This window comes from Ochotona curzoniae, unplaced genomic scaffold (genome assembly GCF_017591425.1).
Source record: "Ochotona curzoniae isolate NIBS_2020 unplaced genomic scaffold, NIBS_Ocur_1.0 scaffold_3554, whole genome shotgun sequence".
Taxonomy (NCBI): domain Eukaryota; kingdom Metazoa; phylum Chordata; class Mammalia; order Lagomorpha; family Ochotonidae; genus Ochotona; species Ochotona curzoniae.
Window position 1 is genome coordinate 528,267 of NW_024467111.1, and position 144,179 is coordinate 672,445.

The window sequence follows — 144,179 nt, forward strand, 5'->3', positions numbered from 1 at the left end:
TCCTCTCACAGCAGCAGCGGCAGCGGGAGGTGGACGCCTCTTCATAAGCGGGCAATCATCTTGCAGAGTGAACCCCACCCATACAGTGAAGCTCGGGGGCTGCCCCATTCAACTTTGGAACTTGAGACACTGTGGCTGCTGCTGCTACAGTTGCCAGCTGACCCTGGAGACAGCCTGTAGATGCACCTGCCTGCCCGGACCTAAAGAACCAATGGATGGATGACCTGGCATAGCTGCACCCACCCCTCCCCCTTTTGCTGCTTCTATGGCAGGCCTTATGTATCATCCAGGTACCTCCCAAGACCTGATCCTGCACCATGGTTCCCTCCCAGTGGTTCAGGGAGGCTGCCATGTCACCTAACAGTTCAAGTCCCTTGCTTTTCCTGTGGACAAGTCCCTTGCTTTTCTCTGCAGGTCGTGCCCTGGTCCCCTCTCCTGGCTGCCCAATGCTCCCTCCCTCTGGCCCATCTTCCCGACACATCTGCCCAGTCACTCTCCCAAGAGAAATATTGTGCTAGTTAGCCCTGGAACCCAGGCCCAGCTGTTCCTCTGCCCACTCCGAGCTGCTTGCGGGACAGGCGCCGGAGGGAGCTTCCCTAGGGGCCCTGAGTATGCACCTGCCTGAGATCCTCTTGGTCCTGCCTCACCTGTGCCCTTGCTGCACACACAAGCATTCAGGCTCCCCTGGTGGCAGTCTGCCCACTTACGTACCACCTGCCTGTGCCACCCCACCCCACCCCCACACCATGTGCCTGTGCGCACAAGGATGTCCTGGAAGAGAAAACCCCTCCCCATAGCCAAATGTTCTCTGAAAAGATTTAAAATATTTAACAAGAGATAATAATAAATCCGATGCCAGTCTCTGAGTTGAGTGGACTCCAAGCACTGGAACTCTTAACATGCAGGTGAAGTCCACTGAGGAAGCACCTCTATGGGGCAGGCAACCCTCCAGTATCCCAGGTTTGAAGCGGGGAAGTGGGCAAGGTCTCCAGCAGAGGGCAGCAGCGCGTCGCTGGGAGCAGCTGGGGTGCTGGCCAAAGCTTTCCAGGACCCAGTGCTGCCACTTGCTGAAGCACAAGCTGCAAGGGTGGCCTGCAATACCCAGGCAGGTCAGCTCAGGCACCTGACTCTCCCCCGCAGACAACGCAGCCAGGTTGGAAGACAACCCTGGCCCGAAAGGAGGAGCCTCTCCCTGGGCAAGGATGGATGGCCATAGAGGCGCCACCGGTGCTGGTTGGCACCCGCCTAGCCACCGGCACTCCTACCACCTGTGGCCAGAAATGGCTCCCGTCCTTTCTCTGCATGCCTTTCTTCTAGGGAGAGGCCTGACCAAGTGGCAAATGAGGAGAAACTAAAACGGGATGTGGCAAATACCTGCACTGAGCCAAGCCAAGGGAGTACAACAGGGTGTACACATGAACCTGTCCTGGTCACAGAGCCCAGGATGATGCACCACCCTGAGCTATATAGCTCTCTTGAGACCAGAGGTCCCACTGGAGGAATGACTGAGGAGCAAGCACAGGAAGAGCACCATGAGGCTAACAAAAGGCTTGGGACCAGGAGAAGGACAGAATCGGAAGGCGTGGTCAAGGATGGACCAGAGGGGGCCTGGAGGCCCAAGGGTAGGAGTCTACTTTAAGGCTATAGGGGGGATATGCTGGGACAATGATGCCTTAAAGGAAAGAGTCTTTTGAGGGTGGGTGGCATAGCAAGGTAATCCACGTCCTGTAATGCCAACATCCTAATGGGCACCATTCATATCCCAGCCACTCCATTTATGATCGACTTTCCTACTTGTGGCCTGGGAAGGCAGTCGAGGATGACCCAAAGCCGTGGGACCCTGCACCCCTGGGAGACCCGAAGAAGCACCGGGCTCCTGATTTTAGATCAGCTCATTTCTGACTCTGTGATAGGAGAAATCTCTTTCCCCATTCTTTCTTTAATTCTGACTTTTAAGTGAATTAAATATTTTTTTAAAAAGAACCCTTTGAAAGAGAAAAATTATCTATTTGAAAGGCAGAGTTAGAGAGAAGGAGGCAAAGTTATTCCATTTGCTAGTTCATTCTTCCAAATGGCTGCAACAGCTACAACTAATCCAAGCTGAAGCCAGAAGCCAGAAAATGCCATCTAGGACCCCCACATAGGGTGGGGGCTGAGGCCTAAGCTTTTCTGAACTCCAATATGGGATTCTGGTGTTGAAAGCAGCTCAACAGTGGCTCCAGAAGAAGGGATCTTGAAGGAACTCAGCCAGGAGAGGTTGGGCCACCCCTGGACAGCTCCAAAGACAGGTGAGGTCAGCTGTGGAGGTCACATGGAAAGGGGAGTTCATTCCCAGGAGAGTCTTTGGTGCTTGCAGGCATCCAGTCTGTATATTTGGAAAGCATACAACCACAGTGGATGCCAGAACCTGCTACCTGGCTTTATCAGGCCTGGGAGGTATGAGGTCCAGATGGAGGAGTCCAGGGTGGGAAGGTGGCTCCTGAGGTCCTAGGAAGGCAGAGAGGTTTCTACCGTAGGAGGAAAGATACCTCCTGCAGACTTGCTGGGCTCTGGCCTGTGGAGGAGGAGCCCCAGGGAGCAGTGGCCCACAGAACACTGGCTCTGCCCCCTTCTTCACAGGCCACACTCCCAGGCCATTGCTCTGCTGCTCCAGGTTGTTCTGAAAGTCCAGTGCACCTCCCCCACAGAGAATGCCTAGACCCGTCCATGACCAGATCGCCACCTGGGGTTCAGGAAGAAGCAGCAGCATCACTGAGAGAGGTCAGCATAGACTACTGGACAGAGAGCCTAGACTGGAGGCTGCCCAGGGCTGAAGGTGGAGTGGGGGACCCCAGACAGCACTGTGGCTGTCCTCCTTAGCATCTCATCTGTTAGCTGCTGGGCAAATTCTTGATGGTGTCACAGTACTCTATGTGAGGAAGTTAAGAGCAACACAGCCAAGAGGAAGCCCAGCCTACCATGTCAATCTGCACTGGCATCTATCTGAACTCCCCTACCTGCCAGTGACCCACCTACCACAGTTGCCCACCTACCATGCATTGAATATTTTGGGCCTCTCCTCCAGATTGTTGGTTGGAACCCTAATTCCAAGATGATGAACTTGGGAGTAGGGCCTTGGGGGTAATCAGGCCATGGCGGGGTGGAGGGAGTCCTTATGAATGGGATCATACTCTCCCTACCATTCTGACTCAGCCAGAAGTTAAATCAGCCAGCAGCCCTCACCAGACACTGCTGGTTCTTTGGTCTTAGGTTTTAGCCTCCTGAGTTGTAAGAAATCTAAGTGTGTTGCTCAGTTTTCCATCCTGTGTTATGATGGTCCCAGCTAAGACACTGTCCTGCCAACCAGCCATCTAGCTGTTCATTTTCCCACCCACCAAGGGGTCACAGAGAGACTTCCCAAGGCTCTTGGGAAGTGTGGAGGGTACGGGCAAGACACCTGCTTTGGAAGGACAAGAATCAAGTGAAGCTGGTGGGGAAAGGCATCCCTGTGAGACTAAGGCTAGCAACAGGTCAACAAGTGTCTGCAGTCCTGCTCCTGGCTACAGCAAAGAACAAGAACTGTGCATCTGGGACCAAGCACCAAGCCCAACACACCCACACCTTCCACCTGGAACCACATCTCAGATAGGGTCCATGTTAGAGAAGACTGAGCTGGGGACTCAGGGAAACCCTCAGAAGTTGGGACACAGGAGGAGATGGCATCTCTGCTAGCAAGTGGGCATAGCTCTGGGCCCTTGTCTCCCAGCTGCTCTGGGCACTATGAGAGCTGGCTGTCACAGAGCTCAGTAGTTGGAACCTCGCCTAGCTGCCCTTGAAATCCTGCAATCAACCTGCTCATATTCCTGAGAGATAAGAATAAGAGAGGGGCCACTGTGGCACTCTGGAGGGCTCAGATGCTTTGAGGTGGCAGTGTGGGCAGGGCCCTCATCTGAAGACTTGGTTAGGAGAGCTGTCACCACTTCCCAAGGTCTACCCACCAACACACATCCCATGAATGGAGGCAGCGCTTGTCACTGAAGACCCCCAGTCCAATGGGGGTACTAAGTGTGGACAACATGTGGCCAGGGCACTGTGCAGATTCTCCTGCAATAATCCAGGTGTCCCAACCAGGTCCCTTATGCCATTTAGCTGTGTTTCATGAAAGTTGTACTATTCCTACTCATTGTCCCCAACACATTCCATCCAGGGAGATTTTGCTGGCCTTACTTTTAGGCACACAAGTGACTTGGCAGGGCTCTACTTTGACCTAGGATGACACAAGTAAACCAGACCTAATCATGCAATGCTTTTCCTGGCCACCACTGCCATGGCCAGCACTGTGGGAGATCCTGGGAGTGGCAGCAGGTCTCATTCTCCTGATCCTGAGCTGGTGTTTGAGGCTTGGCACTGCTAGCTGCCAGCTTGTCACTCCAGGAAAGAGCAATCTGAAAATAGGAACTGAAAGATGTCAGAGAATAGCAAGTTACCAGTGGCACCCTTTGAACCTGAATCAAGCTTTACCTGAAGACAGAGCTAATCTTAGAATTCTACCTTCACAAACTCCTCAAACCCAAGCCCATGTGAATAGCAGCATCTTGGTTCTACCATCATGCCCAAGGCCATGCACATTTGCAGACACTCTCCAGCACAGTATCTGCAGGGCAGAGGGCCCTGGCCAAGGTGAAGGCATGCGGAAGTGTCAGAGCAGGTCAATATTGATCCAAGGACAGGTGCGCAGAGAAGAGGAAACACAAGATGTGGCCCACAATGCCCAGGGCCCCAGGACCCAGAGGGCTAAGCTATGAGGAAGGAGGAAGAGACTGAGGAGCAAGGTTGGCAGAGATCCATGGGTGACATCAATCCCTGGTGCCCAGTGAGGGATCCAAGGAATTGGGAGAGCCCCCTGCCCTGCTACCCCTGGTTGGCCATGCCAGAGCCCATCCTGCTCCTCTTCATCCACCCTTGACAACAGGAGCAAGCCTGGAGGTCCTGCTGGGTGGCCTCAACTCAGCTCCCAGCAAAGCCCTGAGCGTGCCTACATAACCTCGTAAAAAGGGAGAACCTTTTCAGCTGGTGCCATAGTTCTGACCCAGAACAAATGGGATAGCTGACCTGGCCAGGTTGCCTGGGGAGAAGTCCCAAAAGCAGGGAACTAACTAATCCCCCTTTGGGCTGTCCATCCATCTCCACCTTCTGGTGGACAAGGAACTAGGAGGAGCAGGCTAGGCCTGGCAATGTTCTGTTTTTGTTCACATATTGGCTTAAAAGTACAGACAGCAACAGGAGCAGTTTCCACAGGAACACATGCATTCTGAAGCACAAAAACAACTCCACACAGAGCTAATTAGCCTGGGAAATGCAGGAGGTGAGAGCTGAAGATCCTCTCTCTCCCCTGCCACCACCACAACAGCAGCTTCCACAGCAAGCAGTCACCAAGATACCTGGCTTGAAAGCAGTGTATACTGGGCACATCTGCCGAGAGCTGCTGCTCTCCTCACCGGAGACAGAGCTGGGTTCCGCCATCCCCGCCAGTTCACTTGACAATTTACTTAGCTGGCTGTTAGAGGCAGTATCAGAGAGAGAGCTCCTAGGTGTCAGCTCGAGCCTGGGTGACAGATATCCCTGCCTGATATGCTGCTGGTCAGCCAGCCACTGGGTGGTGCATGTGCAGGCCACAAGCTGCCATGGAGGCCAGGAGAGGCAGCTTGCACATCCTGCTGGAGAACCTGTTGGCCAGGTGCTAGCCCCAAGACTACCCTGGGCCTCTCACAGTCCCACCTTGGGTCCTTGGCCCAGACCTTAGGGCCACCAGACTCTTTGTTTACCCCTGGCACTACCCGCATTCCTGGGGCAGCGGTTGAGGTACAAATGTTTGTTTGGCTCCAAGCACATCCTGCAGGCACTGCCCAGTTAGGCTGACCCTATCATCTGCTAAGGGTGCTAAGTGCTCCCTTGGGACACTGCCAGCAGGAGGCAGGCCTGCAGGGCTGCTGCCCAGCCCTGAACCCTGTCTTCTTCCTGGGGCATTCTGACTTCCACACTAGAGACCCTCAACTGACCTGGGTGGCAAGGAGACAGCGCAAGTCCAGGAGGGTGTATGGTCAGCCTGCAAAAGCACTGTGGTGCTGGCTCCTGACACTTAGTTCTTTCCCACAGGCAGTCTGGCCAGTGAGGGACACCATTATCAGAGGAGAAAGAGATTCTTGTGTGTTCTTCTATACACAATCACAATGGGATCTGGGGGAAAAAAAGCAGGGAGATTTCACACACATGCACATACATGCATACACAGAAGAGGAGGAACAGGCAGAGCCTGGAGGAGACAAGGACCAGGTTGGCCACAGTGCTTCCAGGGGGAGCACAGCTCTACCCTCACCCTGTGACACCAGGCTCCAGAACCATGAGCAAATGAATACATTAAGTGACCAACAATTCCCAGGAGCAACCTCTGGAGACTCTACAACAGCATCCACTGGCTGCCGCTACAGCCCACTGGTGTCACTGACTCATGAGAAGCAGCCCTCAGAGCCAGTGTTGGGCAAAGAAGCAGCCCAGCCTCAATTGGGGCAAGTTCACCTGGACCCCTAGTGGTGGTGGAATGGATGACGTTGGCCCACCTTTACTGGGAAGCTGTTCTCTGGGGATTAGAGCCTTGGGGCCCCCTAGAGGAGGACTGTTCCCACTTTGAGCTCCTGGGTAGCAGGCACTACCCTCCCCAACCCTCTAAGCTAGTGAAACTGGAAGGGTGCGGGGAGGTGACCTCACAGGATGGAGAGAGCTAGGATGGGTGAGGGAGGCCACAGCAGCAACAGCAGCAACCGTGAGCTGTTGGGAGTGTGTGAGTGCTAACCTCCGCCTGGCCTCTGCAAGCTGCATGCTGTGTCCTCAAGTCTTCAGTGGGAGGGTCTCCCAGGTCAGCTCCTGGGACACACTCAGTGAGATCCCTGGGGCCAAAAACAGTATCCTGTTGAGGTGCAGGAAAAGGGGGAAATGCACCATGGGCAGGAACAAGAGGAAGTGTAAGTCCTTTTGGCTTAGTGTTTTGAGACTGAAGTTGACTTTGAGTAACTGAAACTGTATCTGGACAATAAGATGCTGGACTCTATGTTTGGTATATGCTTGCAATGAAGGAATCTCAACTGAACTTGAAATGTGGTTATGCAACAAGGTGGAGGAATCCACCATGGGGGGAGGGTTATGGAAGGGGTGGGTGGAATCCCAGTACCCATAAAACTGTAACACATAATACAATGTTATTAACAATAAAAAAAAGCCAGTGATAAAGAGAAGGCTTGCTGGCCCTGGATTTTCAGAAGAGTGGTTGGCCAGATTAGCATCCAGGTGGCTAAGGTCCCCTTCTGAGAACAAGGCTTGGGACCCACAGGGGATGGCCCCAGGACCTGCTGCTTCCACAGCAATGCACAGGGCCTGGCCCCTGCCTCATGAATAATATTCCTCCCATAATGTGCCTTGGAAGGTATTGGACCTTCCAAGCTGGAAGCACATTTCCAATTGCAGTCACTTCCACGATGACCAACACACACATGACTGTACTCCAGGGTTCTGACACTGACAGTCCCAGAACAGCAGCCAAGGCAAGATGCCACCATAGTGGAAACAGTGGGAATGTGTGCATACTCACCCAAGCTGCCCCAGCTGTGCCTGGCCACAGCAGCTCAGGGGCTGCAGGGCCACTGGCCAGTACAGCAGAATCTCCCACCAAGTGCCCGGCTCAAGACAAATATACACTCTGCCCTTCAGCTCCACAGTGCTCTGCAGGTGACAAGTGGCTGAGGACACACCAGGACCTCCCCTGGCTTCATGGCTGACTTCAAAGACAGGAAGAAGGGCCAGGCCCACCCTCCACCTTAGCACCTGCCTGAAGTCCATCCAGAAAAGGGGTCTGGGGAGGAGCTACACGGAGTGCCCTCCCTGGTGGTTTTGCCAGTCTGGCTTCCTTAGGACATCTCTGAGCTAACATTTCCACCATCTGGGTGGAAATGGGATGGGGGCCCCTCGCTCTAGTCCTAGCCCAGGACCTGGGCACTGCACCCGCCCCTCCTCCACCCAGCCTCTTCTCACCTGGACCTGCACTGCTGGGGTGCAAGGCTGGGGTGATGAGGTCAGCTCACAGAGAAAAGCCGCAGTACAGGAGGGCCATAGGGACAAAGGACAGCCTCCGTGTCTGTCCCTGGGACATCCTGCCAAGAGGAAGTCCTCATGATCCTGGCAGGTTAGGGGCACAGGTTTCCCAGGGCCCACCGGTCACGTCAGCATGCTGGCTAGGCTGGGCCTGAACAAACAGTGTGCCTCTTGGGCTGGTGGGTGAGGCTCCCGCCTCGATATATGAGGTCCTCGGGGCTGGACTCTGGGAAGCTCATCTTCAGTCCCGACATCCATCATGAAGCTCGCTGCAGCTTGCCTGGCATTCAGCTTAGTCCTGCTCAGTCACTCTGGTGAGAGCCTCTGGGTTTCGGTCCTCTCCCCGGGGATCCGGGATATTGGGCAGGTTGTGGGTTCCCCCATGGGTTTATGCGGCATCCCTGCTTGCAACTGTGTGACCCAGTCCCATCCCCGCTGTGCTTCTGTCCGCAGCTGTGGCTTTCTTCATGAACAGTGTGGCTAAGCCTGTGGCCCAACCTGTATCTGCTCTGGATTCTGCCGTGGAAGCTGGTGCTGGGGCCGTGGAAGCTGCCGCTGGGGCAGTAGAGGCTGGTGCTGGGGCCGTGGAAGCTGGGGTTGGGGCCCTGGCCAGCCCATTCTTCAGCCGCTTCAGTATCCTGAAATTCATACTGGCAAGCCTGGGCATCCCTGTGCAGCACCTCATCGAGGGCTCCCGCAAGTGTGTGACTGAACTGGGCCCAGAAGCTGTGGGCGCCGTGAAGTCACTACTGGTAATTGGGTTCTTGGGCCCCTCCTAGGTGGGACATCTTGCCTCCTGTCCTCACTATGCCAAACCAGGGGCAAAGTTTGTGTTGTCTAATGGTCGGAGGCTGTGAAGGGTATGGGGGCTATGGAGGGATTCCCTCTTAGGGAGGCAGCCAGTGGGCTGTAGTGCTTTGCCCCAGTGCCTGCTCCACAGATGCTCCCGGAAACGCACCTTGGAAAAGACAGCTGCACCTTGTTCCCCACCCGAATTCCTTGTTGCCCTGCTCTCTCTGATGTCTGAGAAAGGTACTCTCCAATCTGGCTTTTCCTCCCCAGGGGGCCCTGACTTTCTATGGATGAACTGAAGCTGGAGTAGTTCCCAGAGAACAAGGTGCCGCCAACCCTGAGATGGAATCCCTGTTGCCCAGTCCGCAGCAGCCACACCTCCCCTATTTCCCTTAATAAAAATGGCCACAGCACTCTTGAATTCTGTTTCTTGCCTGGATGTGGGAGCTGAGGGCACATTGGGGGAGAAGGGACTAACACTCAGCAGTGGCATACCAGCAGCAAGGAAGGGGTAAAGGGACAGCAAATGCCGGTAACACTGGATTTCGGACTCAATTGAGAAGCCTTTTTCCTTCTTATACTGTACTTGCTTTTGAGGTACAGAAACTAGCACCCCCTTGGATTAATTGACATTGCCCCTGTTTCCACGCCCTACCCTCCTCTTGCACCATTCAAGTTAATTGAATGCGTGAAACTGCCTTCCCGCTCCATTCAAGTTAATTGACAGTGCAGAAATGGCTCCAGAGGCTGCATGCACCTGGCCCCTCCTGCCTCTTATTGTGCTAGGTTAGGTTAATTAACTACAGGAAAACTTTGGGCTCTGGCAGCCCTCTTTCTCCCTCCTGCATTTAGTTAATCAAATGTACGGAATCTTTGTCCTGTATGGCTCTCGATCTGATTGAGGAGAGCTTAAAAAACTCTGACTTCTGCCAAGTTTGGGCAATAAAGACTCTTCCTAACATTCTACACTGTGTCCAGTGTGATCTCACACTCCACAACAAAAAGATTGGGTTATTGAAAACTGGTGCTAACACACCAAATCAGCAGATCCAACTCTTGTTGCTAACATGAAGGTACTTCATGAAATGTAAACCTAAGTCAGGGGCCGGTGTTTGGCCATCGCATGGATCCTTCACCCGGTGGCAGAGTGCCTGGGACTGAGTCCTGGCTCTGCTCCTGATACCAGCTCCCTGCTACTGAACAGCAGTGATGACTTTAGTAGTTGGGTACCTGCCACCCACATGGGAGACCTGGAACTCCCTGCTCCCAGCTCCGACCCACACAGGAGACCTGGATGGAACTCCCTGCTTCCAGCTCAGCACCCCCACACGGGAGACCTGGATGGAACTCCCTGCTCCCGGCTCAGCCCAGCCCCAGTCCCAGCTGCTGCAGCCATTTGGGGAGTAACTCAGTAGAAGGGTGCTCTCACTCTAATAATTTATTTGGCTCAGGTTCATGAACAGGTTTTTGTAGCATGCATTCCCCAAGGACATTTTGAAACCCCCTTCTATCTGAAAGTGTGTTTCCTCTCTCTCATAGTCATGTTCTTCCCTGAGATGGGCAGCCTGAGGCCTCCAGGAAGGCGGCTGCTGATTGTTCCTCCTGGAAGTTATGGGTTTTCAAAACTCTAGTGACAGTGACTCCTTCATCTGGCCAGAAAGACGTTCACCCCCAAGCACAACATCCCTATGAGGAACCTAGTTCCAGCCCATGTCGCTGTTGAAGCCCAGTGGACACTTCCTGCTCTCCAGGAGAAGCTGCCCATCCTCACCCTTCACATGTGGTGTGCAGTCTCAATCCCTCTCCAACAATCTTAAATTACACACGGGGCTGGTTTGTTTCTTTCCTGTTTGAACACAGATATTCAAGGAGTTAAATGAGGTGGGTCTATTTGGATGAGTTTGCAGTCAGTCTTGAGCAGAGAGGAGCCACCTGGATTCACATTCAGTTTCAATCTCATTATCTAAGTACTGCCCTCAAGCTGATCAAGAATTATGTCTTTGGGCATGGCTCAAGTTTGCACCTCTGATGAGGGTGGTTGCAAGGATGAACAACCTGACGTGACCCTCAGCCATGACCCCCTAATGGGGTACAGTCAGGCTCTGTGTGGGTAGCACTTAGCTGGGCAGCGTTCAGGTGAAGTGGTGTGAAAGGCAGAAATGATCAATACAAGGGGTCAGAGCAGGGGAATGCCAAGTTCAGCCATCTCCTCTACCACAGGGTACACATTACCATGATCCTTGGGAGGTGCTTGGCAGTGCCCTCAGAGAAATCCACCTGGCTTCAGATTACACCCCTGACCCTGACACTGGCTGGTGAGGTGGGGATTGCTGGTAAGACTGTCCCTCTTTGCTTCAAGGAGGGATAGGTTAGAAGGACCGCGGCAGCAGCTAGGCAGCTGTGAGGCTGAGTTGGGCCTTCACAGCTGTGATCTCACTCGCTCCCTCTGCAGGCCGTGCAGTCCTTCATCTGTCCACCAGGCACCTACAGCTGCAGTCCCATCAGCTCCACCAAACACCCCACGCTAGGCAAAGCTCAGTCACAGACTTCACTGTGTGCAGCTAAACAAGGTGCTCATGTCAGCAACAGCAAGAGAAGGAATGTTTGGAAATGGTTACCTGGGGCAGGTATTAGTCTAGTGCAGACTCTGACTAAATCTTGGGTTTGAGTCCCAACTCCCAACTCCAGCTTCCAACAGATAGTTAGCTCCTTGCTTTGCGCATGGCAGAGCTACTTGAAGTCCTGGCTCCCGGTTTGGGCCTGACCCAGTCAGATCATTGCAGGCATTTGGCAATCAACTGGTCCATAGGAAATGAGTGACATATCTCTCAAATAATTTTAAGTGATTATATGTGGGGAGGATATGAAACCAGAGTGGGAAGCTGGATTTTTCATTTGATTTGATTTTTAATGTTATTTACGTAGCTGAGAAGGATATATGCCTAATAGGGTTACTGATAGGTGGGGCAGGTCCAAGCATGAAGGCAGGTGGGTGAGACAAATATTTACAGCTCTTTTTTCTTTTTCTCCTGTATCCACAATGGCACGGGGAGGGGCACAGGGAAGATAAGAGATGGGATTGCCTCTTGCTGCAAACTACCTCAGCAGCCAGGGTTGAGGAATGGCCATTTGATGTTATCTTAGAGACCCTGATGTGGGGAAGAATGTTCCAAGGCTATTACTTGAGTGATTTTGATAATTCTGAGACACTGTTGGTTTTGCTACTTCAAGGGTGAGAAAATATTTCCAAGGTCCATTGGTTGACAAAGTCCTCCTTAGCGCATCCACACACCCACACATTTCCTGCCAACATTTGACCAGGACAGTTGTCCAACCCCTCTGCTTTCCATCCTTTGACGAGGCACTCAGTGTCCTCTGCTAGCCTAAATGAGCCAGTTGTCATGTCTCCTGTGTGCAGCTGGACATGCTGTCTTCTGCACAGCCATCAATCAGCAACTGAGGAAGCCCAGTCCCAACACATGCACTCCAAGGTTGGACCATACACTCTGCAGTTGTCCCTGTGTCTGGAGTTTGAGTCCAATCATCTAGCTGGGAAGTCTCCCAAGAGACCTCCCCCTGGGATGACCCCAGACCTGACTCTGTATCAGTCAGTGAAGGATTTGATTTAGTCCAACATCCACATCCTTCACCTGCACTGATGAATGCAGTTGCCCAGTCAGTTTCACGCCTAGTCCCATCTCCTATGCAAATTCACGGCTGCTCCAGACTAACTCAATCCAGCCTACCACAAACCCAGCCCTTACACACACCAGTGGGATCCGCAGCCCATTTGGGGTGACACCAATAGCCTCAGCCAGGCCTGTCTCCAGCCCAGGTTCCTACTCGTGCCAGCATGTACAAGAAACAAATCCAGCCCCTCACATCTCATCTGGCATGGGTGCTACAGCTCAGCTCAGCTCAGCCCAACTCACACCCCGATCCAGCCCACATGTATGAAAACAGGTGCTGCCACCTTGTCCAGCCTGGCTTACTCTCAGTTCTGGCTCTCATGCTCACTAGCTGGAGTCACAGCCTAGCGGAGGAGTGCCAAGTTTCCATACCAGGTCCACTTCTAGCCCTGGATCTTGCACTTGCCAGGGGGTACTGCAGTCTAGCCTGACATGTCTTGCACCCAGTCCTAGAACTTGCCAATGAATGCTGTGGCAAAGCCTGGCTGGCTCATACCTATTCTGGCTTTTGCATATGCCAGCGAATGCAGTGACCTAGACTAGCCTAGACCTTCCCCAAATCCAGCTCACATAAGGCCCCTCAATTGTTGCAGCCCTGCCTAGCCCAATCTGCCCCCAGTCTTAGCTCTTACACTTACCAGTGGGAGCAGTGGCTCAACAGGAGAGCTCCTGAAATTCCCCTACCAGGCCACTCCTAGCCTGGGGTCTTGCATATGCTGGTAGGTGCTGTGGCCTAACCTGGCATGACCCACTTTGCCTTGGTATTAGCCAGCAGGTACTACAGCCTGGATCTGCCCAGTGGCATGACCCACTTTGCCTTGGTATTAGCTAGTAGGTGCTACAGCCTGGATCTGCCCAGCCTGCCCCCAGTCTCAACTCAGGCTGGCAGGTGCTGCCGCTTAGCCCAAACTGGCCAGACCTGAGTCCCAACCTTCGTGTGAACTGGTAGATGTTGCGACCCAACTTAGCCTGGCCAGCACCTTGTCCTGGCTCTGGCACCTGCCAGGGGGAGCAGCATCTTAACAGGAGTTCTCCAAGTGTCCCTATCAGACCAGTTCCCAGTCATGGATCTCACACTGATGGGTGCTGGGCCAAGCTGGAATGGCCTGCCTCTAGTCCAAGCATTCACCAGTGGGTACTGTGGCCCTGCGCAATTGGCCCACACCCATTCCAGCTCTCACCGTGGGTGCTACAGCCTAGCCCTATCTGGCCCATCCCCGGCCACACCCACTCTGGCTCTAATGAGTGCTAGCAGGTGTTGGGCCCTAGCCAACTGACATGCCACGGGATGCTGCAGCCATGTTCAGCCCAGTCCACCCCAGCCCTTGCGTTCACCAGCAGGGACTGCAGCCTAGCAGGGCAGTCCCCTACCAAACCTGCTCCCAGCACCAGATCTTGTACCTGCCCATGGTTGTTCTGACCTCTGACGCAGCTGGCCATGGCCCACCCACAATAGCTACAACCTAGAAGGGGAGGTCCCCCAAACTCCCCTACCAGATCTATTCCCAGACCCAGATCTCATGGGCATCAGCAGCTGCTAGCCTCTGCCTGGCATGGTTCATCCCCAGTCTTGGCCCATGTGTTGGTGGGTGCCTCAGGCTGTCCCACTCCCAGACCCCAATTCTCAGTGTGCCCATGGTACTTCAGCCTGGGTCAGCCCAGCCTGCTTCCAACCTCAGTTCCCGTTTCAATGAGCTTTGTGGTCATGCCTGGCTTGGTCCACCAGCACCCCTAGCTCTCATGCAAACCAGGGGGTACTTCAGCCCCAGAAGTGATCCCACAAATCTGAGCCCAGAATCTATCCCCAGACCCGGTTCTCTTGTATGCCAATATCATGAACCACCCCTGCAATGGCTCACCACTGCCCCAACACTCACTGGTGAGCACTGTGGCCTGCTAGGCAGACCCTCCAGTCCTGGCTTTGGCATGTGCTGGCAGGTGACAGGTGATGCCACCTCGCCCAGCCTAGGTCTCCTACACAGGCAGGTGCATTAGTTTGACCCAGACATATCATCTGGTTCCCCCTGTCCCCTAAACCACACAATCTCAGCTCCTTTATTTACCTGCGAGTGCAGTGGCCTGGTCTGTGGAAGCCCCCACAGTAATTCCACACCTGTAAAGTACTCCTTCAGTAGTCTCCAAATCCCCCTTCCTTGGGTAATCCACAGCACCCATACCAGGTGTAGACCTCAGGCCTGATCTACTGGTGGCATACCATCCCGCCATGCTGACAATGGCCTATATTTCTTTAAATGCCAATTTGCAACCATGTGAATACCACTTTTTAGAAAAAAATCAAGGGTTTTTATTGTTTTAAAAGAAGCCACTAGAACCCATTCCAAGTGGAAATTTTACTGCATACCCTGGGTAGCAGGTGATCCCATGGACCAGAACTGCAGAGCCTTCATTCTGCTGCACTGAGGCCATTCTGCGTTAATGTGGTAGCTCATGTGAGTTACTGGGTCAGGCCACAAGCCGACGATCTCTGGCAAAGTTGGGTGATGCTAATGTAAGACTATTAAGGTTAAGAGAAAACTGTATTTGTGGAAAATAGATTAGAATTGAAGTCTAATTGCACACACTTGATGCAAATGATCTTTGGGAAAAAAACTCATTCATCAAACTGAAATATAAAACTGGCCTACGTGTAGCAACAGGCATCTTTGCTTTTAAATTGTGGTTTTTGGATTCCATTTCCAGAGAATCAGAGATCTTGGCAGTAATTCCCAGAAATCCACAGCAGAAAGGATGAATGGTGAATATAGAACACCATTCAACTCCAGGGCGGGAGTACCCAAGACTCTAATGTCCAACCTGAGCCAAAAACAAGGAAACTTCGGCCATAGGAAGCTGCTGGCTAAACTAAAGATGAGCTCCAATTCTGTGAGGCATCCTTTATGGACTTCCTGCTTGAACATGGCAAACTAGAGGTGACCAAGTTCACATTTCCTTACCCTGGAAAAGCAGCGTGACATTGGGTACCCATTCGACAATTTACTCAGGCCACAGAGGGTTGGTTCTCTTTGGTCCTGGGGTGGCAGTACCTGCATTTGTCCTGAAGTCTGCCATGTGCCTGCTAGGATTCACTGTACCACTGCACCCTTTGTTATGAAGTATATATTTCTACTTAGTTCTGTAAGAATGATTTTAAGTTCAGTGATTTGTACACATTTTTTAAATTAAGGAATTTACAAATTATTTTCCCATTTATTTGAAAGGCAGAGATTATCCATCTGCTGACTCACTCCCGAATTCCAGGGCCATGGCTGGGCTAACCTAAGCCACGTCCAGGTCGGCAGTGACCTTAGCCCTTGGGCCTTTCCAGCTGCCCTCCTAGAAGGGTGAGAAGCAGTCACCGGGAATCCTATCAGTTCTAATGTAGATGTGGATGTCACGATGATAACCTGAGCTGCTTTCCTCAGAAACATTCATGAGGCTTTAGGTATCAATTAGCAACTTCATCTTTCTCATGTTTAGTAACCCATTCTCTGAATATTCAGAGACACAATCTACTACGTGATTTTTGGTTAGTGGTCATTGTCACGATGAAACTCATTCCCTAGCATTATCTCATGTGTCCATGTAATGGTTTCCACATTACACAGTACAGCAGGTTAGAGGAAGGTAATCCTACAGAGGATTAAGCTTCAACCAGCAGTGCTGCACAGTGCCTGCAACACTAGCCACGCTTCTAGTTCCACACATTTCATAAAGGCTCAAGACAGCTCTAAATTATCCTAGAAATAGATATTCTGTAGACCCAGTAGATCCAGCTGTTCCCTTTGCACTTTATCGTTTAAAAAATATCCATTCATTTGAAAGGCACAACAAGAGGAGGGAAAAACAGACCTTCCATTTTCACTCTCCAAATGACCTCAAAGCCAGTTCTGGGTCAACTGAGGCCAGAAGCTAAGATTGCCAAAGAACTTGTGGCAATTTGTCTTTGCTTTCTCAGGTGCATTAGCAGATCAACCAGCAATCAGATGTGACATGTTGGGGTAGCAGCTTACCTTACTGTACAATCATGTCAGTATCTTCAGATAATCCTCCTGCACTAGCCTACAGTGGTCAATAAGCAACTTGAAGCCAGAGTCTATGTCTGCACATCTCTAACCAGCTGAAGACAGCATTCGAGCATTCTGATGTCTCAGCTCTCAGTACCATCAATATGGTGAGCTAGAAAACTGACTGACAATTATGAGTCGCCAAAATGAAGGCCCTGGCTAAGCTTCCCACACTTGCTGGTGTGGGGTTCTGTACTTGTGACAGCCTGGTCTCACTTTGTGAATGAGACTGCAAGCTCCTGGAGCTCACACCAAAACAGTTTCTCAGGACATACATATTTTCAGGTACTTGTTCCTCTAAAGAACATTAACTTGAATTTATAAAGTAAGATGCATCATTCACTATTTTTTTAAACCCTTATTTCTCAACAATTACACATAGGATAGGAACAAGACACCTGTTATAAACAGGCAAGAGATTATAAATCACAATGGACTTTAAAAATTGAGCATCTTCCAGGTCCCTTGCAGTGACTTTGGAAAAGCAGCAGCAGATGGCCTACCACCCACAAGGAAGACCTCAAAAAGCTCCTGTTTCCTGGCTTTGGCCTGGTACAGTCCTGGTCACTGTGGCCATCTGGGGAATCGCCTACCAGATGGAAGATCTCTTTCAAGTGGTTAAAAAACAAAAAACCAACCAAACTCAGTGTATGCTCAGTTACACAAATCTGTTACAGTAGTTTCTTCAAAGCAAATGAATTTAAGTGTTCCTTAATTGTAAGCCAACGTTTGAAGACATGAGAAGCCACACATTTTAAAAGTAAATGCAGGGGCCCGGCATGATAGCCTTGTGGCTAAATCTTCACCTTGCACACACCAAGATCCCATATAGGTGCTGGGTCATGACCCAGCTGCTCCACATCCCATAGCCCCGTTTGTGGCCTGGGAAAGCAGTGGAGGATGGTCCAAAGCTTTAGAACCCTGCACCCACATGGGAGACCCAGAAGAGGTTCTTGACTCCTGGCTTCTGATTGGCTTAGCTCCAGCCATTGTGGCCACTTGGGAAGTGAGCCAGTGGACAGTAAGATCTAAAAAAGTAAATGCAACAAGATACACAGAAAACATGTATGATACTTAACAAATTCTATAACCCCAACAGTGTTTGCTACTGTACTGAAAGGCATTTATTTGAAAAATGTCAATCTCTTTCCAAAAGATGGGAAAGATACGCAAGCCCATTTCTTATATTATGAGGTATTATGGTAACAACAAAAGTTCTTAATGCAAAACGACCATCTGTCATTTAAATATAAAATTGAACTTTGGCAGATATATGAGTGTTATACAGAATAACACAGCCAAGAGAGAGATACATAAGTTTACACAGTTTCTCCACACCATGCCCTGTCCCCTTCCATAGGGCAAGTTATAACCCTGTTCCAGATGACTCAGAATTTTAGATATATAGCCTGCGGTTTAACATTATTTTTCTCAAACTTCAGTACTACAGCTATACAAATTACACTTTTAAGATATTTGAAACAGATACTGAATTTATTGGTTGGCTATGAATAGTAAAATACATCAGTAATGAAAGAGACCCTGTATATAAATATAATACCAGTTCATTACAATTTGACCAAGAAGGTTCCAAACCAAAAAGAACAGTGAAAGCCCTTATTACCACCAATCCAAATGGCAGATGGTCAGTTTTCCATGCCCTTTGCAAAGAGCTGCCCAGGCAAGGTGACATTCTTTGAGCTTAGTGCAACTGGCATGCTGGGTTCCCATGAATGGTAAACGCAGTCCAGTGCATTACACAGCAGGATGTAATGTAAGGAAGGACTGGAAACTCTATTTCAGATACTACTTCAACACAGCAGATACTAAAATGTAAATGAAGAGGGCAGTGAACATTTTAAAATACTGTTTATGAATAGGAGAGAAACACCTGCTGGATGGTGTCTGAATTATCTGCAACACTTGCTATGGATTTATTCATTTAAAAAATTGCTCTTTTTTGTTTGCCCAAGTTGGCTTCTGTCCTTATGCAACACAACCTAAAACCTTAAAACTTATTACAGAAAATAATTTCCTAAGTTTAAATAGTTGAAAACTGGAACTCTATATAAAATTTGAATGTTACTACTTAAAAACTGAATCTCAGAAGAGCTTTGAACTTTCAACATTTAGAAGTGCATTCCATTAAAATAGATGATGTCTTTAGCTTTCAAAGTGCTAACCCAAAAGAAACTTTTCTGGTTGTCACAAAATCAAGTAAGAATGAAAACGGAAACACACTGCTGGGAAATGGCTATCTTCTTGGACTATTAAAGTTGTAACCACCAATTAATTAATACAACTTTAAGCTACCATAAATTAATTTTGTTTAACATTATTTAAATTCTCAAAGCATAAATAATTACCAACACAGCAATTGGTTCTTGAAGAGATTACAAGGAGTTATTTGTCTCCAAATTTCTGATCTTTAAAAAACCCTAGATTTTCTGTAAAACATTCCTAAAACGGATTTATCCAGCAAGAACACTGAGATTACATTATGGCAACACATTAAATGTTTGTTACAGAATTTTTTAAAACAATCTACACTGTAAAAACACACCCGTTTTTATTGCATTTAAGGGAAAGTGGAATATTGAAAATTATTCTAGAACACAGAAAATATTAAACACAAAACACAGAAAGTATCAGTCTCTTTTGGAGTGACAACCTATCCCCCAGAAATCTAAATTCCTCTCTTTTTTCAAGGTTACAGTTGTAATCTGCACTCTTGGTTCAATTTATCACTATCCCAGTAAGGTGGAGAAGTTGTTCAAATTGATCCGCACAAGCAGTATGCTTCAAAGAGGCAACAGCAAGGATTTTCAGGATACAATAGGCCATTATAATCTTAGTTTGCTGTCTCCAGACTCAAAGATTGTGGACAGATGAGCATCTAACCAGTGCGCTCTGGTTCAGCATTGACGATGAACACACAAGGCAGAGTTCTGCACTCCTTGGTAAAGCTCTCTGGACTTCGGGCACCTGATGCAGATCACAGCGAAGTGCTTCCTGGGACTCATTGCCCAACCAGCTCCAGCTCACCCTCCCTGGACATTGTCATGATGCACATTACCAACGCCGTGTTTAGGAAAAGAATGAGTAAACATATCTTTTATTCACACTTCACAAAAAAAAACAAAAAAACCCAAAACACCCAAACCCCCACAAAAAGCTATGTACTAGTTCTATGTCGATGATACCAAAGTTTCCAACGTACTGATTATAAACTGGATGTGTCTGACATTAGCATAACTTAAAAAGCAAAAAAATTTCAAACAATCACAACAAAGTCTTAAAAAAAAAAAAGAAAAAAAAATTTTCAGGAAAAATCAGGTCCAAGACAAAGATTCAAGATCAAAACCTTCTGAAGAAGTTTTTCAAAGGAAAAAAAAATATTCATTTAAACTTGTAATTTTACTTTCTCTTTAAAAACAGAATAAGCACATCTGAGTGCTGAACATTTTTCATAAAATTTTAAGTCATCCTTCAAAATGACTCATTCTCTGTATAAAAACTGCTAACATTCAACATTTCTTAATGCTTACACGGTATCTTTTGCTCCCCTGCCTGCAGTTGAAACAAAAGCAGTTACACCAAGCTCCCTCTAAATTCATTTGATTTCTGAGAGACCAACAAAACAAAGAACAGAATGTATACAAGTTAACTTTGCAAAGTGAAAGCTGGCTATAATTTCTAACCTAAAGCACTATGGGTGAAACTGAGGGTGAAACAAAACTTTGACCTTTGTTCAGAGTAAAATGACTTGGTCAGTTTAAAACTGATCTGAAGAATTGTCTTAGGGACCTGTTTCAAAAATGCATCTAATTTATACTGCTTCATAAATGGAAAATTACTTTTCTTAAAAAAAAAAGATTAAAAAAAACACAGAAACATGGATAACAAAAAGAATTCACATGATAGTAGTATTCTGGGTGACAAACAGCACGGTGAATGACACGAAGAAGCAGGGTTGGGTCTGCTGAGCAGACAGGCCCAGGGACCATCCTATGAACATGTTCCAAAACGTGTTCAGTGCTTCACAATGGAAAGCAGCAACAGCTCATACAAAAGCATTTTCATAAAATCCTCACAAATGTTAAACAGTATTTAAAAATATAAAAGAGGATGCACAGATTTTCTCTGCATGCACAGGCAGTGCTTGGTGAGAACAAATTTAGGCAGGCACAGTAGAGCTAGGACAGGAAGTGTCAGTGAGGAGTGAAGAGCTGTACCTGAGCAGCTGTAATTGCTTCACCTAAAAGGTTAAAGATTTGAAGATATCAGAATGTACATATATCGACCTTTACATTCAGTCCAACAATCCATACAGATCATTCACCATTCAGCTTATCTGTCCTACTAGAATGTATCATAAACACTCAGTAATTCATGAATAAGTTGCATCTGGTTCAAGATTTGGATTTAAAGAACAATGTTCTCAACTTAAAAATAAAGTAGTACAAAAGGGCTAACAAAACCCCTACAGTGCAAATCATTAGCAGAGAAAGTCTGTTGCAACTTCTTTTACAAGCTGGCCTCATAACACATGAAAACAGGTTAAGAAAATCAGCCTTAGGTCACAATACAATCATTTTCAAATCTGAATTTTAGTACAAAAATTTCATAAATCAGGTCTTCATGGATCATATACAATCATAAAGGCTAAATTCAGCTCTATATTTTATAAACAAGTCTGAAAAAGGAGGGAGTAGAGTTTGGAAGAATGGTCTCTGGATGTTACTACTGGCCTCAAAAAAGTAGTGCTACAGATTTCTGTGCAAAGAGAATATGCTGTTCAAACATTTTCCTATTTCAAGGCATGAAAATATACTGGATACAAGAAACAGGAAAATTACTTGTAACAAATTAAAGATAGGTGCAAACACACCAATCCCTGTCTGGCGGTATATAAAGCATATTGGGCTCAGAATTTGTCTGTTGCTAGCACCAAACTTTCATACTAAATCCTTACCAAGTAATTAGATTGAATTTTCAAATCATGTTTAAGAGAAAAACCAAAACATTATGTAGCAGCCACACCTCACTCTTCAGCCGTCCAATTTTCACATGTTTACAAGTATTACTGAGGTTGCCCTCTGAAGGTCCCCGACTACCTCCTGCCAGGAAGGTGAACGCCATTCACCGGGGGCAGGAAAGGCAGCAAGAGCTCCAGTTGTGCAAAAAGTGAGAAGTGGTCAGAGGGGATCAGAGGGTGTGGGCAGCCACTGATGTTGTTCTCAGCTAACCAATGATGGTCCAGAGGTCCCAGGATGCCTAGCGTGTTCAACTGAGGTTTTGAATAAAAGATGTAGTCAATTATACCCTGAAAAACAAGGAAAAAGACAACACTGAAATACTGAATGTGTTCAAGGGACACCTTTACAGTTATACTGAGGGAAATAAACATACTACAAAAATCAAATGTTAAATGATACAAAATAAAACATCTTCCCTCACACCTGAATCTTAAGGAAAAAAAAAAAGTTGTATATTTGAAAGGCTGAGTTACAAAAGTAGGGACAGAAGTGAAGAGAGAAAGATTATCTTCTGTTGGCTGGTTCATTCCCCAAATGGCTGCAACCACCAATGTAGGGCCAGGCCGAAACCAAGAGCATGAAACTCCATCCAGGTCTCCCATTTGGTGTCACAGTGTCTAAGCACTTGAGTCATCTGCTGCTTTTCCAAGGACACTGGCAGAGAGATGCACTGGAAGTGGACAGTTGGGACTCCAACCTGCACGTACATGGGATGCCAATGTTATAGGCCTTTGAACCTTGGGGAGTCCCTAAGACTCCTCACCCTAAGGCCTCTTCTCCTTCCTATTTTAATCTGTGCCACCTTGGCTAATTCCATCTCAACCTTCAAATGTCAGATTCAACCACTTCGCAAAGACCTTCCTGAATCCTGAAATCAATTCTTCTTGCCTTATTGCCAACATACAAGGACACTTGAGGAGAGGCAGAGGCCATATAATCTCTACACTTTTAAGATGCACGAGCTCCTAAGACCCTACTCAGGAATACTTACACCTAACAAATGCTCTAAATGACCACTCTTCTAGCAGGCAAGAAATAGAAAACCAAGCAGAAATACAAAAAAACAGATAAAAAGTACTGCTGAACATAAGACAACAACTCTCCCAGCCAAGCTTTGACAGCAAGTATCTGGGCAAGTAGAGACTCTAAAGTGGACCTTGGAGCAATGAATCCAACAGCATCTCAGAACAATCAAAAACACTTAAGCAGTATCCTTGAAACATGGCTCCACACTGGGGGACCCTGGGATGATACTGGGTGGCCTTCCCCCATTCCTGGGTACTGATATGGTTAGGCTGCTAGAAGTAGCTTTCTCCTTCTGTCTCTACTTTCCCCAGATACCAGAAGAAACAAAGAGACTGAAAGCAGTTGTCTCATCTACTTTCTCCTATTCCTCAACCCTCCACACACTAACTGATGGTCCACATGGCATGTATCCCTCTCAACTATGTAACCATCATCAAAAATAAAATGAATTTACATATTTTAAAAACCCTCCAAACAGCTAATGAAAACCATATGATGTTACTTAAAGGAGTATAGTTTGTTATATTTTAATATTAATATATTTTAGTACAACAGAATGAACTCCTTACTCCAAGTGACACTAAATTAGATACTGTTGTGTCCAACTGCTAGTAAAGAATTCTAGAAACACTGATAAAACAATACTGTTGTCATTTGTTCGTTGTCTCCAAGGGTCTGCATTAACAGGAAGCTAAAATACAAGCTGGGACTAGAACTCAGGCACTCCTGATGGGAACATAAAGCAATCCAACTAAAATGCATACTCTCACAGCCACATTTTAAAGACAAGTGCTAGTAAAGCAGAGGCCTTAGCAGATTCACAGTCTCTGGACATACCTTGAAATCAAATGTGTAATTTGTGTAAGGCATCAGGCCACTTTCATAGGCACTCTTTAACTTGAAACCATGAGTGATTCGTCCATTAGTTGTTCCATTCTTCCCATTACAGCTGAAGTTTGTAAGACTTTCATTGTATCTTAGTTCCTTAAAGTCTTTATGATTTGTTTCTACTCCACCAGTGCTCAAATACTCTACAACACCTAAAATAAAGGCAAATGTACTTTTCCATCAAATACAACAATGTAATCTGAAAGGATCATGTAACAGTAAACACTTTTTAAAAATAGGTTTATTTATCGTTATTGGAAAGTCAGATTTGGATCCACTGGTTCATTCCAAAGTGCTGCAATGGAGCTGAGCCAATCCAAAATCAAGAGTTTCTACCAGGTCTCCCACACTGTGCAGGGTCCCAAGGTTTTAGGCCATCTTTTTCTGCTTTCCCAGGCCACAAGCAGGGAGCTGGAAGGGGAACAGCCGGGACACAAACTGGTGCCCATGTGGGATCCCAGGGCATGCAAGGTGAGGACTTAAGCCACTAGGCTACTGCACCAGGCCTATTTTGTTTGTTTCTTTGTTTTTTAAAAGCAAGATTTACTTATTTATTTGAAATGCAGAGTTACAGAGAGGGAGAAACAGAAGTCTTGTGTCTGCTGGTTCATTCCCTAAATGACTGCACAGGCAGGGGCTGGGCAAGAGAAGGAGTCAGAAGCTTCATTTAGGTCTCCCACACAGGTGCAGGGGTCCACATACTTGAATCATCTCTGTTGCTTCGCAGTTATATTAACAGGGAGCTGGATCAGAAGTGGAGCAGCAAGACTTGAACCAGAAACCATGTGGCATACAGATGCTGCAGATAACAGCTTCATGCACTACACCACAGCACCAGCCCCTGTGTTTTGCTTTTTTCATTTAAAACTGTACCATATGAGCAGATACATCTTCCTTAATGTTTTTAACAGCTAAGTAACACAACTGCTATATTAGTTTCTTTGATTCACTCCATAAGTGACCACTATTGGCTAGAGCTGAAGCGATCTGAAGCCAGGAGCCAGAAACCTCCTCCAGGTCCTCCATGAGAGTACAGTATCCCAAGGCTTTGGGCTGTCCTCGAATGCGTTCCCAGGCCACAAGTAGGAAGCGGATGGGAAGTGGGGCTACTAAGACTAGAACTGGTGCCCTGTTGGGACCCCAGCGCATTCAGGGCAAGGATTCTAGCCACTAGGCTACCACGCCAGGCCTAGATTCAGGTTATTTCTGTTTTTAAAAAATTAAAAGTATCACACAACTGTCATCCTAGTATGTAAGTTTCTTCTTACACTAACTTCTTGGCTTGGCTTGACTCTCAGGACTAGAACTAGAGAAGGCTGTCCGTCAGGTGGAGACAAGCCCCACTGGTCGAGCCCAGACTGCTGCTCACAAGCCCTCTGTAAGGCAGCAGGCACAGCTTGAGCACTTGGCTCCCTTTCACCCTCGGAGGAAATACTGACTGAATTCCTGCTTGCGGGCTTTCACCTGTCTAGCCCTTGCTGCTACAGACATTTTGGGGGCAAGACAGCTAATGAGACCACTGTCTGTTTCCCTGCCTTTTAAATTAAAGTTTTCAAAAGAAAAAATAGGACCGGTGTTGTGTGCAACACTGTCATCCCACCAGTTTGTGTCCTGGATGCTCTACTTCAAATCCAGCCTTTGGCTATGTACCTAGGAAAAGCAGCAAAGATGGCCCGGCTGCTTGGGCTCCTGCTGCCTACCTGGAAGATACAGGACAAGCTCTTGGCACTGGCCTGGTCCAGCATTGGCTGCCACGGCTATTTGGTGACTAAACCAACGGAGAGATGATCTCTATCTGACTTTCAAATAAACAAAGCTTACATAAACAAAGAATGCCATTAGTTGGTTTCAGAATGACTTCACTTTCCCTTGACACTGTTTTTCCAACTTCCCAAGCACAAGACAGGCTCTTTAAGCAAGGTCATTTAATTTTGACTTTTAAATTTTTATTGTATTTGACCAGGAGAGGGAGAGACAGAAAGAGATCTTCTATCACCAGTTTACTTCCTTAAATTCTCATAAAACTCAAAAGCTGGAGTTGGACTAGCCAAAGCCAGGAGTCATCTAGCTTCCCTATGAGGTAGCATGACCTAAATGTTTGAATCAGGTTAGATGGGAAGCAGATGAAACAGGCACTCCAACACTGGATGTGGGCATCTTAAGCCTGATTGAACCAGCAGGCCAAATGTCTGCCCCTCTGCAAATATATTTTAATTTTCATTATTAGCAAAAATGGGACATCTTTCCCATATTTGCTAATAAAATACTGTAGTTTCAAATGGGCCTTAGATGTGTATCACAAGCCATTTTGTCCCTCAGGGACTTTGTAGCTATACCTTAGTAGAGACATAGCTAGGGAGGATTACTCCCTAGCTTCAGTGGCAATATTGCTCCACCTTCCAATATGACAAGACAGATGGAATAAGTTCAGATTTTAGATACTCGTAATTTTCCTGAAAGTAAATTTTAAGTTCCTTTCATCATAATGGCTTTTATCTACTATGATGCCAATCAAATGCTACCAAATATATCTATTCCAAACATCAATGTATGTATTTAGACATACATGCAAGTACAAGCAAAAACGTTCTTGCATGAATGAACCTAAGTAAGGACTTCATTCCAAAAAGTAACATCTTAACATTACAAGGACTGTGACCTATTCTCTGAACCATCTATGGGAAAGTGCTCAAGATCAGGATTTCAATTTTACTGTGCGATTATATATATTATAAAAGATTCTTGCTCTTTTTTGTGGGTTGTCAAAATCATTTGATTGATGATTTGTGTAAATAATCTAGAATCCCTTAAGGAATATTCTAATCAAGTTACCAATCTTTAACTTTGCTGAAATCACAAAATAGTCTTAAACTTTTCAGAGTCTGGATTACATATGATTTAAGAAAATACAACTCTGTGTCCCTTATAGAATTACTTCAAGTTTCACCCACAAGCTTATCAATGGTGGTTAACATTGTTTCTTCTTAAGTCTCTGTAAGGCCATGCATTTTCAAGATGGTCTCTATATTTCAAACATTTTAAAGCCTGTTCATAGTTGCCACTAAAAACTGAATGTCCATTTTTACTAAACTTGAAATGATCAGAAACAACACATTATAAAAACATTTTAGCTCAAAAATCATTTCATATAAAGTAATCTTTTCTTACCAGAGTCTGGCAAAGAATTAAGGTCTGCACATAGCACAAGTGGAATAGTTCCAAATTCTCCCAATACACTCGCTCTGAGGCTTCGAGAGGCTTTATCAATAATGTTCTTCACTTCGGAGAGGAACATCATGGTTTGCACCAGCTTCACATCCGAGTACTCGGGATCCCAGTGCATATGCGCATTCGCCACCAGAATGAGTTGTTTCTCTGTTCCAAGATGTGCCTTTCCAGCTACATCAGATAAACAGAAAACACAGAACCCCTGTTAGCCCGAGAAAGTGATACCTCAGTCTCAGAATACAAAATGATCCCCAACACCCTGCCACAAACCTGAGAAAAACATCAACATCTAGCTTGGCTTGACACTTTCAGAATAGGCACCCATTCTCTTTGGAACAATTCTTCTTTTTAAACAGTTCCATATGCTTAAAACTTTTGGTCTTACTTCAGATGTTCTAAATCACATCTGAAAAAAGTAAAACTTAAACCCTCCTACGTGTATTTAAAACAACCACTAAGTTCTTTCACCTTTCCTATCCTCTGATGCAACTGTTCCTCAGGTGACTTCAGTTTCAGTTCCCACATGAGGTCACTCTAATTGTGTTGTGGGCTAAGGAGTTGATTAGCGCTGGTTGAAATGGACAGAAACAGGAACTGGGCTTCTGGCTAAAAACACCTAGACTAATTGGATTCATCTCTAGCCAATTTTCTGGCTAAATTGGGACTTGGGGTGGGGGTGGGGAAGGTATATAAAGCAGAGGTGAAGGCGCAATAGAGAGAGACTTCACAGACTTCTACCATCACTGGTCTCCTGTGGGTGCTTCATCCCCAAACCTTCTCCCTGTCCACCTTACTAGCTCTGCTGGCTGGCACATAATTGTACTTTCTAAGTAGGTGGTCCATTCATCCAAAACTCTTAAGACTTATTTAAAATAATGGTAAGCCAGTCAGGAGTTAGCTTACACAATCTTCTTGCTGCCAAGGAGTCATGGAAGTATATGAAATTCTATTCCTAAGCAGCTATTTAAATTAGTATTTACTTCAATATTTCTTTTATGTGAAAAAAATTCTTGAAAGCAAATTTAATACTTTTCTGGACAATGTGAGCTCAATGTTGGATATGGGGCTAAAGAGGTACAATAAAAAAAAATTCTCACTGAGTTTCTTCAGGTGTTAAATAAGACCATTAATATATAATGAAATTTCTGTGTTCTAGTCAATTTGAAGATGTCTCATCAGAGCTACTAAGTTTTGGAGATCAGTCTGACAGAAAGCGAAAGGATCACTCACATGACATTTCAATCAATTCCTTTCGAAGTTCTAGTAGTACTGCAACGCCAATATTATCTTTTGTCATGACTCTGTTCAGCATAGCTTCAGACCCTTCTGAATTTGCCATTGCTAGCTGATTAAATTCAACAGTGTGTTTCTGAACCAAAGTAAATCTAAAATGAAAACAAAAACACACACACAAACATAGACTGGGATTACCAAGACATTAACTTTGTGGGAAATGAAGTTTCTCAAACTTCTGTAACAGATGTGATGGCACTAAATCAAGATATGAAAAATCTTGCACACTGGTATAAGTAGCCCACATCCATTTAAAGCTGTTCTCAGTTTGTGAATGACACAACTAACACTTTGAAATACCCTTATAACCTAAAATAATGTATTTATCTTCTTTTTAGGTTTCAGTGCTACATTACTGCATTTTGTAATTTTTCAACAATTTTTCCCCTCTAGTATCCCTTAGGGAATGTTAACTCCATCAGGTTTCAATGAACAATTGGAGTTAAATCCTAGTGAACACCTGAAGAAACAGCAGCACTTTAAACATGTCTCCAACAACAGTTATTTTTTACAAGAGAAAGCAAAAAAATTCAGGGCAGGTCTGGCAGCAAAGCAAACTTGCCACTTGGAAAGCACGTATCCTATGCAAAGCTACTCCACTCCCATTCAGCTCCCTAACAATGCACCTGAGACCCAGCGGATGATGGTCCAAGTATTTCAGTCTCTGCCGCCCAGATGGAGTCTGACTCCTGGCTTTAGCCCAGCCCCAGCTCAGGCAGCCTTTCTCAAACTGAACCAACTGAAGGAAGATACCTCTCTGTCTACTTTCCAAATACATATGTAAATCAACCTTTAAAAAATAACAAAACAGAACAAAAACAAACAAAAGTTTCAGTTGCAGAGTGGGGTAGTGACCAGAAGAGAATCTTCCATAACTCTGATTCATTTCTCAAATGGCTGCCAAGGCTGAGCCAGGTCTCCCACATGAGTGGCAGGGGCCAAAAACACTTGGGCCATCTTCTGCTGCTTTTCCCAGGCCATTAGCAAGGAGTTGGATGGAAACACAGAAACCGGGACACTACCTGGCACCTACAGGAGATATCACCACCACAGATGTCAGCTGTACCTACTATGTTATAATGCCAGCCCTAATAATAAATTTTTATTAAAAAGGTAAAATACATTCTCCTAAATCAATGTCAATTTTCTAAAATAATAAATAATGGCTTTCTCTTGTCAAATAACAACCATATGGATGGCCCCAATCCTGTAAATATTAAGATTTTTTTCCTTTAAAAAAAAAAAACAGGATGAAGGGGCCAACATTGTGCATCAAACTGCTGTTGGCAATGCTGGTATCCCATATCAAAGTGACAGCTGGAGTACCAGGTGTTACATTTCTGGTCCAGCTCCCTGCTAATGTGCCTGGGAACTGGAATTGAAGTCCTGGCTCAGCCTGGTCCAGGACCAGCTGTTGCACTCAGTTGAAGAGTGAACTAGAGCACAGAAGATCTGTCTCCCTGCACCACTCACCTCTCTTTCTGCCTTTCAAATAAGTCAGGGTAAGATAAGTCTGGCTTATGAAATCACTTGATTTGGCCCCACCCAGGTAGCCACAGGCAGGACTTGAAATTCAATAAATTCACAGCATGTAAATTTTAATGTAGTAATTTAAATGGTTCATGAATGATGTTACAAATATCCAAATAGTCCTTGGCAAAAAGGCAGGTCCCTCACCCCAGAAATAAAGCCCTGAAGAAATTTTTTAAGGTGACTTACTTTTCTGTCTTGAAGAATATTGCACAGCCATCAACATGTTTTCTTTCTTGTTCTGACATTGTCCTAGCTCGAGACTTAGGACTAAAGAACCCATTATAACCACGTTCTTTCAGTTCTACCAGAAAAAAACTGTAATACTGTTCCGTTTCAACCTCCTAAAAAATGGTAAATGGCAAAGTTATGGCATTAAGACGAAATTAGTTCTAGCTAATAGTGTGAGAGCTTGAAATAACTGTGCATTGACTTGCAGATTTAAGAATATAACAGCTTTTAACATTAATTTATCTGGAACCAGGCAACAGGAATATCTACTTGTTCTCTTACAGGTCCAGTTGCCAGGGTCAAGTCCTTACTGTTGAGGAGTCATGAGTGCAAAGCTACATACAAAACTGATGGGGAATAAGAATCAAAGGTAGAAGAAACTTCACAGATATAATTTCAGATCAATGAGGAGACAGATTTGATAGGGATTTCACATATTCTTATGAGAGGGACTGAAGCACCACGGTAGCACATACTAGGTCCAATCCTTTGACCTGTATGCCCTGTTCTGGTGACAAGGCAAATTTGTACCTTGGCAATCTTACAATTTCACTAACTTTGCCAACTGATTAGAAAATTAGTGTGTAGGGACACAGGAGTGAGGCAGTGAGTATTTAGCCACTACAGCAAATGCTTAACACCTCAGCTCAACCCTTTGCTCTATCTGACAGCACAGTGCTACAAAGAGACAGGCAGAGGTTTCCAGATTCATTAAAAGCAGAACATAGCCAATATTTTAAGAACCACTGAATGTAGCACTTCAGACGTATCAGTGTACTACATATTAATCTTACTGTCCCTTGCTTTATCAATGCTAAGGAATTTATGTAATTTAAACACGTCTGTATAACTTACTTGAAGGCTTATGATATCAGCATTGCAGCTCAAGATTTCTTGAATAATGGCCTTCTTCCTGTAGTCCCAATTTAGTGCCCATGATGGACAATAGCCGTATAACTGCCGGGTCGCATATTTATCACAAAGAACATTATAGCACATGACAGAAAACAAGGCTGTAGGAAAAATAACTTTACTTATTCACACACGTGACAGAAAAAAATGCAATTTCAGCAATAGTTTTCACTCAAATGTAAAGTTAGCCTTTATTGTTCAATCTATGTTCACTGAACAATTACTATATCCTAGAAAAGGGGGGATAACAAGAGGGCAAAGAGTGACCAAATCAGAATAGAGAAGTACAGCTAAAAGACTGAGCTCCTGGATCCTGTAACTGCTAAGACCCCAGCGCCTCAGTGCCATTCCCTCTCCACCATGCTACTAATGTGGAAACCTGACACATCATTCAATTTCCTTATGTCTATTTTCTTCTACAAAATAACTATGTATTGTTAATCTATGGAAAATGAAATATTACCATAAATCATCAACGCTTCTCCACAGCACACTCTTGGGTGTTGAGGAACTGGGCTGTGCACTAGAGAATGCTGGGCAGCATCCCTTTCCTCCAGCCACACTACAAACCATGACAGTCCTCCAGTTGCCACAACCAACACTCTCACCTCATACTGCCACAAGTTACTTGGACAAAATTACCTCTGAGAAGTTCTGTATTATAAAACACTTCCTTATAACTATAGTATACTTAGGGGCCAGATGAATTAGAATAAAGTCTTCTCTACTCCCTCTCCAACTAAATCAGTCTCAAGCATTCTACTTAAATGTTGCCCTCATTCTAAAGTATGCCCAGAATATTAGTGCTCACAGAAGCCAAGTAAAAATGTGAATTAAAAAATAAAGCTACCAACCAGTTGGTCTTGTTCTGTCTGGTTCTTGTAACATAATCCAAGATCTTGGAGGTGGCTGTTCTGTTGAAACTAGTTGAACAGAAAACATATTAATTAAGCAATATCCTTACTTGTCTGCCTAATAAAAAGGCTTAAACAAATGACCACTTACTTCTTTTTGCAGTACCTGACAAATTATCAAGCAAATAGTTCAGCAGCCTTCTTGTTCCATCAGGTTCCTGATATAGGTTCAAGATAGCCTGGGTGAGTGGATTTCCTGAAAATATTTTTAAATAGCCAAAGTGAAATCAAAATCAAGACAAGAAACTGAAATATTTCAATACTTAAAAACAAACAATGGTCAGATCCAATATTTCAGATAACAAGTAAAATGCCAAACTACATAAAATATTTTCTAGTTTTTAATGTGATGAATAAAATGATTCCTGCAATGAACAGAGGTACCTAGAAACAACTAATAGAGTGTTCTTATCTAGGAAGTGTACTGTTAGTGGTGATCCTGGGCCTCATCAATCATTTCAACAGCAAAGCTATTTATAATGATCAGAGGTAAGTGAAGCGGCTAGCATGGAGTAACAAGTAACCCTATGTACTCCCCCCTTCTGATCCAGCTCCCTGACTGCTAAGGAGAAGCAGCTGAAGATGACCAGGTGTTTGGGCCTCTGTTCTACTTGGAAGACTAGAAGGTGGCTTCTAGCTCTTAGCTCTGGCCTGGCCTAATCCATGCTGTTGCCACCATCTAGGAGTGAACCAGCAGATGGAGGATTCATTCTCTCTCCTTGTCTCTTCCCTTATCTGATTCTTTCAAATAAATAAACAAATCTGTAAAAAGTACATACATACAGAACAGATTTTTTTAAGTCCAGGGTCTGGTGCTATGGCATAGGATGTTAGGCTTCTGCCTGGGTGCTGGCATTTTATGAGCCCCTGTTTGAGTCCCAGTTTCTCCACTTGTGAACAATGTCCCTGTTTCTGTGCCTGCAGAAAGCAGCAGAAGATGGTCCAGATCCTTGGGACTCTGTATCATTGTGGGAGACCTGGAGGAGGCTTCAGGCTGGTTCAGCTCTGGCTGCAGCCAACTGGGGAGTAAACCAATGGATGGAAGATCTCTGTCTCTCCTCTCTTGGTAAATCTGCCTTTCAAATAAAAATGAACAAATAAAAAAAAAGTCTCTCACTCCTCTCACAAAAAAAATTTAAAAAATAAAAAAAAGAGGTCAGTGTACAGTGTAGGGGCTTCATAGCAAAACAAAGGACACGGATAAGATTTAATGAAAATACAACAGAAATGACCCAAACTGAAAGATATCAAAGAAATAAACAGTCCCAAGGGGATTTGTAGGATCAAACAAAAGATATAACAACTTATGTCATCCAAGTCTTGGAGGCAATGGGCAAAGAGAACAGGAAATGTATTCAAAGAAATAATCAGAGCTGGCGCTGTGGTGTCACAACTAAGGCAGTTGCCTATGACAGCAGCAGTCCACACTGGGGCTGGTTCCATGAGGCTCCCTGCTAATGGTCTGGCAGGGACAACAGAAAATTATCCAAATGCATGGGTCCTGCCACCCATGTGGGAAACCTGACAAAGCTCCTGATTCCTGCAGCCATCGAGGGAGTGAGATAGAGACAGAAAACCCCTTTCTCTGTGATGTTCCCTCTTGCTTTAATGCCTATTTTCAAATAAATAAACCTTAAAAGAACTAAACCAAAACCAGGAAGAACATATATATACAGATTCAAGAAGCTAAGCAAATTCCCAAACAGGACACGCTCAAAGGAATCCACATCAAGACACATTACATTCTGAATGTCTATCAACACAAACCATAGTGGCCTTTAAAAAAAAAAAAAAAAAAGAGGAAAGGGCACAATTCTGGGTAGCCAAAAAGAGGAAAGGCATAATATTTTTCAAGTGTTACCAATAAATGAAGAAGTAAAGACATTTTCAGGACAGACAACTGAGACTATGCCAGCAGACCTGCTTAAGGGAACCACTAACGGATGTCCTCTATATGGCGAAGAAATGACAAAACAAACAAAACAACCTTAAAACATTATTAAGGAAGAAAAAAAATCAGTATGAAAATTTAAAAATATGGCTACAAGTGGCAGTTCCTTCCCAAGTTTCCAGAATCATGTCTGGCAGTTAAAATATTGTATAACACTGATACAATTCTAAATGTACCTTAAAAATATTTTTGAAGATTTATATTACAAATAGAGATAAATAAAAGATTATAGTGAGTTAAAATTTCCATATTCTATCTGAACAGGCTAACTGAGAACACAGTAGGCTCCAGTAACTTTTAAATAGACAATAAAGTGCTTGGATCAACCAATAAATATGCTACACAAATAAATAACACTCAAAAATATTACAGATACATTTCAACAGGTATCTTAGAAATGTTTTCTGGCAACCCGAAGAAAAAAGAGAAAAAAACCCCACAGAGAAATAAAAATTAGAATCAAGAAAGATAAATAAAAATGGCAAAATATGCCATAATATGTCAATAATTGCAATGTATCTAAATATACCTATTAAAAGACAAACTGGGAAAATAGATAAAAAAATACCACCCAACTGGGCCCGGCATGGTAGCCTAGAAAGTCCTTGCCTGGCATGCACCCAAATCCCATATGGGCACCAGCTCGTATCCCAGCTGCTCCACTTCCCATTCAGCTCCCTGCTCGTGGCTGGGAAAGCAGTTGAAGATGGTCCAAAGCCTTGGGACCCTGTATCCATATGGGAGACCTGGAAGAGAATCAGGTTCCTGGCTTCAGACTGGCTCAATTCCAGCCATTGTGGCCACTTGGGGAGTGAATCAAAGGATGAAAAATCTTTCTTCTCTGTTTCTCCTTCTCTCTGTAAATCTGACTTTCCAATAAAAATAAATAAATCTCTTTTCAGAAAAATCACCCAACCATGAAAGCAGTTTTAAAAGTTCATGGAAGGCCCAGGCCCAGCAGCCTAGTGGCTAAATCCTTGCATGCATAGGGGTCTCATATGGGCACTGGTTCTAATCCCTGTGGTCCCATTTTCCATCCAGCTTCCTGCTTGTGACCTGGGAAAGCAGTCCAGGACAGCCCAAAGTCTTGGGACCCTGCACCTGCATGGGAGGCCAGGAGGAGGTTCCTGGTTCCTGACTTCGGATCAGTTCAATTCCAGCTGTTGCATCCACTTGGGGAGTAAATCAACAAACAGAAGATCTTCCTCTGTCTCTCCTCCTCCTCTCTGTATATCTGACTTTCCAATAAAAAATAAAATAAATCTTAAAACAACATTTATGAAAAAAAGATTGGAACTAAACAAATTTTGTTTAGGTACAAAAAATACTACAAAATCATGTATTCTTTTAAAACATACATTTTCCAAAAACTTTAAATAAATAGTCCTTGTACAAAGGAATTCAACATATTCAAGTAAAATAGCATATAAAGATAAAAATGAAAAATATAAACTTCACTTCTCAATGTAAGCTCCATCAAGGTTAACACATTTTTGCTTAGTACCAGCCATTCTTCCCTAACGAACTGAGGGCCCTAGGAATTTAACTGTATTGATGGAGTCTTTTCTTCTAAGAAAAACTGATGACCCTTTAAGGATATTTTTTTTAAAGATTTATTTTTATTATTTTTTTATCGGAAAGGCGGATATACAGAGAAGAGAGACAGAGAGGAAGATCTTCCATCCGATGATTCACTCCCCAAGTGAGCACAATGGCCAGTGCTATGCCGATCCAAGGCCAGGAGACTCTTCTGGGTCTCCCACGCGGATGCAGGGTCCCAAAGCCATGGGCCATCCTCGACTGCTTTCCCGGGCCACAGGCAGGGAGCTGGAAGGGAAGCGGGGCTGCCGGGGATAGAACCAGCGCCCATATGGGATCTTGGGGCGTGCAAGGTGAGGACCTTAACTACTCCTCCACCGCGCCGGGCCCAAGAATATTTTTTAAATTTTTATTGGAAAGTCAGATTTACACAGAGAAGGAGAGACAGAGAGGAAGATCTTCCATCCACTGATTCACTTCCCAAGTGTTACAACAGCCAGAGCTGCGCTGATCCAAAGCCAGGAGCCCGGAGCCTCTTCTGGGTCTCCCATACGGCTGCAGGATCCCAAGGCTTTGGGCCATCCTTGATTGCTTTTTCAGGCTACAAGTAGCAAGCTGAATGGGAATCGAGGTTGTCAGGATACAAACCAGCACCCACATGGGATCCTGGCACATGCCAGGGTGAGGATTTTAGCCATTAAACTACCACACTGGGCCCTACTGCATAAATATCTTAAGGCAAAAATCAACAAATGCAAAATTATAGTTGGAGACTTAATAACCTCCTCACAATGGATAATACTAGACTCCCCCTGAACCCCCAAAAAACCTTGATGATAATTAACTTTTAAAAAATATTTATTTTTATTTGAAATATAGAATCAGAGAAGAGACAAAGATCTCCCATCTGCTGGCTTACTCCACAAATAGCTAAGCTGATCCAGAGACAGGAGCCAAAAGCTTCCTTTGGGTCTCCCATGAAAGTGTGGGGCCCTTTGGGACCCTGCACCCATGTGGGAGACCCGGAAGAAGTTCCTGGGTCCTGGCTTTGGACCAGCATAGCATCGGCCATTGCGCTCACTTGGGGAGTAAATCATCGGACGGAAGATCTTCCTCTCTGTCTCTCCTCCTCTCTGTATATCTAACTTTCCAATAAATAAATCAATCTTAAAAAAAAAAAAAGAAAGAAAGAAAGTGCAGGGGCCCAAGCATTCATCCCCTAATGCTTTTCGAGGTCATAAGCAGGAAGCCGATCAGAAGTAGAGCAGCTGAGACACAAACTGGTGTCCATATGGCATGCTAACACTGCAGCTGGAGGATTAACTTGCTACACCACCGCACTGGCCTCAATGACAACCAATTTAATAGACATTATATTAATATATAGGATCTAAGACATTTATATAAAAATACTCAGTAATACTAAAATGAACACCCTTTTCCGGCAGCTAAGAAACACCAGGGCCGATCACATCCTGGACCACATAAAAGAAATGAAATCCTACAGAGTAATATACTTTCTGGCCACACTAGAATCACTTTAAGAAATTCTACCCCACTTGTAGTCAAAGTCCTCAGATGTGTTGTACCTAGGCAAGTGCTACAGTGCTGCAAGAAAAGCAACAAATAGCTGGTGGGCATCTTGGGTCTGGTTAATGCCAAGTTTGTGTATACGCCATTGTGACAGCTAGTCACCTATTCTATTTTTTTTTTTAATATGTGCAGGGAAGACAGCTGCATGTCAACAGTCTGGGGACCAATGTACTTGTATGCATGGGCCCTGGGTAGGCGGGCAGGGTCCAAGAAAGCCTGGAACGCCATTGTAAGACCAGGCTTGGGGGCTCTGAATTGCTCAGGGAAGCGGGTCTGAAGATGTGTGGGAGGAAAGACTATTGAGGGAGAAGGTGACAGGTGAGGAGTGACTTCTGGGGAATCTCGACCAACTAGACTACTGCACTTGCAGGTAAACAAGGGGACTGCGTGGTTTAGAGGAGAGAAACCAGAGGACCCTTTTAGAGCCAAACCAATACATGTGCCCACATGGGAGACACGACTTGGGATTATTGATATCAACCACCACCTGCCAGCACACACAAAAGCCATGACTAGAGGAGCCTGCCTGGCTGGGCTCGACCACAGTACATGCCAGTGAGTGTTGTTGCAGGAGTTGGAACATGTTAGGCTGGGCTGTGACACTAACCACCTTATGAGAGAACTGGGTCTGGGAGCAGATTCTGTGGGGGATTGTGTGCTCACCCCTGTAAGTGCATGGTTGATTGAGCTTTGCTGCTGCATTGGCTCCCAAGTCCTGTCAGAACAAACTGTATAATCACCAGGAAAGTACAATAACCAAGGCTGGGAGAAGGTTCAGGAGGGTAATGTGGGTACCTCTCTGATGGGCTCAGCTCTCACTTGTGAGAAGAAAACCAGGGTTGAAGGCAGGAATGGCCAGATAGGTTGTGGCACTTACCAGCATGAGTGTGGGCTGGATAGTGGGGTTGTTGCGTTGAGCTAGGCTCCAACACCCACTGTTATATGTGAGAACCAAATGGGATGCAGGACAGAGTGGACCAGTCTGCTATAGGCACTGGGACTGGGTGTAGGATCTGGTGAGGGTTAATGGGGGGGATTCCGACTAGGCTACAGTTCCCACTGGCATACTGAGTATGTGGTGGGCAAGGTTGCATTGGGCTGCAGCATCCACTCCTTTATGAGATAGGGTTGGTGACAGAACTGACCAGGCGATTCTAACCACCAGTGTATGTATAAGTTGACATGAGTGACAGACTGTGCTAGACCCCACCATGGTTGGCACACACAGGAGTCAGGTTGGGGTCACCTTGGAGATGTTTCTTGAGGGGCTCTCCATGTGGATCACTGGATTCAGAACTCCAACCACAATGAAAATCACAAGATCTGTGGTCTGACTGTGGAGTGCATGTGTCAGAACTGGGTCTCCAAGGTTGTTGAAGCCTGTATAGCACACAGCATGTCCAGATGCACATGGGACATGACAACCAGTTCATTGAGGCCTGCAGAGGACATCTAGTTCCACAGAGGGCAAAAAAATTGGACAGCAACTCTCCCAGCCAAGCTTTCACAGCAAGTATCTGGGCAAGTAGAGACTCTAAAGTGGACTATATGAGCAAATGGACCTTGAAGCAACGAACCCAACAGCATCTCAGAACAATCAAAAACACTTAAGCAGTATCCTTGAAACATGGCTCCACACTGGAGGACCCTGGGATGATACTGGGTGGCCTTCCCCCATTCCTGGGTACTGATATGGTTAGGCTGCTAGAAGTAGCTTTCTCCTTCTGTCTCTACTTTCCCCAGATACCAGAAGAAACAAAGAGACTGAAAGCAGTTGTCTCATCTACTTTCTCCTATTCCTCAACCCTCCACACACTAACTGATGGTCCACATGGCATGTATCCCTCTCAACTATGTAGCCATCATCAAAAATAAAATGAATTTTTCAAATAAAATAAAATGTGCAATAAAAACAACAACAAAGAAATTCTGAAGTATGAGTCAAAAGGGAAATAAAATTAAAAATGCAATGAGCTAATTAAAGTGAAAATATAGCATCAAAATTTTTGGCTTGATGCAGAGGTAGTGAGAATAAAATAAAACTTAATAAGCGTCTACATTAGGAAAACAGCCTCAATTTGATAACAATAATCTACAGGGTTGGCATTTAGCCACATACCCAGCTCCAGCTTCCTGCCAATACAGACACTGAGAAACATCAGCAGATGGTTCAAGTGTTTGGATTTCCGCCACTCATGTGGGAGATTCTGGATTGAGTTCCTGGCTCATGGGCTTGCCCTGGTCCAGTCCAGGATACCAAGGAATGAATTAAAAGATAAGAGCTGTCTTTGTGTATCTCTCTCCTATTCAAATTTTAAAAAACAATCTAGAGAAAAAGACCAAAACAAATTCAAAGCAAAAAACAAATAGTAAAAAGCCAAAATAAATCCCCAAACAGAAAAATAACAAGAGAGATGTTTAAAAAAAGTTTCTTTAAGCTGGAGACCAAACTGACCCAGCAACCACCATCACTAGTGTGCATGTAAGCTGACTGGGGCAACAGACTGTGCCCATCACTGAATTGGCAAGCAGACACAAGAATCAGGCTTGGACTGCCTCAGATAAGGTTTCTTTGGAGATCCCCCAACTGAACCAGTGGACTCAGAACTTCAACCATGGAGAAAATTGCAGGGTCCATGGTCTGACTGTGTAATGTTTGTGTCAGAGCTGGGCCTCTCCAGTGGCTTAGATGAAACAGTGGACAGCCCAGCCAATTGCACATGGAGGATACCATGGTACATTAGAACCTTGGAGGACTCTGGTACCAGAACAGAGGACAGAGGACAGAACAAATCTGTCAACTACCCCAGCTAAGGGTTGGCAGTGAAAATCTATGCAAATGGAGTTTCTAAGATGGACTACGTCAGCCAGTGGATTCTGGAGAGATTTCATCATGCCTGGAGTGGCGAGATCGGCAGTAATTCAGAACTGTTGAATTATAAAACACTTGAGCAGAGCACTCAGAGCAGGCCCTACGTCAGGGACCCTGGGATGTTTGGGAGGCCGGATGTGGCTTTTTCCCTTATTTCTCCCCTTCCTTCAGATACAAGAAGGAAAAAAAGAGAATGTGATAAAAATGGTCTTACTCACCTTCCTCTAGCCCTTGACCCTTTGTGCCCTAATCAACTATGTAAACATTATCAACAAAATAAAAACAGAGAAAAAAATAAATTCTGCAAAATTGATGAGACTTTAGTAAGACCAAAGAAAAAAGGGGACAAAAACTAACAACATCTTGCTTGAAACAAGGCATCACTATTACTCTCAAGAGACACTGAAAGGAAAAAGGAATACTATGAAAAACTTTATGAACATACACTTTCATACAGGTATTTACTTAAAATTTTTAAAACTGTACTTGAAAGGCACAAAGAAAGGAGAAAAGATCTCTGTCTACCGATTCACATCCAAAATAGTCAGGGATGGGCCAGGCTGAAACAAAACGCAGAAGTTTATTTCAATCTAGTACCTGGGTTACAAGGACCCAGATATCTGATCTTCCACCTTCTGCCTCCAATTGGAAACAGACAACCTAAGTAGTATGCACCCTTCCCAAAGTACAGCATCTTAACTGCTACACTAAATGTTCACTACTATTTTTGTTTGTTTGTTTTAATTTGAGAAGTAGATTGGTTCACTCCCCAAATAGCTACACCATGGCTGGGGCTGAGCAGGCGTTAAGAGCCAGGAGCCAAAAAACTATACAGGTCTCCCATTGGGGTAGCAGGAATCCACTAATTTGAGCCATCACTGCTGCCTGCCAGACAGAATCTGTATTGGCAGAGAGTCAGCAGCCAGAGTCAGAAACTAAACCAAGACTCTCTGAAATGGGATATGGGCGACTTAAGTACTGGGCTAAATGCCAGCTCCCTCTACATATATAAATATAGTAATGCAGATGAAAGGCAACACTTCCTTAAAAAGCAGTAACTGTCACAACTCACCCAATAGGAAATAAATGATTTAAACAGCTTTATATCTTTCAAGAAAATGAATGTGTAATTTTAAAACAATGAAAAGAGAAATTTCCAGGACTAGTTATCTTCACTGGAAAACTATCAAACACTTAAAGAAGTAGCATCAACACTACAGAATCTTTAGCAGAAATATAAGCTAAGGAGAACAAAGCTAATACTAACTTGATATCAGAGACAGTATGAACAGAAACAACCATCCAAACCAAACCAAAATCACAAATACTCAAAATTAATATCCATTGTGAATACAGAAGCAAAAGTCCCTACAGAAAATTCTAATAAACAGAATGAACAAGCAAGTAGTATTTGTTCTAGGATGCAAGGCTGGTTCAATAATCAAGTGACCAATGTAAACCACTATGTTATTCTATGCAAAAAGTACATGATCATATCAACAGAAACAAAGCAAGCATCTGACAAATTTTAAAAGCACTCATTAGTTAAAAAAAAAAGTCCTTAAAAAATAAAAAATAGGAATAGTGGCAAACTTCCTCAGTCACAGCATTTACAAATTATCTTCTACTAGCATTATACTTATTTATGAAATATGGAATACTTTTTAAAGATTTATTTATTTACTTGAAAGGTAAAGACTGAGACACATTAGGTGGTTGAATTCCCAGATGGCTATAATGGCTGAAGCTTGGCCAGTCCAAAAGCACAAGTCAAGAGCTTGTCTGAGGTCTCCTACGTGAATGTAATGGTCCCGAGAACTTAGGTCATCTTCTACTGCTTTCCCAGGTGCATTAGCAAGAAAACAGATTGGAAGAGGAGCAGGTGGGACTCAAACCAGGCCCACATGGAATGCCTGCACCGCTTACCTGCTACATCACAGCGCTGGCCCTAGGAATGCTTTCTAAGTAGGAATTACTTTCACAACTCTTCACCATGGTGCTAAAAGTCTATTCAGTGCAATAAGGCAAAAGAAAATCTATTTCTACTGAAAATGACATGATTTTCTGCAAAGAAAATTCTGAGCTATCTATTTTAACAAACTAAAACCAGTCTCCTAGTATTCATACAAGCTGAGTTCAAAAGAAGGCAAGATACAAAATAAACATACAAGAAACTATTATAGTTCAATATTCTTGGAATGACTGCAATGAAAACAAAACTAAAAACACAATATTATTTTACAATCACTCAAAACAAAAAAAGATTTAACTGAATTCCTACCAGCCACAGGAGAGATCTGGACTGAGTTTGTGGCTTTCAGTTCTGACCTAGTTCAGCCTCAACTGTTGCAGGCATTTGTGTGGTATACCAGTGGATGGGAGATTTGTCTCTCTTTCACCCTGCCTTTCCAAAGAAATACAAAACACCACCCAATAAGTTTTAGGTGTAAGTCTAACAAAACACGTGCAGTATTTGTACATCTCAAACTACACAGTACAGGCAGGAAAAGTCAAAGGTGATCTAACAGAGAAATATAGCATATTCATTGACTAGATGTCCCAATGTAAGAAAGATAATCATTTCCTCCATTTGCTATATACAAACTAACACAATTTCAATGAAAAATCTCAGCTACCAACAATGTTATTCTAAAACTTATATGGAAAAGCAAGGAAACTAGGCTAGTTAAATAATTACAAAAAGGAAGATAAGTAAAAGGATCAATTTGTGTTTTACTAGAAGAATAAAGACATATAGGCCAGTGTAACAGAACAGAAAATCCAGAAATAAAACCAAAAAATGTTCAACTCATCTTTGACAAAGGTACCAAGGCATTCAATACAGGGAAGACAGACTATTTCAACTATTTGTGCTGAAGCAACTGAACATTCACAGGCAAAAGCACAAAACAAATCCTAAATTAATAGTCACATCTTTTAACTCAATTTTAAGTCAAAATGAATCATAAACTTAAATGTATAGGGCCAGTGATGCCAGCGTCCTATGAGTGCAGGTTTGTATCCCAGCTGCTCCACTTCTCACCCAGTTCCATTCTGATGGCTTGGGAAGGCAGCAGGAGATGGCCTCCATGCTTGAGATTCCTCTCTCTCTTTCTGTAATTCAGTTTGTCAAACAAAATAAATCTTAATAAACAAACAAACAAACAAACATGGGACTGCTGTGTGGCTAATGGTGCCACCATCCCTAAGTGCTGGTTCAAGTCATGGCTGCTCCACCTCCAATCTAGCTCCTTGCTAACGGCCTAGGAAAGCAGCAGAGCATGGCCCAAGCGCATGGGACCCTGTACCCAATCAGGACACTTGTGTCAGAGCAACCCAGCTCTGGCTGTTGCAGCCAACTGGAAAGTGTGCCTGTGGATGAAGATCTCACTGCCTTGCAAATGAAAAACTAAACTTACAACATTAAAATCTTTGAGATCTAGAGTTATTCACAAAGTTTATAGACTTGACATCAAAAGCAGGATCTGTAAAATGGAAGAACTTGATATTACACTTCATTAACATTAAAAATTTTTTAGATCTTAAGGTTCACAGGTTGAAAAAACAAATTACTTGCCAGGAAAAAATACATGCAAGCCACATATACGACAAAGAACTGGTGTCCAGAGTATAAAAAATTCCCAAACTTAACAGTACAAAAAGTACTCAATCCAATCAGAGCATAGGTAAAGATACCAGGAGACATTTCAGGGAAGAAATATAAGACAAATAAGCACATGCACAGATGTTTATTATCTTGCAGTAAAAACATACACACACACATTGGTATCAATGATTGAAATAAGAATGGCTACAACACCAAATGACAGTAAGAAAGCACAAAAACTGCTTCACCTGGGCACTGTTTGTGGGACTATAAAATATTGCTGCCACTCTAGAAAGTAGTTTGGTAGTTTTTTGAAAAATTAAACAGGGCCAAGCGCAGCAGATTAGTGGCTAAAGTCCTTGCCTGGCACACAGCAGAATACCATATGGGCACCAGTAGGTATCCCAGCGACCCTGCTTTCCATCCAGCTCCCTACTTGTGGCCTGGGAAAATAGTTGAGCACAGTCCAAAGTCTCGGACGCTGTCTGTACCCATGTGGGAGATCCACAAGAGGCTCCAGGCTCCTGGCTTTGGATCGTTGTGACTGCAGCTGCTGCGGCTGCTTGGGGAGTGAATCAGTGGACGGAAGATCTTCCTCTCTGTCTTTCCTCTTCTCTGTATATCCAACTTTCCAAAAAATAAAAATAAATCTTTAATAAAAATTAAACACACAACTCCCAAATGACCCAGCAGTTGTATTCCTGGGCATCTGTCCTAGAGAAATGAAGATGTTCACACAATAATCTGTACATACACTGTTCACTGCCGATTTACTAATAAACATCCAACAGCAGTAGCAACTCAGATGTCCTTCAACAAGCAAGAGGTTAAAGAATCCTTGAGCCATGCATGCTATGAAATACTACTCATCTGTAAACTACAAACAATAACTTAGATGGATATTCAGAAAACTAACCTGAGAGAAGAGAAAACCAATTTCAAAATTTTACATAAATGATTCCATTCATGTAACACTTTGCAAATAGAAAGTTATGCAAGTAGAGAACAAATTAGAGGTTGTTAGAAGTCAAGGAATTGGGTCCGGCGCGGTGGCACAGTGGTTAAGGTCCTCGCCTTGCACGCCCCAAGATCCCATATGGGTGCCGGTTCTATCCCTGCAGCCCCGCTTCCCTTCCAGCTCCCTGCCTGTGGCCCGGGAAAGCAGTTGAGGACGGCCCAAAGCTTTGGGACTCTGCACCCGCATGGGAGACCTGGAAGAGGCTCCTGGCTCCGGATCGGCATAGCACTGGCCGTTGTGCTCACTTGGGGAGTGAATCATCAGACGGAAGATCTTCCTCTCTGTCTCTCCTCTCTGTATATCCACCTTTCCAATAAAAAAATAATAAAAATAAATCTTTAAAAAAAAAAGTCAAGGAATCAAGACGGAGCAGGAAGAACGTGAGCTATAAAAGGGTGACACGAGAGGTCCTTCGTGAACTGGAATATTCTGTTATCTTCTCTGGAACTAACAACGATCGTGTGCATTAATGGGGTAGGAGTTGATGTTTTGATAATTAACATATCTGTCACCTCACAAAACCCATTCTTTCTTTGTGGTAAGAACTTAACATCTTCTCTTTTAGGTATTTTGAAACAAATAATATATTAGTGACCAGTGTCTTAACTGAAATTTGCAACCTTTGATCAACATCTCCCCTTTTTGCCTTTCATCACCCCCACTTCTAGCTTCTGCTAACCATCATTCTACTCTATACTTGAGTTTGACTTTTAGATTCCACATATAAGGTGGATCACGCAGTGTCTGTGTCTACACCCAGTTTACTTCATGAAATGTCCTATATCTAGACTGCCTGCATTCTAACACTGCATTGTAGTTTTGAAAGATGCTACCACTGGGGGAAACTGGGTAACGTGCATAAGGACTATTTTGCATTATTTGTTACAACTGCATGTCAATCAACAAATATTTCAAAATGCAAAGTTCAGGAGCAGGCCTGGTACAAACCTCTGCATCCAGCATCAGCATATCACACAGGTGCCAGTTCTAGTGCTGGCTGCTCCACTTTTAATCAAGCTCCTGGTCACAGCCTGGATAAGCAGTTGGAGGCTGGCCCAAGCCTTTGGGCCCCTGTACACATGTGGGGGATGCAGAAGCTCCTGACCTTCAGCGTCAGACCAGCCCAACACTGGTCATTGCGGCTATATTTGGAGTGATCTAGCAGATGGATGACCTCTCTGTGTGTCTCTCCTCTCTCTTTGTAACTCTTTCAAATAAAATAAATGAATCTTAAAAAAAAAAATACAATGTTTGGGCAGGCATTGTGGCATAGCAGGGTAACTGCTGCTTGAGAACCACACTGGAATACTTTCCTAAGCCCCAACATCTCTGCTTTAGCTCTCAGCCACAGAACTGGGAAGCTAAGGAGAGTGTCTTAAATACTTCGTCCCTGCCATCCACCTGGAAGATCTGGATGTAGTTCCTGGCTCCTAACTTTGGTCTGGCCCAGCCTTTACTGCTTATATAGCCATTTGGGGAGGAATCAGGTGATGAAATCTCTCTCTCTGCCTTTCAAATGAATCTATTATTGTTATTACTATTGTTATTATTATTATTATTGGAAAAAAAGATCTTCCATCTGCTGGTTCACTTCCCAAGCAACCGCAACTGAGCCGATCCGAAGCCAGGAACCAGGAAATTATTATTATTATTATTATTATCATTATTATTATTGGAAAGAAAGATCTTCCATCTGCTGGTTCATTTCCCAAGCAACCACAACTGAGCCAATCCCAAGCCAGGAACCAGCAGCCTCTTCCAGGTCTCCCATGCAGGTGTAGGCTTCCAAGGCTTTGGCCCGTCCTTGACTGTTTTCCCAGGTCACAAGCAGGAAGCTGGATGAGAAGTGGAGCAGCCAGGATAAAAACTGAATCCCATATAGGAGTCCAGCTGTTGCAAGACAAGGAAAGATTCTGCTACTAGGTTACAGTACCAGGCCCCAAATGAATAAATCTTTAAAAAATAAATAAGTGATTTAAGCTAAAAAAAAAAAGTGGGGGTGGGAGCTGTGGTACATCAAGTTATAGTGTTGTGTGGAATGCCTAGATCCTATATCAGAGTGTCAGGTGAGGTCCCAGCTGCTGTCTCGGGTCGTTTCTTGCTCCGCACAGTCTGGATAGGCAGGAGATGATGTCCCACGTGCTTGGGATCCTACCATCCAAATGGGAGACCAAAATGGAGTTCCTGGCCCAATCCTGGACGTTAAAGCCCTTTGGGAAGGGAATTAGCAAACTGACATTTGTCTATGTGTCCTTCTCTGTGCCTCTCACTATTTTGAATAAATGAATAAGTAAAAAAAAAAAAAAAAAAGAGCAACTACATGGTCTTTCCTTTAACCGTAACACTGTTCTGAAAAACACTGGACAAAGTTAAAAAAAAAATCTGGGCCATTGCAGTTAGCTAATCTACTGTCTGTGGCAGCAGGTCTAGACCCAGCTGCTCCGATTCTCTCATCTAGCTCCCTGCTTAAGACCAGGAAAGGCAGCAGACGATGGCCCAAGTCCTTGGGTCCCTGTACTGATGAGGGAGACCCACAAGAAGCGCCTAGATTCCTGCTCCAGATGGGCTCAACGCCGACCACTGTGGCTATTCAGGGAGTAAAGTAGCAAAGTATGGAAGATCCCTCTCTTTCCTGTTCTCTGTAACTCTACCCTTCCAAAAACCAAAAACTAAATAGCAGTCCTAGGTATGAATGCATGATGTGTACACAATGATGAATCAGTTGATGCATTTTCTCTCTTCCTGACAACAGATGCCACAAAAGGCACAGAAGGAAAAACAAAAATGATCCCAAGGATTCTGTAATATTCTATTTCATTTCTTTTGCATCAAAAAATTGACACAAGAAGGCAAAATATTATGTTTTGCTACATTAAGCACTTGTCTGTTCTTCAAATTTACGGACAGAATAGGAATGACGAAAGCTAGGCTGGGACACACTGCAGAAAAAAGACAACGCCTGCCCGCATGTCACTGTCTCATTCTAAGAAACCTCAGGTAAAAAACACATGTGTCCTGGAAGTTAAACAGTTACTAAGAACATCAGGGTCTGACCCTTGCCCTGCATCCTCACTCTGGCTGCTGGTGCAGGCTTGGAGGCAGCAGCGAACCATGTAGGCCACATGGCAGACCTAGCCCGAGGACTTCAATCCCAGCTTTGGCTTAGGCCAGGAGCATCCTCCTGGCATTTGGGGAATGAAAACGCAGATGGGAGATTCTCTCTGTGTCTCTCAGAAAATTTTATACAGGAAGGATAAAAAGTGAGGGAGGAAATGGAAAGAAAACAAAGGAAGCCAGAAAGGAACAAACAAGGCCGAGACAGTCTGGCTCTCAAGAGGAAAAAGCAAACAAACAAATGAAGCACCTTTACAAAAAAAAAAAAAAAAAAAAAACCCTTATACAAAGTTGATGTTTGAGGCCAGCATTTGGGGGCAATAGGTAAAGCCCACTGCCTACAACAACAGAATACCATATGGGCACAGAGATGTGTCCTAGCTGCTCCACTTCCAATTCAGTTCCCTGAAAACTCACCTAAGACAGCCCAAGTCCTTAGGTCCTAATACCCACATGGGTGATCCAAATACAGGATTTTTTGCTTGTTTTTCAAAGATTTACTTAAAAAAAAAAAGAAAAGATTTATCTGTTTTCATTGCAAAGTCAGATATATAGAGCAGAGCAGAGACAGAGAAGAAGATCTTCTATCTGATGATTCACTCCCCAAGTGGTCACAATGACTGGAGCTGAGCCGATCTGAAGCCAGGAGCTTCTTCCGGGTCTCTCACACAAGTGCAGGGTCCCAAGGCTTTGGGCTGTCCTCGAATGCTTTCCCAGGCCACAAGCAGGGAGCTGGATGAGAAGCAGGGCTGCTGGGATTAGAATCGGCACCCATATGGGATCCTGGCACATTCAAGGTGAGAATTCTAGGTGGTACAACATTGGGCCCAAGATTTTTTTTAATTTTATCTTATTATTTTCTTTTAATTTTTTCTTTTATTTTGGTAATCTTTATATAGTTGATTAGGGCACAAAGGGTCAAGGGCTACAGGAAAGTGGGTAAGACCATTGTTTCAACATAAACACTATTTTTTTCTGTATCAGGGTAAAGGAAGAGATAAAGGAAAAAACTCCACCCAGCCTCCCACCCATCCCAGGTCCAAGATGTGGGGCATGCCCTGAGAGTCCTGCTCAAGCAGTTTTGATAGTTCAACAGTTCTAAATTGCTGCCAGTCTCACCATTCCAAGCACAATGAAATCTATTCAGAATCCACTGGCTGACATAGTCTCTTCATGGTTGGGGTTCTGAGATCAGCAGTTCAGTTGGAGGGATCCCCAGAGAAACCTCATCTGAGGTGATCCCAAACCTGATTCTTCTGTGTGCTTGCCAGCACCAGGTCTGGCACAGTCTGTCACCCCAATCAGCTTATGCACATGCTGGTGGTTGCAACTGCTGGGTAGGTTCTGTCTCCAGCCTCGTGTTTTACAAAACCCAATGGGTGTTTCAGTCCAGCCCTTTTCTGCCCACTTCATACTCGGCCCTCACACAAACCAGTGGGAGCTGCAGCCCAGCTGGGGCGACTCTCCATAACTCCCACCAGGCCTGCTCCCTACCCTGATTCCCGTACTTGTTAGTCTGTCCCACAACCCATTTAGCTCTCGTACGTGTCAATGGGCATTAAAGCTAAGTTCAACCCAACTTGCCCTATTATCCAGTCCACACACATACTGGCGGTGCTGTTCTGTCCAGCACCAATCCTGGTTTTCATATTCTCCATTGGGAGTAGTAATCCAAGAGGGAGGTGCCCTACTAGACCATTCCCAGTCCCGGATTATGCATTTTCCAGGTGTTCTGTGGTTTAACTTAACAGAATTAGCCTCCAGTGCCAGCCTCTGCCAGCTGATGCTGCAACAAAGCCCAACCAACCCTCACCCACACTAATTTATGCTTACACCAGTAGGAACAATCAGCCCACCCTGGCTTTTCCCTGATCTAGCTCACATGAAACCCAGGTGTTGTAGCCAGGTGGAGAGCAGGCAGAACCTCATGCCCAACAGGCACACTGGCCATCCAAATCCTAGGATTCGCTCACAGTGTGGCAACGGTGTAGCAACGGTGCCCATGGGCTGAGTCTCGGGCATCGGGTCCAACCTGGCCCAGGTATTTTCCACAAGTTGATCGCCACCACTGAGGAGGGCTGCTGTCACCTCAGCCGCCAAGGTCAAACTCCTACTTTGTAGTTTCCTGCTGCCAGAGATGGTGGTTGCAGTGTGGGGCTAGAGACCTTAATACCGTCCCAGGATTTCCTCATGGTATACTCACCATTGGAGGAGAATCTCTCTCCGGCCTCCTGGAGCTGGGACTCTCTCACCATGTGGCGACAGTGCCCATGGGTTGAGTTCTGGGCATTGGGTCCCACCTGGCCCGGGTACTCTCTGCAAGCAGGTTGCCACCACTACAGAGGGTTTCAGTCTACTGAGCTGCCAAGGTCAAACTGATTTACTTATTTTTATTAGAAGAGGACAGAGAAGGACAGAAAGATCTTCTGTTCACTGATTCACTCTCCCATGTGGACACGACAGCTCTGAGCCGATTAGAAGCCAGGATCCAGGAGCTTCCTCTGGGTCCCAAGGCTTTGGGACATCCTTGACTGCTTTCCCACACCACAGGCAGGGAACTGGATGAGAAGTGGGACTGCCGGGACAAGAATCAGCACCCATATGGGATCCTGGCACATACAAGGCAAGGATTTAGCCACTGAACCATCAAGCCAGGCCCTAGTTTTAAGCTGTAGCTTTGGCATGGCCCAGCCCTGGCCATTGTAGCAATCTGGGAGTACATCAGTACAGGAAAGACATTCTCTCTGTAACACTTCAAATAAATAAATCTTTAAAAAGAAACATCTGATACTTGTTAAATACGATTTTACGTTTATATTTTTAAATTTTGTTTTATTCTTGATATAAGGTATTAAACCCTAAGACTAAAGCTTTATTTTGTTTTTAAAAGTTTATTTATCTGAAGGCAGAGTTACAGGGTGAGAAGGAGAGACAGAAGTGGAGGAGAGGGATGTAAGTGGGCTCATACAAAAAGGCTTCAGTCCTGGCGATTCCATTTTTCACCCTGTTTCCTGCTAATAATCCATCTGGGAAAAACAGAAGCTGGTCCACGTGCATGGGTGCCTACCACTCATGTACAAGATCTAGACCTTGGTCTGTCCAAAGCCCAGCCATTAGTCATCTGGGGAAGGAACTAGCAGATGGAAGGTATCTCTTCTGCCTCTCAGACTCCCACACTATCACTCCCTCGCTCCCCTCCTTACTTCTTCCCTCTCCTGTAACTCTTTCAAATTAATTAATTAAACATATACATTTTTTATCTATTTAAGTGAAATTTGGTGAAGAGCGAATACAAGGAAAAAAATCCCATAACTAAAGGAGTTTCCAGATTCATTAGTTTGAGTCTGGCACCTTAGACAGCTCAGCCACCCTGACACATCCAGATTCATTAGTTTGAAGACATACATATAAACTGTATGTCGTTATTGGAGTGGCAATATCAGCAGTAATACCTAACTATTGAACTATCAAAACCACTTGAGCAGGACCCTAGGATGGCTGGGAGGGTGGATGTGGCTTATCCCCTTATCTCTCTCCTCCCCTCAGATACAGGAAGAAAAAAAGAGAATGTGAAAACAATGGTCTCACCCACTTTCCTCCATCCCTTGACCCTTTGACCCTAATCAAATACATAAAAATAATCAAAAATAAAACTTATACAATTAAAAAAAGAAAAAAGAAATTGTACAAAGCACAAACATGAAGCCATACCTTTCAGGCCTAAAGTCTGCAATTGAAACAGCTTTCCCAGCTCAAAAGGTAGAACTCGTAACTGGTTGTAATTTAAATGGAGCTCCCTGTTGATGTAAAAATTCCAGGATGTCACAAGATATATTAATCTTTAACTAAAATCAATATATGTTTCTAGATATGAGCACCTATGAATGATAAAATCTCCTTATCTAATATCTAGTCAGTCCTTCTTCTACATGTGTTTTTTTTTTTTTAAATCAAACTTCCATAGACCAATACATCTGTAAACTACAGGAAAAAATGTATTTCTTAAAAACGAAACAAAGCAAAGAGAAAACCAGCACACAAGCCCCAGTGTTGCTGTCTGCCCCATATGCTGACCTGAACTGCACCCACCCCAAGGCCTTACTCAAGAGCACTGGCTAGTACACCTGGTGCCTCCCACTCACAGCAAGGAAACAGAGTGTGATCTGTGCAAGAGAACGAACCACTCCAAAGAAATCACAACAGCTGCACAATTAACTCCATGCTAACTATGTCTCCAAAGTTACTGAAGAAAAACCAGCTACTTTAACTGCTAATGGTTATTGCTTCCTATTTAATTCTAAATGTATGACACAGTAAAGTGAGTTCTTCAAGTAAATCCATCTTAGCAGATTAAAAACAGTCACAATACATACTAAATCTGTAAGCCTAAAAAATGCCAAGAGTCTAGAAGCAACAGAAAAAACAATTTTTGTAAGCAAAACAACTTTCTTCTTACTGTGTGGCTAGTGCTAGAATGTGGCAGAAAAACCAAAGACAAGGCAGGTAAAAGGATATGGAACAACATATGATATGGAACATTAGGGCTAACACAATAGCCGACATTTGGCTTTATATTTAATTTGGATAGATCTTATCTGCCTTATAAAATAAATCATTCATTAGAATACATTATGTACCACATGGAGTGTACAGTTTTTTGGTTTTTTTTTTTCATTATCTAAAACACTCTAATTTCAGGCTAGGAAGCTTACTCAAGATCAGGAAACTTACAAACAGCAATCAGGATTTAACTGATATTCTGTGCAACTCCAAATTCTACATAGACTAAAGTCCTCCAAATTTAAGAAGTAAGCCTAACTGCAAAATGCTGACTAGCAAACTGAGAAGTAAAGACACACTATAGAAGCCTCTCTACTCCCCCATTAAAGGATTTCCAACAGAACAGTGAACTGTATCTCAACTGACACACTGGAAGGACTCCAATGGAACAGTGAACTGTACCTTGACAGTATGATATTAGATTTTCTATTTTTCCTATACATACAATGCCTTGAATCACTAGCAGAAACTTAAACTTGTAACAGTTACTAAAAGTGTACACGACCTGTGATAATATTGGGGAAAAAGCAGAAGGAGGAAAGGAGGGAAAAGGAGGAATCCCTGTATCTACAAAACATGTCCTGGTAAGAATAATAACTACTAACAAGTAAATAACAGAAAGAACTACTCCTAGGATCCTTCAAACTCAAACTTTAATATTATGGTTTTACCAACTAGCAAGGTTGTCATTTAATCTGCCCAAAAACCTTTCCGTGACGTATGTATTGATGTAATATACTTCTCTTCCAATGTTTTCAATGGCTACTCCAGTTTCCTAACCAACTATACTGTCTTTTGTTCAGGGAGTATAGAGATTGTAGCATAGGAATCTGCATACCTGAGTGACACCATGTTTCCGAGTTCTGCCGGTAAACTACGGATTTTATTGGAGGACAGGTCCAGATACACCAGGTTGTGAAGCTTGGCAATGTCTGAAGGAATGCGGGACAGGGAATTGTCACTTAGATGCAAAGCTGTTAAGTGAGTTAGTGACCACAAAGATGAACTTAAACTTCTTACATTTCCTGTAAGAGAAGAAAAAAAGGGGAGGAAGGGAAGAATTAAAGATTGTAACATGGTGTTTATATTTTGGTCACCTTATTAATGTAAGACTGACTTTTTGATGAGCAACTTAATGATGGAATTTGTCTAAAAATGTAGAAGGGGAAATCTTATTCTAGAACAATTCACTGCTAGGATTAAATTATATGAGAGCTCTTCATAGAAAATACATATGAAGAAATTACGTATAAAGAAAAATGCATTATGAAAATCTGTGCAATTTTAAAAGCTTTTGCACCCATTTTTTCATTTCACTTTCTGAAGACTCCTCATGTATCAATACTTAATATACTAATTTTGTTTGCACAACCAGAAATAATTTATCCTTGAAAATGACCTCCAATATGACGGGTGCATAAATACTTAGTAGTAATATATATATCCAATATTATGAACACGATACAACTGATTTACACAAACAAATCAAACTCTAGGATTTCTGAGACTGAAACAAGAATTTTGCTGAAACAGAAAACAAAAGATTTCCCTGAAAGAAAACAGAAAACAAAACACAGAAAACACAAAACACAAAACAAAATTATCTCAGTTTAGTTGAATTCCAAGAACAGTGTACCAGATAACAATATCAAGAACTATCTTACTAAAAATCTGTAATGTATAAGTAAAAATTCTTGTCCCAAAACTTTTCAGATAGTGAACTAAAACTGCACAATAAAGCAACAGTAGAAAAAGAATTCAGTGACTAAGAACAGAAGGATACAATCTTTCCGATATGGCTGCAGCATTTGGACCCTGCCATGGATACAGGCAGGAAGCTCTTGTTTTTGTCCTGTATCAGCCTTGGCTGCTGCAGCCTCTCTCTCTCCCTCTCTCTGTGACTATTTCACATTAATACAATTTTTTTAAAGATTTATTTTTATTATTTTTATTGGAAAGGCGGATATACAGAGAGGAGAGACAGAGAGGAAGATCTCCCGTCCGATGATTCACTCCCCAAGTGAGCGCAATGGCCAGTGCTATGCCGATCCGAAGCCAGGAGACTCTTCCGGGTCTCCCACGCGGGTGCAGGGTCCCAAAGCCATGGGCCATCCTCGACTGCTTTCCTGGGCCACAAGCAGGGAGCTGGAAGGGAAGCGGGGCTGCCGGGGATAGAACCAGCGCCCATATGGGATCCCGGGGTGTGCAAGGCAAGGACCTTAACCACTTGCGCCACCGCGCTGGGCCCCACACTAATACATTTTTAAAAAAATTAACAGCAAATAACAAAACAATAATATTGTTTCTAAGTAACTGCATTTGTTACGGGGTGCAGCCAGTGACAGCCAGCACCCATTGACAGTGGGCAAATGGAATGTGTCTGTGCCCCTACCCTCTGTCCTGAAGGTGGGGCCTAACTGCAATGAATGTTAACTCCATCCTTACCAAGCCCTCAGCCACTCTCCTACCACCTAGGTGTTCATTCCTGCCCACCTGGGACTCTCACCTATCATCTGAGAGGGGACGGTATTTTATTGTTGTGCAACTAATTCCTTCACAAGCATCATTAAAGAAGCCCATTCTCTTTCTGGTCAGGTGCTTCCATTGCTCTGACACCTTGACTCTTGGCTGACCCAGGACAGGTAAATCCCCTGAGCATGGTCCCTGTGTACTGCTTAAATGGGACAATGGATATAGCAATGTTCTTTCTAATTTGTGTACTACCAGGAGTTTCAAGACAGGTGAGGCCTAGCACTGATGGAATGTGGGCAGAAAAGCCAAGGAAAGGTGAATGTCTGCAGCTTTTTAAGTGTGTCTAGGTTATTAGTTGCATGTCTCTCAGGGTAACTTTATTGTTGGGGAACCTGGGACATAGGTCTTCAGCTTAACGGATGGACTTAACAGGTAATGCCATTTGTTCCTCTTGGGTTTATGTTTGGTAGGATTATGATGGGTTGGATTGCCATACATACTTGTGATTTGCTATTTCTAATGTGCTCTATTATCACCACGCTTAGTTAATAAAGACTCCTTAATAAGCCATAGACATGTCTGAAGTGATCTTGCTCACACCTCAAAACACACTGAAAACTAGTTACTGCAATACAAAAATATATATTATCCAGCAAGGTGAAACTGACAATAATTGGAACTCATTTAAAATTTTCAGAAATGTAAACCAGAATAAAAATCCACAATAAAAAAATAAATAAATTCCAGTTTAAGAGAATAATGGTATGAATAGATATATATTAAAATGATTTTACTGCATTCCAGTCAAGAGGATGCATGACAAACCACAGTAAACATAGATAGAAACAACAGCACACTCTTACTGAACTTCTAATATAGAAAAACAGCACAGGATTAGCAAAATTACATGCCACAGATGAGCAAATTCAAAGGCATCAAAAGAAACTACACAAAAAGAGAAAAGGCACTAGGGGCCAGCTTTGTGGAGTGAGGGCTACGCTAACACCTGCAGCACAGACATCCCAAAGGGACGCCAGTAGTCGTCCTAGCTGATCGATTTCCAATCTAGCTCCTTGCCAAAGCATCCAAGAAAACAGAGGACAATGGCTCAAACCTTCGAGTTCCTGCGCCCATGTGACCTGCAAGAAGCTCCTGGCTTCAGTCAGGCCCAGCAATGGCCACTGTGGTTTTTTGGGGAGTGAGATAAGCCATCCACTCGAAACTTGGTGAGTCATGATCCCAGGCAGGGGATGAGCTGGCGGAGCCTCAGCCGACCCAGAGGAGACAGAGAGTTAGAAGCATTGTTTTTCACGAGTATCCCCACCTAGATCCCCCACAGCGATGGACCTCAGAAGGGCTGGAGACCCCAGGGGTGGGCGAACCAGGCAGAGGTGGCAGCTGAGAGGACCCCCCCCAGACTCACTCCCCGAGAGAGCTGCATGGAGGGCGTACAAACCTAGTCAGTGTCCGCCCCTGCAGAATCTACAGCGAACAAAACCTTGAGGGTGCTAAAGATCCTCCTGAGCAGAGGGGGCACGCTGAGATCGCACGGAAACTGCTTGGCGGCAGTGGCTCCAGTGGCTCTGGCAGAAGGAATCCCCAGCAGAGAAAACAGAGGGGGTGCCAGAGATCTTAGCAGGCCTTGGTACTGACATGAGAGCCCTTGGTGGCCTGACGCTGGTTCATAAAGTCAGAACCCTTGGTGGCGGCAAAGGCGAAGGTAAGCACAGGGTTCGCACGGAGAAAGCCCCAAACCGGCTCCCTCCCAAGGGTACTCCAGCCTGAGACCTGCTGAGGGTCTTCCAAATCCGCCCAAGCAGAGACAAGGACCCCCAAGGCTATAGAGTTTAGCTCCTGTTACCCGCCCCAAAGAGCGCACCTGAGACAACACCATAGCCAACAGACCACAGGGGAACCCAGCTGTGGAGGGGATTATACATCCAGGGGTAAACAAAGCTACCCACCCAGTCAGCCCTCGCCTGTCGTCCCCAGTAGAGCACGGAGAATTATGCTTCTGTCTGCACACTAAGCAGCAGTACCTGGACCACACCTACTCTAGGCTCCAGAAAAACAGTAGGAAAATGACCCCACATATAATAGGAAACAAGAAATTATCTAAACAAGGGAGGAGATAAACCAAATAGAAATCAAAAAAACTATTCACAAAATCAACAAATCAAAAAGCTGGGTATTTAAAAAATATATGCAAAATACACATTCCACTGACCCGACTCACAAAGAAAAAACAAGAGAAAGCAAGAATTAGCAGCATCAAGGATTAAAAAGCCAACATAACAACAAACACTGCAACCATTAAGAAAATAATTAGAAGTTACTACAAACAACTGTATTCCAACAAATCAGAAGACCACCAGGAAATGGAAAGGTTCTTAGACTCCCATCACTTACCAAAACTAAGCCCACAGACAACAGAAGACCTGAACAAACCCATAACCGAGGCAGAGATTGATTCAGTGATTAAAGATCTTCCAACAAAGAAAAGCCCAGGCCCAGATGGCTTCACTGCAGAATTCTACAAAACATTCCAAAGAGAGCTAACCCCAATCCTCCATAAACTCTTCAACACAATAGAAAAGGAAGCAACCCTTCCAATCTCATTCTATGAAGCCAACATCACCTTAATCCCAAAACCGGAGAGATAATTAACAGAGAAGGGAAACTACAGACAGATCTCCCTGATGAACATTGATGCTAAGATTCTCAACAAAATCCTAGCCAACAGAATTCAAAAAATCATCAGATAGATTATTCATCCAGACCAAGTAGGACTCATCCCTGGAATGCAGGGATGGTTCAACATTTGTAAATCCATAAATGTAATACACCACATGCAAAAACTGAAGAACAAAAATCACATAATAGACTCAATAGACACAGAAAAAACTTGACAACATCCAACAACACTTCATGCTAAAAACTCTAAACAAGGTAGGCATAGAAGGAACAATCTTACAACATAATCAAAGCAATATATGAAAAACCCAACACCAGCAACATACTGAATGGAGGAAAACTGGAACCCTTTCCACTGAGATCTGGAACAAGACAAAGATGTCCGCTATCACCACTGCTATTCAAAATAGTACTACAGGTACTTGCAGAGGCCATAAGACAAGACAAAGAAATTGAAGGAATTGAAATGGGAAATAAAGAAGTCAAGCTTTCATTATTCACAGATTACATGATCCTTTACATAGAAGAACCAAGAGACTCAATAGAGACTGCTAGAACTTACATAAGAATTTAGTAGAGTGGAATGGTACAAAATAAATGAACAAAAATCAACAACCATATTGTATGCAAACAGCCCCAAGATGGAAAAAGATCTAACCACCAAGATACCATTCAAAACAACAGAGAAAAGTATGAAGTATCTGGGAGTAAATCTAACCAAGAGTGTAGAAGACCTCTTTGAAGAAAACTACAAAAACTTAAAACAGAAATTGAAGAAGACCTCAAAAGATGGAGAAACATACCATGTTCCTGGATAGGCAAAATCTATATCATTAAAATGTCCATACTACCAAAAGCAATATATAAATTCAACGCAATCCTGGGCCCAGCGCGGTGGCACAAGTGGGAAGGTCCTCACCTTGCACACCCCGGGATCCCATATGGGCGCCAGTTCTATCCCTGCAGCCCCGTTTCCCTTCCAGCTCCCTGCTTGTGGCCTGGGAAAGCAGTCGAGGATGGCCCACAGCTTTGGGACCCTGCACCCGCGTGGGAGACCCGGAAGAGGCTCCTGGCTTCGGATCGGCATAGCACTGGCCATTGCGCTCACTTGGGGAATGAATCATCAGACGGGAGATCTTTCTCTCTGTCTCTCCTCTCTGTATATCCGCCTTTCCAATAAAAATAATCAAAATAAATCTTTAAAAAAAAAATTCAACGCAATCCCAATCAAAGTACCCAAAACATTCTTCATTGAACGGTTCATCTGGAAACAAAAAACCACAAATGGCTAGAACCATCCTGAAGAATAGGAAGTTAACAGGGGGAATCACAGTGTCAGACCTCTGGACATACTATATGGCGGTGGTTATCAAAACAGCTTGGTACTGGCACAAAGATAGAGAAGGATCAATGGAGTAGAAAAGAAACAACAGAAGGGATCCCACACAGATACAGCCAAATAATCTTTGACAAAAAGACAAACGACAATCCAAGTAAATGGGATGGTCTCTTCAATAAATGCTGTTGGGACAACTGGTTGATATCCTGCAGAAACAAGATGATAGACCCACATCTTTCACCATACACTAAGATCAAATCTAAATGGATAAAAGATCTAAGCCTATACCCATAACCTTCAAACTTTTGGAAGAAAAATGTTGGAAACATCCTGCAAGATTGAGGTGTAGGCCCTGACTTCCTAAAAAAACCATACCAACAGCAATAGCAATCAAGTCCAAAATAAACAAATGGGACTTCATCAAACTAAGAAGCCTTTGTACAGCAAAGAAACAATCAAAAAGTAAAAAAGCAACCCACAGAATGGGAGATCTTTGCACACTATATAGGTGATGGGGACTAATCTCCAGAATCTATAAAGAACTCCAGAGCAACCAAAACACCAAAACAAACAAACCACTCAAGAAATGGGCACGGGAAATGGGCAGACACTTCACAAATGAACAAATTCAAATGGCAAACAAACATATGGAAAAATGCTAAAGCTCTCTGGCAATAAGAGAAATCCAAATTGAGACATCAATGGGGTACCACCTAACGCCAGTAAGAATGGCCCACTTCCCAAAAACCATGAACAAAGTTGCAGGCGAGGATGTGGGGAAAAGGTAACCCTACTCCACTGTTGGTAGGGCTGCAGGTTGATACAGCCTCTATGGAAATCAGTATGGAGAACACTCAAACAACTGAAAATCTGCATACCATATAATCCAGCAATAGCTCTTTTAGGAATATACCCAAAACACCTGTTACACCAGAAACCAACATGCACCCCTATGTTCATAGCAACACAATCAATAATTGCAAAAACTTGGAAGCAACCGAAATAACCATCAACAGAAGATGGGATAACATCTACTTCATGAAATACTACTACTCAGCTATTCAAAAAAATGAAATGCAGTTCATTGTGGCCAAATGGACTCAACTGGAAACCATTATGCTAAGGGAAATGAGCCAATCCCAAACAGTTAGATACCACAAGTTTGCCTTAATTTAAGATAAAAAGATGTCAATCCGAAAAATAGTACCTGTAAATTGTAATATTATTTCAACCTCAAACAACCTGTACCACATGCAATAATATATTGTGATGTAACCAATAAATCAACAATCAATGTGAGTCATACTGCTTATGATCTACATGAAAGAACTGTAAAAACTAATATGCTTTTAACAACCTATGTTATTCTGTGATGGGGTGGGAGAGCAGAGAAATCCTCAACCTTCTTGGAATGTGTGAGGAAGATGTTAATTATAACCTATCAAGAATATAACAGGCACTTATAAACAGCAGACTGAAATCTGCATTATACATTAGCAAAAACTATAGAAAAACAGTGGGAATCAAGAGTGATCCTGCCTGACAGCCTCTTAACAGGAGGTCATAAGCACAGAGCAGGGGCTGACCCCAGAGTCGAGCCAGACAGGGAGAGGCTTATATCCCAACCCTGGAGACTTCCGAATCCTTTCCTAGGACTATCAGTATGGGCACCAAGGGCTACATCCCAACTGCCAAGGAGACCAAGGGAATTGGAGTATCCTCATAGGCCAAGAACTCTGAGAGCTTCCTGTGAGAGATCTCCTGTGAGTTTAATTGGCATTCCTTTATATGTCAATTGATTTTTTGTTTCACGTGCACATTTAAGGATCTTTTCCTTTTGTTCTATTGAACAAAGCTTGATAATCACGTGTTGTGGTGAAGATCGCTTTTGATCAAGCCTGTTGGGAGTTCTGAGCCCCTTCTGGATGTTGTTTCTCAATTCTTTCTCCAGATTAGGGAAATTTTCCTTGATTATTTCCTTAAATACATTTGCAAACTCAGCTTCTCTTTCTGCACTTTCTGGAACTCCCGTAACTCTTATATTTGGCCTCTTCATTGTGTCTTTCAATTCTTGAATACTTTTTTTGGCCTGATCTAGCTCTGCCTCCAGCTTTTTGTTTGCTTCACCCTGGTGACAGGAAATATCTGCCAATTCTGAGGTTCTTTCTTCTGCTTGCTTCATTTTAACTTGGAGACTCTCCACTGTACTTGTAATTTGCTCTACTGTATTCTTAATTTCTGATATATCAGCCTTGATTTGCTTTATTGCTTCCTTAAATTCTTTGAATTCTTGCATGAGCTTCTCATTTTTCATCAGAATCTTTAAAATGAGTCTTATGGATTCTGTGTCCCCCATTTTCTCGATGTCTTCCTCAGTTAACTCTGAGGTTGGCACAGGGTTTTGCTCCTTTGCAGGGGAGTTTTCAGTAATATTCATTGTGCCTTTGTTTCTTCTTTGGCTTTTGATTATTGTATTTCTGGTTAGCAGAGTCTTCTCCTTGGGACAGGTTTCTAAGCTGTGTCACCGCCCACAGGTCTACAATGCGATTTTACTTATTGCAGTTGGTACACAACTCTTTGCAGCCAATTGAGCCACAATCTCCAGCAATTTCCAGGTCTGGGTTCTTATTTTCAGATTTCCACCGTGGTCATCACAGCTCTTGGCTCACCACACTCCACCTGCTGTGATACTGTGCTGAGGCTGAACCATTGTCTCTACAACCTTTCTCCCACTTCTATTTGCAGCAGGTCCCAGGATTAGAGACACCAGGTATCCTATATAATTAGGTTGTTGGTGATGTTGATCTTATTGGAACCTGTGGGCCATTAGGTCTGGGTGCAACACAGACCTATTTTAACCCGTACGATGCCACAGTTGGTATTATTTTCCTGCAGGACCAGTGCAACCCACGGGACTCAGTGAGTTCTAGTGAGCTTAGCACATATGCAATTCACTGTTGTCCCCTGCAGTCCTAAAGCTATTGCCACAGTGCACAAAATGGCACCTGACGTACACCACTACAGTTCTTGATCTGCTGGCCATCAGATCTGAGAGCTACCCAGACCTGCCTGGGTGGAACCTGTAGAATGCCATGTCGATGCAGTTTACCGAGTCAGAAATGACCTTACTCCCAGTTCAGCATACGCTCAGTCCTTTCCCTTGCCCTTTCCTCCTTATGCAAAATGGCACCCAATTCAGCTCTAGGAGGCTGACTGGGCTGTGAAATCCACCCTATTCTTGCACTGCCCATCTGAGATCTACTGCTCTGTCTCTGCTCCTGGTCAAATCAAACAGACCAGCAGGAAGGACAGTTCTTTGTCTGGGTTCACCTCCCAAGCTGCCAGTGAAAGTCCCTTCCCACCTGGTTGCTGGTGGAGTTCCAGCTGCTGGTGGAATTCTGATTGCCATTAGCTGAATACCACTGGAGTATTAGTCACTGCAACATCCAAGCACTGTGCCCGCTGGTTTCCTGTGTCTGTCAATCTCCAGGTAGGCCTCTGCTGTTGTTCTGTCCTTTCCTATTTCCTTGAATATGTCCTCTCTGATTCATCCTGATTGTTTTTCCGTCCGTCTTATGTTATTCTGCTATCTTGATTCTCCTCTAGTTGGCATTTCTTTATATGCAGGAATATATATACACATTTCTGCAAAGACAAAGCTAGAAAGTCAAAAAGAAATGTGTCTCTCAAAGCTTGTGGGTAGAATTTGAGGGGACAATAGAACTGTTGTATTTACCTTAGCAGTAGTAAAACTGTGTCAAAATTCATACACTAAAAGTGTAGAACTTAAGCAAGCAACTTATAACCTTAGTAAGTACATTATAAGATAATAAATATTTTCAACATTTTATCAATAAATTTAACAAACTAAATAAACTAGGCAATTTCAGAGAAAGATACAAGCTAATAAAACACACTCAAGGGGGGGAGGGTTTTTTAGAGGGGTTGAGGAAATCGCAGAGCCTATGAAACTGTGTCATAAAATGAAATTAAAAAAAAAAAAACACTCAAGAACAGATAATTTAACCCAGCTGAAGGCAACTGACTAGCTTGCCTTGAATCTAGGCCTAGAAGAAAAGTCAATAGCTGGTGGGGACTCTGAGCCTGGTTAATGCCAAATTTGTGTTAACTATACTAGTATGCCAGCATAGTTACCAATTCTATCTATAGCTGTTTCTTTTAAAAGAAAAAAAAATAATAATAAGATGTGGGGAAGGCAGAGACATGCCACCTCAACCCCCCAGGCAGAGGGGCTGCAGATCACCTAGGTCAGGGAAGGGGGATCTGGTGAGCATGGGAATGCGAGCAGCTGAGGGCACGTTTGACAGGGAAAGACTTTGGGGGCTTCCATGGTCCAGGCCACTGCACTCACAGATAGGCAAGGGAGATAAGACCAGTTAGTTTAGAAGGGAGAAACCAGAAGGCATATTTGGCTCAGGTCAAGGTACCACTCACATGTGATGACGCTAGGCCACAGCACCCATTAGAACATGAGAGAACTGGATCTGGGAGCAGATTCTGTTGGGAAATTGTGGGTTCACCTCTGTGGACTGCAGCACTGCCGAGTGGGCGGGGGCAGGGGGTGGGGGTGATGAAGATGGGTGAAGTCAGGCTAGATCACAGAACTTACCTGACACTTATGGACTTATGGGAGCTGGGGCTGGGAGGAGGCTGCCCTCACCTAGGCTGCAGCAACCACAGGCACATGCAAAGGCCAAGACGGAGGGCAGACTATGTCAAGCAGGGTTACAGCCCCTACAAGCACTTGTGAGATCTGGGGTTGGGGGCTGGCCTGATAGGGGAACTCCCCTACTAGGCCCCAGTTCCTGCTGGGGAGCACAAAGCCAGGAATAGGGGCAAGTTAGGCCAGGCAAAACTTCAGAAGTCATCAGCATCATCAGCATTTGTATGGGCCAGGTCTAGGGGCAGGCCAGGGTGGGCCAGGCTGTAGCAACTGCTGGCATACACAAGAGCCAGGACAGAGCGTGGGCTATGCTATGCTGGGCTAAGATCACTTGGCAGATAGCCATAATCGTCAAGGCTTGGCCAGGCTGAGGCCAGGAGTTTGTTGCAGGCCTCCCATGTAGTAGCAGGGATCACGTTCCGAAGCTTTGCCCAGGCCACTAGCAGGAAACTGCATGAGAAGTAAAGTGACTAGGAAGTACAGCCTAAGGGATACCAGTATTGCAGGCAGAGGCTCTGCCCACTTTGTCAACACCTGCCCTAAGCACTTGACATTTCAAATAAATTATTGATGTTTTATTTGTTTTTCACTGAAGGTGGCAGTGACATCAGAAGGAAACAAAGCCTCTGAATGGGAAAATACAAGTGTTACAAATTTGTGAGAGTTCATTTTAAAAATCTGAAGTTTGCTTTTAAGTTTTCTCAGACAAGCAGATCATAATTCTAACTGCCAGAACATAATTCTAACTCCCTTCCTGCAGGGAGGAAGGGCAGAAGGCAATTAAAAAGAGAGATGGAGGGGTTGAGGCACAGGGGTTTAAGCTGCTGCTTGCAATGCTGGCATCCCTTCTCAGAGCATGGGCATAGGCTGGGGTCCCAGCTGCTCCTTGCTAACATGCTCTCTGTCATGTGGGAGACCAGGATGCAATTCTTGACTCCTACCTTTAGGTTGGCCTAGTCCGAGTCATTTGGGGAGTAAGCTAGCAAATTAAGGATCTCTTTGCCTCTGTCACTCTACTTTTCAAATAAATAAATCTTTTAGAGAGGGAGGGGTTAGAAAGTTTATGAAGGGAGGAAAATACAGCATAAGAATCATGTATAAGGGCTGGCATTGTTACAGTGCGGCTTAAGCTACCACCTGCAGTGCCAGCACCACATACATGTACACTTTCAATCCTGCTCCCTGGTAATGTGCCTGAGAAGGCAGCAGAGAACAGATCAACTGATGGGGTCCTTACATTCATGTGGGAGACCAGGATGAAGCTTCTGCTCCCAGCCTTGGCCTGGCTCAGTCCCGACAGGACTATTTGGGAAATGAGAACCAGCAGATAGAAAAATTGTTTCCCCTTTCTCTCCTTCCCTCTCTGTAACTCTGCTTTTCAGATAAATAATATAAATATTAAAAAAAAAAAAAAGACTTCCTTCTGCACAGGACAAAAGGAAAGGAAGGAGTCAATAGCTACCATCTACTAAAAAAATTCTGTAATTGCTAAATACAAAACAACAGAAAACAGGAAAAATTTTTAAGAGGAACTCAAGTCTGAATATTTGTTAGGTTTGAATTAATCAAAATCTGAAACTTCTATATGGATAAAGCAGACACAAATACATATGGAAGCTGGAAATCAAATCATATCAATTCAGTCTATTTCACTGCCAACCACACTGATGTGAGGACAAATTCACAAAAAAAAAAATCAAAACCATTCCTGTTCTTGTAATTTTTTTATATGAGTGCTACAAATAAAGACAAAAGAAAACCCAAGTAAAATAATCACCAATGGGAAAAAGAATAGATGCCAACAGGCAAGTCTCTTTAATACTGTGGCACAGTACTCAACTGTTGTATTTCGATCCAGCTCCCTGTCTATGTGCTGGGAAAGCAGCAAAAGATGGGCCTAGTCCTTGGGGCCCTGCACCCACGTGAGAGACTCAGAAGCAGCACCTGGCTCCTGGCTTCAGCCTGCTCAATCCCAATTGCTGTGACCATTTGAGATGTGAGCCTACAGACTTCTCAATCTCTAGTCTTTTCTCTCTTTCTATAACTCTGCCTTTCAAACAAATAAAACAAAAATAATAGTAAAAAATGGACAGCCATATGAAAGAGTCCATTTTTAACCATGAAAGAAATACAATCTTAAGAAATAATCTTTTCTGGGCCCGGCGCGGTGGCGCAAGTGGTTAAGGTCCTCGCCTTGAACACCCGGGATCCCATAGGGGGCACCAGTTCTAATCCCGGCGGCCCCGCTTCCCATCCAGCTCTCTGCTTGTGGCCCAGGAAAGCAGTCGAGGACGGCCCAAAGCTTTGGGACCCTGCACCCACGTGGGAGACCCGGAAGAGGCTCCTGGCTTCGGATCGGCATAGCCATCAGCCATTGCGCTCACTTGGGGAGTGAATCATCGGACGGAAGATCTTCCTCTCTGTCTCTCTTTTCTGTATATCCACCTTTCCAATAAAAATTAAAAAAAAAAAAAGAAAAAATCTTTTCTGGGCCTGGCATGATGTCTCAGTGGCTAAATCCTCACCTTGCAACTGCCAGGATCCCATACAGGCACCAGTTTGTGTCCTGTCTGCTCCACTTCCCATCCTGCTACCTGCTTGTGGCCTGGGTAAGCAGTGGAAGGCGGCCCAAAATCTTAGGACTCCGCACCATGTGTGAGACCTGGAAACAGCTCCTGGGTTCAGATTGGCTCACTTCTGGCAGTTGTAGCCACTCGGAGAGTGAACCAGCAGATGGAAGATCTTTCTTTCTGTATCTCCTTCTTTCTGTGAATCTGCCTTTCCAATGAAAATATATTTTAAAAAAGAAATAATATTCTCTATCTATATTGGCAGCAAAAAGATATCACTAACTCAATGTTGGCAAAACTGAGGAAACAGATGCATTCATTATATGAAAAAAACCTAAAGTTGAAGCCAAATGGTAATATCCACTAAATTTTTACATGAGCCCCTATGCTCCATAACAACTCCATAATTAGTACTACGAAAATTCTTGTTCAAGTATGCCAACATATTTGTAGTTGATAGTTGGGAAAAAATTATAAGTAATATAAATTATAAGTAATATAATGTTCCTTGGTGGAACATGAGTTCTGGTTCACTCATGATTTTCTGCAGTCATTCTCTTCTGGAATAAAGTAATTACATATGTACTGTTGGCAGCTGCAGTTGAAGAGCTGCTCCTGGTCTAGTGACCCACAGCCAGGACAGCAATGGAGAAACTGCATCAGGCAGAGGTGTTTCTAGTCCTTTCTGAGCACGGGCCCCAGGGTCCTAACTTCTTAATGCATATTTAAGTAGGTAGTTTTCTATATATTTTCATTTCTCATCCCAAAGTATAAATCTTTAAGTTGAGGGTAAAATTATAGGCAATTTAATTGTGTAGATGATAAATTCTATGTAACATAACATTACAGATTTAGAAATGTTTTTTGGCCTCCAAGAGGCCATTTTTTGCATAAATACTTGGTGAAATCTGGGGCCAATGTGGTAGCATCAAGTTAATCCCCTGCCTGCAGTGTCAGCATCCCATATGGAAGCCTGCTTGTGTTCTGGATGCTCCACTTTCTATACAGCTTCCAGCTTATGATGGCCCTGCACCCACATGGGAGAACTGGAGGAGGCTCCTGACTCCTGGCTTTGACCTGGCCAGCAAACTGATTAGTGGATGGATCTTGCTCCATTTTTCTTCCTCTTTTTCTATAATTCTTTCAAATAACTAAATCAATATGAAGAAAAAAAATCCAATAAGCAAAAAGGCAAATTTCACCAAAGCGGAAATCACCAGTTACACCGAAAGAGAAATGAATTAAAACCAATCTAGAGGTGAAAATGACATAAGGATATTAAAAACTATAGCCAGGCCAGTGAGTAGCTTAGTGGTAATCATACTTTGGAAAGGGGCCAAGAAAGAAAAGTTGGAAAACTCGTATTCACAAAGGAATAAAGGACACTGGAAATACTAAATAAATAAAAATATAAATATATCTTAGCTAATGAAAACACATGATAATTCAAATATCACTAACTGGAACTCTCAAATATCAATGGCTCTAAGCAATGAGTAGCAAGAGCATTCAGATTTTAGTGATCCCTGAAGAAAGGGCACATCACCTGCTGTGGTTGGAATAAAGTTACCTGTACCCAAGACTTCAAATGTTGAAACTAAATCCATCCCCTTTATGAGGATTTAAAGTGGAAACTTAATCCAGCTAAGGAATTTAGAGGTGAGGTCTCTGGGGGGTGTATAAGGCTAAGTAAGGTCCTGGGGTTGGGGTGGACACAGAGCCTGAGGATTAAATACTGGTGGCTTTGAAAATGGACAGAGAGAAGTTCGTGGATACAGATATGTGCTCCATGTGCTTACTATGTTAAACTCAAGAAAATCAAGGACAGTCAGGTAGAAGAAGAGAAAAAAAATTTCTTCTACACTACTCCAGAAGGCAAAAATCAAGACAATCTGGAAAGAAAAGCTTAGAGGAGCATATCATGAACATAAACTTACTTAGCACTGCTTCCAAAGAAACAACCATGCCCCCTTCACAACTTCTGAAATATGTAATACAAGGCTGGACGCCCACTGGCAGGGATATCTAGGGAAACATATCCTTAGTTGATCATGGGGCTCATTTATGTCAAGCCTGTCTAAAACATCAGAAGGAATCTTGAAGATCTGCTTCAGGCTCAAGGTTTTGTATTCCAGGGACTAGAGCTGTGGCACAACAGGTTAACTCACTACCTGTGTTGCCAGCATCCCATAAAAGCACTCCTTCACAGGACAACCATTATGGCATAGAGCCACTGCTTTGCAAACCCAGCACCCCAAATGGACACTGATCCCACCTCCTGCTAATACTCATGGGAAAGCAGTGGAAGATGGCCCAAGATGAAGAAGGAATTCCAGGCTCCTGGTTCCAGCCTGGCCCAGCTGCAGCCACTGATAATAAACCAGTAGATGTTCCCTCTTTCTTCAATTCTTTCAAATAAATAAAACTTAAAAGCAAATTTAGTGGGGAAAAAAACCCACAAAAATAAATAAAACAAAGATTTTGTATTTCTAAACAAGGCTGTATTCAGACTCTGAACAGTGAATTAAGAAAAAGAACAAAGAACCTATCCCAAAACTCAATATACAAATACCCATTTCCTACTCCACTGGAAATCAATTCGTTCATAACAAGGAAGAACAATTCTTTTTTGAGAATTTACTATCAGATAATTCAAGATTGGAACAAGCCCCTGAGCATTAGGTATTTTACCTATGGTGCTTTCACTTCATTTTATTAGAGGAAACACAGAGGATAAGCAATGAGTAAGTTTGAAACTTTAACTCATGTTCTTTTCCACTGAGCCTTCCTGATTTTAAAATGAATCACCATTTATAAAACACATCATTACTGTTTTGTGTGTTGAATACTCTGGCTTCTCTTCAGATTGTATAAATCTTTCGCCTTTTACTGTTTTGTGCGTTGGCATTAGAACATTTAATTTCCTACCTTATTTTAACCTACATATAATAAATTCATGTGTTGATGCCTTACCACTTATTTCAAGCTCTGCCCAATGTGATTTCTTTCCATTTGCTGCTTCCTCAGAGGACATAATTGTGTACATCCTCCGAGGATCAGGGGGCTCGTATTTTTCTTTGGGCATGCCTGTTAAGAAAAAAAAACAGTTAGTAATCTAAAGAATAAAACAAATAAAACTAATAATACTTTTTAAAATTTTATACACACTTTATGACCTTTAAATACCATTTGCCACTCAGTAATGAGTAAGGGACTCCTTAAATAAATGGGTGACAAGGAAAAGGCAACACAAAAAAGCTGGACACTGAAAAGGGGATGCCATTAAGGGATATCAAGGACACAGGATGCCGTCAAGGACACAGCAACCAGCTTGAAAATGCTTCCACCAGCCAGAAGACAACCTCAACATCACAATAATCACAAATCAGTCATAACCTGCATGAAAACATAATTTTAACTTAAGAATATACATCAGAGTGCCAGTTTTGAGTCCCTGCGAATATACGGAATTTGCAATTCAGTTTCCCGTTAACACACCAAGGGCTTGGGTCCTTGCCACTCACATGGGAAATCAGAATGGAGTTCCTGGCTCCCAGCCTTGCCTATGGTAGCCATCTGAGGAATGAACCAATAGATGGGAAGATGTCTCTGCTTTTCCACCCTTCACTCCTTGCTCCCTACTTCCCCTCTACCAAATAAACAAGTCTTTACAAAGAAATAAAACCATTAAAGAAAAAAAATCAATAGAATTACAAACGGATAGCTTATGTTCTAAGACATGACCTCAATGATCAAGCTGATGAGGACAGCCGCACTGTGTGCCTCCTCGTGAGTTACCACAGCAAGCACACACCACTTCCTTCTAACGTCCCCTCTCCCTCACCAAAACAATTAAAGCTGAACCTGAATCAAATCAAGCTTCTCTAGATCAGCAACAGTTTATAACAAAGGAGCAAATTAAAAGTAAAGCCAGTTTGCACTATATGAATATACATATAGTGTACATACAAAACTATACCTAGTTACAGTAACAAAATATGCATCATCACAGTCACAAATTATATTAAAAAACAAAACAAAACACAGAGCCAGCATCGTGGCACAACAGGTTGAGCTGCCAGTCACAGTGCTGACATCCCAGCCACCACAGTTCTAGCTGGACACTTCTGGTTCAGCTTCCTCCTGAAATGCCTGGGAAGGCAGTGAATGAAGATGGCCCAAGTGGTTGTCCCACCCCCAACCCAAGCTCTTGTCCCTTTACACTCTAATCAAATATGTAAAAATATCAAAAATAAAATTTATGCAATAAAAAAATCAGAAATCTGAACACAAGGTGTCACAATTTGTCTTTTAAGAGTATTGGAAGTTTAGTCCTCCATGGAGTGGTACTAATGAAGCAGGACTTGAAGAGCTGGGGTCAGTGGGGGATACTGGTCTTGGAAGGCACTAACAAAGTTCTTGTGGGATCTTAGTCCCAGCAGTGTTGACTGAGTGCTACTAGAGTGAACCTGATCCTGAATCTGTCTTGTGATTTCACCATGATGCTATTCCCCCAAGCTGTAACCTAGCCAAGGGACCTTCACCAGAAGCCACATCAATGGTGCCGCCAGATCTTAGTTACATGACCAAACCTTAAACATTGTGTTACAGCAACAGAACACTGATCAATTATTGAACTAAACACAAAAAGACTTAGTTTACTGGTTAACAGGCAAGCTAGGATACTTGCACTCTTTAGTAGAGTACCTGGGTTTAATACCCAGCTCCAGCTCCTGACTCCACATTCCTGATAATGCAGTCCTTGAGACTAGGAACAAGGTTCAAACAACTGAGTCCTACCACTCACAAGGGAGAGTTGGAGCGTTCCCAGTTCTGGCCTGAGTCCACGCCCAGCCTCCGCAGTTGTAAAGCCAGCCCATAGGAGTACGTTCTCTCTCAGGTCGTTAAGTCATCCCATGAGTTTGTTCTCTTTTTGAAACCATGCTATCTTTCTACTAAGGGAAAGTAGAACTAGTTTACAAATACAGAAATGGATTTTGATCATTTAGACAAGCATATGAGGAATTAAAAGTAATCCTAACAAGTTATTTGAAATAGGAATACAGAAATAGTTGGGGTCAGAACTATGCCATAGCAGGTAAAAACACTTATTACAGAACCAGCATCTTATATGGGGTGCCTGTTTCAGTCTCAGCTGCTCCACTTCCAACCCAGCTCCCTGTGAATATGCCCGAGAAAGCAGGAGAACATGCTCCAGGTCTTTGAGCCCTTGTTCATGTGGGAAATGCAGAGAAAGCTCCTGATTTCAGATATGAGATATGATATGATATGATATGATATGATATATTATATATACAAATATATTCCAGGTGACTCAATTCACTAATACTCCACATGCAAGTGCCAAGACCATATGGGCCCCAGTTCATGTCTCAGCTGCTTCACTCCTGATCAAGCTCCCTACTTATGGCCTGGGGAGACAGTGGAGGATGGCCCAAGTCCTTGGGACCCTTGTACTCATGTGGGAGACCCAGAGGATGCTTCTGGTTTCCAATCAGCTAAGCTCTGGCCATTGAGGCCACTTGGGGAGTGAACCAGTGGGTGGAAGATCTTTCTGTCTCCTTCTCTTGGTAAATTTGCCTTTCTAATGAAAATAAATAAACCCTCAAAAAATCATATATGTGATGAGATTAATCACCTGCATAGCAGCACATCTAAAAATGTTTTTGAAATGTTTCACCTATTAACATAAAACTGTTATGTTAACTCTTACAGTGTACAAATACAATAACCAATTTTCAGACCTAACAAAATAGATGATATATGTTGGTTTCCTTTCTCGTTCAAATTTTTACTTCCTCTGAAACACTGAGAGATTGAGATCAATCTTCCATATGCTGCTTTACTCCCCAAATGGCCACAAGAGCCAGATCTTGGTCAGACCAAACCCAGGAGTCAGAAACTTTACCCAGTTCCCTTACGAAGATGGCGGGGACTTGGTTTCTAAGCCACCCTCTGCTGCTAACCCAGGTGACTTAGCAAGGAACTGGATGTGAAGCAATGTTTAGCCATGTGCTATGCCTCAACCCTGACTGAACCATGCTTTTAATCAGGCAGTATCTACTACACTGTACTCATCACCCCTGTCTTAGTCACTTAGCTATCTCTGGGAGCACATGGACTGCTGACGTATCACAATACTTACACACAAGCCTATGTTACTTAATAAATGCCCCAATGTCCAAAAATAGTGATGTTAAAAGTTCAGATATGCTGAAGTCATAAATAAAGTGCTCCTTTTAAGTAAAAAGCTTCTCAACTTAGCAAGAAACAGAAACACATGCTGCTGTTACTGTTGATTTGCTGTTGACCTCTCACAATGCCTAATTTGTAAATTAAACTTTATCACAGTAATGTTTAATAGGTAAAAGGAGAACTAGGGACTATGCAGCTTCAAGTATGCACTGGGGATCTTGGGAAATACCCTTCAGATGGAAAGCAACTCTGGCTTCTCAGATAAGCCACTTAACACAGCTTTTTTGGTTTTGTTTTGTTTTTAATTTTTGAGAAATTTAACATAGTTGATTAGGATGCAAAGGGTCAAGGGCTGGAGGAAAATGGGTGAGACCATTGTTCTCACATTCTCTTTTTCCATTCCTGTATATGGGGGAAGGGGAAGAGATAAGGGAAAAAGCCACACTCAGCTTCCCAACCATCCCAGGATCCCCAGTGTGGTGCATGCTCCAAGGGCACTGCTCAGGTAGTTTTGATAGCTCAACAGTTCTGTATTGCTGCCACTCCAATCACGATGAAATCTCTCCAGAATCCACTGGCTGCTATAGTCCATCTAGGAGTGTCCATTTGCACAGGTATTCACTGTCAACTCTCGACTGGGGCAGTTGATCGATTTGTTTTGTCCTCCATTCTCTGTTATGGTACCAGTAGCAGGTGTCCTCTGCAGGCTCCAGGATACTGCCAAATCTAAATCTGGATATGCTGTCCATTGCTCGATCTAAGCCACTGAGCAGGCCCAGCTCTGACACATGCATTCCCACAGTCAGCCCATGGAACCTGCAATTTCCTCCATGGTTGGAGTTCTGAGTCCAGTGGTTCAGTTGGGGAGATTTCCAAAGAAACCTCATCTGAGGTGATCCCAGACCTGATTCTTGTTTGTACATGCCAATATTGGGTCTGGTACAGTCCATTGCCCAAATCAGTCTATTCACACAGTTAGCTGCAATTGCTGAGTGGGTTCTGTCTCTAGCCCTGTCTTCTACGTAAACTAATGGATGTTGCAGTCCATCCTGATCCTGCCCACCACACACTTGGCCCTCACACAAACCAGTGGAAGCTGCAGCCTAGCTGGGGTGACCTGCAATAACCTCACCAGACCTGCCCCCTGCCCTGGTTTCCACGCTTGCCAGCAAGTACAGCAGACTGGTCCAGTCTGTTCAACATCCCATTCAACTCTCATACATGTCAATGGGCACTGAAACCTGGTTCAACCCAACCGGGCCCCACTATCTGTCAAGTAAAGAAACAGGATGGACTGTAGGTCCTCCAGGGCCCCACTAGGTCCACCCCCTTAACTAGCTCACACATTTTCAATGAATGGAGCTACCCTGCCCAGCCTACCCAACACACAGGCCTAGACCACATGCCCATCAGCAGGAGCTATGACCCACTAGGGGAGTTTCCCAAGTTCCCCCACTTGGGCCACTCTCAGTCCCACATCTCATGCATGCCACAGGTAACACAGCAAGGCCTGCCCCACCTGTCCCAGCCTTTCTAAGAGCTGGTGGATGCTGTGGCCCAGCCCATCCCACACCCTGTTTAGGGCCGCCTGAGCCTGCCCTGCATATTCCTAGCCCCAATACCAGTGAGCATCAGTAAGTTCCATGATCATGCCTAGCTCAACTTATCACCATCCCAACTCTTAAGCCAACCAGCAGGACTAGTAATTCCATAGGGTTGAGTCCACATATCCCCCACAGAATCTACCTCCTAGACCTGGTTCTCTTACACACTGGTTGGTGTCATGGCCTAGCCTAACGTGACCCAACCTCTGATCCAACACTCACAGTCAGGTAATGCGATCTAGCCCTGCAGGACAGGTCCCCAGCCCTAGCTTACGTGTGGGTTGGCGTGTGGTGGTCAGCCATGCTCCATGCTAACAAGCCCAACTCAGATCTCCCATGTGTGTTGGTGCATCAGTCTGACCCCTAAAGGTATTCTGGTCTCTCCCCTCCAAAGTATCAGTCCCCTCGCTTATCTGGAAGTTCCTCAGGAGACATTCCTCACCTGCAATATATTCCCAGGACAGTCCTCCCTACCCCCTATCCCCTTGCTGCTTTCCCTAATCAATCCACAATCCTTGTGTCCAGGAGTGCATGGGTTCTCCAGCCCAGCCTTCAGAAGCCCAGTGAGTGGTGTGCTGATCTGCTGCTCTGCCACTCACTGAGGTCCCAAGCTCCTGGCACATGTGGTAGCCTGGCACCTTATCCATTCACACATCCAATATCCAGGCCCATTGAAGTCTCCAGGCTTAGTCCACAGCACACCAGAGTAGCAATGTTGACTGGGGTCTCCCCTTTCCCTTCTTCACCTCCCCCAGGACCAATCACATAAGGAAATCCCCAGGTGCACTCCAACTGCCTAGAGGTGAGTCCCCAGGTCCCCACATGCCCTCCGGCACTATGACCCTAGCCTTTCCCCTACCCAAGCCTGCATCTTCAGGGCCCCCTGAGCACCCACCACCTCTCCCCCAGCGCTAGCATGCACTGACATGGGAGCACGGTGGCAGCTCACTGCCTCTCTTCCCTCAGCTTTTCCTCAGGACACATCTCCACTACAGTATTACTGCTAATTCCCGCACCAAAGTCTATCTGTCAAAACAACTTACATGGACTTTTTCTTTCGTGTCTTTAAAAGCTTTCCCTCTACCCCCACACTCTCCAGTGAACTTATACCCCACAACAGAATGTGTATTCTTGATTGTGATCTATACTGTTCCCAACTCCGAAGTCAACTTGAAGAGAACAGGAACTTAGTTTTAAATTTTTTTTTTCAGATTTGCTTTTTATTTATTTGAAAGGTAAGAGCAGGAGAAGCAGACAGAAAATCTTCTATCCACTGGTTCACTCCCCTAAATGGGCATAATAGCCAGGGCTGGGCCATGCTGAAGCCAGGAGCTTCTTTCGAATTTCCCACATGGGTTCAGGGACCCAACTATTGGGCATCCTCCGCAGGGTTCCCAGGCACTTTAGCAGGGAGCTGGATCAAATGGAGCAGCTGGCACTTCAACTAGCAACCATATAAGATGCTGGCTTTACAGAGACTTATGCTATGCCACAACCTGAGTTGTTACTTAATGCATTCTAGAACTGAAGTTACTTCCAGAATAACAGTATTCCAAATCCTCAGTTTTGACCTCTGATCCAGTAGTGCCATCCTTGTCTGCAAGGAATATGTTCCAAGCTCCCAGTGGATGTCTGAAAACAGTAATAAGCCCTACAATTTAATGTCTGTTCCATCGTAATTAAGCACTTATGATCCATGGTTATAACTTTGCAGTTTGAGGTATAATAGGAAAATTAGCACTAATTTCTTGTTCTTTGTAATTCCACAGATAATTTTCACCATAGTCCTAACTACTATCAGCAACCCATTTTTCTTTCCTTATGTAGGACTTTTACCTTTTGATTTAATACTTTAAAGCTTTTCTTTGGCATATCCAAATTGCTAGCATACTTCTGTGATTTGGGACCATTATTAAGTAAATTAATGGTCACTTAAACATAGCACTGCGCTACTGTGACAGTGAATCTGATAGGCAGAAGGCTGTAAAGTGACAAATGGACAGGGAGCATCAGTGGATTCCTGGCAGTGGGCAGCCCAAGGTTTTTCTACACTACCTAAAATGGTGTGCAAATTAAAGTTCATTAATTCCTTATTTCTTAATTTTTTTCCTTAATATTTCTAGACCACAATTGACTGTGGACAACTGAAAACTCTGGAAAGCAAAACTAGAGATCAGGGGAACTACTGTACCAGCTAAAAGGGTCCCATCTCACTAGGCAAAATTGTGACAATTTGAGCAAGCACAATCACAAATATAATGGCCTAAAAAAATAAAAAGAAAAAACCACACACACTTAAAAACAAAAATCTCTGGGTATCTCAAAGAAAGTTAAGTCAAAGGAAAACATACTCCTATGTGCCATAGAAAGAGCTGCAGTGATGGGAGGGGTGAACTGGCCACAGAGGTCAGCACCGTGCTAATCAGGCAATGAAGCCAGGGAAGAGCATGTGCACACGCACAGCTGCAAGCTCAAGCCACCATGTGTGGCAGTTCAGGAGCCAGCAAAACTGGTAACTGCAGAGAAACATCACTAGTCACGGCTTCAGCAGGAACTATGTCCAGAGTAATCAAACAGCATCAAGGAAGGAAAGCCCTGCTTTACAACAGAATGACTCCTAATATACAAGTATGAAAAACATTTCAAAATAGCAACATGAAAACGCACAAACTGCAAGCATTTTCTAAATTCTACTGAATATTAATTGGGTTAAAACTATTAGATGAATCACTGGCACTGACACAATGCTAAGATAATACCACACAGACCATAACTGATCATAAGGTACAAAATGTTGCATAGAGGACTATCATGGCATCCCCTCTTCATCAATCTTAGCACCACTAATGAGGGGAGAACCACATATTACATCTTTGATGTGATGGAATAGAAATTCACTTCAAAAATGCTCTCTTGATTAAAACTTAAGGGAAATGACAGATGACATCAAAGGAACAATCAGACAAAATGAGACTGTAGTAGCAATAAAGAAATGAGAAGAAAATTTAATGCCCACTTCATATTTATAATACTCATAATTATATGATGTTATTTCAGCCATACAAAAAAGTGTGGCTTTGTTAAAGGCTCTCTGAAATTTAATTGGTCAGATTTTCTTCAAGAAAACTGAGGCTGAGGGGCCAAGTGTGATAGCCTAGCAGCTAAAGTTCTTTGCCTTGAACGCACCAGGATCCCATATGGGCATCAGTTCTAATCCCCGCAGCCCCATTTGCCATCCAGCTTCCTGCTTGTGGCCTGGGAAAGCAGTTGAGGATGATGCAAAGCCTTGGGACCCTGCACCCCCGTGGGAGGCCCAGAAGAAGCTCTGGGCTCCTAGCTTTGGATTGGCGTAGTTCCAGCCATTGCAGCTGCTTGGGAAGTGAACCATCAGATGGAAAATCTCTCTGGCTTTCCTCCTCTCTGTACATCTGCTCTTCCAATAAAGATAAATAAATCAGGGAAGGAAGGAAACAAGGAAGCAAGGAATGGAGGAAGAAAAGAAGCCTGAGGCTGAGTTACAACTAATCTTAACTGACAAGACAAAGAAAATGATGAGCCTGCCATCTTTTCTTTATAAGCCTTCGTTTTTTTGTTTTACTTCATTCCCAATCATGAACAAGGAGGAAAACAGCAAGACAGGTAGAGGAAAAGAAGGGGAAAAAGCTAGAAGAAATAAACTTGTGCTAAAAGAACCCTTAATTTAAATGTCATGCACTTCTTGGATCTACCACCAATTACAGCTTATCTGAAAAGGTGGAGACATCAACCTCATGCCAATTTACTTCTTCCACTCTTTTTTTTCACTACTTCACATTTTTTTTTTTTACTAACTTCCACTGATATCTACTTTCTCAGAATCTCTTAACTTGTCCTTTCCATTTTCATTCTTCATTTCTCAGCTTGAGCTATAAACCAACCTCCACACCACCCACATCAGAGTGCCAGCCTGAGCCCTGGCGATGCCACTTTGGATTCAGCTCCCTGCTAATGGGCCTGGGAAGCAACTGGCTGCTTCTACCCCACACACAGGAGGAGTATATGGAGCTCCTAACTTCAGCCCGGCTCAGGACAGGCTGTTGTTGCCATGTACGGAATGAACCAGCAAATCCAAGATCTCTCTTTCCCTCTCTGTCCTTCATCTCTCAAATAATTAAGTCTTCAAAAAGAAAAGAATCTAGGATAGCCCTAACTGCCTATCTCCCAAGATTCAAATTTCACAGTCTCACAATTTACACTGGGTCATCTTTAATCATTAATCATTTCCTATTTAAAGTCCTACATGAATAAGAACAAAACTACTACTAAGACATGGTCTTCAAATAAATATTAATCCCTTTGCCAAAGACAAGTCTTCACTTGGACTCTCACTTCCCCTTCACAGAAATCAAGACCGCACACTGCAGCCTCCATAAGCCCTCCACAGCTAAAGTTCAGCACTCCTTCCTTATACACTGTAAAACTATGACAGCATCCATCCCCCCAGTTGGTACTTGCTCATAGCATTACAGTATTCTTTCCTCCATGACCCAGAATTAAATCATTATAAAAATGCATTAAGCAATTCGGTAATAGTAAAACCACTTAGGAAAGTTTTCCACACAGAATCATTCATTCAACAAACATTTTCTGAGAACCCTTTAAGTCACCAAGCACTCTCAGCTGCTAGGAATAAGGAACCGTCAGAAATATACAATCTTAGGAGTTTCATCTACTGGAAAAGCAATTAAAACTCACATCAACATGCAGGTACAACACGACCCTTAACCTTCAGTACCACCAATTTAATTTAGGACACTGCTTTCTATTTCTTCAACTATTATGATGGCCTTTTGTAATTGGTACTTCTGCTTTTAAAATGAAAACAAGTATGTGTGGGAATGTACATGTCAAATAGCTTGATTGAACCCTTGCAGGGCGCATACATCTACAAACATTATGCTGCATCCAATAAATATATACATTTTGATTCATCAACTTAAAAAAATTTACAACCAAACTATCCACCATTCTCAAATATTTCCCAAACTATGCTCTAATTACATGGCAAAGTTTAGTAAAAAAAAAAAAAAAAAGCCATCTTTGTAAGCAGACTTGTAACTACCAAACTGGGAAGTTTCACTGCAGTGACTCCTCACCCTGTACTAGCTTAAAGGGCAGTCAAATGGCCTTCCCTACCCTTGTCTCTCAACTAACGAATTAAAAAATATTTCCACAGCTTGGAAGACAAATCCAAACTCTGTAGTTCAGAACTGAATACATCCTTTTTTCATCCTACTACTTGTACATACCCTTTGATACAATTACCTAACAACCTGCCAGCCTTCATCTATATCCACACCTCCTTACCGCAAAGCCTTTAGTTGATCTAGTGATTCTATAACTACATCAAGCTTTAAAAAAAAATTCATTTTTATTGGAAAGGCAGATATACAGAGAAGGAGAGACAGAGAGGAAGATCTTCCATCCGATGGGTCACTCCCCAAGCGGCCACAACAGCTGGAGCTGAGCCAATCTGAAGCCAGGAGCCAGGAGCTTCTTCTGGGTCTCCCACGCGGGTGCAGGGTCCCAAAGCTTTGGGCCATTCTCAACTGCTTTCCTAGGCCACAAGCAGGAAGCTGGGTAGGAAGCAGGGCTGCGGGGATAAGAACTGGCGCCTATATGGGACCCTGGGTGCATTCAAGGTGAGGAATTTAAGCCACTAGGCTATTGTGCTGGGCCCATAACTATATCAAGCTTAAACCTCCTTACTGCAACCTCCCAAGGGGCTAAACAAGAGCTCACACCTCTATTCCTATAACATCAGAATATGGAATGTCTTCCACAAGGATCAAACAAAATAATTGTTTCAGATGTCCTTCAAAGACATTGTAAAATTCACAGCTTTCAGGATTACACTAACATACAACACAGGAGCACAGTCTATTGGTTAAGACACCCACACCTCACGTCAGAGTACCTGGTTTGATATTCAACTTCTTGCCAACATGGACCCTGGGAGACAATCATGACATGTGTGTTTCAAATAGATATTTTTATTATTTCTTATTGCCAAATTTCAAAAACATAATTCAGGTTTCTAAGACCCCAATTATTATTGCCAAATTTATTACATCACATTATTTTCATGCCTTACTGTGGAAAGACTCAATGAAAGTTGATAAAAATCAAAATAGATTAAAACAGAAATGAGCTCAAAGCCACATGACCTAAAATTCCTAAATTATTATTTATATTATATATAAACACATACTTCTATGCTATATATGCTAAGTTCCTCATGCTCTCAATGTTATTGCACTGTATTTTTTACGGAACGACAGGAAAAAGGCTGTACACACTTAGTACAGATGTATCTATTAAAAATATTTCCAATTTGCAGCTGGTCAAGTCCATGTGCCAAACCAAAGAAAACCCAGGCTTGTTCACAAAGTGTGCTTACTATATGCCCCTCTGTGCCTCTTGCACCTCTCCAAATTCCCATTTATGTCCACAAATCTTCCATGCGTTAGCCTGGGCAATGTGGCTCTACATGAAATGACCCCAAACCAGTCAAATGCCAGCTCAAAAGAGGCATTACAACCTTCTTCCCTTGTAACAGTGGGAGTACAATAACCTGCTCTGACATACACTCAAGTTTGGAAATATGTCTGCATGGTATTCATGAATCTCATCTTAATTTTTTTAGCACAGTTTATCTACTTTAATATGGGCTCCTTGCACCTACATGACTTCAATGAAAAGCTGTGTTAGTTAAAAGGCAAATATTATTGCCAAAAGGAGCATGAAAACTAGTGCTCATCTCATCATGAATAAGAAAAAACTAGTGTCTAGGTTTCTATCTTTGAAGACAAGATCTCGAGAAACCAGAGTAAAATCACCCCCAAGATCCCAGAAAGCTGAGAACACCAATTTTAAAATGGTCTAGGATGAGGAGACAAATTTACTTAGTGACACCCTGGGGGGGCGGGGGTGAGTAAGCAAGCATCCAACAAAAGGGGGCAAGGGCCAAACTCTGCTAAGCACACTCTGTACTAGGCCTGTGAGAGCTGACATTCTATGCATTCACTCATGTCCATCAAGACTATCAAGCACAAATTCATCTTAAACCCCAGTTCTCCTAAGTACATACTATTTTTCTTATAGAGAAAAGAAAGGCTTGAGGCTGAGCAACCTGCCAGAGATCAGATACTGAGGTAACGTAACTGTTACTTTAACCCAGTCTGGTTCAAGACTCTGTTTTTAACTACTATACACCAATTTGCCTGTGCTATCTCAATTGAATCCTCCTAGCAACCCACAAGATGAGGCTTTTATATATGAGAAAAATTAAGACTGCATTTTAATTTGCCCAAGATTACATACTCTTAGGAAGGAACAGCTGGGGCTTGAATTTAGAACAGTTTAGCTCCAAAGCCCTAGTCCCTCTATCCCTGCTGCCTCCCAGGACTCCAGCTATCTGGACAAGACCAAGATTCCAAAGAGTTCATTGTCCAAATACTACGCTGCTGGACTAACGGGTCCTGATTGACATCACAGGTGTCATTTGTCACAGTATCCACACTTGTGTTTTCTACTCCAAACCTCCCACAGAACACCAAAACACAGCTTGCACTATGATCTCCGAATCCCTTTATACTTAAAAAATGGCCAGTATCTCAGACAGCTCTCCTTTACCTGAGCTATGGCTGTCAACAACCAAGCAAACCAGAACAAACTTAATTCACCTAGTAATGCAGAATAGAGTCGAAACAATAATTCATGTGGGTAAACCAAGATCAATTCTAAATTGTTCCCTCACCATTAACCAAGCAGCAACCATCTAGTTTCTGTCTGCCAAAATTTTTCCATCTTCTTACCTTTTGCCAGGTTTTCTAACATCAATTTACTCACCTACTACAATGAACAACTTTCAAGCTATCACTATCTTGCAGGAACTGTGTCCTTGAGGCAGATGATAATAATCTATTTTAACTAATTCACACAATCATTTTGGAGGCTTTAATATATTTGCAATCACTTACTTTCCCCTAAAATTAAACATATACATGGGGCCCGGCGCGGTGGCACAATGGTTAAGTCCTCGCCTTGCACGCCCGGGATCCCATATGGGCGCCGGTTCTAATCCCGGCAGCCCCGCTTCCCTTCCAGCTCCCTGCCTGTGGCCCGGGAAAGCAGTAGAGGACGGCCCAAAGCTTTGGGAACCTACACCCGCATGGGAGACCTGGAAGAGGCTCCTGGCTTCGGATCGGCATAGTATCGGCCCGTTGCGCTCACTTGGGGAGTGAATCATCGGACGGAAGATCTTCCTCTCTGTCTCTCCTCTCTGTATATCCGCCTTTCCAATAAAAAATAATAAAAATAAATCTTTAAAAAAAAAAACATATACATGTATATATACTCATGAAAACTGATCTTATAATGGGCAATTGGTTAAGCTACCACTTGTAGGGAATAATGCCATGGCCTAGCAAAATAAGTCTCGGCCTACAGTGCCAGCATCCCATATGGGCATTGGTTCAAATCCTGGCTTCTCCACTTCCATTCCAGCTCCTTGTTTATGGCCGGGGAAAGCAGTGAAGGCTGGCCTAAGTCCTTGGATCCCTGCATCCACAGAACAGACCCAGAAGTAGCTCCAGGCTCCTGGCCCTGACTCAGTTGAGCTTAAAACACTGTGTCCACTTAGCCACTGGATGGAAGATTTCTTCCATCTCCTCACAGAACTCTATCATTCAAAAAAAAAAAAAAATCGTAGTAACAACAACAAAAAACTGCTAGCTGTATCATAAATATCTGTGTACCTAGCTTCTAAGTCCTGCCTCTACTTCTGGTAGTTTCCTGCTAATGCATACCACGGGAGTCACCCAGTGATGGGTTAGTTAGCTGGATCCCTGCCATCAACCAGGAAGATCCAGATGGAGTCTCTAGCTCCTGGCTTTGGCCTGGCTCAGTCCTGGCTATTATGGGTACCTATGGAATACACCAGCAAATGAAAGATTTCTTTCTCCATTAGTTTGCTTTTACATAAACATTTTAAAAATAACAAAAGAGGGCCCAGCATGGTAGCCTAGTAGCTAAAGTCCTCACCTTGTGCACACTGGAATTCCTTACAGGCGCCGGTTCTAATCCCGGCGGTCTGCTTCCCATTCAGTTCCCTACTTGTGGCCTAGGAAAGCAGTTGAGGATGGCCCAAGTACTTGGGATCCTACACCTGTGTGGGAGATCCGTAGGGGCTCTGGGCTCCTGGATTCAGACTGACATCTCCAGCCGTTGCGGCTGCTTGGAGAGTGAATCAACACATGAAACATCTTTTTGAAATAAATAAATAATGCAAAAGAATCTCATCCTAAAGCCAAGGGTAGAGAACTCTAAAGCACATGTGTTCATGCAGCTCTGCTACACACTGCCTCTTCCTTGCAGAAGAACAAGCTACTGGCTTCCCAAAAATATTGACCATGCTGTGAAATTTTTTGATCAACATGATGTATTCTTAAAGGAGAGATGGGCACAGTCGTGCACTGTGACACAGCTGGTTACCTGCTTAGAACACTCATGCCCATATCCAAGTGCCTGGGCCAAGGCCCTCTTTGGCTTCTAATCCAGCCTCCTCCTAATTGCTTGAGCAGCAGCAGCCAATGGCCCAAGTTCTGGGGTTCCTGCCATCCACTGTGGAGAAAGGGACAGAGATCCTGGCTCCTGGGTCTGGCCTGAGAGCTGTGGATATCTGGGGAGATGGAAGATGAATCTCTCTGTTTCTCCTTCTCTGTCACTCTGCCTTTCAAATAAGTAAATCTTTTTTTTTTTCAAAGATTTATTTTATTTTTATTGGAAAGTCAGATATCCAGAAAGGAGGAGAGACAGAGAGGAAGATCTTCCATCCGATGATTCACTCCCCAAGTGAGCGCAACGGCTGGAGCTGAGCTGATCCAAAGCCAGGATCCAGGAACTTCTTCCTGGTCTTCCACACGGGTGCAGAGTCCCAAGGCTTTGGACCATCCTCGACTGCTTTCCCAGGCCACAAGCAGGAAGCTGGGTGGGAAGTGGAGCAGCTGGGATTAGAACCGGCACCCATATGGGATCCTGGCACATTCAAGGCGAGGACTTTAGCAGCTAGACCACATTGCCGGGCCCTAAATAAGTAAATCTTAAGAAAAAAAAAAAACATGTTAATGAGATTTACTATGTTAACATGTTCAGCTACTAGGTGAGACAGTCTGTCCATGTGACCTAGGGAAATGGGAGACAGAGAAATAACTAGTAAGCATGTGGCCTGGGACAGCAATTGAGGATGGCCTAAATCCTTGGGACCCTGCACCCACGTGCGAGTCCCAGAAGAGCTCCTGGCTCCTGGCTTCAGATTGGCTCAGCTCCAGCCGTTGCACTCACTTGGGGAGTGAACGGAAGATCTTCCTCTCTCTCTCCTCCTCCTCTTTGTATATCCGCCTTTCCAATAAAAATAAATAAATCTTAAAAAAAAAAAAAGTGTACCAGAAAGCTTTGAAGCATTAATAACTTTACTCAAAAATGCCACATTTAAAATTCCAAAAAATTTTAGGGCAGTTGTAAATGTAGCAAGAAAGGAACCACTGGACAGTCACTGGCTTTCCAAGTCACCTACTACAAACATGTGGAGATGTAACAAAACAGGAATTAGGCAATTTAAAAGCCAGTCTATGGATAAATACAGCTAAGAGCATCACTATTTAATTTAATTCTGGACTACAGAGTACAGCACAAATACGAACTTAGCACAGAGAACTCTGATTTCAGCTCTGTGTTAACACACACCTTGGGAGATGGCAGATGATAGCAAGTACCCAAACAGCAGACCTGGACTGAGCCCGGCTCTCGGCTTCAGCAACACGTACAGAGTGCACCAGAAGGCTGGGGATCTTACTCTGCCTTTCAAAAAAATCACACTTATTTCCGAAGTGTCAGACTCAACGAAACAAAGCAGATGACTATCTTCTCTCTACCCTACCTTCTGTTTACTTTTATCCTTTTTTATTTTACATATTTCCTACAGCAGTCTAGCACCTCCCACCCCCACCTTAGTCTCCCACTTGCTCAGAGCTCAGTGTCCTTCCCTGGCCCCATGAAAAGCTGCTCTGCCAAATTCTATGCTTAGCCTTCACCTTACCTGGACCTACACACCACTGACCACCAGGAAAACTGCCTCTTTTTGGATATCACCTCTTTGGATACCTATAATATGACTTCTATCTTCTTCCCATTTTCAATCTTGTTCAAAACTAAAGGCTGGATATTTCTTCAGGTTCCTCACTTGGTATCCCACCTCCTTGCATTAATTAACCTTTGGTCCTCGTTTCACATCTGTGTATGTGCATACTCTCACTTTCTGCACCAATGTCCATAATTCTCTACTGATTGTTAAATGGGGGGTTTACTTTGCCTCAAAAGCAAAAAGCTTCTGTTCACACATGCTTCCTGAATGATTGCACAACTCCTAGTACCAACTACATATAATGATTAAATCTATTAAGTCCCTCACTACTTTGCAGTTCAGATACCTATCAGACATAAGCCACCTAAGTATTTAAAAAAAAAGTTTAACTTAGCAGAATCAACATCAAATAACTCTTTCATACCCCAAATCTGCTCCTCTTCTTCTACTTTCTAAGTTAATTCATACCTACAGTCCTATAAGCTAAATACTTGAGACTCACATGCAACTCTTTGCAATTTTACAGCTCCTGGCTTGTCTATCCCTAATTCTGGAATCTTTGGATACTCATTTGCTTTCAACTCCCACATCAACGTTCACCTCTCACAGGGCTCAAGTGAGCTCTGACTGCACTTTTTTGACTCCCCTTCTCTAGCCTCTACATCTATGCTCCTCCAGAAAAGGATCCCATACACACCTTCCTGCTTTATCTATTCATCCAAATGTTCAGCAAATGTTCCTCAGAGACAAAGGGAAGTTCCAACAGCAACAAGTAAAAGCCTAAAGCTAAGCATCTCTGACCATTCTTAGAGCTCTCCAAGCTGCACAGCTCAGCTATATACAATTTGACCTCAAACATGATGCTCTTCCCAATTCATCCCTACTCATCCTTCAAACCTTGGCTTCAAGGTCTCCAAGAGCGTTCCCTCAAGCTTCCCAGAAAGAATTAGTTGTTCCTTGCTTCACAATCCCGAAAAGCTCTACATACTCCTAATTACTGCCATAAGACATGAAGGTGCTTTATTGGTTCATTAATCTTCTCTAAACCCACTAGGATGAAAAGTTAAGTCCCTCAAGGATAGGAAGGCCACAGACAGTACTTACATATCGGTTGTACAACAAGCATCCTTAGAACTCACTTACACTACTATTTTAACATGCTATATTCATATATTAACCAATTCTGCTACAATACTTGCTTTAAAAAAAGAATGTTCCAGTATGGCTGATGTTTATAGCCCATACCCTAACAGACCCTCGTTACATCCATAACCTTTTAAATTTATACCTTGTGGTGAGTGAGGGACTGAGTTTTCTGGCCTAAGCCTACCTAGAAGGCAAGCTTTTCTGAACACCTGAACTTTTATGTGCACCATTTTAAGACTTCCAATGTGTTTAATCTCGCCCATAAATACACCAACACTTAAAACAACCCTGTACTACAGAACAAGCATGCAGGGCCCTCAAGCCCACCCTAAAAGGGTCCACAGAAACAGGACACCAGTATCTTAGTTGGAACTTGTCTGTATTACTACTCTATACTATCTCAAACATGATTTGAGACTTACTATTCACATACTTGATGCTAAAGTGAACTCTAAATCACCTTGCTCTGCTGCTGAAGATATTCTCTCCTTTACTAGAAGCCAAAGGTGTAAACTTAACCTCAGCTTAGTAAGTTTGTTCTTTCAAACCCCAAGGGGGACACCCCTTGGCAGGCATTTGAAGTCATTCCCACTGTTCCAAGAGCACCTCCTCTCCAGTCTTATCCCAGCACTAGGCACCTGAGACCTACTGTCCCTTCTGCTAAGACATGAATCCCTCTCCTGGGTCACAGTGTTATCTGTGTAAACTGCTCTCATCTTCTTTACAAACCTAATCATTCCCTCTTCTGTTTTCTTACAGCATTGTATGCACCGTCAAAGTCTACACAGTCCAAAAAGCCTGAGTACCACATCTCAATTCTCAGTGTCCATCAGTGTGGCCAGCATATACTATTCCTTGCCACATAACTTATTAAGAAAAAATAAACAAACAAGGGAAAAGGCAGTGAGGATGATAAAGCAACCTATATGGCTCACCATCTAACACACAAATAAGTATTCTTGTTCATTCTTTTATAGTCTGATGAACACAGACTGGGTGTATGGTAAGTTAAACATGTCATTTCACAGTGTTTCATTGTGCTGTACTTTACTGTAAAATGGCTCCTTTCTGGTAGTCACTTTGTAGAAGCTAGAGAATTTTAAAATTAAAATGAAAACTCTTCTAGATAATGCATTAAGTTCCAAACAATCCTACATACACACAAATCTAAATATTTTTCTCCAGTAAAATCTGCTCTTACTCAATCTATTTGGACTTCTCCAAACTGATAAATGCTAGGTCCAACAATGGACATATCATTTGTGTTATAAAAGTGCTTTAAAAAGCCTAGAGTTGTGACACAGTGGGGGTAAACCGCTGCCTGAAACACCTGCATCCACAGAAGCACTGGTTCGAGTCCCACTTATTTCACTTCCAACCCAGCGTCCAGGCTCACGCACCTGGGAAAGATGGCCCAAGTGCTTAGACTTTTGCACCCACAAACGAAACCCAGACGGATTTCCAGGCTCCTGGTTTCCACCTAGCCCAGCCCAGCCCCAGTCATTGCAGCTATTTGGGGTATGAACCAGCCAAGATCGATCAACCTCTAGCTCACTCTGTCTCACCCTTCCCAGTCCCAAGGATACTGCTCTAAGCAGTGCTCACCATTTATTCAACATGCTTTAGACACAGGGTATGAAAAAAAAGGCTTACACTTTAAAGACTTTAATAAGGCTAACATGTGCAACGGGATGAATAACTGGATATCAACCAAAACACGTATTAATAAACTACAAGTAGAGTGAGTAAATTCTAACAACACCTTTATTCATAGTCCACGCTCTGTAAACCACAGCCCGCGTCAAAAAGAAAACAGAATAAAAGTTCCCAACTTTGGCAACAGTTTTAAGAAAACTGAAAATATCTTCCATTTCAATAGGCATCCCAAACCAACTTCTTCCACTATTTCACCACTCTCGAAGACACTTAGAATTATGGAAGGACAGATCTCACCAGAAGATCTCTAGTCTCCAAAGAAAACACATGTCTTTAGTCCCACTTTTTACCATCTCTCTGGCTTACTGAGAACTGACCAGAATAAACTACCACATGAAACTTCATGCAAGCACTCTTTGCCCTCCAGGAAGAACAGAGCTGCAGTGGTCACACCACGCCCTCTTGTACCCCCTGTAGCAGTCACACCACACCCCCTGCACCCTGACTTGCAGCCTTCAGGGCACACAGCTCCATCAACAACTGTTCAAACAGTTCCCTTACAGCAGCAAGACGGGACCAGATCATGGGCCTAACAACACCTAGCAGTTTCTACCAAACTTCCTCACGTTCTGCAGACTGTGGTAACTGCAATTACGGAGGGGGGTCAAAACGCTGTGTCAACGACCACATGAGCTGCTCTACAGCCTTTGCAGCAATGATTGCGTGGTGTACTGTGAAAAACATGAAGTGTGCTATTTCACACTATTTTATTCTTTATTTTTCCTTATTCATATTCACCCTGAAGCTAAATCCCCAGAGACAAGCAGGCAAGAAGAGGAAGCATTAGCAACGATCCACCTGGAAAACTAGTAAGAACAGGAAGTCACATTCCGGCCGATTGTGTAAACAATGTCAGCTCCACAGGTGGCCAGCCATCGCACCACAGTCCTGTGCGGTCACAGTCAAGTTAAAGGAGGCTGCAGGTGCTGGGTGGAGGGGCAAAGTTTCCAACCACAAGAACCATCGAGAGCCGAGACTCCAATTACATGCACCCCGGCACCCGGCGCCCCTCAGCCAGGGCCACGCTCACCTCTCGGGGGGCGCCGTCCGCCTCCTCCCTGTGAGTGCAGCGGACGCGGACCTGTGGAACCACCATACCAGTCCCGCCCGCCGCCGCCGCCGCTCTTTGTTCCCCTCCGAGCGCAGCCGCTCCAGCCGCCCCGGCGCGCCGCCGCTACGCCCGCCCGCCGCCTCGGCCCGCGGCCTCGCCCTCCGCGCCGCGCCCGCCGCCTCGGCCTCCGCGCCGCCGCCGCCGCCCCCGCCGCCGCCGTCGCCGCCGCGCCCCCCTCGCTCTCATTGAAAGCAAACAAGCGTCATGGCGGCGGCCGCCGTGCCCCGGAGCCAGCGAGCGCCCGGCGGCCGCCACCGCTCAACATTCCGGCCGCCCATTGGCGCACGCCGCCGGGCGCGACCATCGGTGTCGGCGGGAGGGCACGCGGGCGCCGCTCCCCCTGCGCCGGGCGCAATGGGCCGGCCCGGCGCGCTCCAGCCCCGGCCGGCCTCCCTTCCAGTCTGGTTGCAGGGCTGCTGCCTGCCTGGCTGGCTGTGCCTGCTTGCTGTCCCGCTCCAGTTTTCCGTATCAGGCTGTCTTCTTTCCCCTCTTGTTGCTTGGTATTCCTCTGATTTCCCCTTTTTGTCTTGGAGAACGCACCGTCTCAGGACTTTGGACCCTACACTATGTTTCTCGATCTGCCTGAAGCCCCGATTGTGCAGGAAGTAATGAGCTCGTGGCCGGCCTCAGTCCAGTATCTTAACGGACAGTTTTGGTCATTGCCTGAAAAACGGCCCACATTTGCTGGACCGAGCAGACTTACAACCCATTGGAGGTGTGTGCTGGAGGGACTGACTGTCACAAAGGGGAAGACTGCCTGTCCACCTCCTTGACTCTGAAGACAGGGGTCAAGCACTGGTACCAGTGACCCACACACGCTGCCTTGAGCTCTGGTGTACGGTGGAAGTAAGACCTGGCTGGGCAAGGGTAGGCCTAAGGAAAGAAAGTGGTTCAAAGATCAGCTATCTTGTTCCCGACCAGAGTTCCCAACGGGCTCCTCCCTCATATAGCCTTTTGCTTCTCATCTATCCCAAAACCTTTCCCAGGTATGTGAGCCAATAATTTTTTTTTTTGCTTAAGGCAGTTTTCCTTAATGTAGTTTGAGCTGGGCATATATGATCAAAATAAGTGTGAAGTTGATGCTAAGTAAATGCATTGAGTAAATGAGCTGCCAGGTGACAGCTGTTGTATTAGCACGTTTTTCTTGATTGTCATGAAATACTTGAGCAGAGTAACTTTACAAGAAAAGTTGAAGGTCCTGGCATGATGGCTCATTTAGCTAAATCCTCACCTTGCAAGTATCAGGATCCCATATGAGTGTCAGTTTGTGCTCCAGCAGCTCTACTTCCCATCCAGCTCTCTGCTCATGCCCTGCAAAGCAAGAGGATGGCCCAAAGCACTGGGACCCTGCACCCTGTGCAGGAGACTCGCTCCTAGCTTCACGTGGGCTCAGCTCTGGCTGTTGCATCCACTTAGGGAGTGAAGCAGCAAATGGAAGATTTTTTTCTGTCTCTGCTCCCTGCAAATCTGATTTGCCTTTCCAATATATAAATAAATAAATAAATAAAACAAAAATTATTTGTGGGGACCAGCATTACAAGTAGGGGTACCACCTGTACCACAGCATCTATATGGGCATGTCCCAGTTGTCCACCTTCCATCCATCCTCCCAACTAACGGCCTGAGAAAAGCAACAGAAGATGGTCCAAGTGTTGGGGCCCTGCTGCTCCCTTGGGAGACCCAGAAGAAGCTCCTGGCTGGGGTATCAGTTTAATCTGATGCTGGCAGCTGTAGCCATCTGGGATGTGAACCAACACATAGATGATCTCTGTGTGTTGGTCTCTCTCTGTAATTCTGACTTTTAACATTAATAATCTTTTTGTTAAGTCATTTGTGGTCATAGTGGTTTTTTTTTTAAAGATTTATTTATTGGAAAGTCAGATATACAGAGAGGAGGAGAGACAGAGAGGAAGATATTCCGTCCGATGATTCACTCCCCAAGTGAGCGCAACCGCCGATGCTATGCCGATCCGAAGCCAGGATCCAGGAACTTCTTCCAGGTATCCCACACGGGCGCTTTGGGCAGCTGTCCTCAACTGCTTTCCCAGGCCACAGGCAGGATGCTGGATGGGAAGTGGAGCTGCCAGGATTAGAACCGGCACCCATATGGGATCCCGGCGCATTCAAGGCGAGGACTTTATCTGCTAGGCCATGCCGCTGGGCCCGGTCATAGTGTTTTAAGATAGAAACTTGAAAGGTCCTGAACAGGAAGGCTAGCTTGTTCCTGTCCCTGCTAAGCTAAAGACAGGCAATACTTTGGCCTTAAATAACACGTCAGCCACCCATCCTTGACACCCTCTGTACAGTAGCCTTTAGGGTTGCTTGATGTGAGGCTTCATATGAGGATTTTTTTTTTTAAGTCTACGAACAGGACAGAGTTATTATTAAGTAGTATGTCAGTCACATTTCAAGCAATATGCCCAATATGCATTTCTTTAGCTGTCAGACACCTTTGCAGATAAATGAACATCTGAGTGTGACCAAGGAGTCCATTTGTAGACGGGGGTGGAAAAGAGCCCCATGCAGCTGCTGCTTGTGTGGGTTGCTCTGTAGATTTCCTGTGTTCCTGCTGGGACCCTCTGATGTCTCCCCGATCCAGGGGTTATAGTTGCAGTGGTGAACAGGGTGGTGGCTGGGGCTGTTCACGGGCCCTGTGGTTCCAAGGATAACCTGGTGATTTCTCCCTCTGCAATATCACAAGATGCAAGGGCAGATTGCTTACTATTTTCAGTGATTTTGCTGCATGTTCCGGAGTGATGCCAGAAGTTTTGGAAATGGTAACACTTGTTCCTGGCAGGTAACAAGAGACTAAGTTTACAAAAAACTGACCTCCCAGCCCCCAAGAGACCACCGTGGGCAGCTGAGGAATGGTGGATGTCTACAGGGACGTCTACAGGTCTCTTTGACGATCCTCTGCCTCTGGGGTGAGGAACTGGTCTAGAACCCAGCCAGGATCTCCCTGGGGAACCTCAATACAGTTGAAGGCAAAAATCTAAATGGGTCTTCTCAAAGGTCTCAAGTGTGTTAATTTGCTTCACAAGTCTGTCTCCATTGAATGGGGCTCATTGTCTAAATCTATAACTTAAGCAGAAATAAGAATGCGTTGGCTCAGGGTAATGCTAAATAGACACATTTCTACAGATTAAAACACTAATGAGTTATTCCCAAAGACCTTCTACGGGGGTGTGCATGCGTAGCACGTGACTCAGGGACCTCCAGTAGGGCAGGGGTTCTGCTTTTGGTGTCCATGGAGCTCCATATGATCTGCATATAGAACTCAGAAACTGTGAAAGGAAATTAGAGCATTCCTTGTCATTTGGATACAGGAAATGCTGAGTTTGAATATTATCTCTCCTGTTTTAAACTCCTGCTGAAATTGAATCTTCCTATAAGAGGTGAACAAATGAGACCAGGTGGGCCTTTTAGCGATAATCATGACTATGTCATCATGAATGGGTTCATGTCCTAAGAGTGCTTCTGCTATAAAAGACAGCTGGGTTGTGTCGCCCATGTGCTCTTTCTTTTACCATGGGATGCCTACCACTGACTGCCTTGATTTCTGTCAACAAGAAGGCCATCACTAGGGCTGATCACCATGACACAGCTATGGTTAAGTTGTCATTTATGATGCTGGCATCCTATAGAGTTCTGACTGCTCCACTTTCAAAATTGCTCCCCTGCTAGGATACCAGGCAATCCTACAGAAGTACCTGGCCCCCTATGACCCAAGTGGGAGACCCAGAGTTCCCTGCTCATGACTTCAATCTGAGCTAGACTTGGTCGATGCAGGCATTTGGGAACTTTACCAGGAAGTGGAATACCTCTGTCTCTGTCTCTGTCTCTGTCTCTCTCTCTTCGTGTGTGTGTGTGTGTGTGTGTGTGTGTGTGTGTGTGTGTGTCTCCCTCCCTCATTCATTCTGCCTTTCTTATTCAGGTTCTTATTCCTGCATAAGGAAACAATTCAAAACAGAGACATACTTTTGCACAGTAATGACAGCAGAATGTATTTGAAGGGAGCAAGCAAGTACACACTTGGGCATGAGTGTGAGCAAGCTTACAAGGAGAGACGTTTGCCATGAGATGTCTAGTAAAAGGGCTGAAGGCTGCTATGAAATGCACAACTCTGTGATGTCATAATACCAAAAATGTTTTTAATGATTTATTTATTTTTATTGGAAATGCAGATTTACAGAGAGAAGAAAGGACAGAGAGAGAGGTCATTTATCCACTGGTTCACTCCCCAAGTGACTGCAATGGCCAGAGCTGAGCTGAGCCAAAGCCAGAAGCCAGGAATTTTTTCTGAGTTTCCCAGTGGATGCAGGCGTCCAAGGACCTGAATCATCTTCTGCTGCTTTCTGAAACCATAAGCAGACAACTGGATAGGAAGTGGAGCAGCCGGAACTAAAACCACCACCCATGTAGGATGACAGCACCACATGGTAGAGGATTAGCCTGTTTGAGCCACTGTGCTGGCCCCAATACCAAAAACATCTTAAATGTATTCCAGTCTGATTTCCTTTGTAGTTCCATGTTTCAAGTTTCCACTTTCTAAAAGTACATTTACTTCTTTATTTGAAAAATAAACTTTCAAGGAGAGGGAGAAATCTTTATCCACTGATTCACTCCCCAAATGACCAGGCAGAAGCTAGGCACCTGGAATTCCAGACAAGTGTCTTACCTGGGTATAGGGCTCAAGCATTTGGGCTACTTCCCACTGCCTTCCCAGGATTATTAGCAGGGAGCTGGATAGCGTGCGGAGCAGACAGGCCATGAGAAGGTGCTTGTATTGGATGCCAGAGTCATAGGTGGCACCTTAACCTGCTATACTCATGCTTTTTATTTTGTTGATATACAGCAATGCAATTGGTTTTTTAAAAAAGATTTATTATTGTTTATTTTTATTACAAGGTCATATATACAGAGAGGAGGAGAGACAGAGAGGTAGATCTTCCGTCCGGTGATTCACTCCCAAGTGACCACAACAGCTGAAACTGCGCCAATCTGAAGCCGGGAACCAGGAACCTCTTCCTGGTCTCCCACACGGGTGCAGGGTCCCAAAGCTTTGGGCCATCCTCGACTGCTTTCCCAGGCACAAGCAGAGAGCTGGATGAAAAGTGGAGCAGCTGGGATTAGAACCGGCGCCCATATGGGATCCTGGCGCGTTCAAGGCGAGGACTTTAGCAGCTAAGCCACACCGCTGGGCTGGACTCCTACAATTGGTTTTTGCATGGCATTCCTGTCTCCTGCCATTTCAATAAGCAGTTTTGTCAGCTCTAGGTGATTTTCGCACACTCTTGGAGTCTTCTCTGTAGACAATCATGTTGGCTGCAAACAGAGTCATTTTATTTTTTGATCGCCAGGTTCTGCTTCCCTTTGCTTTTTCTAGCAATGGTTAGCACTTCCAGAACTGTGTTGAATAGCAATGGTGAGAGCATATCAACACACTTTGAAGATGCTCTTGGTGAGGTTGAGGAAATTCTGATTTATTCTAAGGATTCCAATCATTTTTAGAGCTAATGTTTAATGGTTGCTGAATCTATACTTTCGTACATAAATTGAAATAAGTATATGACTTCTTGATTTTGAAATAGCAAGCCAATCTCATATCTAGAATAAATTCCACTTTCGTACTGGATTGTGGTATTTTTTTTAATATTCATAATCTTTGAATTTGATTTGCTAAAATTTTCTTGCTAATTTTTACATTCAATTCAAATCTCTCCCTCACTCACTCACTTTTTCCCCTCTTTGTGTGTGTCAGGGGTCTGTGTGATGTCTTTTTCTGATTTTAGTATCAATGTAGCACTGGCCCTTGCAATGAGATGGCAAGTGTGTCTCCTCTCCTATTCTTGGAAGTAGATTTACAGAATTGATGTGAATTATTTGAATGTTTGGTAAAGTACTCCAGTGAAACTAACTTACCTTGAAGCATCGTTATATTTTTCTACCCCTTTATTGCAAAGATTTGTGTAGTTTTATTAAAGATATATTTATTTATTTATTTATTTGAAAGAGTTACAAAGAGAGACAAGGAGAGAAATAACTTCCATCTGCTGGTTCACTGCCAAGATAATCACAAAAATGGCTGGGCCAAGCCAATGCTAGGAGATTCTTACAGGTCTGCCACATGAGTGGCAGGGGCCTAGACTTTCGTTGCCAACACCTGGCTGGGGTAGTTGATTGATTTGTTCTGTCCTCAGTCCTCTGTTGTGGTACCAGGCGTTCTCCGCAGGTTCCAATGGACTGCCATACCCTCCATGTATTCTTGGATATAGTGTCCACTGCTCAATCTGAGCCTCTCAAAAAGCTCAGCTCTGACACTTGCACTCCATGACAGACCATGGAACCTGCACTTCTCTTCATGGTTATGGTTCTGAGTCTGGCAGTTCGACTGGGGAGATCCCCAAAGAAACTTTGTCTGAGGTGAACCCAGACCAGATTCTTGTGCATATTTGCCAGTGCAGGGCCCGGCACAGTCAATCGCCCCAATCAGCTGGTGGTTGCAATTGCTGGGTAATTCTGTTTCCAGCCCTGTCTTCCACTCGAACCAATGAGTGTTTACAGTTCAGCCTGATTCTGCACAGCACACACTCGGCTCTCACATTAACTAGTGGGAGCTGCAGCCTATTCGGAGTGACCTGCAATAACCTCCACCAAGCCCACCTGCTGCCCTGGTTCCCTTGCTTGCCAGTAATGTACCGCAGAGTGGTCCAGTCTGTCCCATAACCCACTCAGCTCTTCTACGTGCCAATGGGCGTTGAAGCCTAGTTCAACCCAACCGGGCCCACTATCCAGCCCACATACATGCTTGTGGGTGCCTTTCTGTCCAGCCAGGTCTGCCCCTGTTCTGGTTTTCATGCTCTGCAGTGGAAATGATAACCCAAGAGGGAGGTGCCCACTATTTCCCTCCTGGGTCCACTCCCAGATCATGCACTTTCCAGGTGGTTCTGTAGTTTAACTTGACAGAATTAGACACCAGTGCCAGCGTTTGCCATCTCATGCCGTGACAAAGCCCAACCAAACCTTACCCATTCTGATTTATGCTTGCACCAGTAGCGACAGCCAACCAAGCCCAGCTCTTCCCTGATCTGGCTCACATGAGACCTACAGGTGTTGTATCTCTGCGCAGTCTGGTCTGTCCCCATCCCAACTTGCGTTCTCCAGTGGGCAAAGTTTTCCAGCAGGGGGGCCCTCCACATTCCCCCTACCGGCTTTGCTCCCTCCCTCCCAGTTCCTACATGTGCGTTTAGGTGCTGTAGCCCAGTCTGGCATGGCCTAACTCACCTCAGCATTTGTCGGTGGATGCTGTGGCCTGGTCCTGATCAGCCCACCCCCAATTCCAGCTTGTGAAGGTTACAGTCTAGCCCAGCCCAGCATACACCCTATCCCAGCTGTAATGTGTACTGGTATGTGCTGTGACCATACCTGGCCTGACCCTCACTGTTCTGGTGCTTGGATTTATCAGTAGGTGATGTGAGTTGGTTCAGCCTGGTCTACCCCAGACCTATGCCAAATGAATGCCTGTGGGAATTTTTCTCTGGTCTGGGTCATGGTTTTTGCACTCACCTGCAGGGACTGTGTTCCGACAGAGGGGTTTCCCAAGCTCCTCCATCAGAAACTCTCCCTATGCTAGATCTTACACATACTGGTGGGTCCATGGGCCAGTCCTACTTAGTCCACCTCCCATCCTGGAAGGAACAGTGGCCTTTCCTTGCTGGCCTTCAATCTATTCCAGTTCTTACTGTTGGATGTTTCACCCCAGCCAAAGCTTGTCCATACCCAGACACTGCTCACACATGGCTCAGTAGGGACAGAGACCCAGCCCTAGTGCAGTCCTACATCTACCCAGGTTCTCCAGAGCACCAGATGGTGCTGGCGGCTAGCTCAGCTCAGTGTACCCAGCCCCAGTTCACACTTGTGCCAAGGCAGATTGCAGCCATATCTAGACCAGAACTCAGCTCCCACTTTGGCCCCCACACTCAGCCATGGGAACCCCAACCCGGTTTGGATGTCCTCTCAGTTCCCCAAACAGGCCTGTTCCCAGCCATAGATCATGCACGTGCCATGGTGCTCTGACCCAGTTGGCTTAGCCCCTCACCTGTCTCAGTCTTTGCCTTCAATGCTGTGGCCTAGTATCCCTTGCTCATGCAGACTAGTTGGTGTAAGAGCCTAGCTCGGCATGACCTGTGCTCCATCCTGATTTCTATTTTTGCTAATGAGTTAAGGTTTGCTTGGCTCTACCTGGTCCAACCCCTTCTATTACCAACCCACACATTAGACAGCCATTGGAGTTACTTTGCCCAGTTTGTCTCACCCTCAGGCCTGGACCATGTGATCAGTTGGAGCTATGACCCACTAGGGGAGTTTCCCAAGTTCCTCTACTTGACCCACTGCAAGACCCAGTTCTCATATATGCCAGTGGGTTTTAAGCCAGTGTCTGGCATAGTCTGGCCTCCCGTTTGGCCTTGTATGAACTGGTGACTGTTACAGCCCGGGCTACCCCACACCCTATTTAGGATGCACATTCAGACACTGCCTTGAGCAGCCCAAACTGTTGTTGGTTCCTTTACCAGTGAGTGATGGCAGGCTCCTTGGTCATGCCTAGCTTGGCCCATCACCACCCCAACTCTTGAGCTAACCAAGCTCAAGTACAGTACAGTACTTCCACAGGGCTTGGCCTACACATCCCCCACAGAATCTACCCCTGGAAATGGTTCTCTCATGTACAGGTTAATGTCATGCCCCTGCCTAATGTTTTCCAACATTCTGTCAGGTAATAGAATCTGAGCCTGTTAGACAATCCCCCAGCCTAAGCTTTGGCATGGACTGGTGTGTACTGATCAGCATCGTTTGGTGATAACAAGTTCTACACAGGACTCAAAGAAGGCTGGTATATCAATCTGACCCGTGAAGATCATCTGGTCTCTCGTCTCCAAACCACCAGGTCTCAGTACCCTCACTTACCTTCAAGGAAAAGTTACTCTGTCGTTGCAGGTCCTTCAGCATTGATTTGCAACCCAGAAGCACAGTGGGCTCAACATGTAGGTACCTAGACAGCAATTCATACCCGCAAAACCATAGAGCTCACTGCCAGGTGGCCAGCTGGTGCCTCTGGAGCTTGGGCAGGCCCAGTGACAGCTCACCGCATGGTCACGGTGGCTGGAATCAGGGCTCTGAGCATGGAGTCTGACCGGCCTGGGACCTCCCAGCAGACAACAGGCTGCTGGAAGTTCTCCCACCTAGACCCCAAGGTCTCACCCTCCTGGTCCCACACACTGCACGATGTTGACAGCGGGTGGAACCCCTAAAGTATTTTAAATTTATTTTATTTATGTAAGGTGAACAAATTCCAAGTGTTTTGTAGACTTGTGATACTTGCTATGTTACCCTCTCTCCCACCTGTGCTAACATCCTCTCTCCTCTTTCCTTTATTTTTCATTCAGCATTTTCAGCATTCAGTTTATTTTTTAATCACAAGCTTAACCCTCATTAGGTAAAGAATTCAACAAACAGTAAGTAGAAAAACTTTACGATTCCTCAAGAGTAAACTATAACCAATGCCAAAATGCCAATTCCACTGTACATATTACTTTTTGTGACTGTATATACTGGTTATCACAAATAACGGAAAGCATGATGTTTATCTTTTTGTATCCAGTTTACTTCACTGAACATAATAGTTTTGTGCTCATTTCAGCAGCACATATACTAAAATTGGAACAATACAGAGAAGATTAACATGGCCCCTGCGCAAGGATGAGCATAATAGTTGCTAGTAGTATCCGTTTTATTGCAAAAGACAAGATTTCATTCTTTTTATGGCAGAATAGTATTTCATAGTATATATTTACCACATTTTTTAAAATACAGTCTTCAGTTGATGAACATCTAAGCCTTTTACCTATATTAGCTATCTTTAATTGAGCTGTGATTAAAATGAGGGGTAAAAATAACTTATCATATTCTGTTTCATATCCTTCAGACACATTTCCAGGAGTGAGATGGTTGGATCAAATGGTAGATCTACTTTAAAATTTCTAAAGGATCTCCATACTGTCTTCCATAATGCTTTTATTAGTTTACTTCGCACCAGCAGTGTATTAGGGTACCATTTTCCCTCATTCTTGCCAGCAGTTTTTTTAAAGTTATTTATTGATTTTTGGATGATAGATATTCTAACCTGGATGAGGAGAAACCTTACTCTGTGTGTGTGTGTGTGTGTGTATGAGAGACAGAGAGAGAGAGAGAGAGAGAGAGATGGAGGGAGAGACAGATACAGAAAGACAGGGAGATAGAGAGGGACAGAGAGAGAGACAGTGAGACATAGACAGATACAGAGACAGAGTCACAGAGAAAAAAAACCAGAGACACAGAGACAGAGAGACACAGGGAGAAGGAGACAAAGATGCACAAACAGGGAAAGACACAGAGAGACAGAGAAAGAGAGACACAGAGAGACAGGGAGACAGAGATACAGAGACAGGGAGAGAGAAAGTGTGTATGTATTTCCCTGGCTGTTACTGATCCTGAGGCTCTCTCCATTTCTTCAAGATTTTCCAATCTGTTGGCAGATATCTATGTGTGGCAATTCCTGATTATTCTTTCTATATTTGTGATATCTGTTGTAAAATATCTTTCATCTTTGATTTTATTAATTTGGGTATTTGGTTAGTTGGGCCAATTGTATATCAATTTAAAAATATATTTTCAATAAAACAGTTCCTAGTTTTACTGATTTTTTTTTAATTAAAAAAAATTTTTTTTATTGGAAAGGCAGATATACAGAGAGGAGAGACAGAGAGGAAGATCTTCCGTCTGATGATTCACTCCCAAGTGAGTGCAACGGCCGATGCTATGCTGATCCGAAGCCAGGAGCCTCTTCCGGGTCTCCCACGCGGGTGCAGGGTCCCAAAGCTTTGGGCCATCCTCGACTGCTTTCCCGGGCCACAGGCAGGGAGCTGGAAGGGAAGCGGGGCTGCTGGGATAGAACCGGCGCCCATATGGGATCCCATGTGTCAGCTGGTGCAAGTGACAAATCAAGCCTGACCCTGCACTGGCTGACGCATATAGGAATCAAGTTTGAGGCCACCCCAGGCAAGGCTTCTTGGAGGACACGCCAGTTGAACTGCTAGACTTTAAACTCTGGCCACAGGGAAAAATCACAGGATGTATAGTCTGACCTTGGAGGGCATGTGTCTGGACTGGGTCTTTTCAGCTGCTGATGCCTGTGCAGTGGCCGGGGCATGCCTAGAAGTACCCAGGGGACGTGACAGTCAGCTCATGTTGGTCAGCCAATAGACCTTAGAAAAATTTCCTCAACCCTGAAACACTGAAACCAAAAATTTCTCAGAAGTATCAAACCTACGAAGTGACACCCTGTGAACACCCTCAACCTTGCTGGGGGTCTCTAGGGTGTCATCCAATCATTGTCCCCCATCTCAAAATGCTAATGTCATTTGGCAGCAAAGAACAGCTTCCTTCCCTCCTGTTCTGGGAACACAGGGAAAAAATTATGAAATACTTGTCACACCCACCTTCCTTGGTATCTATCCATCTGCATCTTAATCAGAGGCCCACATAGGTGTGTATCGCTCTCAACTATGTGAATAATATTTTAAAAATTAACATTAAAAAGATTTTGCCTAGTTGATCTGTCTACTTAGAACAGTGGGGTATTGCCGTTTCTCATTATTGTGTGTTGAAGTCTGTGTGTTTCTTTAGATCCATTTCTGTTTGTCTTAATTAGCCAGATGCCTTGGTATTGGGTACATGTACATTTACTGTGATGGTCACATCTTCCTGTTGAAACAATCCTTTAGTCATTACATAATGTTCTTTGTCTCTCTGGACAATTTTTGGGTTAAAGTTTTTTTGTCTGATATTAGAACGACTACACCTGCTCTTTTTTGCTTTCCATTTGTTTGGAATATCTGTTTTCATCTGTTCACTTTCAGGCTGTGTATATCTTTGTTCATGAGGCCCCATATGGGTTTCTTTGAGGTTACAACACCCATTGGTGAGCATGAGAACCAGGACTGGGGGCAGGCCTGGCTGGACAGGTGGTGGCACTCACAGGCATGAGTGTGGCCTGGAGAGGGGAATTAGTTGAGTTAGCCTTCAATGCCCAGTGATGTATACAAGATCTGAATGAGACGTGGGCCAGACCAGACCAGTCCACTTAAACATGCTGGCAGGCACAGGAACCAGAGCTGAGGGCTGGTCCACTGGAGGGGGGAGGCGGTTATTGGGTTGTAGATTCCCCTGGTGTACGTGAGGACCAAGCATTTGGTGAGCAGAGTTGGACTGGACCACAGCACCCATTGGTTGGCAGAGAAAGGAGGGCAGAACAAATTGATCAACTATCCCAGTCAAGTCTGATGGCAAACTCCTGGGAGAATGGAGATTCTGAGGTGGACTCTGTCAGCCAATTGACCTTGGCAAGATTTTCTCATCCTTGGAGCAGCAATATCAACAGCATCTCAGAACTATTAAAACCTCTTGAGCAGAACCCTTAGAACATGCTCCACAACGGGGACCCTGGGATGACATTGAGTATTGGGGAGGCGATGTGTGATCTCTCCCATTGTGTCCTCCCCTCCCTAGATACAGAAAGAAGAAAAAGAAGATGTGTAAACAGTGGTCTTGCCCACTTTCTCCTGATCCTTGACCCTTCCCACCCTGATCAGCTATGTAAATATCATTTAAAAATATATTTTTTTAAAAAAAGAACGTGGTGCTTCCTCCCAATTATTTGTCAGAGGCCCTTGTTTGGGGGATGGGAAGCCAGGTTCTTGGTTCATGACTTTACATGGACACCCTGCCAAGTCATTGGAGTTTGCAAGATTTTCCATGAATCAACATCCCCGGTGATGGAGGTTGCTAGTCTACTCTCATTTGTCTTTAAGTAGATGACATCTCCTTCTGGTGCTGATTTCAGTGACAGGTAGGAATGCATCATGTGAGGACTTCCCGACTTTCTGCTTTTGAGGATGGTGCCCTGCAGAAGTGGGGACACAAAGTGGCTTCCTTACTCCAAGCCCCAGGCAGCTCCCCAGGCTGAAGGAGAAGTCAGAGGATGACTGTGGAATTCCTTGTTAGCTAATCCTACAAGGCTTGGCTCACACAACTGTTTCTTCCTACCTTGTCACGATAAGATGGTGGTCCACAGCCAGCACTGCTTGCACTGACAGCTTTGTCTTCTCTTGTCCTACAGAGTCTTTGTTATTGTTGTTGTTTTGCTTTGTTTTCACTTCTTTAATAAAAATTTCCATCAATCAGGCCCTAGGAATTGGGGTCCTTCCCTTGCTCTTTCCTATTTGGAGCAGCTAAAGTTAGTGTGGCTACACCCTATCAGCCATCTTAGATCTCTGTGACTTCTGAACCATCCTGTGTTTATAGCCACATCCTTTTCCTCATTTTTTCTATTGGTTATTTCTGCTCTCCCTTTAGATGTTGGTGTTTCTTCTTTATTATCACTTTAAAAAGTGGTCCCTTGTGTTTTGATTTCATTAATTACCTTCCCCTACCCTGCTTTCTTGATTGTGAGAGAAAACCAGTTGAAATCAGCACTGGGGTGGTGAAAAAACTTGCTAGAGCAGTGAGAGGCTTCTGGCCCAGGCTGTGGGGACCATGAACAGGCTGAGCAGCTGCTGGCTTGCACCTACAGCTACAGCCTCTTCACAGTCAGGGTGAGTTTGTGTTCCCACCATCCAATGGGATTGCCTAATGAGGTGACTTGCCTTTTTGTGTACAGCTGGAAAGTTGTTATCATCTGTTATCATCGTATCTGAGAAGGTTTCTCCCTGGGGTAACTTCCACACTTTGTCACTTACTTTGCTACTTATTTTCTTTCCACAAGTGAACATGCAACCCCTTTATTTTCAATTTTCTTATTATGTAGAACATTATGTATCTCCTGAGTTTTCCCTTGTCTGTGTTCCATGAGTTTTTGTTTAAGATATAAAAGTAGATGGGTTTTTAAGACGAATAGGACAGGCTCTGCAATTTGAATACTCTACACTTTGGGATTAGTATCAGTCTCTGTCACGGGGAGATACAAAGTCTCTCCTGGTCCTTTAAGAAGAATGATCTTCATCTTCTACCTAGCAAAAGTGTTGGACTTTGTAGTACAGTCAAAATGGAATGAGTGAATATTAAGTCTTTCTAGACACAGCTCAAATGTTGGGTGAAATACCTAACCTAACAGTGCCTGAAACACATTTGGTGGTTATACTAAGAGAGAAGAAGAGAGGGGTCCAAGGCTGGAGAGCAGGACAGAAAAAGTTGCTCCAATGTCTTGAAAGAAATTGATGGATCTTCCACTGTGAGACTAACCTGGTGTTCCTGGGTGCTAATTTGGTATGTCTGGAACTTGTGAAGAAGGCCCTGCGGTCCCCCGTGGGAGGTCTACTAGATCATCCATCTCTGGAGATCTCCGCCTCCCTTAAGATGCAACACAGCCCTGCAGGGATCTGTTCTGAGGATCTTTGGTGCAGTGTCCACCGCTGGAAGGATGTAGCTGCCACCAGGAACACACGTCTCTCCCATCCTTGTGCTCCTACTTTTGGGTGTTCTCCTCATCTGGTTGCAGAAGATGGTCATGGCCACTTTTACTGCACATTTCTGGAGCTTGCTCCTGATATCTGGGGCAGACCAGGCCAGGAACCTCCTTTGTCCTTCTATAGAACCCGAGTCTAATCAGGCATGTTTCTTTGGAATCTTCCTCGGTTATTCCGAGGGGGAAGAGGACTCTCCTATGGCCTTTGACTGATCTAAAGTGATTCACAGAGTAGTTAAGAGGATGGTTCTAGTTCTCTGTAGGCCCTCTAGAACACAAAAAACAAAATGCCTTTTTCTCCAATCATCTGCCGGACAGTTTGGGCCCCAGTTAGGGTTGTTCTGGGAGCTGCCTGTGACATGTGGGGAAGGGCACCTCTTTTTCACAGATGGCAATTTTAGGGTCATGTACATGGGATACATAAAACGAATGCCAAAATCTCCCTGCAGCCTCTAGGGCTGCAAGCTTTTGAGGCCTCATTAGTGTTTGGCAAAAGAGGGTTTGGCATCCTTCCAGGCTAACTGATACACCCGTGTTCGGCTCTGGAAGGCCTCTATGCAGTATCTGGATCACCTGTAGAACTACCCAAATCTCCCTTATCCTGCCTCAGGTCTTGTGGAGAAAAAGGGGCTTGGATCCAAATATAACCCAGCCTTCTAGACATTTCTTGAAGAGCTGGTAAATTTACACAGGACTCTTAGGTAACTGAAATTTTGGGATACAGAGGACTAATGGGGGAGTGGGTGTATTACTGGGAAGTCATTGTGGTCCTGGAGGAGATAAAGTTGCACAATATTTGACTCTATCCAATATGTTTCATAGACTTTGGATTGTCGAGCCCAGTGCGATGGCTCAACTGGCTAAATCCTCTTCATTCAAGCATCAGGATGCCAGTTAGTGTGCTGGCTGTTCCTCTTCCTATTCAGCTCCAAGCTTGTGGCCTGGGAAGGCAATGGAGGATGGCACAAATCCTTGGGATCCTGCACCCATGTAAAAGGCCTGGGGGAGGCTTCTAGTTCCTGGTTTCTGGCTTTATGATTGGATCTGATCTGCTTAGCTTTGGCTCTCGAGGCCACTTAGAGTGAGCCAACAGATGGAAGATCTTTCTCTCTGTATATCTGCCTTTCCCATGAAAATAAATAAATCTTTAAAAAAAATTTCTAGATTGTCCCTCAGCACAAAGAAAGCCTGTACGTATGGAAACTCTTCCCACTTTTCTGCTTTACAACTGAAGAGATGTAGTTATAGAATAGTGTTATAGTTAATACTTCACTCTGGAGGCAACCTTTCTCCACCCTCTAGATTATAACCAAGGCAGACAGTGATGCAGAAAAAGATTAACCTTTTAAAAAATTATTTTATGGATTTTTATTGGAAAGGCAGAGTTACAGAGAGAGAGGAGAATCATTGAGAGATCTTCACTCTTCCCAAATGGCTGCAATGACCAGAGCTGAGCTGATCCAAAGCTGAGAACCAGGAGCCTCGTTTGGGTCTCCCACATTGATTCAAAGGTCCAAGGACTTATGCTATCCTCTGCTGCCTTCCCAGGATCTAAGCAGAGAGCTGGATCAAAAGTGGAGCAGCTGGGACTCAAGCCAGTGCCCATTTGGAATGCTGGCACCACAGGCTGAGGCTTAGGTTATTATGCGACCATGCCACCCCCAACCCTGTGGGTTTTTGCTTTAAGCTGGGGGGGCGGGGTTTAAAAGAATCTCTGATCTGACTATGTGTCCCAGGGAAGTGCCTAAGGCAGTAAGTTTGTTGCCCTACTGAAAGGAGAGAATGAAAACAGAAGCGTCCTTCAGCTTTTCTGTCTCCTGAGTTTGAAATCTCCTTCAAACTCTCTTCCTGCCTGTGGCACAGAGAAGGGAGGAAGGTGCAGGTGGGATTAGCATGTATTACCCACACCTGCAACCTAGGATCGCACACAATGAGAGTGTGCTAGAACTTGGATTTGTTTCTTGACCAAATATATACTATTTCTTTCTGCTTTGCCCCCATACATGAAAAGAGACAATTATCCCGCAGTTCCTAATGTTGAGCCATAAAATCTTAAAGAAGGTTTTTTTTAAGTTGGCATTTGGAGGAAGGGTACCTGTTCTAGCCACTACCTGGGCTTGTCACTGAGCAGAAGAAGGAATAAAGGAGCCCAGCAAGGGGATAAAGCTTTCCTGTGAGCACCCTCTGAGGCAAGGACTTTCTAAGAACAAGCTGACAGGGATGGCCAAAAAGAAAGAGAGCCCTGAGAGGGCTGGAGGACACCAGAGGACATGCAGGTAGACTAGTCTCCAAGTCCAGGTCATGAGGGACTCTGCCTAAAGAGGGAACTGCATAGTCAATACCAACTATGGTTAATTCCAATTCAATGAAAAGGCTGAGGAAACACCAACTCAGTGGGACCACGATGTGTATGAGGACAGTATCCAAAGACCGCAGGGTAGTAAGGTGAGCAGGAAGAGACAGAGCTCCTGTCAGAGTCTGGTGTGAAGTGAGGAGTGGTTAGAACACTGAGGCATCACACCCACGGCCTCACTCCAGGACCATGTCCAGCCTCAGCGACAGTGTGAACTCTGGGGAGAAAATTCAGTGCCTGATACCTCAGTCTGATACCATCTTGACTGTCAGAGCCCCAGAGTGCTGCCCCAGCCTGAATCTCACAATTACACCCAGACCTTCTTCCTGTGGGTGTGCACAAGGGGTCAATCCCCGCAAAGGGAAACTGAGTCAGCTCTGTCAAGGAGCATCACAGTGAAGCTCGCGCCAGCATCTGTCAGTCCCCCGTGAAGGGCCAATCCACACTGGAGAGAGAGAGAGGGAAGCATCACAGTGTAGCTCGGGCCAGGATTTCCCAGTCCTCCATAAAGGGCCAGTACTTGCAGGAGAGAGGGGGGATTAGAGGAGTCAGCTCTGCGGGGATTAATCTGCCCTATTCAACAAACCTGATGCCTAAGTCTTAAGACTGGCAGTAACACTATCTGCTGACAGGGACTGGCAGGCCGACAGGGACTCAGAATGAGAGAAAAAGAGGGGCACGCAGAGGTGGAGAACGAGACTCCCCACAAAGCAGAGGCAGAAGCAGTCGGTGAGGCGATAGAGGCAGATCTGAGTTGGATACGAGCAAAATAAATTACAGCCCCAAGCAGCCGAAGGACTAGGCGGATGAGAGTGACCTCAGTTCTTCCTTAGAACACACACAACCATGGGAGAAACGAGAGTTCCTAAAAGCGAGAAACCTACTTCAGCCATCAGGAGGGAGACTGCAGAAGAAGATACGAAAAAAGACTTTACAAACATGAAGTGGCTCTCTGTTACTGGACCTTTTCTGAAAAGCATATGCAGATTGAAACAGATTGAAACAAGCAGAGGAAGAACAGAATTATGGAAAGCATGAGGTGGGGGTTACAGCAGCATCAAGCTTTGGAAAAGCTATGTGAAATTACATGAAATGACTGCTACTCAGCTGGGATAATTACCTTAAAACTAACATCCTCCAAATTAACCCATCTATTTCCTGACACAATGATGGACAGAAGAATGGCAGTAATGAAAAAAACAGTGGGAGTGTTGGACACACAGTCTTAGATACAGAGAGACAGTAATGGACACAGAGACAGAGATGGACACAGAAGTACAGTGATGGACACACAGAGACAGTGATGGACACAGAGAGACAGTGATGGACACAGACATACAGAGATGGACACAGAGACAGTGATGGACACACAGAGACAGTGATGGACACAGAGGCAGTGATGGACACAGAGGCAGTGATGGACACAGAGAGACAGTGATGGACACAGAGACAGTGATGGACACAGAGGCAGTGATGGACACAGAGAGACAGTGATGGACACAGACAGTGATGGACACAGACATACAGAGATGGACACAGAGACAGTGATGGACACAGAGAGACAGTGATGGACACAGAGGCAGTGATGGACACAGAGAGACAGTGATGGACACAGAGAGACAGTGATGGACACAGAGGCAGTGATGGACACAGAGAGACAGTGATGGACACAGAGAGACAGTGATGGACACAGAGGCAGTGATAGACACAAAGAGACAGTGATGGACACACAGAGACAGTGATGGACACAGAGAGACAGTGATGGACACAAAGAGACAGTGATGGACACACAGAGACAGTGATGGACACAAAGAGATAGTGATGGACACACAATAATGGACACAGAGACAGTGATGGACACAGACATACAGAGATGGACACACAGAGACTGCGATGGACAGAGGGACAGTGATGGACAAATAGAAATTGCGATTTACACACAGACTCCATAATAGACATTCATATTGTGTTGTCTCTGAGGGTTTCTGTTGAAGTTTTTCCTTCAGTTCCTTCCATTTTTGGTTAGAGCTTGGCTATGAGAGTCCCAGCCTGTGCCTCTTTTCTTGTTTTGCCTCCTTTAGGAAGCAGACTCCCTCTGCGCTAGTTGACTATTTTGTTTCTATCCCTGACAGTTGTCAGCTGGCCCCATTCTTTTTGGTCAATAGAGTAATGAATGACAGTTTAGTGATATCAAAGTATGGATGGCAAAGTATAGTTGATTAAATGACATTGGATCAGGTACAGGCCAGCAGAGCAAGTATGTGGCAGCATTTTCCCCTGGCTAAGGTGTGAGGGGTGCTGGCTGGCAGTGTGGCTGGGATGCTCATGCTTGGTATTGCTGATTGACATCTGGGTGAGGCACTATCTTCCCAGAATGCACTGGGAATACCCTGCAGGAGGGGACAAAAACACACTGCTGATTACATGGTAACTATAATGATCATAAAGCGGGGTCACTCTTACATGAACCTAATCTCATTGCTCCTGTGTCATCAACTAGATGTTTCTGTTTTTTCAGAAGACCTTAACCACAAGGGCAAGCACAAAGTGGGTGCCTTGGGGGTTCCTGGGGGACAGCAGGTCCTTAGCTCCAACCCTGTAGGAGGTTTTTTTTGGCCCCTCTGTAGGATCTCAGGTCTGGCTGCCGGACTGACTCTTCTATTCACAGTTGCATGGGTGTTGAGAGAAGAAGTTGTTGACTGACAGCTGTTTCCATGGGGCTGACTTTGTCTCTAGAGAACAAGGCTTTGTGCAGCAGATTCCCCTTGCCTTGCTCAGCCTGTGTCAGTTCCATCCCATGGGAAGGGGCAAGGCTCTGAAGACCCCAGGGAATCAGCCATTCCACCTTCTGTCATGGAAACATGTTCACTCCAATGACTGCTCTCCTTTGAGTCCACAAAATCTGGAGCCTTTATTCCTTCACTGTCACACAGCTCGGGGTGACAACACTAGTTCAGCCACTCCCAGTAAAAAGCCACCTACATCTCAGGTATCAACATTCTGGCTTTCAAAGTGTGTTGCTACTGCTGTTCCCTCCCCCATTCTCCTCATGCACCTGTACAATAATGTGTGAGTGTACATATACATGTACATCTGTGTGAATGTGTGTGTATGTGTTCAGGGTGTGTGAGGGTATGCATATATACCCCTGTGTGTGCAGGGTATGTGTGTGCCTGTGTCCATGCATGCATACACAGATTCGTGTCTGTGTGTATGCGCACGTGTATGAGGCCATGTGTGTATATGTACATCCATGTGAATATATGTACATGTGTGTACAGGGTATGTGTGCTCCTCTGTGTTGTGTGTACATTCGCATTGTGTGGAGGTGTGTGAGTGCCTGTGTGTATGCATATGTGTATGGGCATCTGTGTGTACATGTGTGCATGTTTGCATGTGTGTGTACCTATGTGTACCTATATGTGTATGATGGTAGGCATGTGTATGTGTGTGTGCAGGATGTGTGTGTACCTGTTTGTACATGTATGTATGTGAGTGTATACGTGTGTACCTCTTTGTGTGCATGTGTATGCACCCATGTGTACATGTTTCTGTGTGAGGGCATATGTGTGTCCATCTGTATGCAGGGTGTGCATATTCCTGTATGTACATGTGCGTATGTGAGTGCATGTGTGTATGCCTCTGTGTGCAGGGTCTGTGTACCTGTGTGCGTGTATGTGTGTGAGGGCATGCATGTACCTCTGTGTGTGCCTGTGTGTGCAAGGTTTGTGTTTGTGCCTGTGTGTATGCGTATGTATGTGAGTGTATGCATGTGTACCTCTGTGTGTGCATGTGTGTGCAGTGTGTGTATGCCTATGTGGACATGTATGTGTATGAGGGCAGGCAACTGGCAGGGGGTACCTGTAGGCCCTCTGGGCACAGGGAAGCAGTGGTGATGGTAGAGCAGTATTGCAGTGACCAGATAACCCACCAACAGCCAGCAAGCAGTGATCTGGTGATGTGGATTCTGGTGAGCCAGGCTCCAGTGGCAGCCAGAGATCCAGTAGTGGCCACTGATCCTGTGCACCCAAGTGAGAGCAGAAGTTCCCCAGGAGCTCAGGAGGCAAATAGAGGCTAAGAACTGCCCATCCTGTTCATTTATTTGATCCAACAAGAAGCAGAGAAGGACCAGCAGACTACCAGGGGCAGTTCAGGAGTATGGTGGCTTTCACAGCTTGGACTCTCAGTAGTGCCAGATGGAGTGCCATCTTGTGCAGTGGGGCAGACAGTGCAGTTTTGAAGGGTTGGCATGGAGCAGGCACATTTCTAACTAATCACACTGAGCTGATCCCACAGGGAAAGCAGAGCCAGCTTCACATCGTACAGGATCTGTGTGGTCCACAGATCTAATAGCCAGCAGCCACAGATCTTCTTCAGTGCCCTGCCAGGTACCATTTTGCACAGAGGAGCATTGGCTAAGGGGTGGGAGGAGCAGCGCTAAACTCTGTATGCACTAGATCAGTAGGGATTAGGTGCCATTTCATGGGACCAGACACTGGGGTTTGGAGGTACAAAAGCTGAGCTATGCAAGTGCTAAGCTGGGAGAAAAATTCACTTCCAGCTTAGTGCATTGCACATGTCCCTCAGTTAAAAACAGTTCTGTCGTGGCACTCCATAGACTACACCCAAAATAGCTCAAATGGCCCTCAGACTTAATGGCCAACAGCTGTCGGCAAGATCAGCACCCACTGACAACCCAATTATTTAGGACAGCTAGTGTTTTCCTAATCCAGGACACTGCTTTAACATAAAATTAATTTGTAGACCTATGGGCAACACACCTTAGAAGCCTGCCCTAAGGAGAAGAATCTGTTAACCAGAATTGAGATGACCAAAGGTAAAAGAGGCACAATGAATATTACTGAAGATGCTCTAGCAAAGGAACAAAAACCTCTACCATTCTCAGAGTTAACTGAGGAAGACATCAAGAAAATGGAGGATACAGAATTCAAAATAATGTTATAAAGTTTCCAAACAACAACGAGAAACACATACAGAAGTTCAAGGAATTTAAGGAACATGTCACATAGGAAATAGCAGCAATGAAGCAAATGAAAGTGGATATATTAGAAATTAAGAACACAGTGTAGCAAATTAAAAATACAGTGGAAAGTCTCAATAATAGGATGAAGGGAGCAGAAGAAAAACATCTCAGAATTGGGAGATATTTCCTGTCACCAGGGGAAACAATAAAAAAGCTGGAAGCAGAGCTGGGTCAAGCTCAAAAAGTGTTCAAAAATTAAGAGACACTAGTAAGAGGCCAAATATAAGAGTTATGGGTGTCCCAGAGGTGCAGAAAGAGAAGCTGGGATTAAAGGTGTATTCAATGAAATAATAAGAGAAAATTTCCCTAATCTAAAGAAAGAATTGGAAAATAATATCCAGGAGGGGCACAAAACTCCCCATAGAGTTGATCAAAGCAAACTTCATGATGACACATGATAACCAAGCTCTCTTCAGTCGAACATAAGGAAAAGATCCTTAAATGTACATGTGAAAAAAATCCAGTGACCTATGGGGGAATGCCAATTAAACTCACAGGAGACCTCTCACAGGAAACTCTACAGGCCAGAAGAGAATGGAGTGACATATTCCAGATTCTAAAAGAGAAAATTTAAGCCCAGATTAACATATCCAACAAAGCTCTCTTTTGTCTCTGAAAATGAAAAAAAAAAAAATTCTCCGACAGTAAAGAAAACCTCCAAAAATTTGCCTCTTCTAAATCTGCCCTACATGATATTCTAAAATGTTCTCTTAAAAGAGAAAAGGAATAACAGCTTCCAAAACCAAAGGCAAATGTGGAGATCATCCCACTTAAAGATTAACAGAATACTCAACAGTCCATTACTAAGATGATAAAACCAAACTGCCACCTATCCATATTAACATTGAATCTAAATGTATTAAACTAATCAATCAAACTCCATAGATTAGAGGACTGTATCAAAAAACAAAACCCATCTATCTGCTGCTTACAAGAGACACACTCACCAACAAAGATCAGTGGAAACTGAAAGTGAAAGGATGGAAAAAGATATTCCAAGCTAATGGTAAGCAAATGAGCAGATGTAGCCATTATTATATTAGATGATATAAACTTTGAAGTGAACTATATTAAAACAGACGAAGAAGGACACCACATAATGATCAAAGGATCCATTCAGCAAGAAGAAATTGCCATAATAAATCTACATGCATCAAATGCCAAGGTATCTGGCTGTGTGAAACAAATATTAATGGATTTAAATGGAGAAATGGATTTCAATACAATAATAGTGGGGAACCTTAATACCCAATTGACATCAATGGACTGATTAACGAGATGGAAACTCAGCAAAGAAACAAAACTCACCCAGACACTAGAGCAAATGGACTCAGTTGATATCTACAGAACCTTCATCCTACAGACAGAGAATACACCTATTTTTCCATCAGTACATGGAACTTTCTCCAAAACTGACTGTGTTATAGGCCACAAAACAAGCCTCAGCAAATTTAAAAAATTTGAAATTATACCATGCATCTTCTCAGGCTATTATGGAGTCAAACTAGAAGGCAATAAGTCAAAACACCCAGGAAGACATACAAGTACATGGAGATTGAATAATATGCTACTAAATGAGCAATGGAGAGAAAAATGAGCAATTAGAGAGGAAATTAGAAAACTGCTTGAAACAAATGAAGACATCAATACAACATGTCAAAACTTATAGGACACAATCAGGGCAGTGTTAAGAGGAAATTTCATCTCAATCAATGCTTATGTTAAGAAACTAGAAAAGCATCAAGTAAATCAGCTAACCTTACAGTTGAAGGGGCTAGAAAAATAATAGCAAAGCAATCCTAAGAAGAGCAAGAAAAAAGGAATAGCCAAAACAAGGGAGGAAATAAACCAAATACAGACCAAAAGAACAATACACAAGACCAATAAATCAAAGAGCTGGTTCTTTGAGAAAATCAACAAAATAGATTTCCCATTAGCCCAACTAATCAAAAAAAGGAGGGAGAAGATATGCATCAGTTGCATCAGAGATGAAAAGCAGATACCTCCAACATACAGAGAATTATTAGGAACTATTACAAGCAGCTATATGATAACAAATCAGAAGACTAGAAGAGATGGACATTTTTGGACACATACAATCCAACAAAATTGAATCATGAAACATTAATGATCTAAATAGACCAATAACATGGACTGAGATTGAATCGATAATTAAAGCCCTCCCAACCAAGAGAGTGCTGGTCCAGGTAGCTCCAGATGGCTTCACTGCTGAATTCTACCAAACGTTTCAAGAGGAACTTACCCCAATCCTCCACAAGCTTTTCCAAACAATAGAAAGGGAGGCAATCCTTCCAAACTCATTTTATGAAGCCAATATCACCTTAATACCAAAGCCAGAAACAGACACAGCAGAAAAAGAGAACTACAGACCAATATCCTTGATGAACATAGATGCAAAGATTCTCAACAAAATACTAGCCAACAGGATCCGACAGAACATCAGGCAGATCATTCACCCAGGCCAGGTGGGATTCATCCCTGGCATGCATGTAGGGGTCAGCATTCACAAATCAATAAATGTGATACAACACATTCAATAAATTAAAAAATAAAAACTTCATGTTGAAAACCTTAAGCAAGATATCAAAGCAATATATGAAAACCCAATGTGCGCATCATACTACATTGGGAAATATTGGAAGCTTTTCTACTAACATCTGGAACTAGACAGGGCTGTCCACTATCACCACTACTCTTCAATATAGTATTAGAAGTCCTTGCCAGAGCTATTAGGCAAGAAAAAGAAATTAAACAAATTAAAATTGGAAACAAGGAATTGAAATTATTTGTATATGACATGATTATCTACATAGCAGAACCAAAAGACTGGGTCAAGAGACTATTGAAACTCATTAAAGACTTTGGCAGGGTAGCAGGATACAAAATTAATGAATACAAATCAATGGCACTAGTGTACAAAATTCCAAGGATGAGAAAGAAATTTTAAGTACAGTCCCCTTTAAAATAGCACAGAGGAATCTTAAATACCTAGGAATTAAGCCTACCAAATATGTGGAAGACCTCTATGATAAAAACTATTAAACATTAAAAGATAGAAATAGAAGAAGACACTGAAACATGGAGAAAGTTACCATGTTCCTTGATTGGCAGGACCAACATCATCAAAATGCTGGTCTCTTCATCAAATGCTATTGGGACATAGATGAAAAGGGGGAACATAACAATGGACACCATAGACATACAGAGAATGACTAGAAATTACTACATACAACTATATGCCAACAAATCAAAAGATCTCCATGAAATGGAGAGGTTCCTGGACTCTCACCAACTACCAAACCTTAGCCATGAAGCAACAGATAACCTAAACAAACTTATAATGAAGGCAAAGATCAAATCAGTAATTAAAGATCTTTCAACAAAGAAAAGTCTGGGCCTAGACCATTTCACTGTTGAATTTAGAAAGCATTCCAAAGCAGAATTGACCCCAATTCTCCATAAACTCTTCAAAACAATAGAAGGGGAGGCAATTCTTTCAAACTCATTTATGAGGCCAACATCACCTTAATACCAAAACCAGATGGAGATTCAACAGATAAAGAAAACTACAGACCAATATCCTTGATGAATATCAATGCTAAGATCCTCAACAAAATATTAGCCAACAGAATACAAAAACACATCAGACAGACTATTCATCCAGACCAAGTGTGATCCATCCCTGGCATGCAGGATGGTTCAACATTTGTAAATCTATAAATGTGATATATCACATTAAAAAAACTGAAGAACAAGAATCATATGATAGTTTTAATAGATGCAGGAAAACCTTTTAATAAAATCCAACACTACTACATGCTAAAAATGCTAAATAAGATAGGCATAGAAGGAACATTCCACAACATAATTTTAAAGCAATATATGAAAAACCCAATGTCAGCATCATGTTGAATGGAGAAAAATTATAAGTCCTCCTGCTAACATCTGGAACCAGACAAGGATGTCTGGTATCACCACTGCTATTCAACATAGTACTGGAAGTACTCGCAAACGCTATCAGACAAGAACAAGAAATCAAAGGAATTCAAATTGAAAATAAGGAAGTTATCTCTGTTTGAGGATGACAGGATTCTATACATAGACCAAGAAACTCAATAAAGAGACTGTTACAACTCATTCAAAGGCTCAATAAAGTGGCAGGTTACAAGACAAATGAAAAGAAATCAACAGCCATAGTGTACGCAAACAACACCAAGGCTGAAGAAGAACTAACCAGCATGGTACCATTCAAAATAACAGAGAAGAAAATGAAATACCTGGGAATAAACCTAACAAAGGATGTGGAAGATCTCTATGAGGAAAACAACAAAATATTAAGGCAAGAAATAGAAGAAGACTTCAGAAAGTGAAGACACATACTATGTTCTTGAATGGGCAGAGCCAACATCATCAAAATATCCATACTACTAAAAACAATATATACATTCAACATGATTCCAATCAAAATACCAAGAACATACTTCACAGAACTGTATAAAATGATGCAAAAGTTCATCTGGAAACACACATACACAAAAAAGAAAAAAAATCACAAATAGCCAGAACTGTCCTGAAGAATAAGAACCTAGCAGCAAGGATCACAATCCCAGATCTCCAGACATATTATACTGCAGTGGTGATCAAAACAGTCTGGTACTGGTACAGAAACAGGGAGTAAAATAGAAAATCTAGAAGGGAACCCACACATGCACAACTATCTAATCTTTGACAAGAAAACAGAAAACAATCCAGGAAAGAAGAAAGGTCTCTTCAATAGATGCTGTTGGGACAACTGGCTAATAGCATGTAGAAATAAGAAACAAGACCCACACCTTTCACCATACATAAAGATCAAATCTAAATGGATTAAAGATCTAAGCCTACACTGAGAAACCATCAAACTGTTGGAAGAAAAGGTAGTGCATGACTAACAATCTCCTACATTGTTAGGAGACACCACAGCGGCAGCATAACGGACTTGTTAAAATTCGTGAAAGACACCCATTGTAAGACTGGAGGCAGTACAGAGAGGAGGAGAAAGAGAGACTCCAGCACCAACTAAACTACATCAAAAAACAATAAAAAATTAATTTTTTTCATTCTTTTTAATGGTTGAGTAATATTCCATGGAGTAGATGTACCACAATCTCTTTCACTACTCTTCTTTAGATGGGCACCTGGGTTGTTTTTATATCTGCTACTGTAGAATGTGCTGCTATGAGTATAAGATTACAGATCCCCCTTCTTGTATGCATTTGTCCCATTTGTTTATTTTGCTTTTGACTACCTATGCTTTTGGAGTCTTTTCCAATAAGTCTTTCCCCATTCTTATATCTTGGAGCATGCTTCCTATTTTCCTTTAATAGTTTGATAGTGTCTGGGTATATATTTAGGTCCTTCATCCCTTTAGAGCTGATTTTTGTATAAAGTGACAGGTGTGATCTTGCTTCTTAATTCTGCAAGCTGCTATCCAATTGTCCCAATAGCATTTGATGAAGAGACCAGGATTTTTCCTGGCTTGTTTTCAGTTTCCTTGTCAAAGATTAGTTGGCTATACATGGGTGGGTTCCCTTCTGTTGTTTTCATCTTTGATACTATTAATTTGTGTTTTCTCCTGATTTTGTTTCAGTCAGGTCTGTGGGGTGTCTTGTTTATTTTTTCAAAGAACCAACTTTTTTTAAAGATTTATTTATTTTTATTACAAAGTCAGATATACAGAGAGGAGGAGAGGTAGAAATATCTTCCATCTGATGATTCACTCCCCAAGTGACCACAGTGGCCAGTGCTGCGCCAATCCGAAGCCAGGAGCCAGGAATTTCTTTACAGGTCTCCCATGAGGGTACAGTTTCCCAAAGCATTGGGCCATCCTTGACTGCTTTCCCAGGCCACAAGCAGGGAGCTGGGTGGGAAGTGCAGCTGCCGAGATTAGAACCAGCAGCCATATGGGATCCCGGCGCATTCAAGGCGAGGACTTTAGCCGCTAGGCCACGCTGCAGGCCCCAGAACCAACTTTTTGATTCATTGATTTTGTGTATGGTTTTTTTGGTCTCTATCTGGTTTATTTCTTATTTTGATTATTTTCTGTTTCCTCTTGTTTTCAGGGTTGTTTTGTTATTGTTTTTCTAGCTCCTTCAGGCATATACTTAGCTTGTTTACCAGTGGTCTTTCTTGTGTCTTGACATGGTTATCAATTGCAATAAATTTACCTCTTAATACTGCTTTGGCTGTATCTCACAACTTTTGTTATGTTGTGCTTGAGTCTTCATTGGTTTCAAGAAGCTTTTCGATTTCTTATTTAATTTCTGCTCTGACTCATTATTCATTTAGAAGCATGTTGTTCATCCTTCAAGAGTTTACAAGTTTCCTGGGTTATTTTGGTTTATTGATTCCCAGCTTCACTCCATGATGGCTTGAGAAGATGCATGGTATGATTTGTATTCTTTTGAAGTTGGTATGACTTATTTTGTTCTCTATCATGTGGTTGATCCTGGAGAAGGTGCCATGCATAGTTGAAAAAAAGGTATATTCTGTGTTCGTGGGATAGATTTATATATAGAATTTATGTGTATATATATATATATATATACTTGTATCCCGCTAATGTGTGTGTATCTGTATACATATATATATACATATATATTAGATCCTAATAAAAAATATATATATGTATGATCCATTTGTTCTATTGTCTGTGTGAGTTCAGGCCTAATATTTCATTTTGGACCTGCTTAATTTCTGTGATAATGTTATTTTTTAATTCCTTGGTTTCTTGCCAATGTTTCTGATTGTCTCTGAAGAGTTTCATGATGGTTTTTTTTTTTTTGGATTTCTTGTCCGGTAGCTCCTTGATGTCTTCATCTTGCAACTCTGAGACTGATGATAAGGGGGGTGCTGGTTCTTTCATCTGAATGATTTCTTTTCCTCGTGCCTCTTCCCATGTCTACGTGCTTTCTTGTCATTTTGAGATTTTAGCCTCTGGTGTGCTTTTGAGGGTTTCTGGGACTGCTGCGTCTGTTTGCTGACAAGGGGATTGGGAGGCCTGTCAGATAGCCAGGCAGCCAGGATGTTTGTCAGCTGCTGCCACCTTGTGGGCGACCGCTGCTTTCACTCTCCTTGGCACTTGCATTTCCTAGTCTCAGGCAGGTATGTAGCTGGGGGATTTCTGCAACCTTTGACTGTAGCACTGCAACCCCAGAACTGCATGCTCCAGTTCTGTGTGCGAACCCCCTGCCACCTGGCACCTTCACGGCCTCTGCCTGCTGGACAGTTGCCTAAAGCAGGAGTGGCCCAGCCATTGCTACACAGTGTGCAATTAGCAGCTAGGCTCTCCGCACTTCAGGGCACCATGCCTTCCCTTGTCTCCAATGGGCAAGCAACGGCGGGGGCAGTTGTATGACTTTGTTTTGCCCCCAGAGTTCATACCTCTACTGCTGGATTTCCCTGTGGTCTACTGGGAGGTCGTTCAGTGCTGTCCTACTCCTGTGCACCCTCAGAGTCCTCCCTTATGTTGCTGGGCCACCAAGAGAAACTTCTGACCCTGAGAAACCCTGTGTCTCCATTTTGGGCAATTCTGGTGTCCCTCTGGGTGGCCCAGGTCCAAGAGCCCTCAGGTGAGGGAAGGCTCAGATTTCTCCCTGCATGTCTCCAACCTTCATGCTTCACTTCCCAATTATCCTTTCCCCAATAGCGTTCTCTCCTCTGGTAGAGGCTGCTTGGATCTGTGCCTGTGGTTTTCTCCTCGGGCCATTTTTTCTCCCACCAGTGGCCTGATCTAAGAATCCTTCTGCCTCCCTCTATCTCTTATGGGTAGGCTAAGACTCCTGCTGACATCTTCCCTGTGTCAATTCGTAATTCACCAGATTTGTCCAAGTCCCTGATTGTCCTGGATGGCTGCTTTGCATGCAGCCCTCAAGTGGGAGCGCATGGGACTGCAGGCATGTGGGTGATCCTGAGAGTCTCACGTCCAGCTCAAAAAGGCATCACATGATTGTCACTGCCAGCCAGGTTTGCAAGGTGGTGGCACACACTGCAGGACTGACTTGACTTTCTTTGCTTCTCAGGAAGATGTTACCCTCACTCTTCTGGGGGTAGGGGGGAGGGGATGTCTTACCTCCACCAGCAGGGGTGAGGATCTCAAATACAGACTTGTTGGGAAAACCAAAAGAAAAATAGCTGTGTGGCAACCTTGTCCCCCACCAAGGGGTCAGCTGCAACTCCACAGCCTGCCACCATGTGGGATGCCACATCAGCAAAGAAGAGCAGTTCCCAGTGCAGTTCAGTAGATGGTGGTTATTTTTATTTTTGTTTTGTTTACATAATGACTACTCAGAAAGACAGAATCAGAAGGCCGGGGCTGGAGCTTGTGTAGTTCTCTTGTCCAATCAGTAGTTGTCTCATTTGGGGTACAAAGTGATGCTCGATGTTGGTTTCAACAAAGTGGACCCATTCAAGAAGGACCTGAGAAAAATATATCATCGTGTGTATTTAGTTTTTGTAAGTACTAAGATCTACTCTTAGCAATTTTGAAGTAGGCACTGCATGACGAATTATAATAAATCACCATTCTGTGCAGCAGAGTGTACGGTGCAAATACTTCCCAAAGTTGACGGAAAGGAAATCTGAAGCCTCTGCTGCAAAGACGTTTGAGATTAACACACAGTGACTTCATCATGTGCATTGTTTACAGAGACCCTAATGATGAACAAGTGATTTCAGTCCCCTGTATGGGAAGTGCATCATACAAGCAGACCAGGTCTCCCCCTCTCCATCTTTGAGCCTGGGACCTTCAGGTCCCTGGACAAGCCCCCAGTATTGACAGCATGCCCCCGACTATTGTCCATTTCCTGAGTCCCACTTCTCTGGCACCCTCCAGCCCCGTGTACCCTGGCCACGGCCAAGGACTACCTGAACCCTGCAGCTGCCCTGGACCATGAGGTTGTGGCCACTGGTGCATGATGCTTGTAATGTACTCATTGCTGTCTGCTGGGGCCCTCCTTCAGCAATCCTGACAGAACCAGCAGTGCAAGGAGATGGACTGCTCTCATCAGGTTAAAGACAACCAGTGCAGGAGTGGTGGAAAGGAAGGGGTGGGAGGTAAAACTGGGATGTGGAGAATCTGCAAGTTCCAATCTCTCCCACTGTACCTCGAGGATCAGCAGCAGTAGGTAGGGTGCTCATGAGAACTCTGGGCTCTTGTGCAGGTTCAAACTCTGCAAGACCACCAGGAAGCCTGATGAGCAGTGATGATGGGATTCTGGCTGTGGTGGGTGGGTGGAAGTGACATCATTGTGATGCAGCACCGAGGGGCAGGAACAGATGGGAGGGGTCAGGGGGATGAGTTCCATCCTCAGCCACTGGGTGCAGCACCTTGGGGGAGATGGCCTGTGCCTGGGAGTCCCTGGAGCACATGAAATCCCTTGGGAGAGTGGATGTCAGGGAAGGAACCTGGGTAACCTGGTGAGCTGGGTGACCAACACTCAGAGCCGAGAGCCCATATTGCTGTTATTGGAAGTTTACCATCTGCCTGCTCCCTGTTCAGAGCTGCCTGACAGTAACAGCCCAGCCACCAGTCACTGCTCTGGTCCTTCCCGGGCTCCTCACACATGGGGTCACTCAGGGTCCCCTACTTGCCACTGCCCTGGTCGTTCCCCAGCTCCTCACAGCTGGAGTGGCCTGGGCTCTGCCCTACCTCAGCTTCCCCTCATATTGGGTTGCATACTGCAGCCAAAACCCTGAACCTCCATCTCTCACATCCCCAAGTCTTGTTGACCCTGTTCCCTAAATCCACCCCATTCCCTCACCTTCTCACAGACCCCTGCCTCTCTCCAAAAACTCAGCCTTACATGCCCCAAATGCAATACTTATTGCCTACTTCTAATGCGGAGGGCAGGCTACAGGGGACTCCCTGTGGTCTGTAGAGCAGAGCCCAAACCTGTGAGCAGGATCTTAGCCTCCAGTGAGATGTGGGCCCCAGAAAGTTCTGCAGTTCCACCCGCAGCTGCCCCAGCACCAGTACCCCAGCCTGCCTTCTGAGTCTGGGCTGCTCGGCTCCTTTGGGTCTTAGGCTCCCTGGTGCCTCTTTCCCCTAAGGCAGGTCCCTTTCCTAGCATAGCCTTGATGAGGTTCACACCGCCTGTGGTGTCAGCACACTGAGGATTTCCATAAGGGAAGTAGGTAATGTTCAGGTGCCATATATCATACTCCCTGCTGTGACTTGTCTTTCCCCAAGACTATTGGCTCAGCAGGGTACCTGTTCTTGGATGGCACCATACCTTGCCTGTGGAGCAGGTGTTGAGTGACATTCTGGGCTCCAGGACTGTAGTGCATTGGCACAATGCCCTGTGGGTCCTTCCTGTTGAGAGCAGGCCCAGACTTTTATCACCCAAACCATCTGAGGCAGGGTGGAATTGTGTTCTGAGGGAGATGGAGCCGGTGGCCTATCTGCAGGGAGGCCCAGGACTGGCTCCAGCATCAATGGGCGTTAGCAAGGGGAGCAGAGTCCCTCCTGGGCAGTGAGTCCCAGTGCTCCCACCTCCTGCTTCAGGACCCCTCCATACCCAGGCCCTTCTCTCTCCCCACCAGGGAGCCCTCAATTTTGGGTAACTTAGACTGAGCAAGAGTGTTTGGGGGTCCCAAGTTTAGAGGCTGGGCAGATGGGGATCAAGGAAGAGGACATGAGAGGAACAAAGAGAGAAGGAGGGGTCAGGCTCTGATGCAGCTGAAGCTGGTGTAAGAAGTACCCCTCAGCTATGCTGTAGCCACTGAACCCTGGAGGTCATCCACAGCCTCCCAGCCGGTCTGCCCCTCCTGCACCCACTGCCAGCCAGCCATGGCACTCCTAGGCCACCTCTACCCCTAGCTCCAGGGGAGAGGGTCCTCTGCTGACTATGTGAGCATGCTCCTCTTTGACACACCTCCCCACCACACCAGGGGAGCCTCAGAGGCTGCTTCCTGGCCAGAAAGCCTGCCCTGCTGGCCCTGTACCTGGCTCTGCTGGACTTTCTCCTGGCACCCCTGCTAACAGCACCTCCTCACCCTCTTTAGCAAGCTTGCTTTCTTTCTTTCTTTCTTTCTTTCTTTCTTTCTTTCTTTCTTTCTTTCTTTCTTTCCTGAACTCCTCCCTCCTGCTAGTCCTCTCAGCTCATCTCAGTTCTCTGTCATGGCCAGAATGTGCCAGGAGCCCATGAGCGTCCACCCAGTATCCTGGCTATGCAGGAGGACATGGCAGGAGGGAAAATCTTCTTTACTTGAAATTCCCAGCTTCTGGAACGTCCTGGGTATCTCCAGGCTCTTTGCCGGCGCCAGGCCAAGCCACTCTACACTACCTCCCAAGTATCTCCTTGCTGCCCCTCAACTTCTCAGCCACCAGGATGGCTTTTCTTGTGAGGAGCTGGAAGCAGCTGTTTGGAATGCACAGCACTTGGAATGCACAGGTAACAAACACCATCCATTTGCTCGTAGCTTTGTGGGCAAAGATCCCCTTTGTGTCTGTCTCAGTGCCAGGGATGGGGGCTGCTTGCACAAGGTATCCTTGCAGACTGCCGAGGCCAGCTAGGCTCTGGGCGGCCTTCCATTTTCTGCGCAGGCCCAGGCCTGTACCAGCTGGGAACAGGCTCAGAGACCCAGAGCCCTCCAGTTTTGCTCTCCTGGGAATAGGTCAGAATGCTGATGCTTGAATGGGGCCTAGCTGGCCTGGAAGCCAAGACAGATGCTCTCTCCCATCTGTTCCTACAGAACACCAGGGACACGGCAGCGTAGGGGTCCAGGCCACTCTCTCCCCATGAGACTCTGAAAAGGGGAGTGCTCTTCAGGAGAGGGTGAGAGTCAGCTTCACCTGGGGAGGCCTCACCCCAGCAGTAGGCTCCAGTGTCTTTGGTGCTCTAAAAAGTGTCTTACTTGGGTTCTGCACAGGTAAATCTGGCCTGCAGCTACTGCTGATCTGGGGACCACAGTGTGGGCCAGAGTGAGCTCCCCAACCTAAGGGCCGCTCAGAGGCCCTTCTGGGGGAGCCGGGCCTTGCCCTAGGATGGCTCAGAGATGCCCCTGGGGGAGCTGGGCCTTGCGCTGGGTCTGCTCACAGACCTCCCTGGGGGAGCTGGCCCTTGCGCTGGGACCATGCCTGTGAACCTAGAAAACAGCTGCTTCCAGCTGTGCTTGCGCTAGCCCAGGGCTTAGTTTTCTTTTCTTTCTTTCTTTTTTTTTTCCCTAAATATTTATTTATTTGAAAGGAAGACTGGCACGCATGCACACACAGGAGTGACAGTGACAGAGAATCATTTGTCTTCTGTTCACTTGTTAACACCCCAAACAACCACAACAGCCAAAGCTGGACCAGTCTGCAACAGGAGCCAGGAACTCCATCAAGGTTTTCCACGTGGATAGCTGGTGCCCAAGGGCTTAAGTCATCCTCTAACTGCTTTCCCAGGTTTATTAGCAGGAAGCTGGATAAGAAGCAGAGCAGCTGTAACTTAAACAGGTACTTCTTCCAATCTGGGATTACCATGTCACCATCTCAAACTCCTGAAAGTATTCTATTTTCTTTTTTCTTTTATTTTCTTTTTGATAATGCTTATATAGCTGATCAGGGTGGGAAGGGTCAAAGATCAGGAGAAAGTGGGCAAGACCACTGTTTACACATCTTCTTTTTCTTCTTTCTGTATCTAGGGAGGGGAGGACACAATGGGAGAGACCACACCTCGCCTCCCCAATACTCAATGTCATCCCAGCGTCCCCGTTGTGGAGCATGTTCTAAGGGTTCTGCTCAAGAGGTTTCAATAGTTCTGAGATGCTGTTGATGTTGCTGCTCCAAGGATGAGAAAATCTTGCCAAGGTCAATTGGCTGACAGAGTCCACCTCAGAATCTCCATTCTCCCAGGAGTTTGCCATCAGACTTGACTGGGATAGTTGATCAATTTGTTCTGCCCTCCTTTCTCTGCCAACCAATGGGTGCTGTGGTCCAGTCCAACTCTGCTCACCAAATGCTTGGTCCTCACGTACACCAGGGGAATCTACAACCCAATAACCGCCTCCCCCCTCCAGTGGACCAGCCCTCAGCTCTGGTTCCTGTGCCTGCCAGCATGTTTAAGTGGACTGGTCTGGTCTGGCCCACGTCTCATTCAGATCTTGTATACATCACTGGGCATTGAAGGCTAACTCAACTGATTCCCCTCTCCAGGCCACACTCATGCTAATGGGTGCCATTACCTGTCCAGCCAGGCCTGCCCCCAGTCCTGGTTCTCATGCTCACCAATGGGAGTTGTAACCCATCAAAGAGGTGCCCACAGCACCCCCGCCCCGCGAACCTACTTGCTGCCCTGGATCTGGCACTCTCCAGGTGATTCTGCAGTCTAGCTCGACAGGACTTGCCCTCAGTCTCAGCACTTGCCTGCTGATGCTGCAGCAAAGCCCAACCAGCCTGCCCTTATTCTGGCTCATGAATGTACCAGTGAATGCAATCAGTTAGCCCAGTCTGCCTCTCCCCCTAATCCCAGTTCATGCGTAGACCAACAAGTGTTGTAGACCTGCCCATCCCAGTCTGCCCCCAGTTCCAGCTCACACTGGAGGATGCTGCTGCCCAACCCAGCACAGTCAGCCCCCAGTCCCAGTCCTAATGTGAACTGACTGGTGATGCATCAAGACCCAGCATGTCCTGTATCCTATCCTGGTTCTCAAATCTACCAGAAGGTATTATGAACTGGCACAGCCTGCCTCTAGACTTGATCCACGCATATGCTGACAGGTTCTGCAACCTGGTCTGTTCTGGGGTGCTCTTTGCCTTGGTTGTTGTGTTTGCCTGCAGGAGCTGTACCCTGACAAAGGAGTTTCCCAAGCTTCTTATTGTATCTCACGCCAGTAACAGATATGGTGGGTCCTTGGCTCAGGCTGACTTAGTCTACCTTCTGTCCTGGCAGAAACAGTAGGCTTGCCCTACTGACCCTTACCCAATCCAGTTCTTACTGCTGGTAGTTACAGCCTAGCCATGCCTAGTCTATGCCCTGATGCAGCTCTCATGGCCCAGTGGGAGATGAAACCTAGCCCAGTCCATTCTATACCCACTCTGACTCTCATGAACACCAGTGGGTGCTGAAGTCTAGCCCACCCTGGCACACCCCAGACCTAGTCCACTTTCATGACAAAGGACACTGCAGCTCTTTGCAACCCAGACCACCATCCCCATTCCTGCTTTTACAAGCCCCAGTGGGAACCATAACCAAACTGGAGTGTCCCCTTAGCTTGCCAGCCAGGCCTGCTCCCAGCTTCAGATCTTGCACATGCCAGTGGTTGCTCTGACTCAGCTCAACATAGCCCATTCCCTGTCTTCACTTTGCCATTGGATGCTGCAGCTTGGACAGACCCAACCTGCCCTCAGTCCCAACTCTCATTGGTGAGTGCTACAGCCTGGCCTGCCCAGTCTGCTCCCTTCCCATCCCTGACTCTCGTAAACCAGAAGTGCCTGGCTCCTGCACTTCTCAATGAGCTAAGGTTGGTCTGGCCCTGCGAGGTCCATCCCCTTCCAAAGCCAACCCACACACTTGCCAATGGATGTAGCTACCCTGCCTGGTCTGACCAACAGGCCTGAATCACATTTTCACCAGTGGGAGATACAGCCCACCAGGGGAGTTTCCCAGATTCCCCCACCAAACCCACCCTCACACCCAGATCTCACATGTGCCAGCAGGTGCTAAGTCCTTACTGGTCACGGACTACCCCTCCTTACCAATCTATGTATGAGCAGTGGATGTTGTGGCCTGGCCTGCCCCACACTGCATTCTTGGGTCTGCTTGTGGTTACTGCAGCCTGGACCAACCTAGCCTGTACCCAACCCACATTACCCATGAGTGTCTGAGGGTTCCATAATCATGCCTAGCTCAGCCTGTCACCATCCCCAGCTCCCAAGAAAACCAGCTGAAATGCAGATCACAAGGGTGGGCCCATACATTCCCCACAGAATCTGCCCCCAGACCCAGTTCTCTGGCATGTTGGTTAGTGTCAAGGCCCAGCCTAACATTTCTCATCCCCGTTCTGACTCTCCCTGGCAGATACTATAATCTAGTCCTGTCAGGTAGGCCCCCAGCCCAGGCTTTGATTTCACTACCAACTTTACCCTCAAACTCTCTCCTTAGGTAAATCTATGTCCAATGCCAGCACTCTGGCACAGCAAATAAAACTGCCTCTTACAAGTGTCGACATCCCATATGGGTGTCATTTGGAGTGCTGGCTACTCCACTTTGGATCCAGTTCCCTGCTAATGCACCTGGGAAAGCATCAGAGGATGGCCCCAGTCCTTAGTTCCCTGCACTCATGTTGGAGACCTGAAGGAAGCTCCTGGCTCCTGGCTTTGCACAGGCCCAGCTCTGGCATTGTAGCTAAAAAATTCTCTCCCTATCTCTTTCTATGACTCTGCCTTTCAAATGAATAAATACATCTTTAAAAATTTATGAAAGCATCTAATTCCCATTGTGAAATCACACAGGACAGCGCTGCATCACTAACCCCATAAGGAACACGATCACCAAGCCTCCAAGCCTGTTGCTGTCAGGAAGCTGATCCGCCCAGCTGACCCACTGGCAACATCCTCCTGAGGTTCACCTGTATCTCAGTCCCAAGCCAGCACCATTCCTTCAGGATCCTCTGTAGTTCTCTTACCTAATTTTCCGCCCAGAACTTTCTAGCACTTTATCAGCTTCTAGAATTCAGCAGCATGAGAGATGATGGCTTGGGAATTTGAGTGTGTTAGGACTTCAACTCACCCTCTCTGGTGGTTTTGTTGCCTCTTTGAGCCTGGGAATGTGTGCCTCCTTCCAGACCTGTCACCAAGACAAATGAAGCATTCTTACTGATGATTGCTTTGTAGGGTCCTGGTATGTTTCTGATTATTTATCTAGAAGCTTGTGAAACATACACTTTTTGTTCAGTGAGCTGAAGTTATATAGTGTTGCGCTTTGGGTTGATGTGTTTTCTTCAGTGTATGTAGTTCTTATATATGTATACATGAGTGAAGGGAAAGAGAGGGAGAGAGAAGGTGAGAGAGAAATGGAGGGGGGAGAGGAGGCAGGGAGAGTGAGAGAGAGAGTGAGAGAGAGAGGGAGAGAAAGGAGGAGAGAGGGAGAGAGAAAAGGAGAGGGAAGTAGAGAGAGAGAGAGATGAAAGAAAAGGAAAGAGGTGTCGCTGTCCCGCAGCGATGGACTTGGTGCATGGAGCCGATGATAACACGCGTGGACTCTGACTGATGGTCAAAAGCCAAAGTTTATTAGTGGCATCAGACTTTATACACTGAGGGTCATATGGGATAAGGGAGGAAGTATTGAGCTTATCAACAAACCCATCAACTGTTTCTATACTTTTTGTTTGGAACTCCTTTTGTTTTGTATATTCTACCAAGTGTTCTCATTCACATCTGTCCACTCAATAGTTCTCATACAAATTATATCCAATCAGTTATACAAAAGGTATCCATTTGGTTGTTATCATACAAATATTATCCAATCAATTGTAATCCAGGGCTCACTGACCTTCCAGGGTCATAATGTCCTTCAACAGAGAGAGGGAGGGAGAGAGAAAGAAAGGGAGGGGGAGAGAAAGAGGGAGAGGATAAGGGATAGGGTGTCCTTTTCATTCTGAAGGTTAGTTTCTGGAAATTCATTGAATTATTTCTTAAATGTTTCTGTTTTCTGCTTATTTGTTCCTACTATCGCTGAAAGTCCTGTTCTTTTTATATTAGACTTCTTGGGCAAGGTTACACATTTCAAAATATTTCTCCCTAATGTTTTCTCTTTCCTTGCTGAATTTCACATTTCTGGGATCATATTTCTATTACCTAAAGCAATTTGTCAAATTGTTTGAGTGATTTTCCACTCTTGTAAAACACAAAATTTGTTCTTGGGTCATGGCTATAATATTTGCCTATAGTGATATTAATGTCAGGTTTCTTTTTAAAGATTTTCTTTCTTTTCTTTGTTTCTGCTTCCTTGAGATTATTTGCCTGTTGGTTTACTAGTTTTGGTCTGTGGACTTAAGAAGTCTGGCTTCAATGTATAGTGAGTGTTCTTGATTATCCATTTACATTAAACAGGGAAAGGAAACAGTGTTCCATCCAAGCAGAGAAAACCCAAATGGATTCCCCCTTCTGTTTAGGCAACAATAAAGCTACAGGAAAGAGTATCTGAAGTGGCACCATGAGGGCATGACTCAGAGAAGCCAGGTGGCACTCTGCCTTCCTCCTAGACTTCTGCCAGAAGCACTGTCCAAGCAAAAGCTCTTAATTGCTGTTGAGGGTGGGGACAGATAAAGTCACTGGCAGCACAGCAGAGGGGAAGGGTGGTGCTAAGAACAAATTCAGAAACTTCACAGTGGTTTTCTTGAGTCTCTGGCCAAACACTAAGCTTGAATGTTTAAGGTAGAATCCCCAGAAACAAACCAGAACAAATGCCCACAGACAGAGGTCACCCAGTATTAAAAGGAAGGACAGGACTTGCAGAATGTAAGCACCCAGAGGAAATAATCCTGAACGTCAACAAAACAGACTATTTCCTGAAGGACATTGCATAGTCTAGTCCCCCAGTGGTGTGCACAGCCTGGTTAAGTAGCTGAACAGAAACTACTAAACATAAAGAAGGCCCACCAGGAAATCCATTAAAGGAACGGCAGGTCAGTAAGGAGCAATTAGCTCCAGAGCTGCTCCCACAAAGCAAGGACTTAAAGGAAAACATGAAAAGAAAGGGCAAATCGAGGGGACTCAGCATAGAAATTAAAAGGTGAAAAGGAAAAAACTGGAAATTCTAGAACTGAAAATACAATATCTAAAATTAAACATTTACTAAGTAGGCTTAACAGAGGATAGACCATGCAGAAGAAGGGGTTAATAAACTTGGAAGAATCAATAAAAATTTGCCAGAATTGGAACTTCCATAACCTATGGGAGGAGTACAGCAAACACTGTGAAATGCAAGAAGAAAGGAACAGGAAAAATACTCAAACACTGTGAAAACTTCTGATTTTGGTGAAAAGTATATTCTGTATATCCATGAAGCTCATAGAACCCCAAGAAGTGTGAACACACAGAAACCACGCCTGCAACCACATTATTGTAGCATTGCTATAAATAATAATAAAAAAAAAGTTCTGGAAAAGGTCAAGAAAAGGACATGGTCCAAGTGCTTGTAAGAAAACAACAGTCAGGATAACTTTGGGGTTTTCAAGAGAAACGATGTAACACAAGAAAAATGGAAGTAAAGAGAAACAGGTGCAGAAGTGTGCATGCACTGAAAATACCTTTGGAAATGAAGCTGAAATGAGGGCATTTCTGAATAAGTGAATTCATGAATACTATTGTAATAATATGGGGGAAATCAGTGTGTGGGGGGAGGTGATTTAAGGAGGAGGGCAGAAAAATCCCAGAGCTGTATCATAAAATAATTACAATTTTAAAAATGAAGAAATCATGAACAGCAAAGCTATGCTTGAAGAAACACAAGAGCATTTTAAAAAATATTCATAAAAACTGTTCATTTAAAATTGTATCTACAAACTTAAAAAAAGATTTATTTATTTACTTACTCATATGAAGGGCAGAGTAAAGAGGGGAGGTGGGAAGAGACTCTTCCAATTGCTGGTTCACTAAAATCTAACAACCAGGAGCCAGAAACTCCATCCTGGTTTCCCACAGGAGTGGCAAGAACCCAAGTACTTGGGTGACTATCTGCTATCTTCCCAGGCGCACCAGCAAGAAACTGGATAGAAAATGCAGCAGCTGGCGGGCTGCAGTGGTTAGACAGAGGCACCCAACAACATCCGTGAGGGCTGGATAGTGGAGCTGGTTAGATGGAACTTGGCTTTAATACCCATTGACATGTATGAGCGTCAAATGGGATGTGGGACAGACTGGACTAGTCTACTACAAATACTGGCATACCAGGGTAGGGGGCGGGCCTGGTGGGGGTTATCGTGGGTCACCCTGACTGAGCTGCAGCTCCCACTGGTTTACGTGAGGGTCCAGTGTGTGCAGGGCAGAACCAGGCTGGACTGCAACACCCATTGGTTCCAGTGGAAGACAGGGCTGGAAACAGAACCAACCCAGCAATTGCAAGCACCAACTGATTGGGGCGATGGACTGTGCTGGCCCCTGTACTTGCTAGTACATACAAGAATCTGGTCTGGGAACACCTCAAAGTTTCTTTGGGGATCTCCCCAGTGAACTGCCAGACTCAGAACCCTAACCATGAAAAGACAGAGGACAGAACAAGTCAATCAACCACCTCAGCTATATGTTGGCAGTGAAAAACTGGGCAAACGGAGACTCTATGATGGACTATGTCAACCAGTGGATTCTTCAATGACCCCATTGTGCTTGGAGTGGCAAGATTGGAAGCGGTTTATGACTGTTGAACTATCAAAACCACTATAGCAAGACCCTCGGAGCATGCCCCACATCAGTAACTGGGGGTGGGTGGAAGACTGGGTGGGGCTTCTCCCTTAATATCCACCTTTACCTCAGATACATGAAGGAAACAATATGGAAACAATAGTCTTACCCACTTTCCTGTAGCCCTTGAACCTTTTTACCCTAATTAACTATGTAAAGATTGCCAAAAATATAATAAAAAAAATTTTAAAAGTTGAAAGAAAAAAAAAAAGTGCAGTAGCTGGGGCTCCAATACACTCTGACGTGGAATGGCAATGTTGCAAGCTGCGGCTAAACCACTGTACCACATGCTGGCTACTATTGTTAAGTCTCTTAAATTGTTTATAAGCAAGCACAATTTCACTCAGTAGCCTGTGATAAGTTAAAAGCAATAATGTAATCCTTAGCACACCCACTGAAAATGAATAAATTAATATTTTTAAGATTTATGGAGGTTTGTTCCAGAACTCTCTGGTGTGTGCCTGAAATGGCATAGTCTATGAACTCTAATCATACTATTTTCCCCTATACATACATACAAAAACCAGATGTCTTTTTCATCTTAACTAGGCATGTGGCTGCAGCAATTGCAGTTGAAAGGTGTGACAGCAAAACTAGCACAAATTTCTTTTTGCATCTTTACAATTTCACACATAGAAGACATGTTCAGACTATTAATCTTACAACTTCTACATATGATTCTTCCCTTCCCTTCCCAGGAATTACTTCTTTTCCACGGAAAGGAAGCATTCCAGAGCAGCAGATTGGAGTTGGCAGCATTGCTAACCTTGCGCTTGGGGACCATGTTAAGTGGAAGAAACGTCAGCTGACACAAGCACCGTGAACCTACAGTCTTACTGGCCGCTGACTGACAAAGGGGCAGACAGAACATACAGCATGTAAACTAGGAGGAGCCACATCCTGGGTGGGCAGACCGGGATGGCATGAGCTTGTATGACGTTACCCAGCATGGTCCATTTTACCACAATTGGGCATAGATGAGGGAAAGCAGAGAAAATGAAACCGTGGATGAGTTAGGATAGAAAACTCAGTTCTATACTTAAAATCTGAGTCATGGTGCCTGACACAGTGGCCTAGCGACTAAAGTCCTCTCCTTGAACGTCCCGGGATCCCATATGGGCGCCGGTTCCAGTCCAGGCAGCTCCACTTCCCATCCAGCTCCCTGCTTGTGGCCTGGGAAAGCAGTCGAGGACAGCCCAAAGCCTTCGGATCCTGCACCCATGTGGGAGACTTGGAAGAGGTTCCTGGCTCCTGGCTTTGGATCGGCGTAGCACCAGCCATTGAGGTCACTTGAAGAGTGAATCATCAGATGGAAGATCTTCCTCTCTGTCTCTCCTCCTCTCTGCATATCTGACTTTGTAGTAAAAATAAATAAATCTTTTTTAAAAAATCTGAGTCATGGAATGACCAATCCCCCTGGAATCCCAGTTTCCTCACCTGTAGAATGGGTGAAAATATCTGCTGTAGATTGTGGTGAAGGTAGGTTTCAAATTGTGGCTCATTCCAAAAAAGTTTTGAGGCAGTGTGAGAATGCCTGCAAAGAACAGAGCCTCCCGTCCTCCCCTTACCCCGCCTGTGTGATTCTCCCCTTTCCCACTCAAGATATTGCTATCAACTTCAAATTTCTTTTTACATTTTATTTTTTAAATTTTATTTTTAATAATGTCTACATGCCCATATGAGTCTCTGGTTAGAGTGAGGAGGGTGAGGTAAGGAGGAAGGTGGGTGGAACACAGGTTTCAGTCTTTTTTTTTTTTTCCTCATATACCCACAGGGGAGGAAGCATAGGGGTCCTTTTCTTGCTGTCAAACTACGTCAACAACCAGGCATGGGGAACAGTCATTGGATGATGCCTTAGAGACCCAAGTGTGTGGAAGAGTGTTCAGAGGGTGTTTTTTCAGTGGTTTTCATAGTTTTGAGAAGTTGCTGGTTTCATTGGGAAATCTTTCCAAAGTCTATTTGCCCAGGAGAACCGTCCAACCTGTTCTGCTTTCCATCCTCTCACAAGGCAGTTGATGTCTCCTGTTCACCTGCATAAGCTGGCTGTCATGTCCCCTGGCTGCATTGGGACATGCTGTCCATTGCACAGACATCAGCAGCTGAAGAGGCCCAGTCCAGATACATGCCCTCCAAAGTCAGACTACACATCTGTGGCCAGGGTCTGAGTCCAGGTGACCTCAGTCCTGACTCTTATGTGTGCCATCCAGTGTAGGGTCAGGTTTGGTCTGTCACCTGCATCAGCCAGCACATATACTGGTAGATGGAGCTTGGTCAGTTCTGCCTCAGCCCCATATCACACATGAATTTACCCAGTCCTCACGCATTCAGACAGGTGCAGCTGCCTAACTGGGTTAATCTCCAATAATTCCCACCAGGCCCACCTGAACCCCACAGGTTTTTTTTTTTTAAAGATTTATTTTTATTATTTTTGTATTGGAAAGGCAGATATACAGAGAGGAGAGACAGAGAGGAAGATCTTCCGTCCAATGATTCACTCCCCAAGTGAGCGCAACGGCCGATGCTATGCCGATCCGAAGCCAGGAGCCTCTTCCAAGTCTCCCACGCGGGTACAGGGTCCCAAAGCTTTGGGCTGTCCTCGACTGCTTTCCCGGGCCACAGGCAGGGAGCTGGAAGGGAAGCGGGGCTGCCGGGATTAGAACCGGCGCCCATATGGGATCCCAGGCATGCAAGGTGAGGACCTTTAACCACTTGCGCCACCGCGCCGGGCCCAACCCCACAGGTTTTTGCACATGCCAGCCCCACATCTCATTCAGCTCTTGTGCACACTCACAGGTACTGTGGCCTAGCCTGACTAGCCTGCACCCACTCTGGCTCCCACTGAGGTGTGCTATAGCCTACTTTAGCCTGACTTACCCCCAGTCTTGTCTCTTGTGTGACACAGTGGATACTGTGGCTTAGCCTGGCCTGTCTCAGACCCATTCTGGCTCTCACAAGCACCAGCAGGTGCTGGAGTACAGCCCAGCTTGGCTCACCCCCAGACCCTGCATGCCAATGGATGCTGCAACCTTGCCCAGCCCGGTCAGTTCATAGTCCTGGTACTCACACTCACCAGTGGGAGCTGCAGTCCAACAGGGGATTCCCTAGATTTCTCCTACCAGACCTGTTCCCAGCCCTGGGTCTTGCACATACCAGTGTGGGCTCAACCAATCTGGCATGGCCCACCTGCAATCTCAGCTCTCCCTAGTAGGTATTGCAGCCTAGCTCAGCTCACATCCTGTCCTGGCTCTCATGTGTGTCAGTGGGTGCTGTGCCTGACCCAGTTCAGCCTGTCCCCACGCCCAGACCGCACAAACGCTAATGAGTGCTGCAGCCTGCCCTGGCCTGCCCCCAGGACCTGGTTCTTTTTCTCCTTCTCCTTGCCTTTCCTCTTCCCCTTCTCCTCCTCCTCCTTCTCCTCCTCCTCCGTCTTCTTCAATTAGTGTTTACATACTTGATCAGGTTGGGAAGGATCCAGAATTAGGGGGAAAGTGGGTGTGACCATTGTTTCCAAAATTTCTATTTCTTCTTCCTGTAGAGGGTAAGAGGTGAGATAAGGGGAGAAGCCACTTCTAGCCTCCCAACTGCCCCAGTACCCAGGGATATCAACCCAGTGTTCCTGATATAGAGCATGTTCTGAGGGTTCTGCTTAAGTGGTTTTGGCAGTTCTGACATGCTGTCAGTCCCACAGATGCAAGGATGGGGAAACCACCTTACTAGAGCCCCTCTGGACCCCTCACATCCAGGGCTCATGGACCAAGCATCCACCACACAGGCACAGCCCTGGTTCTTGTGCTCCCTCTGGATCTCATGTGTGCCAGTAAGGAGAGCAGCCCTGCTGTATGGTCTGCCCTCAGTTCTAATCCTTGCATGCACTGATAGGAACTGCAGTCTGGCCCAGCCCTAGTTCCTATGAGTACCAGGTGAATTTGTCAGTTATGTGGTCCAGACTGGCTCAGCCCTTCACCTCCACCAGCTCTCCACGCAAACCAGCAGGTACTGCAGTCCCACAGACAAGTCCACAAGTCCCCTAAGAGTCTGCTTCCAGATCTGGTTGTCTCGTGTCCTGATGGGTGCTGCAGGCTAGCCTGACATGACCTACAACCTGCTCCAACACTCTCAGGTGGATACTGTTGCCTAGTCCAGCCAGGCATGCATCCCAGTTCCAGCTTTTGTAAATGCCAGTGGGCAATGGGAGATGGCTATTTAGTCCAACCCAGGTCTCTTACGTGAGTGGGTGTCTTATCCTGACACAGACATGACCTCTGGTTTCTCCCCGCTAAACCACTCCATCTCAGCTCCCCTGCTTAACTACGAATGCAGTGGCCCAGTCTGTGGAAGACCCCAGACATAATTTCACCCCTATCAAACACACCCTTAAACACTCTTACTCCATTAAGTCCTGAAACCCCTTCCCCAGGAACCCCCAACCTGGCTGCCGGGGCTGCTTGTCCTGGCCGAGTTCCCCATATTCCATACTTATCTTTTTTTAAAAAAGATTTATTTTTATTTTTATTGGAAAGGTGGATATACAGAGAGGAGAGACAGAGAGGAAGATCTTCCGTCCGATAATTCACTCCCCAAGTGAGCGCAACGGCCGATACTATGCCGATCCAAAGCCAGGAGCCTCTTCCGGGTCTCCCACGCGGGTGCAGGGTCCCAAAGCTTTGGGCCGTCCTCGACTGCCTTCCCAGGCCACAGGCAGGGAGCTGGATGGGAAGCGGGGCTGCTGGGATTAGAACCAGCGCCCATATAGGATCCCGGGCATGCAAGGTGGGGACCTTAACCACTGTGCCATTGCGCTGGGCCCCCTACTTATCTTTTTAAAAAAGAATAAGCAACCATGTTGGCAAACTGGCATATTAGTATAGTTAGAACAAATTTGACATTAACCAGGCCCAGAATGCCTGCCAGCTATTGGCTGCTTTTCTCCCAGTAGTGTACTAGGTACAGGGCAACCAAGGCAGTTGCCTACAGCTGGGGAACTGTTCCCAATTTTTGATTCACTTGTAACAGAACTGACAAGTGGCCAAGGTCTAACTCAGACAAGGCTTGTTGGGAACTTCTGATCGTACCCAAAGGGAGGCGGTACAGCAGGAAGAGGTTTCTAGAAGGTAGCTGAGCAAGGTGGACTGGTCCGCTCTGTCTCTGATTGCCCTGCCTGGCACTTCGCACTTATGCTTGCCCTAGCTTGGTGTTCAACATAGGCTCAGTCATTTATTTTGCATGCTGAATGCTCAGATCAGAGTGCTGCTAGTGACAACTTCCTTAGAAGTAGCATTATTATTTTTTTCTTTATTGATTATATTGTATTATGAGACATTGTTCTATAGGTACTGGGATTCCCTCCACCCCTCCTCTAACCCTCCCCCTATGGTGGATTCCTCCACCTTGTTGTGTAACTACAGTTCAAGTTCAGTTGAGCTTCCTTCATTGTGAGCATATACCAAACATAGAGTCCAGCATCTTATTGTCCAGATAAGTCCAACGGCTTCTTGGGGAGACCTTCTCTGGTCTGAAGGTAGGGCCAAAAGAGTAAAATCCCGATCAATTAAAAGCCCCATCAGCAGCAATATATAACATTATGGAATTAATTGACATAGTGTTAAGTAAACAATATGTTAAAATTACATGTAAGTTCTTAACAACATCCTGTGACTATTTCAATGACATTTTAACAATTGAGGTGCAAAACTGTTTTAGGAGGGGTATGCAGAGAAATCTTTCATACCTTGGTGAGGAGTACTTGTTCTTTGTGTTCTACCTAGTAAGGTATGTTTGAGTCCATGCTGACTAATCTTTCCAATGTGTGTGTGTGTGTGTGTGTGTGTGTGTGTGCGTGTGTGTGTGTGTGTGTGTGTGTGTGTGTTGGGGGGAGGGGGCTCTGGAGCGACCCTGATGGTCATTGCAGAGGGTGGGGACCCAGAGCTGGGACAAGTAAGGACCAGAGAAAGCTCCTCTCCCTTGTCCCGAAGGGAGTTTACTGTTCTTCTGATTCTGAGGACCATTCAGGGTTCCTGGCTGTTGTTCTGATGACTTTGGATCATATGAGGAAGGATTCGGGCTTCTTCCATCCCATGTAGTAGGTCCAAAAATGGGGGAGGGATGTCCTCTGAGTTCTCAGCCTCCGAATGCATTCCAGTTCCCCGTGGTTTCTTTGGCAGTTGTGATGTAGTCCTTGGTGCCTGCACTGATAGCCCTTGGTGTCGCCGGGAGTCTCTAGGGTTGGGATACAAGCCTCCTCCTGTCCTGCTGCTCCGCTCTGGGGCTCTCCCCTATTCTGTGCATATGAACTCCTTTAATAGATGATTAGGGTTGCTCATGATTCCCCCTGTCTTTGTAGTTTTTACTATTGTCTAATGCTGTTCTGAATCTATTGTCTATAAGTTACCTGTCACGTTCCTGATAGGTTATACTACCCAGCTTCCCCACACTTTCAAAGGAGATGGAAGATTTCTCTGCGCTCCCGCCCCATTTCTGAGTATCACAAGGTTTTGAAAGTATATTGAGCTGTTGAGGTCACAGGCTAGGTTGGTAAAATCCCAAATGGGCCAGTAGGGGGCTCTTCCTGTGTTCAGGCCTGGATACTCATTTCTCTGGCTTGGTTTGGGGTGGGTGGGGTACCTACAGATGAGGCGGAGTCATGGTTGGATCAGGAAGTGTGTAATGTTGTGAACCCAGTTTCTCTGCGGTCTCAACTTCAGGGAAGGCTCCTGTAAAGAGAAGTGGGCTGTGTATAAGCACAGCATCTCACAGCTTATGGAAGGATTCGCCGAGGACCAACCTTGCTGGGAGCCCAAAAGCCTGGCTTTGCCCCGGTGCCAGGCGTCTTGGCTATCATTCCAGGAATCCCAGTCTAATTCTAAGAACATGTGGTAGCTGCCTCAAAGCACAGCCTCCCCCGCACCCTGGCCCCTGCTGCCGGGTCACTCACCTCTCTAAGCTGTCAGCAGGATGACTGGCCTTTGTGCCTTCTGTGCTGTTGTCATCACACAGCACCTCCCAACTTCTGGCTTGGGTGCCCATGTTGCGACACAATCCCAGGAGCTGGGCTCTAAGGCTATGAGGCCAACACACACAACTCACAGAGCCACACCCTCACTGGGAAAGGTTTTCCCCTGCTGCACAATGATCTCACCCAAGCAAATTCCCAGAAAGAAGATTCTTGAGCTAGAAAATATGAAGATTTTTTATGCTTCTAGCTACTTTGTCAAGCTGTTTTTCACATGTCTCTATACTTTTGCTATCAATAAATGAATACACTGGTTTCACTATATTACTGGCATTTATGTTTACTAACTTTTTGAAATTTCTGCCAAATAACTGGATTCTTTCATGTTTTAGAAATAAAAATATCTTGTCAAAATACCCTTATATGGTGGACAAAGAGGCAATTGGTGAACAGACACACAAGATGGCCAAATGTTTGGCCTGCCAGCATAGTTTTTTATCCAAAGCAAATCCTGTTTGACTTTTCCAAACTTAGCAAGGACATTTCCTTCAGGTTGTCAATGACCTTATGACCTTGAATGCCTTAGGGATCCTCTGATACCTGACCCATACACACACTTCCGCACTGCTCAACAATGAAGCCCTTTTCCATTTTGTTTCAATGGGATCCAGGCAAAGGCCATGCGTGGTATCTGGGTTTTACGTTTCTCACTTCTCTTTCCTCTTGCGTGCTTCTCCAGCTGCTCTGGGCACTGACTTGCTGTATGAGTCAGCTCACTTGTCCCACGTAGCATCTGCTCTTCCCGTTAATCTGGCCTACCTTCAGATATGACTTAACTGAATCTGCCATCCCCTATTCTTCTTGATATTGAAAATCACTTCTAAAGTCAACTCACAGATTCAGACTCAACATTTTGGCTAAAAACATTAGGTCTTGGAGCTCCAACCCTTGTTGTATAGGCACATGACATTCCCAAGCCTCCCTCTCAGTGATGCTGGCTGTTAGATGATGACCACCAACCGCCTGCCCGCTGGTGGAATAATATCGGCAAGTTGTTCAGAGTTGAGATGGAAGCTTTATTGGAAAATCCGCTCCTGGGCCCCCTTCGCGCAGAGGGGAAGGAAGAGGGAAGCGAAAAGGGCGTCTGAGATACGTGTGGAGGAGTTTTATACCCATCTAGACACGTGGGAAGGCAAAGGGGCTGTCTGTGCCCCAACTATGCAAGGAATGTCCATTCAGGTGTGCCATTGGTCACCTGGAATCCCGCCAGGTAGGTGACGTAACTGGCTCCTGTGGCCCCTCCTCCTGTTACAGGCTGGAGCCTAGGAGATGTGGGGGCGGGGCAGACCAGACCCTAGTCTCCAGTGCCCTGGGCAGCCATCACTGGCTACTTCTGGTTACAACTCAACAATTCAGGCATTAGCTGGTGCCTGTTGCTCAATAGTCATCAAGGATCCATCAGCATGGGGCTGATTCAGTTGCTGAATGGTGACAGTGTGGTGACATTCACTCATTCATTCATTCATTCTTTCCTGTTGAAGACAAATCTGTAAAGTAGGAGGGAAGCCAGCATTTATTGAGCACCTATTGATATGCTGGCAGGGTGCTGATAGTTGGCTATACTTTATGACTGGATCATGCTGTGATCAACAAAGGTCTATATCCTTAGTGCAGTGCTGACCCTGTGAGATGATATGGGGCTGACAACCCCCCAGTCACAGGGACATGACTGCTGTGTGACATCACCACACAACATATTCCTCACATTTGTGTGGTGACATTGTGTGGAGCACTGGTCACAGGTGGGCACAGCCCCTTGCCTCACACAGGAACACTTGCTAATGCGACACTGGCTTGCTGATTTCTAGACTATTCTCTTTATCATGACATTGCAGTGTACTTCAGCGTATGAACACACCTCCTTCAGATGGTGTCCATCAGGTTCGGCAGTGACCTTGTACATACTATGAGTACTGCTTCTCTTTTTTGCACAATTTCTCTTACGTGTGATCTCACCTCCTATTTCACTCACCATGCCCTAGGAGTACTCCTCTATACTGTGTGTGTGGACCATACTTCCAGGTGGGTGTCAGGCCACACTGTCTAGGCTTACATGAACATACTCCCTAGGATAAAATTGCCTAATGATGCATTTCTCAAAATGTGTCCCCATGCTAGGTGATCTTTGCAACAAAGTGGTAAAGAAGAAAATCAGTAGGAGGATGACAGAATTAGCAGCTCAGGGATGTCTCACCTTTTCTAATCCTACCCTTTAGTGGACTGTATGCTATCACCCCTAACTCACCAACAAGAAAATCAGGCTCAGATATGGTCATGACTCATGTAAGGGTACACGGGCATCTTGCCTTGAGCAGTGCTGCTGTTTCCAGTTCAGCCTGTGTCAAGGGCCACATCCAGCCCTCATGGTAGCTGCCCTCAGGCAGCTGTGATTAAGAAATAAGGTTCGTGCACACATACAATAGCCTTCGGTGTTTCTCCTAGAAAGACTTAAACATGACCAAGAAAATGAACCCAGTGTTTGACCCTACAAGTGACTCCTCTCTGCTCTTGTGATATGGAGACCTGTGTGCTGCTGTCTGAGGACATTCAGTGTGCATGGCTTGGAGGTGTGTGCTGGAGACGCAGGTGGCGGGAGGAGTCCCTGGCACAGAAGGTAGAGCTGAAGACAAGTAGGACAGGAGGCAGCCAGGCTATGTGGAGAACCTGGCTGTACCCTCCAACACTGCAACAAAATACCTGAAGAGGGGAGGGAACCAGATGTCAGCAGAAGGAACCTGGCATGAAAAATGACCTCACCTTAAACAGCGCACTCTCGGGGAACTGAGATTAATCCCTGAGCATTAACCCTTCAAAGGGCAATGTTGTCTCCAGTGTTCTGCCCGCCATTGTACGCTGGGTCCTACCACTCAAAGGCCCCATGCCATATCAACACACTGGGGACCAAACTTCCTGCCCACAAACATGTGGGGAACAAACTACATCCACACCACAGCACACACTGAGGAGCCCAGACTCCAAAGAAGGTGCTTTGGTCCATCCAAGCAATGAAAACAGAATGTCATAAAACAGATGACAGAATAAGCATTAGAAATGTAGTGCTCCCAGTTACACAGCTGGAATCCTGAGTTCAGGCACTGGTAGGCTCCATGTGTGGTGAAGGCCTCCTTGGGAAGGGCACTGATCCCATTCCTGGCCTGTTCACCTCCTAGGTACCTCTCCCCACCCCCAACCCCACAACCCCACCCCACCCTCCAGGCCTTCTGCTTGCAGATTAAGCTTCAAGGTGTGAATTTTGGGGGAAACAAAGCACTTGGGGCACCACAAAAGAATCCTCCCCTGAAGCCACAGACTCCTGGTAGGAGCCTGCTTGCTCACCCTAGGGAATACCACCTCTGTGGAAGAACCAGCAGGGGACCACACATTGGCATATGTTTTGCCTAAGGAGCAGAGAGGGAAAACCCAAGCTGCAGAGTGGTGCTACTTGTGACACATAAACACACACACACACACACACACACACACACACACACACACACACACACAGAGAAGTGCTTCACATATGCTAGAGAGCCCCGATCCACAAAGTCTGCAAGGAGAGACAGCAAACACAGATACTACCTGGCACCTGAGATTCAGGGAGGGGAAATACCTAGGGATCTCCAGCTTTACTGAAATGAATTTGTACCAAGCAGCATCAACATAACCCTTGAGTGTCTAAAATGAACTGAACAATACAGACAGCAAGCTGCTGTGCATCCCCACCTGGAGCTGCCAAGGTGAGGGACAACGCCAGCACAGAAGGAGGACAGGATGTGCAGTTGCCAGGACCAAGTCCTTGGCTCCATCACAGCCACTGATAAAGAGAGGAGGGAATATGTGCAAGTCCCCCAGCCAGGCCAGGCCTGCAGCAGGTCATCATGCATAGTGGTTGAGCTGTTGTCCTGGGCATTCTTATCCAGGGACAAGATGGGAACAGAGGACTCCTGTGGGGGCTGATTTGAGGCCTGCATCCTGCTCTGCCCTTTCCCTAGAGCGTTCCTTAGCCCCCTCATTACCCAGCACAGGTAAGCCAGGCCACAGACCCTGCCTTGTTTCAGAGGATCTTTAGGAGCCTTTCTCCCATGTTGAGATGGACCCGTACCCTTTGAGCGTCCAGGAACCCTTGTCTTCTGCTGTTGGGAGATAACTGCTATGTCCAGACCTCTGGTCTTAGCTCCTGCCCTGCCTTACTCTTTTTAAAACAGATTTATTTCTTTAAAAGATGAAATCACAGAGAGAAAGGGGATGGAGGAAGACATACAGTTCTTTCATCCACTGGTTCACTCACCAGATGGCTTCAATGATCAGAGCTGGTCTGCTCCAAAACCGGGAGCCAAAAGCTTTGGGACTGGATCTTTTCCAGCATCACAGCTTCATGGCAGCTCTGACTTGACAGGTCCACAATTCTAGGAAGTCTCTCAGCTATGGAGGCCTTCTCTGCTGTACCTGGCATGACCTCGTAGTCCTGGTCTGCTGACCCCCACTGCAGACCGACTCTGCTTATGTCCTGTTGCCTGTTGTTGACTTCCCAGGAGCACTAAGACAAGAACTGGTGGACTCTGGAAGGAGTGAGATTGTGGCAAGATGATGCCTTCAGGAGCCCTGGGAGTCTTGAGCAGTGCCCATCTGTACCCAGGCAAAGCCTGCTCACTACAGCTGGGGTTCTGGCCAACCCAATGGTTTCCCTGCTGAGACAGCTGCCTTGGGCTCAGTGCCCGGGAGGACTGAGCTGAGCTCACCTCTCTGGTGCGTGCCAACCATTTGAGACACCTACTCTGTGCCCCTATTGAGACTCCTACCACTCAAAATTGCCACCATGTTGCCTTCTGTGTGCACCAACCCCCTCCCTCATCCCTGGTTTCTCATAGTGGCTGTTGGAGCCTTTCTTCCGTGTCCAGGTCACAGCCAAGAAACAGTGGCTGAGGTCCCAGAAGGAACCGCAAAGTAAATAAGCTGTTATTTATGTATAGCTGCTTCTGATTGGTTGTTGCCAGAGCAATTCTACAGAACAACCAAAGAGGTCCTGTACTTTTTGTCTCTCTGTTCAGGCAGCTTTCAACCCTCAGGGTCTTCCTAGAAGAACAACCAGGACTGTCAGGTGCTAGCTGGGAAAAGTGCCTTGGCTCACTCACAGGCCTCACAGCAGCTGGGGGAGTGGAATGCCAAAGCTGATGCGAAGCCATGGTGCAGGATGTTGTCACAGCCAGGTGGTCCTGGCAAGTGTGATGTTCCCTAGGGCTGGAGGCAAATACTACTCAGAACAGCTGGTCTGAACATCTCCACAAGGGGACTCCAGATTCAATTTTTGCCAACCAATTGCCAGAAGACAAGCCAGAGCCAGAGTCTCAATAGGGTTGAGCAACCCAAAATAGCTTACACCTGGTCTAGCTTCCCAGCTGATCCCAGGATACCAGGAACACCCCAGGCCAGATGGCAGCAAGGCTCAGGGACTTCCTAGGAGGACAGCCATCTAGAAGATACAGGAGAAGTGAGAACAGCCACCAGGGTGTTGGGTGCCAGGGATTGTGAGTGTGAGAGGCAAGCAGCCCCATGGGCCTCCCACCCCAGCAGAGTGGGAGGTTGGGCCAGGTCAGAGAAGTGGTGCGCATCCGTGCAGCTCAGGAGGCACCAAAGCTGGGCACCATTATATCAGCTGCTCAACAGGTGTCTTTCCTCACTGTCACGTCAGGGGGGGGCTGAGAAATGACAGAGCTGAGCAAAGCTGGCCTCAGGGTGGCTGGATCAGGGGCTGTGGCACAGAGCTTGCGTGATGAACAAGAACCGTGGAAGCTGGGGTTCAAGGCCTTGCTCATCTGACTGGGGTGACACAGGCTTGGTGCCCAACCTTCTCCTGCTCCTCCCTGGAGCCCTGCAGCTGGTAAGGTCTGGCAGGATCTGGACTATGCAGCTGCAGGAGCTACGCAAGCACACATTTGGTGGCTTGGAGGAGGGAAGCCAGCTGCCAGCTCTGATATAGGCTGGCTACAATTACCACTAGAATACAAGATGCTTTCTTTATCTCTTGGTCTTAAACCTTCCTCATTCAGGCCTGACACCTGACTCCACTCTCCACCTGATCTGCTGTCCCTGTAGCTTTGCCTTTTCCAGAATGTCATGTACATGGAATTGCCACATAACATAATTCAGCATTATGTATTTAAGATCCATATGTGTTGTTGCATAGATCAAGACCTTATTGTTGGGCTCAGCGGCGTGGCCTGGTGACTAAAGTCCTCACCTTGAATGTGCCAGGATCCCATATGTGTGCCAGTTCTAATCCCGGCATCCTCACTTCCCATCCAGCTCCCTGCTTGTGGCCTAGGAAAGCAGTCAAGGACGGCCCAAAGCTTTGGGACCCTGCACCTGCGCGGGAGACTCGGAAGAGGTTCCTGGTTCCCAGCTTCGGATCAGCGTAGTACCGGCCGTTGCACTCACTTGGGAAGTGAATCATCGGACAGAAGATCTTCCTCTCTGTCTCTCCTCCTCTGTATATCTGACTTTGTAATAAAAATAAATAAATCTTAAAAAAAAAATACCTCATTGTTTCTATTGCTTGCTAAGTAGTCTTCTATAAATGAACCATAGTTTGTTTATCTGTTCCCTTGTTTATGGGCATTTGGGTTATTTCTAGTCTTTGACAGTCATGATTGAGCTGCTATAAACATCGTGTGTGTGAATTCACATTTTCACTTGATTAAGTACCTGGTACTTGAGAACACAAGTTCATGTGTTTTAAGTTTGCATTTGACTGTCACCCACAGTGGTTGCATCGATTTCAGCAAGGTTATAGAATTTAGGTGATAGGCAGAAGCACAGGAACACAGCCAGAAAATCTGAAACAATTTGCTCTCTTAGCTTGTTTTTCAGAGGATATGACCTTATTTTTGTGTAAATTGTAAGGTTTAGGTCAGGGTTCACAGTTTCAGGTATGGATTCTAATTTTCCCAACACAGTAGCTGAAAATGTCATTCATTCTACACAGAATTTTCTATGCACCCTTGTAAAGGTTTAGCTGACCATAATTGTGTAGATCTATTTCTGGACTTTCCATTCCTCCTGT

The 144,179-nt window shown here is 44.9% G+C and overlaps 2 protein-coding genes, 1 long non-coding RNA gene and 1 other non-coding gene across 6 annotated transcripts; 2 read left to right on the top strand and 2 right to left on the bottom strand.

Annotated features, from left to right (window-relative positions):
* The first annotated feature begins 8,587 nt into the window (after positions 1-8,587).
* SCGB3A1 (secretoglobin family 3A member 1) lies at positions 8,588-9,318 on the top strand. Its single transcript, XM_040964480.1, has 2 exons — positions 8,588-8,873; positions 9,184-9,318. Exons 1-2 carry the CDS (start codon positions 8,589-8,591, stop codon positions 9,205-9,207), a joined length of 309 nt encoding a protein of 102 aa, XP_040820414.1. The 5' UTR covers position 8,588; the 3' UTR covers positions 9,208-9,318.
* Positions 9,319-18,139: 8,821 nt separating this feature from the next.
* Positions 18,140-88,758, bottom strand: CNOT6 (CCR4-NOT transcription complex subunit 6). Of its 3 annotated transcripts, none has more exons than XM_040964483.1 (12): positions 88,635-88,758; positions 68,714-68,827; positions 52,820-53,006; positions 51,133-51,218; positions 31,834-31,923; positions 31,668-31,736; positions 30,757-30,914; positions 29,860-30,014; positions 28,078-28,232; positions 26,788-27,018; positions 23,569-23,771; positions 18,140-21,992 (listed from the first exon to the last, which is right to left on the bottom strand). In XM_040964483.1, exons 2-12 carry the CDS (start codon positions 68,823-68,825, stop codon positions 21,780-21,782), a joined length of 1,659 nt encoding a protein of 552 aa, XP_040820417.1. In that variant the 5' UTR covers positions 68,826-68,827; positions 88,635-88,758; the 3' UTR covers positions 18,140-21,779. The 3 variants fall into 3 exon arrangements, with proteins under 3 accessions (XP_040820417.1, XP_040820415.1, XP_040820418.1); XM_040964481.1 differs by having other exon boundaries at positions 31,819-31,923; XM_040964484.1 differs by lacking the exon at positions 88,635-88,758 and having other exon boundaries at positions 31,819-31,923; positions 52,820-52,913; positions 53,002-53,006; positions 68,714-68,768.
* Positions 88,759-98,399: 9,641 nt separating this feature from the next.
* Positions 98,400-98,506, top strand: LOC121145566. Its single transcript, XR_005882055.1, has one exon. It is a non-coding gene; the product is annotated as a U6 spliceosomal RNA (small nuclear RNA).
* Positions 98,507-111,858: 13,352 nt separating this feature from the next.
* Positions 111,859-130,638, bottom strand: LOC121145565. Its single transcript, XR_005882054.1, has 3 exons — positions 130,625-130,638; positions 125,592-125,594; positions 111,859-111,935 (listed from the first exon to the last, which is right to left on the bottom strand). It is a non-coding gene; the product is annotated as an uncharacterized LOC121145565 (long non-coding RNA).
* Positions 130,639-144,179: the final 13,541 nt, after the last annotated feature.

Excerpts from the sequence above, each read along its gene's own strand:
- SCGB3A1 (XM_040964480.1), top strand. The coding sequence starts at position 8,589 with ATGAACAGTGTGGCTAAGCCTGTGGCCCAACCTGTATCTGCTCTGGAT. Across the intron at positions 8,874-9,183 it reads GCGCCGTGAAGTCACTACTG|GGGGCCCTGACTTTCTATGG; the intron begins GTAATTGGGTTC and ends TTTCCTCCCCAG.
- CNOT6 (XM_040964481.1), bottom strand. The coding sequence starts at position 68,825 with ATGCCCAAAGAAAAATACGAGCCCCCTGATCCTCGGAGGATGTACACA. Across the intron at positions 31,924-51,132 it reads GCAGACTTTAGGCCTGAAAG|GAAATCCACTCACCCAGGCT; the intron begins GTATGGCTTCAT and ends AAATATTTTCAG. Across the intron at positions 30,015-30,756 it reads CTGATATCATAAGCCTTCAA|GAGGTTGAAACGGAACAGTA; the intron begins GTAAGTTATACA and ends ACCATTTTTTAG.